This window comes from Pempheris klunzingeri, chromosome 24, assembly GCF_042242105.1.
Source record: "Pempheris klunzingeri isolate RE-2024b chromosome 24, fPemKlu1.hap1, whole genome shotgun sequence".
Lineage (NCBI taxonomy): Eukaryota > Metazoa > Chordata > Actinopteri > Acropomatiformes > Pempheridae > Pempheris > Pempheris klunzingeri.
The window spans coordinates 4,807,912-4,949,581 of record NC_092035.1 but is presented as its reverse complement, the minus strand read 5'-3'; the positions used below and the strand labels follow the sequence as shown (position 1 = coordinate 4,949,581).

Sequence of the window (141,670 nt, the reverse complement as noted above, 5' to 3'; positions counted from 1 at the left end):
TGGGCCCATATGACAGGGCTCTAACTCCTCCATCCCATTCCAGGCAGGCCCTACTGTTAGTCAGCCTAATTGAATCCCAGCACAAAGAGCACAAGGCCCTATACGTTAGAGTTTTGTCAGCAAGACCTGGGATAGAGGCTGAGCCGCTTCGTTGCTTTATAATAGGGCCGTTGCCTATGCCAGCCACATACAGTATGGATGTGTGGGCATGTGTGTGTGGAAGGTGCACACAAGCAAGCGAAAGACTTATGAATGCTCACACGTGGAATGCAGTGAGAAAGATGCTTACTGTACACATGGACACACACACGCGGCTCATTTCCACCTCCTTTTATTTCACCATTCCTTCTTTTCTTTCTCCGCATCCACTCTATTCTGCTCGTCTCTATTTCGTTTCATTGCTCCCTCTCCCTGCACGGATCCCTGCCTGCTGTTCTGTGCTTCACGCATTCACAAAAAACAGACAGGGAGCAGGGCGCCCGTTTTGATTTTGCGGAAAGGGTTACGTCTTATTTTCTTCTCTATCACACGTTCCAAAGGCAGGTCCAATCATTGCTGCTTAGGCGCGGACGCCTGCGGGTGATCTCCCTTCAAAACCTGAAGAAGCGGCATTTTCCAGACTCGCACCGAGGGGTCTGAGGGGTATTTTAGAGTGCAGAGGCATGTATTTAAATTAGACATGGCTTTTAATTATTTTGTCGCAGTGTAATTTCCTAGCTGAGGGCAGTCAATTCCTTGCTGAGGTTGCATTTCCATAATTCCCCGGCATCTCCAAGACGGCACATTCTCAAAGTCTTCCGCATACATTAATTGAAACTGAAATGTCAGCTTTAAAAAAGGTCCCACCTGTGTTCCCTTGTGATATACAACAGTCACATTTTTTCCCATTAGAAAACGCATCACATTTAATTCAAATAATGTTCAAATTGTATAATGAACACCTAATGAATATAAAAGCAGAACGAGCAGGTGATGAAATGTTACTACGATTGGTGAAGCACCAAAATATAAAGCGGTCAGCCAGCGGTTGTATTATGTGCAGCGACTGTACTATTGTGCTCTTTTCAAGGTGGTGTAGCCTAAAGGTATTTCCTCCCTCCTGTCCTCAGGGGGGCTAAAGAGAAGCATGTGTTCGTTATAGGAGTCTAAATAGAGAAGGTGGAAGCCCCAGGGTCCCCCTTAATCCTCCTCCATTGATTTCAGATGCTCCTCTACTCATCTCTTCTCGCCGGTTAAGGAAAATGCATTATTAGTCATGCTTGCAACCAACGAGTCCAAATTAAGGCAGCTTTAAGAAAAAGGAAGCGGGTCAGAATGAGTCGATGGCGCTGGATACCTTTCTCAAGAAAAAGTCGATGGTTTACACAATTTTACAGCAAATTGAATTTTACTTATAAAAACGGCAAAGAAAAAGAAAAACCCTTGACATAAGCGCTACTAAAGGTTTGGAGCATCAACAACTTAAGGCAGTTAACGTTTCTGGCTGGTTAAATCAAGCACCCACTTCAAGTGGGTCAAATATAGGACACCTATTTTCAGAGCCATATATATTTTGGCCAGGTTTAAGCTTTTACCTCATCATTTTCTGTGAATCACAAGCCTGAGCAAGCATGCTGGCAGTAAACTACAGCTTTAAAATGGAGGAGAAAGAGCCTGGCTAATGGGGCATATAAGTAGATGGAAGGTAAAAATGACAAAAGAGAAATACTCTCTTTAAGTTGCAAGACATCTATTGAAAAACAAATGAATGGTATTTTATTTTATCAAGCTGGGAGGCCTATTTTCCTGCTTTTATACAATAATTGTCTGCGAGTTTGCTTAACTAAACCCCTTTTCTGTTTAGAGATGTGGTTTTCTAGTTCCAGCACAGCTTGCTATAAAACATGATGTTTTAGCCTTCTTTAAAAACAGAACCAATGTCAGCTCGTTCCATTAGGCTGCCACTTTGAGCAGCCTTTTATCACCATACATGGAAAAAATTCACTGTTAGACACAAAGATTCTTTTCCTTTTGCTGCCCACAGAAGTCCAGAGGAGGATTTGCAAAGAGATCACCATGTGCATTTTGGGACATGTAGGAAACAAGTATCTTGTTTGTTGCAAAAACCTAAATATCCAAATCATTTGTCACTTTTACCAATCACCCCACCATGTAATGTTAAAGTTCAGTTTAATTTGACCTCTTTGGAGACGGTGGACAGATGAAGCACCAGGTCTGACTGAGCAACGTTGTTTAACATTGTGAATTTTAATTATGACAAAAGATTTCATTTCTATGCGAGTCGTACTTTCTGTTCCCTGATACAGAAAACCAACTGAGTTTTTTTTATGATCTGAGACTAAAGTCAACTAGCAGACTTAAACAGAGTCAGCGTGAACACTCGCTCTCCATTCTGCTGACAAAATGGAATATGTGCTAATGCCTTCTTCCCCCACAGTCCTCTAATCTATTGTAGAATGTAATCTAGGGATGTGTGTAGAAACAGATCAATTTAGCCGAGAGATTTCACCTCCTGATAGGATCCAAGGTGTGGACTTGGCTGCATTTTAATGCGAGTCCTTTTGGACTGCCGTCGCTTGCGCTCCCTGCGGTACCCCGGTTCATGAGCGGAAGGTAATCATCCAAATAATGGATTTCCTAAGGCAAAGAGACACTTCAAGAGATCTGTATGTTTTAAGTCTATCTAGAGTCCACATTTTTTCCACATGATATCCCCTCTGCATTCACTCCCTTATCAGAATCCACCTTTTACAAAGATTTAAACGATGGTAGGGTCTGGAGGTGTGATAAAAAGGTAAAGAGGAGAGAAAATTGTTTGAAATTGTATCAGTGCAGCAGCAACGCTAAAATGATGGGTGAGAAGAACAATAACACGATGAACCTGGTTGTGTGTATATATATACTGCTATGATATCTCGGAAAAACCTCAAGTGAAGTTTAAGAATGATTCCTTTAAATATGGACTGCAGCTGTTTCATGGCTTCTCACTTAAAGGAGCAATCTGCAAAATCCTTACAGAGAAGATGTGGTGCTGTGTGGTCACTGCTTAGCCCGAGTCTTCACACAGGGATTTCAGTCAATACTCTGATATTCCAATAAACTTTACTCCAGTAAATGTCGATATGATGCAGAAGAGCCAGAATGTTTTGCACAGTTGATCCACAAATATCAAAGTTCAAGAGGAGGCAGAGTAAAAGCTCACTTGCATGTATTCAGCCACTCATTGTAAAAGGTAACTGACACACAACTGGCTGGTATCGAAGCCCATTTCCACCAAAAAAGGGGAAAAACTGATGTTGGGAAAGAAATGTTGAGAAATACTGACTAAAGTAATAATATCCACCATGAATTACAATATGATACTAAGTAATAAGACTACAGCCACGAAGCTGTACTTAAATGCTAATGTCTGAATGCCAACACAGTCAGGATGTTATCACGCTGACGTTAGCAGGCCAGCATTTGCTAATGAGCACTAAACATACAGGTGAGACTGTAGGGGATGTCATAAGTTTGGGACAAATGAGAATGTTGACCAGAGGGAGGTTTGCATAATCCCCCTCATCTCAGGGGGGACAAGAACGTCTGTTCCAAATTTTCCACTGAAGATTCAACGGATTCAGAGGAAGTCAGAGGGTCACCGATGTAATTAGGATTCATCTTGTATGCACCATGAATATCAACAAAAGCATTTCATGACAACCCATCTCCTAAATGTTGAAATGCTAGTTTTAGTTTTTCTATTATAATGTGGGGGGGTATTTGTGAGGAGTTCAGAATTGGTATTACAATACAGCACTGTTTCCCAAACCTGGTCCTGGAGCCTCACTGCTCTGCAGGTTTTTAGATGTTTCCCTGCTCCAAAACACCTGATTCAAATGAATGGGAGCATTTACATTTCACTGTTATTTCACACCTAGTTTAACTGTTGTTGGCCAGATTATTATCGTTAACTGAAATGAAACTGTGCAGTAAGCCAAATGAGTCAAATTAGGACATTAAAATCTTTTACTTAATGCCTCATCGTGTGAGTTGCAATGAATATTTTGATCATTTCTAATTGTTCAGATTTTCAGAGCCTTGCAATATGACATAGAACATATGCAGCAGCATGATTATAAGACACCAACCTGCACAGCGACATAAGAGTCAGCAGCTTTCAGATTGTGCCATCATTGAAAAGATTTTGTCTGACATACAAATTCTTTACTGGATTTTCTGCTTTCCACCCTTGTTTCTGTAGCTGCCGAACCACATGGAGACCAGCATCACTCTGATCGCCACAATCAAGCCCACTAATAGAAATGCCAACAACAAACGTAGATCCCGAAAAGCTCTGAAATTAAGCGAAGAGAGAGGAGGATAAAGATTGCGAGAGATTGTCAAGCGTAGAGAGAGGCTTAACTGGCGCTGCGTCTCTGTGGGCTTCCACAGGAGGATATGAAGAAAAGGTGAAGAGCCGCTCTGATCATGTTTAATTCCTGTTTTTATTGGCCCTGCCACTGAAGGAAGCCTTTGTTACACACAGGCTGAGAATCATCACATGGGGAGAGAGGCTGTGCACACAACAGACAGTAAATGAGAAATACAACAAGACAGGCTCAGCTGCAACCACTCGCTCTTCATCTCTACCTCCCTCCGGTCTTCTCTAAGTTTACTGCTTCTTGCAAAGCAATTTGAATAAACTTTATACATTCAAATTGAACTTGGGACCTCACCACATTCAAACTGGAATATATTTTCACATCACGGCAGTGGAAAGCAACTAAACTAAACTAATATTTATTAACAACTAGCCTTAATTAACACAAGACAGCTGCGAGGCTCCTGTGTCGACCTTTTTCAAAGCAGATATTCCGGCTCGTCATAGCGGGAGAAGCAAAGGTGAAACAAACAGAAACATAATTGGTTAACAGCTCAGCGGTCCCAGTAAGCCATCACGGCGAACCAGCACGCTCGCTGGAGAGATGACGGGAAACCGGGCTCTGCTCCAGAAGTGAGGAAACTTCATTCAAAATCCTGACTATGCAAATAATGAAAAGTATAGTGCTTGATAGAGGTGACAAGTCAAGGCTAGCTCACACATTTAGGGCTGAAAGGGCTAAAAAAAAGGGCCGTAGAGGCAAGAATTCGGTCGAGTGTCTTTTTAAATATGTGAATTTCAGCCAAGGTCTCAGCAGTTTCGGGACATTTGCTTCATATCGTTATGAACACCAGGAAAACTACGCATGCAACAAGTGATCCGAGCCTCAGTTTTGTCACATATTGAGTACTGTCCAGTCATTTGGTCAGCAAAGCCACCAGATGAGCTCGCCACTGTTCGATGTGCACAAATGCTGGTCAGATGCAGAGAAATCTCCCACAGCTTCCTGCAGAGAGCAGATCGCAAACCAGTCTTCGGATCGTCTTCAGGAAAGTCTTAAATGACAAGAAACCAAAGTATTTTTTCTGACCAAGTGTTGCCCATCAGAGGAGATCACACCCGTCTGATATATCGCACCGCCTTGACCGAGGCTGGTATCATTTACACCAGATCACTTTATTAAAACAATTAAACAAAATAATTACAAAGTACTTAATTAAGTCAACACTATGAACAGAAACAGATGATTCATCTTGCTCGATGTTTTTCTGTGTAGTGTCTGGTGATTTAATGATGGATGTTTGTAGCCGAAGTAAGTGTTGTCTGAACGAATGTACACAAAGTACATCATTTCTTTTCTTTCTGAGCCAAGAACGAACCTTCTGCTGATGAAGATCATGCGATATGACCAAAAGGCCCAGTTACTACTTCATACTTTGGCTGTGTAAGGTGTTTTGTTATTTTGTCAAGCTGCCTGAACACACACAGTCAACATCACACCTTCCTCTCCTTTCCCCACACACTGTGGTTTATCTCTCCCTCCTCACCAGTCTGGTCACGACTCCCTGCCCTCCCTCTCCCCCCGCCTTGGGCTCACATTGTGTATTCATTACCATTAAAGAGTCCCCGGCTTGTCTCGCCATTAGGCCGCATTACTCCGCTCTGCGCTTTCTGACATTGGTCACGCTCTGATCGGTAATCTGGTCGGCACTGATGTAGGATTTCCTTGCGGGGGCTCTCCTCAAGTTGCCCGAGAGGTAGACAGACACACACTCGCATGAACCACACAAAGACATAGATTACACTCCAGTGGAGATGTGTCCGGAACCAATGATGCTGCTTCTGATGACTTGCCCACCGTGGCTGAGACCAATTGCAGCAGACTCCCAACTCCTAGCTCCTACTTCTTGTGCTCGGGGATTTGGGGAGGGCATGGGGCAACGCAGTGATGATTACAGAATAGCCGTGCTGCTCTGGTGATGAAGAGAGAAGAGTGCAAACAAACAAGTCGAGCAAGTTGTCATCAGCGACTGGGAGCCTCACATTTGCTCAAACGAGGCCCGATGAAATAACCATGTTCTCATCATTTTGGTTGCCAGATTTTCCTTGAAGCACTTTGATGTAGTTTAAATAAAAGACGGAGCTAAATCTGATTTCCTCTGTTGGAACAGAACAAATGTCGTACAGTCAAATCTGCTGTCACACAATACACTGAGTCACTGTAGCGCTTAAAAGATCTTGTAAATAAAGCAACAGCATGGTGACTTTAACAGGATTTATCAATGTTTCAAATCACATGGCGATGAAATTAGCGCTGCAACTAATGGTTCCCTTTATCATTGATTCATCTGCCAAGTGACTTATTTATTAGGCAGCTCATCATTTGGTCTCTAATAGTTAAAATGCCTCACTTTAGCTCACATCTTCAAATGTCTGACCACAAAACGGCAAAATATTCAATTTAGCAGGATGTAAGCAGCGTGTTTTGACATTAAAGCGTGTGGAACCATCACATGTTTGGCATGTTTGCTTGACGATTAATTGCTTATGAAAACAAGACCAATTGTCGCGGCTCTAGATGAAATCAGAAATGTATCTGGCCACAGGCTTCATCGAGTCCCACTCGAGGCGAGGCGAAACATGATATTTGGACACTTGCACGGGTTATTTAATACACATAAAGTGCTTAAGCATGCTGATACGAGCCTCCAGGTGTGAAATTAATTTTTGATTTGTTGTCAGGGGGTTTCCCGGGCACCTGGGAAGTTATTCTTGCGAATCCAGTGCAGGGAGCTCTTTAATTATTCGTTCTTTACGGCCGCTTTAATTATTTGCTAAAGTGATGAGATGTTAAAATAGCAACAGGGAGAAAAACAGGAAGAGCAAACGTAAACTGGACCAGTTGGGCTGCAGGCTAGGCGCTTGAGGCTATAGGCTCAAGTTGCATTGTGGGTAATGTAGGCGCTAGGTTTTGACGAGGAGGAGGGCGACATGTAATAAAAAAAAAAAAAAGTAGATTTTTCTGGTTTTGCTGCACTGGTTTTGAAAATGTCTTTGTTCAATTGTCCATCATGAGTCTGCCAACATTACATGAGTGCAACCACAACTGACTTATAAGACACAGAGTATTCATTGTTGTTAAAGATCAATCCATAGTGTGGAAATGTAGACTGATTACAGAATCTGAGAAGAAACCTTAGTCAGAATAAATAGACTTTCTTACACTATTGCTAATAAATGGGAACATTAAGAGTATTAACTCACTACACACAGTAACATGCCACTGTGACACACACAGAAATTAGACTGAATGATATCCATCCTAAAGAATCTTGGCCCTCTGAACATATTTTCCACTCTAATGCAAAATGCGTTCACCGATCACCTCAAGAAACTTCCCCTGCCAACGAATTCATTGTCCAATAGCTGCATTATCTCCCTCATCATCCTATTACGCAGCATGAGACTAGATGTCGTGCACCGATTCATTATGAGCGCTATGAGCTGACATTTCCCACCCCCCCCAGAATGGATCATTTATTTGGAGCACCTTGATGGCAGCAGCAGCCGATAAAACCGGCGAGCCAATTCTCAGACGGGGAGCAAGTTATTGTGACAGCCAGCCGCCTAATTGTTCATTTGAGGTAATCACCCGACAAGTCAGAGCAATTTTGAGCACAATGCCAGAGACTAATGGAGGCGGACGTGCTTGCTTGATGAGATCAAACTCACAGGGCCGCCTGCCTGCTGAGTGCCAGGGGGCCCAAAGAGGGCATCTGCCTTCATACTCTGGAAACTATCTGCACCTCTGTGGCAGCACTGAGTAGTCACTGGGGGGGTGTTAGCAGGGAAAGTGTAGAATAGTGATAATATTAGTTTCATCTTTTTTTCAAACCAGAAGGGGTAAAAAAAGGAAGGGAAAAGCATTGTTCTTTTATCTCATGGGGAAAATCCACTCCAGAGGAGCAGAATGATGGAGGCGGCCGCCCAATTCAGGCTGAAAATTTATTTTCACACCCCAATCAAGATGCTTTGTGGAGCTGCCAGCATGAGATGCATACCTCCCTCTTAGCATGCAGGAAGACACTTCTGCCATTGCTCTCTCTCTCTCTCTCTCTCTCCCTCTGTGTGTGTGTGTGCTGGTGTGTGTGTGCTTATGGTGCATGTGATGGATGACCGTTCAGTGCTGGGGCGTTCTCGGTTTAATTGTGATGTCAGTACATGTCTGTGGCAACCCCGGCGGTGAGCGGTGATGGACAGGACTGTGCAGATATGTGTGTGTGTGTGTGTGTGTGTGTGTGTGTGGCCTACCTCTTTGTATGTGCTGTATGGGAGAACTCTGACATGATGCTGCTGAGGAGGGGGGGGGTTTCAGCCCATCCCAGGCCTCCAGCGGACTCTCAGGAGACGAGTTTGAGGAGTTTGTCGAAGCTACCGGCTGATCAGGGGAGTAGACGGGTCAGACAAGTGCCAGGCTTCCTCAAGAACTCGGCAGACACGTCAAGACATCTGAGAAACAAACCAGTGAGAGTGCCTCCTCGGTGTGCGCTTTCGTCTCTTGTACTACCTGGAAAAACACGATGATTCACCTAGGTCAATTCAGTTGGCTGTATCATTATCTTGCAGCATGAAAGCTCTGTAGTAAACAGTCAAAAACCACTTCCATCATCCCCAAACATCCTAATACTGTCTGTTCCATTTTCCTTTTTGAGTTGGGATATGAATGATGGACAAGCCAAAGCCTCCATACTTGACACTTTTTATCATTACTGATATTACTGCTGCCAACCCCCCCCCACCCCCAAATAGCCATGATGACTGGCTACATAATTTGGATTATGAGTCATTCATGGAGACTGGCGACCAACCTGCAGTACCTCCGGACGGTCAGAGGGTGGTGCTGTTGGACCTGATCTTCAAAACCGCCCCACGTTCCTCAGACACAAATTGATAATACATATTGCATTAAATTCAGACAGGAAAGACTTAACTGTGAGTCAAACAGAGGCATGTGGTGAAATCATTATTTACTCAGGCTTAATGGGAAGGAAACACTGTATAATTTAAGAAAATATTCTATTTCGGCAGGATTCGGCAGATTTGACTAATTTATAGTGTAGGTGAGGATGTAACTACTTGTTACATTTCATCACTTGTTGTGTTTATGTTGCTTAGGATAGGATTTTAAAATCTTCTAATGGTGTTTTTTTCTCTCAATGTCAGTTATCGGCAGCTATGTTCATTCCAGAAGCGAATCTGTTCAATAAAATGGTAACTATACTACCGTGCCCTATCATGGGTAACTCCTCCCCCTCCTTGCTATTCTGCTCAGGTTTGGAAATCCAGGAGTCATGTTGTTTGTAAGAGGGAGAGAGTCAGTGAGTCTGTCTCAGGAGCCAGAGTTTTCTGTGAACATAGTGTGGAGTTCTTCAGGGGGAATATGTAATAAGGAACATAGCTGCAGCTTCTCTTGCTTTCTGGGGACTAAGTTGTTCTAGACACACTGATAAACAGGCAGACTGGCTGGACGGGACGGAAATAGAACTGACCAACTGTGCTCGCCCTGTGCCAGTTTAAGATGATGAACATGAAAAACAGCAGACGCTACCAGATGTGGAGAGGAGAGATATCTCTGGCTCTTGCCAGGCAGCGAATGGAATCATCACATCTTTCATGCAAAAAAGGGAAGAAACACAACACAAGACAAAACATCGGCGTTGAGTAGCCTTGCAAAGTGGGCAGCGAAATCAAACAAAGCCATCTTATTTCAAATGCAACCACACTGACCCAGAGAAAGCAGAAATCTGTTCAAAGAGCACTTATTACATCTCTGAGCATTAAACACTGACTGAGCTGGAGCTGCTATCATCCACAGCCTCTCAGAGGGCCATCGAAAGGTCGTTTTAAAAACACGAGACCTAGCAATGACCTTACCGCTGATAATGCGGCTGCATCTTAGCAGAAGTGTCTGTTTCTATTTCATGCCAACTCAAAGTCGTCAATTGGAAATTGCTCCAAAAGGGCCAGCGCGCTGTAATGCGATTTGTATAAAAAGACCAAGCATAAGAGGCTGAGGTGCGGCCAGCAACAAGGTTAGAGCGTGCTGGCAAAGGTTATTCCAGTGTGAATTGGTTGCCTCAATCCATTTATTGCCATCACAATCCAGACACTGTGACAGAGTGAGGTGTTTGAAAATCCCTCGTGAAGGACTGTGTCTTCTATATGGATTTGTTTTGGTGTGTGGCTACAAAGTGTGTTTACACACAGTTGGTTTAGCTCAAGGTGGTTTCATTTCCTGAATCAATGACTCGTTTTCGTGGATCTTCACCACAAGGCTAAGTGATAATCGTTCACCGTGGGGGTTTTTGCACTCGCAGCAACAACCCCGGTGACAAACCGAGTGCCTCGAAAAAGGAAGCGACACAGGAAATGTTGGGTCTGAGTCTGACTGGTGAATCCTCATGTTTTAGACCTCCTTATTGCCAGCCTGATCCTGCTAATGAATTCTGCCTCACAGTCTCTGCGCCCAGAGTGGCAGCATGGCACTGGTCACTGAGTGGGCTCAGGGGACAGTGAGGGTGTGAGATGCCATCTGTTGTGCCACTGTGCTCTCCATTTCCCTTTGCTCAAAGTCAACAGGAGAGAAAAGCAACAATGAAAGATCCGGTCAAGGCGCTACAGACGGGAGAGGGGGGGGGATAAGACTTCCTCCTCTTTTCTGGAGTTTCACAAAACTCAGAAAGAAGCTCTTGATAATCTGAAAAGTTTTAGCACAAATTACAGCTGTCACTCCCGCTTTCCTCCCTGTTGCAGAGGATCAATATGAGCTGTGGACATCCAGTGATTTGTAATAATTGCAGAGACTGCCGGCGATTCTGATTTTGCCATGCCTTGTCATGTCTGTCTGTAAAGCCTGCAGCACAAATTACCTGTTTGTTCGTTCTTGTGGAGGCAAAGGGCTCCCTAAAATATTAATCTTGCCCGAATCAAGCTGTATTTTGATTTCAGCAATTCCTTTTTCATCCTCTAAACAATGTTCATCTTCCTCCTGTCATAGCAAATCTAACTCATAGTGACATTTTTAATGTATCGCTGTGAATGTACTTTTAATGAAAACCTCAACTTTTCTTCTCTAAGTCAGAACCAGAGGTAATCTTAGGAATATACAAATATACAAGTACTGGCGATTTTAGTAAACTGTATCAGCTTTTCCTGATGCATTTTACAAAATGAATGGCCCGACTTATTAGTGTAATGACAGCCATCTAGTAGCGGACTAGGGTCACGGGTTAGAGCTCAGTATCTGGCAGGAGTGCTTTCATGTGTCAAGTGATAGATCTTATAGCCAGTAGTTAGAACTAACCCCCCAAAAAATAACCATAATATGCAACATTTCCACATTAAAAAGTGTAAAAATGAAAATATAGTTTTTTATTCAAGGTACTAGGCGGTTTCATTTTGGCTGTCAGTGGCCCCACTAGGTGCTATAACTTCCAGCAAAACACCAATATTACATCAGACTTCTTCCGCTGCATAGCATCATCTTTTTTAATAAATCATCTGACGTCATTTTACAACACAGTAATCCAGTAGAGGCCTCATACCAACCACCAAGCTAATGCATCCGATAATGTTTTAATGTTACAACAATGTTCAACACGCTCACAGATATTCTTAATATGACTGTTCTGACCACTGATAACATGCCCAACAATTGGATTTGCCAACTACAGTGGCTGTGATCAACTCATCTAATGGTAAGTTAGCAAATGAGTGATACTGAACTGCACTCTGTTACCAACGCAGACAGACATGTCAAACTACTCATGACTGAAACCTTGAAGGGGACCTATTCCTCATTTTGCGTCATGGTTTCAAATAATGAGGCAAGACAGGTTCAGACAGGAAGCGACTTAAAGGTGAGTCTCTATTCCTCCCTTTTCCCACCGTTAGTCGCTGCTATGTTTTTCAGGGCACCTCCATGTTTACCAGTGACGGTAGGGATGCTCAGGAGCTCTGAGTGCCATCGTGGAGGAGCTCAACTGGGCCGTCCCTGACAAGGACACCACTGTCCATTGTGATGTGTGCTGTGTTCAGATTCTGACTGGGTGACGTCAGACAGATTTCCTGATATGGTGATCTGCTTCAGGCGCAGAAGTAACATTGCTCTTCGAGTGTTTGAAAGTTGTTGTTTTTTTTCCCCCCACTGCATCTTGCAAAAGGTGCTTTTTCTGGTGTCAGGGAAAAGTACATTTGTTTGCCTTTCTAATAGAAGAAAGCACCAGACAACTTTGGAACTTTGTGTTTCCGGGACGACAAAAACCACACGGCAACGTGATTGTTCGTGGCGCTTCAGACGGCTATTTCCTCAACAGAGCCCAGTGTGTAGAAAATAGCAAATTTAGTCAGGAAGCAACACAGTCATTTCTAAGTTTGTGTGCTGGGCCAGGAATGGTACATTATTGTCAGACAAGTTTTAGGAAAAAGAAAACATTACGTTCTTAGCTTCAATATGTCTGCCATTTGCCATTCGAATAAACGAGGAGATAAGTTACTTAGTATGTTTACAGGCTCACTGTTGTCCGTGTCCAATCACAAGACAGTGGGCTTTAAAGGAGGGTGGGCCTTAGGAAGACCAAAGTCCAATCAAAACAGAGCCAGCACACTTGAAATAAACTATTTCACAGTGTGTTTTTTAATGCATCAAAAGCAAAAAATCCAGAACTTTCATACCTTTTAAAAGCTCCACTTATGTCAGTAAATGGGCTCCACTCAACCTTCCACAGTTAAAACCAAAACTAGGAGTCAATAAGCCACATTAGCGGCTGTGTGAGGCTTAATAAAGAGAAACAAACTGATTCTCTTAAACAGCCTTAAAGTTCGATCTGACGATGGCCAAGGTCACGGTGACCATGCATGTCTGCACCAAATTGCACTGCAATCCATCCAACAGCTGATAAGACGTTTCACTACGTCATTCAGCTTCATCCTCTTGGAACCACGATTGTCTCGACAAAACTTCATGGCAATTCATCCAGTGGTTATTAAGATACTCAAGTCTGAAACCAAATTGTTAACCAACTAACTGTGCTAGACCCCATCTAGTGAAATCTATCTGGATCTAGTGAACGTGTGACATCCTACCGACAGAGCCCATCATTAAAAACTAAAATCACAAGCTCTCTGTGTGGACAGGGTGGCGCCATCATGCTGCCGTCTTTGTAGCCAATGAATCTCGCCAGTTGCTATAAAACTGGAAAACAGAGAGGGGAGCATTTAGTATTCCTCAATAACACTCGCTGAATGCAATGTGCCTGAGGATACGTACAAAAAAAAAAAGCTTATCCCTCATCATGGAGCTCTAATCATACAATTAACTTATCTCCCTGGGTTTGAATTAATGTTTGAGCATTAGGTAGGGGTCCTGATGAACTGAGTAAACTCTCTTTACTGTAATGTCCATAACATCCTGCTACTGTACGTTTGTCATTCACACAGACAACATCATACACAGCTCTCTGTGTGAGATTTAATCTTTGTTACTCAGCTCCCCTCAGCTTTGCAACGCACAAAACAGACAAGACTTTCCGCCTTCCTCCGTCTCTCTCTGGCTTTTGCTGGGGAATTGAAGCTTATTGTGTCCAGTGCAGCAATCCAATTATGAAGCAGGGCTCTGTTACAAGGTTGCCATGACAGAATCAATGAAAACAATATAGGAGAGCCCCATTTTCGACACGTGTTACTGGGGAAGGGCCAAAGACCTCATTTTAAAGCAAAATGTCAGCATTCCAGAGCGAGTCGACAACAATGGTGCGAGTGGGATTCAAAATGAAGCCAGAGCTAACAAGTAACTGATTTGCAGAGTTAAAGAAGACAGATAAGTAAAGCAGTGCAAAGAAAGAGTTAATACTACCAGAAAGTTCTCCAACAACTTTACCTTATAATATATCTTGGCAAAAAAATTATCTAAATTTAGTAAAGTGGCTCCATTATACGAAGAACTGAGCAGTCAAGCATCATTTTTACAGTCATCACCATCATTCATGTCATGAGTAAATGAGATATCTTGCAGAGAATTTGGCAGCACATGCTGCAGCAAATACACACAACCCAGTAAATGGAGGTTAGCATAACAAAGTCAATGAATTCTTCAGTTACATTGCCCACACATTGATCATAATGCAAATGTGCCTCACAATAAATTGCAGAATCAATTCCAGTCATTTAGCCACTTTGTTTTCCTGATAATTACCAGAGAAACCCACATTTATGTTGTGTGTCAAAGAGCAGGAAGAGGCCTTTGAACTACCTGTAAGTGTTGCACGGGGTGGGTCGCGGCAGCCTGGCTGAACTTGGCTGCGTTACAGACTAGTGTGGAGGAGGATGAAGGCTCGCTTCCTTGCCTCTTGCTCAGCGAGAGAGCAAAAGGCCTCAGTCAGCCCACATCTGTAGAGGGAGACGAGGGGAAGAGGGAAGCGAGGCTGAAGCGAGCCGCCCACACGGGCATTGGAGATGGCGGGTGTGTGTGTGTGTGTGTGTGTTTGTGTGAGTGTGTGGGGCACCAGACATGCTACTCCAAAGCGTTTGTGGGAGCGATTTGTTTGTTCACAATCAGATGCTATTTTCAGAGAGATGAAGGGCATTATTTGCAGAATCCACACCTGGTTCTTGTTTCCTTCCACTGAGGATTATATCCAAGTATGACAGTCAACATTATACCTTTTAGTGCATCAAGAGTCCTTCTATTCTTTCAAAGAAGGAAACTAGTCCTGAAAGTCCTGTTTGATCTGTCAGTGCTGCTCAGACACTGTATACCTATTAAACATTTTTCCTTTACAAGTAAAAGAAGTTAAGTGACAAACATACCTCAACATGACTGTACAATCTATTTTACACATCAAAGTCTGGTTACAGGTTTTGGGGAGGACGCTGAAACTTATTTTGGTCTAATATTTTCGCAGTTACAAATGCTCAGCGTGTCCAACTGAGCCCTAAAGGTCAGAGAGGTGGGTCCTGTGGGTCTTACGTGCACCTTCTGGTAAAAAGAGACGACGGAGGCAAAAGGAGGCAGACACAGCAGACTGAGAAGAGAAAACAATAATATTTGCAGCATGTTGCATTGAAGTTCATTATTTCAGGGTTTGTCTGGGGCGAGAAAGAACAGCCAACCTTCTTATTGCTACATGTGGTCTTGCTTCACAGTGTAAATCTGGGTGGGCAACAACTGCTCAGAGCCCAACACATGGCTGTGGCTTTACTGGGCAGCTTCCGAGTTTAACTATGTGGAACTGCAGAGCCCAGAGTTCCTGAAAAAGAGAGCACTACTCTCAGGGAAACTACCCCCAAAGGTTAAACAAGTGGTTCAAGTCTGGACTGTGTTCTTACGGCGGAAAGGAACAACAGTAATTGACTGACTGTTAGTTTGCTTCTACTGCCCCAACCATACCCCTCCTTTCAGCTTCTTATCTCCTAGGAGTGTTTACTGGCAGTAATTAGGCCATTAATCAAGTTAATGGAACATCCCTGAATGGAGTGACTGTACTCTCTCCCTCAGAGCTGTCTCCCTTTGCCCTGGGACTCCCCCCTGAGGGCGAGACTTCCTGGTTCACGTCCGGTTAGAGCTCGGCTGGTCCGCCCATCTGTCAAAGCCACAGCGTCCAACTCTGACATCAACATATGCGCACGCCACGGGAAGGTTAGACGTGTCAGATGTAACCACTGTCAGCATGGTTTGCTGCGCTGCTTTAATCTGCTCAAGTGATGTCAGCTTTGATGGCAAGGTGGCCGCGGGGGTCGAGGCCTCGGTGTAATGCCACACTATACAGCAGACCTCAGGGGGGAAAAAAGGCAGTCAGATATCTAATTTTATGGTTGAGAAAATGGATGGATGGAGGATTTTTTTTCCACTTATTTCATTTAACATCACTGTTGTGTCAAGGCTGTGTTCAGCAGACAAATCAGTTCTACAAAACCTGTGGCGGGATTACCTCCAAAGTCACTGGAAAGACACTAGTGGGTGCGAAATGATGCACATTTCAAAGCAGATGTTTCAATTTGAGTGAATAATTTGCTTTTATCCTTGGCTTTTATGAACCTACTTTAAAAATGTTCAGGAGGCAGGGAGAAAAAGGAAAGACATTAGAGGAAAATAGCAGCATATGTTGGGGAAAAACTTCTTGGATGCCCCTATGGTAGATAAAACAAACTAAAGTGCCCTCCAGGCTGCCTTACATGCTGAAAACATTATGCCATTTAATAATTACACTTTAAATCTAATTCTAAACTCAACCAGCGTTTGGAACCGTTTCACCTTAGATGCATCATGCCGGTGCCCAACCACGTGCAGCTGGTGCCCCTTTTGATTTCTTTTGGCCCGTGGCCCTCAGACAGTCTGAGTGTGCCACTGGCTGTATTACTGAGATCTGAGATACTGGAGTTGGAGAGGCCAATAAGTTTTCAGGCAGTGTGAGGAATACAGAACAAATTGTTCTTGTTAGAGAACAGCAACATTTCTAGAAAAACAAAAACTTATGGCACCAGAAAAAGAAAGTAAAGCTACAATACGTCGTGCCAATTTTAAGCACAGGGCAAAAGGAGGATCTTAAACAAACCATATGTCATGTTGTGAGTTTATTTGCGGCAAATCATTTCACCCTAGACATGCTAAATAACACAGCAAGCATTAGAATAAAATATAACCTTGCATTGCTCCTGTGGTGGTCTCACTGGGGCTCTCCCTGCGGCCATTTTCTTCTCCGTCTCAGGAGCATTCAATCTTCTGCTCCGCCGGCGGACCGGAGCTCATCGCAGCTTGCCTCCCAAACAAGCTGCGGTGTAATTGCTTGTCAGAGCTGTCTGCGTGCCTGTTTTTCCTCTCGCCGCCACGCACCTGACAAGAAACACATATTTACACACAAAAATGAAATTACAGGCAATTTGAGAGCAGGAGCTTTTGGTGGCAACGCCTGCTATCGAGCTGTCCAAGTCGATGAACTCCTCTCACCCCCTGGCTCTATATCAGCTCAAAAACAAAAAAGGTGGAGATGGAGAAGAAAACTGATAGAAGAGAATAAAAAAGAAGAAACCCTCAGGGGATGCAGGCCTGGCCTCTTGACCAGCTTCCACTTATGTTCCACTCTGTATTTCTTCTACTGCTCACATTTCCTTTTCTTTTGACAGTTACGTCATTTTTCCTCCAATCACCTCACATCCTGGAGGTCGAGCTATTCAGGGTGTTCCAATAAGGCAGCAGGGCTGAGCGTCTAAAGCCCCACACGTCTGCCTGTTAACATGCATCACGGCTGCATGATTCACTGTTATAATTGCCTACCTTAGCTAATTACAGCGACTCATTTAGATAAAAGAGCCGCCCCTGGGACCCTTATTGTAAATGCTCATTTAAATTGGCTGAAATCAGCTCTCATAGAGACCCTTTAACTTTTACAGTTGGCTTTTTATTACATTTGCTTAATGGATTCAGGAACAAATTAAACTGATTATACAAGGACTTTGACACCTTTAGTTTTTAAATGAATGTGTTTATTCAGGCAGTGTGTTTAAGTGTTGAAGGCTAATTTTTGGTGCAACCTGAATCTCACTCACAAAAGACCTATTTCAGCTCCAGTCGGATTCACTGACATTATCACGTTAGCAACATTATTAACAACACACGCCGGTGGGAACGCACGCCTCACCTCCTGTCATTTAACCGCAGCGCCTTTGAACTCGAGTCCCTTTGTTCTCCCGTTGAGGAAAACCCAGAGAAAGGGAAGCAGAAGCGTGGCCAAGGTGGAGCAAGGCGCGGCTCAAACCCCACACACACCTGAAAAATACCTGCAAGGCTAACCAAGCCTCACTTTACACTGGGAACTCCCACAGACCATCTGCATAAGTGTTTCCACTTCTGCTGATTAGACCTCTTCTCAGGACTGTTGGACAAACTGTGGGTGATCAACGTCTCTCAGTCTCCTGTGGATCCTGTCGCACCTGTTAGGACCTTATCAACACCTGTGTGGGGGTGAGTGACATAAAATACTGTAATGTACTATTTTTGGTATTAAACATTCAAATGAAAATAAATAAATACAATTTAATACTATTAAACAAATTAAACAATTTGAAATTTATTCAGAGTTGTTAAAGTATTTTCTAAAAATATTTTAAAATTTTAAAATCAAATTAAATCAAAACTCAAACTTATAAACAGGTAGATTTCTATTCATGTATGCTGCATTTAAACTACCATGTAGATATTACGTGACATTAATTAAATGCCGGTCCTGTTATTTTATACTGTACTTTCTAACTGACGTCCCTACTGTTTGCACAGCTCCCTCTTTGCTCTGCTTCTTGTGCCTCTCATTTGTCTTAACTTGTTTTGGCTTAGCTTATCTATTATAACTTCTGCACGATTTGCACACTAAGATTACGTTTCCCACTTATGAATTACAGTACACGTTCATAATTTTCCTTTGTCCACAAAGGCTCATCACCTCGCAGCAGTGAACACACTGCATCTGAATACAACAACTGGAGAACACCTGTAAAACAGCAGCACCAACACCTCACCAATGTACCAAGAAGAATGGCACTCTGTATGTCAGCCATGTTTGTGGGTGTTTACTCCTGAGCCGAATTGTGTTTGACATTTGTTCCAGACAGATCTGTTTGGGCCTGGTGGTATTTCGGGATGAGAAGTCAACAGAGGCAAGATGTGCAGCAAAGATGTGAGAAGGGTCGTGATGGGGAAGCCTATGATTGATATTCCCATTAGCCACCTGACAAGGTGAGGACAAGGCTCTGATAATGAATTGTGACACATTAATGAGCTTGTCTAGCACAGACAATACCTGATCAGCCCTCTTACCATTTAACCTTTGACAACAATGAGGGAAATTGCAGGCAAATAAGGGTTTTGTATCACTTGCAAAGACAGAACATGACTTTAAAAACAATGCACTAGATAGGTGTTTGTAGCTGATACAGCTGGAAGTTCAGGAGGAACTAATTTGATGGCACTTAAACTCCAGGGAGTAGTACGACTCACACTTGAGCACAAAATACTAAACTTTTTTTTTCTGCTTGTGTGTTTTTGACAGAATGAAGACTTTTTGGTTCTAATTAGGCACAAATACAACATCCAAGGCAGATTGATATAGAAATGTAACGCTGACAAACACCTGTTTCAACTCGCTTCATTTGCAGCTATAGGATAGTGTGTGTTTACATGTTGTATGCAACTGCACAGTCGTAAGGTGACTTCATTAATTTATCCTTCAAGAGAAGCTTCACTCATAGTACAGCTGCTCCCTTGAGAGAAAAAGGACAGATTGGTTCATATCGGTAGTTTGTTGTGAGAAAGAAAGTCACAATTAAATGATATTTTCTAAGAATATGGATACCCCATATTGTATAGTACACGGTGCAGATATTTCCACCATTTAGACTTTTCAAATTTCAGCACACAGTGTCCGAAGCATACACAGCACATAAAAAAAAAGTGGAAATGAAAACAGACGTGGCTGGAGAGTGAGTCAGGAATACTGTCTCCTTCCATTTTTCTAACAAGCTTGGAAAAGTGACTATAGTGACTTGTTTCTGGAAAAATGGCCACTATTAAATTCTTACCCCCCCCCCCCCCCCCCCCCCAGAATTCAAACACAAGACAAAATAAAATAAATAATTCAAAATGTCAACTATAGAAAATACTATAAGGTTAAAATGAAACTTTTTAATGAAAAAGCCACAATGTGTTGATGTATTAAATTATTTCAAAGCACAATTGACTGCCAGTGTGAAGGCTGCTGGCTAGTTTCCCAATTAATTCTAAAGCTACAAGAATATAAATTGTAGCATTGATAATGATTGATCATTTTCCAGTGGGTACTTTTACTTTTTATGTTTCGAAAAACTACCCATGTATCTGGATGGATGTGCTTAAAACTGTTTTTTGCTCAAGCTACTTTACAGTAGGTAGTAGCTGCAGTATTTTCCAAACACCTTCCAAACAAGTTTGTGTCTGTGTGCTGACACGAGTGCAATGTTTGTGTGGGAGTATTGATGCCTACCCCCCCCCCTCGCAGCTCCCTGTGCCGAACCCCCCTTTCTCATTGGGACGCTGGTCACCTAAATCTAATCCCAGGGGAGCTCATTAGAATCAGCAGAGAGGAGAGGGCCCCAGACAGGGTCAGGACAAACTGCACTGCTGAGCTGCATAGTGATGCCTTCCGCTCTGTCTTTATGTCGGTTTGGTTTGGCTGCATGTCAGTTGATCTGAACGGATGGCAGATGAGAGATTGGCCTGCTCAAGCACTTGACAACCATGTTGAACGCCCACACACTCGCATGTACACAAATAAACACACATATAGACACATACGGAGTCGTGGACAAACACATCTGCTGACTTTCCAAATACCCCCTCCATCATAGATAGATGCGCATACAGTCAAAGTGTGTTTGTGTACATTTATTGTATTCACATGTCCAAATAGCGATGCGTGATCAGGCACACACACAAACGGAGTTGTCACCTCGCTGTCATGCCACAGTCAGCGGCGTCCTGCGCGGTGTATGACAATCAGACGGGTGTGAGCAAGGTCAGACAAGCTGCCACCCACGAGACACTCATTAAATGCTTATGAATCTCAAGTGGAGTCTCGCAGACTTGACGTGCGTGTGAGGGTGCCTTTTTGATCTATAGATGTGTTTGTGCTACTCCCATGTGCAACAGATGTGTGAATGTATGCACAGCCATAGAAAGAACATTTGAGTCAAGTGATGTTTTGATGTGTAGTTTAAGCAAGCGAAGTTTTGGATTATCTATCGTACTTTTTATAGACAAAATAGTGGCAATGTTAGACCAACATCCCTATTTTTATTAGTATTATTATTGGTATAGTAGTAGTATTTAGTATGGACCCTTACTGTTTGTAAGTTAGTAAGTAAAATAAAGTATTATGAGAGAAATGTTTTTAAAGCATCAATGCAGAAAATATATGAAGACATTTCAGACACCATTTGCCAGATTATAATGATGCAAACTAGAAAAGTGCACTCAGTCATGATGGCAGCTGTTTTGCAGCGCGACGCCGCCTGAACGCTGTGGGCAGAGAGACTCCTCTTTTTCCTCCTCTCAGGTTTTGACATCAGTTCAACAATAGAAAAAACTGCAGAGCAATGCCAAGCGTTTTAAAGAGCCGTCACCCTGATTCACATTTGATCCCTTCACCTGTAGCCTACCTGTTGAAACGTGGCCGACACACAACGGTAGCGTGACACACGGCTAAAAAAAGGAGGGAGAGAGCGCCCTAATGCAGAGGTTACAGTAGAACGCTGATTGGTGATTTGTCTGGCTGTGCAGGGCCAACATGTGGGCTGTCGTCTGAGATCTCAGAATAAAAGCACCACAGAAAATGGTTTATTGATCCTCTAAACACCTACATAATCGCCTGTCCTCCAGTGGTGGGTGGAGTACAAAAAAAACAAAACAAAAACAGTACTAAAAGTATTGTTACTTTATAATTACATGACTCCAGTGGAAGTAAAAGTACTCAAAAAACAGAACTACTTGAGGGGAAACTTCATTAGATGTGCTTTATTACATCAGTGTTGACTTCTTACACGCGCACTAAGTTCATTGTTACTACCCACCGTTGTTGTCTTCGCCTGATGCTCTTCCACTGACTACACAGGCTGTGTGACGGCTTCCATATTACACCATGTATGCAGTGTTTTTATGGCCTTCAAATCTATTTCTATTATTCAGTATATATGGCTGTGAATGCTGTCAGAAAGCCTCTAATTGCGTTGGCAGTTCTGCAGATGAATGTGTAGACACTTATTGACCCACAAGGCTGGAGCCTCCTATAAGAAGCTGGACTTAAGATCTTGGTAATAGGTTTGGCTGGGTTTGATAGGACAAGGGTGTGTTCGCGGCCCACCTGATCCTGTAGCCGGCTATCTTTGTTCATCACCATTCCTGGGGAGTCTTCGACGCCGCTCCGAGCTGCCGCGCCGCTCACGTTCTTGAGTTACACCGAAATGGATGGGCGAAGGGTTTGAAGGCCAGAGTTGCTGTTATTGCTCCACAAAAGCCTGTGGACACATAAAGAGTTTATCATCTGGGTGAGCAGAGAGCAAGGTTGCTAATATCCTGAGGCGATCACAACACTGTCCAATGAAGTCTGATTGACTCCATACATCAAAGGGTGTGTGCACACATCTATATGTCTATATGAGAGAGAGAGAGAGAGAGAGACAGGAAGACGGAGATGGCTTGATGTTTCTCTTTGCTTTCTGGCGACAATGAAATCACACACAGGAGCTTTGGTATAATTGGGAAAGTGCTGTGAAAGATGTTAGGCTTGAGAGAGAGTTGGGGGAGGCAGTGTGGTCACAGGCGCTCAGTCAGAGAGCAGGAAGGCAGTGGGGTGTTTGCTGCTTTCCTACACACCGGGGGGGCCACCTATTATGAATGGACGAAACAGCAGGGACAGCAGGCTTGATTGGAAGCAACCGGAACCTGTTTGTTGTTTAAAAAGCCCCTCTCTCTCTCTCTCTCTCTGTGTTTATGCCTCTCTCCTTCGCTCTTTCCATCTCCATGTAATTAGGGAGCTGGCTGGAAGAATGATCAGCTGTCATCCCCAATGGTGGCCTTCCACTGCCTGAATGTCAACACTGTCTGAGACCTCCTGTCTGAGTGAGCTGCACACTCAATTAGAGACACTCAGTCACTGCAGGAGTCGCTAGGACCAACACGCTGACACATTTACAAAGCCACAAACACATTCACACACAGGCTACATATGGGAGAAAACAGGCCACTATTTATGATCCAAGAGTATATAGGAAACAGGATCAAAAACACACCCAACAGATGCACGTGCTCATCTCGATTCATCAGAGTGGTAGCCCCGCCGTAGCCCTCAGCTGCTCCATTAATTAAAACATAGCTTTTTTCAGGACATAAAAGAACCTATTTCTAACACTCTCACATTTGCAGGAAACCCACCGCGGGCTAACGTCACTCCCGGATCAAAGCGGGTGCAGGCAGGCGACGGGTAGATGGCCTCTTTGCCTCCGTTCGTCCACATCAAAGCGTTCAGAGTGAAAGGGCGAAGCACCCACCAGATGACTTTTTCTTCTGGTTTCTGTGTCAGTAACATCTGAGGAGTGTCTTGTACTTCTTAAAAAACGATTCGCTGCTTGTTTAATGGTGTGAAAAATACACTTGGAGGCCTCATTTAGCCAATTGCAGATCCTTCAGAAAATATGACCTTGATACCAGAGAAATGGGTAAGAGTGGCCTTAACACAGTGTAATATATCTGATGTTCTGATGATGCACTGCTTACTGAGCTCTCTCTAACAGTTCAACAGTTGTCCAAATGTGCTTATTTGCTTTTGCACCGTTTGGTAGCTAAAGAGATCCATACCTCTCCCACATCTGAACACTGGAGAAGGGCTAAATAGCTAAATCCATCCATCTCACCAGTATTCACATTAAATCTTGTTTGGTTACTCTGCACAAAACTTGAAAAATAAAAATAACAAGAAAAAACTTTTTTTTCTTTTTTAGCCTTTTGACAGAGCCGGGCTACTGTTTCCCCCTGCTTCTAGTCTTTATGCTAAGCTAAGCTAATGGCCTAACTTCATATCTAGCAAATAAATGTACGACTGGGATAAATCGTTTCATACAACTCTTGGCAAGAAAGTATATTTCTGAAAAAGTTGAACTATTTCCTTTGAACAAAAGTGCAGTTGTATGGTACTGTCTATATCGGGCTTTTTTTTATATATAATCATTGTCAGCCCCAACGTTTCACTGCAGTTCACATCAAGGAAAGAGAAGAAGCTCTTTCTGTCTGAATTTGCTTAATTTCTCACACTGTTCAGCATTATTCTATTTGACAAATTGTGGAGTTGCTACAGACCATCTGGTCGTCTCCAGGCCTCTTTACATGTTAGGGATTTAGCTGATGCTGTTATCCACAGCGACACATGATGGAGTGAGCAGGTAGGGGTTTGATGCCCGCACTAAAAAAAAAAAAAAAAAACACTGATGGATGTGCATTAGCTGTTGCGTGACTCAAACGGGGACTATTTGTTTGCAGAACAGTTTTATCTGCTCATGAATCTGTGCACTTAAACTAAAACTATAAACTGTCCATTTCTCCGTCTTGCGATTTCAATCCTTCGCCGTTGACACATGCACAATAGATGCACAATGGATGGTGCTTCTTGCAAACGCTCCAGGCCCTTGTTGGAGGCTCAATAAGAGCCCAGTAGAGCATGATAAAGGAGTATTACGTGGTTTACCCAGCATAAATCTCATCTTTGTCCTCCCCCGTGTGGGAGCTTTGAAACACAATTGACTGTGCACATATGACACAGTCAGGAGACGTCCGTGCAATCTGAGGAATTGTGTGAGGTGGAAGGAAGGAGGAAAACCAGAGAGAGGTGGAAAATACTGTTTAGCTAAAAGAAATAAAGTCTCTATGCATGTTTTCATGTGTGAAAAGTGGGTGTGTGTTTGTCTACATGTGCGATAAGTCTGCAAGTATGTGTAGTTTGGTGAGAGAGACAGAGAGGAGATTGAGTTTAGAGGGATGGAGAGACTTTGCGGGCCCCGTGGAAATTAGAGCTCTCCATCTCTGTCCTCAGGCCAGTGTGTGTGTGTGCGAGTGTATATGTATGTGCATGTCGCTGGGGGTCACAGCAGGAATAAAGAGAGAAAAGTCAGATACCGCTACTGAAAATCCTCACTGAGCCATGAAAAAGAACACTTGCAGCTGTATTACTGTGAGGGTGTGTGTTTAGGTTTGTGGAGGGTGTTCTGCAGTATGGAAGTCCAGGGACGCAAATGTTAAAAAGAAATCATTCAATCAAATAGAAATGTGATTTTATTTTTCTGCAAAATCTGTGTGCATGAAGCTTTTTTTTTTTTTTTCAAGCTTCTTTAATTTGTGCAGACCCTCACCATGAACACAGCTTGTGAAATGGTGTTGTCTAATTGGTGCATTTCAACCAATTTGATGTCATATCAGTAGCTTTGATGGTTGACAGTGTTCACAAAATAGGTCTGGGAGCGACCTGTCATCCTGAAAATTAGCTTTGATTAGCGATGAGCAGACAGGACGTCAAATTTAATTCAAAAGTCAAAAGTAAATTTTGCACATTATGCTAATTTTAAGTTCACACTTGTACTTGGAGGTCCTGTTAGAGCAGGTTATATAGTTTAATGTTCAGAAAAACATACCCGACACGGCAGCTGCCACTCTTTCTTCGTGCTCCGTTCCAGAAGAACACGACGACCTGCATGCTTTGCTCTGGAGAAAAAAAGAGAGAGCAGCAGAAAAAGACAGCTGATGGACTTTTCACAGGGTTTGGCTGTCTCTAGGCACATACGATGAACATATTCATTTTGAAAAGTGCATTTTGCATAATGTGAGACCTTTAATTATCTATTTAATTGTCGTCGTGGCAATGCTACGCTTCGTGCATTATGCTGATATTCAAATTCTTATTTTTGCAGTAATTATGCATAACATCAAAATCAGAATGAAAATTGGACTAAATTTTAAGTGAATTACATTATTCCACTGGATTTGGAAAAAGCAAGAAATTAAATCATATAATAATAATAATCTAATCTAATTATGACTGCATGGATCCAATCTTTAAGTGAACCAATGCATCCCATATAACACCCTGCTGTGCTTGCCTCAGCTGCCCAGTGAGGAAACAGATTTGTCCCAAAATATTTTGAGTTTGGAAAATGTACGTGCGATCGTAGCTGTGCAATTGTTTACTGACTGTATTGCAGCCATAAGGCAACACAGTACAACTTTCAGTTCCAAAGACGAGGGTACACATTTGTGCGTACGTGTCATGCTAGCCTCATGGATCTCCTGGATAAACAGCTTGTGGCATGACTCAGCACACGACTGCTGCCAAACATCTGCCTGTATCTTGCACAGAACGAAGCTTAGACACATATTTTGTTTGACAGGTGAGGACAGATTTTTGTGTCGTAAAACCATTATATAAATTGGAGCAAAATAGTTTTGAGTTCTGCCATCGATGGTCTGCCTCAGGCTGTTGTGCTCAACCTTTACCTCCACTGGCCTATTCTGTTCCTCGTTTTCTCTGTCTACTGCCTCCTCAGATGCTTCTCTGCCATGATTACCATGTTGTGTGGAAACGCTGCCTCACGGGAACTTGTCTTCTTACTTTCTTCGTCCTTCCTCCTCTTCTCCATGGTAATCCTGACTACAGACTCTGCAGGCTGGACTGGGTGTCTTCATTGGCTGGCTGCAAACAGGCCTCCTTGGGTCTTTTCCCCAAAACTTTCCTATGAGCCTCAAGCATGGAGATAGTCAAAGTTTTGACTCAAGTCAGTGGAAAAACGTTGATCTGACATCCACAACAGCGTTACAATAAATGGCCATCTTTTATTCACATTTAACAGATTTAGTCAATAATTAGCTTTCGGAAGTTTCACATGATTTAGAGGTTAAAGTGCAGACAAATCCAGAATAAATCAATGGCAAGATGACAAACTGCGTGTTATTAATTTCAGTTATTAGCCAACTCTAACTACAGGATCATGTTCACATTTTTCTTTACCTCACGTCTGATTTGATATAATCATCATGGCTCGTACCAGTCGGCTGTTAAACGGATGAGGAAGAGATTAAAATCCAAAACCACCATCAGCTGTCAATATTTTTCACAGCGCTGTGGAGGCTTTCTGTGATCCTGGAAATTAGTCATCACGGCTCAGCTTCGGCCACGTTTTGCTCCTGATTTTAGATGGGAAATCTGATTCCTGCTTCAGCTATGGATCTTTAAAAAAAAAAGTAGCTCACATCATGGCGTGTTATCGTAATCATGTGCAGTCATGACACAACGGGGGAGGCATACCCTCATGCTGGGCAAAGTGAGATTAATTCTTCATATCTTTAACCACATTATGAAAGCAGCATAATGGACACAAATCGAACTTAACTGCACATTACCAGACACCAGGGGCATTTTCCATCATATCAGAATTTAAATATGGCATCTGAAGTTAAAAATAGTGATAGAATATGTCAGAGGGATGCTGTCAAATTAGCACTGACGTGATAAATATGAGAAAATGAGAATAAAGCAGCCGATTAAAACAGGAACAGATGACCAGATGGTACACCGTCAGCCTCGCTATTACAGCTTGAATCCCACAAAATCCAGATGTTTAGAAAGAGGAATTTCAATTTGTTGGTGATATGATGCTAAAAGAAAATAAACAGATATTGATTTACTAACTAAAAACATGAATACATGAGCAGCTACCTCTGTCTGAAATGAAGGACCCAAACTACAGTACATGTACTGTGCTGGGTTGAGAGGCTTCGCAGGCGTAGCAACAGTAACTAAGGGGGTCTGGGCTTAGCTGGCTTTAGACAACTAAATTAGTCCAGAAACATCACTGAAATGGCAGCAAATAATTGTTAGTAAAAGCTATATCTGCACACTGTGCTTCTTAAGCATTGTACTATGTATTTACTTACTGCAGTCCACAATAGACTCAGGCAGGTATATTAGCTCACTGACATGCTGTACTTATTACATTTTCAATAACAATGTAAGTGTTATTCTTCATTTTAAGTGAAATAACCCATGAAGAATGTCATTATATGTGGAGAATCATAGTTATGTCCCATTCTCTGAATTCTATTAATGGGGCTTTTCAATCCTGAAGAGAAGACTTGTAATGAGAATAAGTGCAGCTGCAGCACAAAACGTTCTGAGAAACAAACCCAAGGCCACGATATAAAAGAATCGTCAAGCTTGCGGAGGCATTTCAAACAGACGCCTTGTTTCTCTTTGGTGCAAGGGTACGTGGGTAAAACACCCCGTCAAGGTGACACGCTGCAATTAAAGTCTGTCAGCGATGAGCTGTCATCGCCGACCTATGTCACAGGTGTACAGGGCAGCTGTAAGTATAATTGCTACAGGCCTCTGGGACGGAGCTGAGGCCCGTCTCCTGGTGGCGATAGCAGGCTTCACTGCAAGATCAGCTATAAAGGAGACTTGTAACACGTTGACGAATGGTTGTTCGGCAGTTGCCAAATTAACAATGACCTCCCCCCTTTGCTGTCTGGTGAGGGTGATAATGTGCAAAGTCCTGTCGGGAAGTGTGCTTAATGTTCAAGATAATCTGTCTATTATGTGAGTTCAACATTAAGAAGAGAGTGAGTGAGTATCAATTAAATTTTCTTTTCCATAGCAAATGGGAAGTGTAATTTTTTTGACAGTGATTCAAGCAGGCAGACCTAATATAGATTTTGAATAAGTAGCTGTATGTGAATATAACTGGAAAGAGTTCAAATACTGTTACTCTGCAGCAGAAGCCAGCACTCTAAATTACTATGGTGGAACTAGACGTGCTTACTAATTGAGTCTCGGTGCTCTGAGGAAGAGGGAAAAAGGAGGAAGAGAAAGGAGGGGGAATTTCTGTTCATAAACAGTGTTTACTTAAAGCACCCCATAGCCTTATTAGTATTAATAGCAGTGACTTCAGAAAGCTCATATTCTGCCATTGGACAGTTTTGTATTATTTATGATTGAAATGAAAGCCTGGGAATGCAGCAGCGATGGAAGAGCGCTGCATAGCAAACGATGTTGCCTATGCCAGTTTACATAACCAGCACTTGGGTAAACAGCAGATTAAGCGCAGCACGGGGCGAGAGAAAAACGAGAGCAAAATGTTATATCCACACATTAGCCTATTTGAGGCGAGCTTTCGGAGGAGAGCTAGGAGAACACCGCAGACCTTTTGATGCAGCTGGTCTTCATCTGCAAGTCCTTTTGAGCATGAAAGTGTGGAGCGGTGCAGAAATCTCGCCTCCAGTGCAACTTCTGTAATGTTGATCTTAAGAAGTCGGGTCAAAAATAAGCGCGCTGCAACTTGACAGCATCCTCGTCTTAATTAAAGACGCCATCTGTTAAGTTTTATTATTAAAGCTGTTAGAGTGAGCATTACGGGGGCTTTCATTTTCTGCTCTATTTACGGGCAGCGGGGTGGCGTGTCTAGCAAGGGTATCTGAGACTGCAGAGCTTCGTCTGCTGAGGTATCTTTGAGCAAGACGCAGTTTTCCCTTCCCATCAGGGCTGCGGCTCTGCAGCAGTCTCTGGTGTTGCTGATTTTGTAGATACGCAACTTAAAAAGGATAACAGGGCAGTTTAAAGACGTATAAACCCTCTTTAAGGAAATCCACAACCGCAGATGTGTTGACATGAACTCCAAACTACAAAACCTAAGCATTAGATGTCATTTGTAACCCTGAGACGGCACAACAGATGCACAAAAATCACCACCGAACCACTGCAACATATACTGAATCGATCTTTATTTATATTAAATTAAAAATATACTTTTGACAGATTCATGTAACAAACATGAGGAACGGTATTTCTATGATATAAAGCTTTGGGTATGGTTTCAAATAACTCGGACACAGGGAGGTATGGAAAGCTAACGGAGGCTAGGAGGAGTTACTGGGAACGCCCTCTCTCTGCTATGTCTCCTCTAAAAGCATGCAAAAGAAATCGGAAAAAGGAACTGAAAACAGGTTGTTAACTGTGAAGGCTGTGCTCTGCCTTACTGGGAAGAAGAGGAGGAGGAGGAGGAGGTTAGACTTGGCTCAGTAATATTTCCAGTAGAAAGTAAGCAGAGAAGGTAACACTGAATCCCAAATGCAGATCATCTGGTTGGGTTGGCAGCACTGGTTTGAAGAATTAAAAAGAGGGAGAGTTAAAGAGGAAAATTAAGTATTGTTCGCTCGTTCTGGGGTGTTCTCATTACTAAGTGATGAATGAAATCTGGTAGGTCTGGGGAAGTGAGACAGACACACCAGTTGGACTGAACAGCCCCCACTCCCACCCCCACCCCCACCCCGAAATCACCACAGTGTTCACCTCAACTGAGACGTTACACGAGGACAGCCACAAAGCTCTGGAAAAGGGCCACTGAACAGTTTCCACATGAAAAAAAAAAAACAAAGGGTCAACAAGCACTTTTAAAATCAAATTCCCATTAGTCAAAAAGTACACTTACATAAAGCAAATATGTACGGCTCTTTTCGCACAAGTTGTTAGAAGCAGGAGAAAATAGCAGTAGGAGAGAAGACCATAGAAATTCAAAGCATTGCCTCCTTATTTACAAATTCACCACGTCGGCTATTTCAGTGCTTTATAAAAATACTATTCACATTTGTTGTTGAAGTGTAAGTTTTGGAGGAAACCCCAAAGATTCTGTACATTTATACTGATCTGATAATTTAAAACACAGAACATGGATGACCTCCACTCATGAGCGATGACTTGTGCAATTAAGATGCGAACAACCAAAAATTGCAGCTAGGGTGACATAATGTGTTAAATAATGTACAGTAACGAACACAATAGTGGAAAAAAAACCCAAAAACCATATAGATTCAAGTCCTTGAAGAAAACATCCTTGATAATATGAAACAAATACAACCAAAACTCATTATTAAACGACTATATAGGGTAGTATACAGGTAAATATCCCATTTCAGAAATAAGGATTCCCAGTTTGTGCTACTGAATTCAGTAAAAAAATTAGTTGTTTCCTCTAACGCTGTCCACTCCCTGGACAGAAATTTGAGTATAATATTGTCATCAATGAGGAGATACAAAGGTGGAGGGCAGTAAAACACTCACTTTGGGTACCATGCAAGGTGATATTGTACTATACATTAGACTCTACCGCAGCCTATACGGTGGGTAACTGCTGAGGATGAAATGATTTGAAAGGTTCACTTCAGCACAACGTGGCTACATGCCTCTGCACCGTGGCTCGGAGGAAACAGGAAGTAATAAAAAAAATGCTAAAAGTGATCAGTCATAAATCATCAGTCCGGTTTGTGTGTCGTTGGACTGCTGTGAGCCACGAGAGTGTTTAGAGCCGAGACAGATAGCAGCAGGTAACACAGACCAATGCCAAGGCAATATATGTTTGAAACAAGAAAAGAGGTACCATTGAGTGAAGAGGGGGGAAAAAACCATTGCTTCCACAGAAACAATTGTAGTTCTTCAAAAAGGTAATCCAAGCCTTTAGTTGACAATGACAACACTCGACAAACTTATCGTATCTGCGGGCAGAGGAATGTTTTTCTTCTTTTTCTGGTCGAGGAACTCTTGAGAGGATTTGATTAAAAGCAGAGGGTTGGTGAAGGACTCTGAAGTGTTCTCGAGAACATGTGAGGCCAGTCGTCTCATCAGTGTTTCAGTCTAATTCTATTCTTGATTCAAAAACATATTTTGCCTGGGTCTGCAGTATAATTTAGGCCAAACAAGAGAGAAACCAAGGCATGTGTTGTTTTTTCCTTTTCACCACTATCCTGCTTTTCTTTTCTTTTTTTCGTCTTCCTTTCTTAAAACCCAGATTTGGCAGACGCTCCCATTGCCCTGTATAAACAAGCTCAAACGCACTATAAATATTTCACATTGATATTAAATGCTGTCTCTATTTCATTGAATTAGAGCTCCGAAAGGAACTACAAAACACGCCTTCATCAAATAATCATGATATCATCAAAGCAGCATTATAAATACTGTTTGAACCAAACAAAACTTGGAAACAAGGACATTCTTGAGGCTGGTCAGTACTACCTAAAACGTGTTTCCGTCATGGACTCCTGGCTGCAGTACCTTCCTGGGACTTATCCTAAAGCGTTTGCTCTCTGAAGTGGTAAACGACCACATAAACAAGTTGAATATTTCAGTAACGAAGGGTGGAAATCCTTTCTTTCTACTCACAAGTTTGATCAAAGTGCTCCATGGGGCAGACAAACACGTACGGCTTTGCATGCGTGCACACTCAGATGAAGACTTTCACACACACATATACACAGACGGACACAAAATAAACGTCCTACATGAGAAAACAGCCGGGACGGGGCTCTGCCACAGCAGAATGATGCCAAGCCGTTAAAAGCAACGCAATAATGTTAATGTTCCACAGATAATGGGTTGCTAAAGGTTGGCTAACTACAAGATTTTGTTCTTATTGATTGAACCTTGATGTGATGCTGGCAAGATATTGCAAGAGAGACTTATGAGACCATCATTACAACATTTTCATCTTGATCCTCAAAATTTTCCCCCGTCCGTGCTCGGTATGGCTTGGCGGAAGAAATAATGGCTGTAACACCAGTGCTTTTAGCGGCAGTGACCGGCAGTTTGCCTGCAGAGGCGTCAGTAGTGAGAGTTAGAACAATTCTCATGAGAGTAAAGGGTCAATCAGTGCTCTATTGTTGATCTCATGAGTAGAACTCAGCTGGGAGTCGAACGGTGGCCACGCTCTAATTGCGCCACTCAAATTTTGCAAAAGTTATTACAGCTGCGCATTAAAAAAATAATAAAAGACAATCACTTTAGTTATAAATGTGGCGTATTTAGCCAACGTTAGCAACAGTAACTTCATGTTGGATGACTAACAAGCAAAATAGAGTGAAAGCAACTGAGAGGATAACATTTTTTCCAGCTACATTGTGATGTGTGTACAAAGCACAGGACTTTGGAGACCAGAGTTTGCGTCCTGAATGCGTTTTAAGCAACAGAAACACTTAAGGTTGGTGAAAGAACTGGTTATGGTTGGATACTAATACAGTAAACATGTCATGTCTCTTGCTTCAAGTCACTGTGGACTTTTTCTGTATTCAACCAAAGCCGTGATCTTTCCCTAACCTTAACCAAGTGCTGCATGTGCCCAAATAAAACCATTAGTTGCCATGAGCTGATATTGGATTGTAACGCTGGAGATGTTGGTGGAGAACAAATGAAATTTTACGTTATGTTCAGTATCAACTCTTTGAGACTTGCTATGTTATGTTAACTAACAACATTTCCTCATTATATTGATAAAAGAAATATAATCCGGGTGTATAAAAAAGTCATTTGTCGAGTTCTAACTTATTGGCATTGAGGTCCTTCAATTGGCAGCACTAAACTAGTGACTTTAAGTTAAAAGTGGTCTCATTAAAAACACAAAGGTGGTCTTTATCATTGTTGCTGATTATTTGTCTATATCAAATAATTTAAAGGTTTAAAATTGTGCAACTCGCTTCGCCGCCTCAGACCAAATGAATCACTCCCACGGGGCGGTCAAGTTGGCAGCGGACTTTTAATTTACAAGGTGCGTCTGGTGAATGACGTCAGAACGGCTGTGAGAACACTAGTGTGGTGGCAAAAAGATAGACTGCACCCATTTTCCCATCTATACCAGCTTTGCCTACTAAAATGGTCACGTGAGACAAACGCTGTTTTTCTAAATGTGTTAATTTTGGCACAGTTAAAAAAAAAAAAGAACACAAATCACTTGCGTGTGTTTCAATAGATGCTGCATAAAGCCTCGAGGTGGAGAACAACAAGACAGCTGAGGATCACCTAAAATTATGAAAATCTCCCAGAGATTTGGTGATTTGTTTGGAGCTGTTGGGCATCTCAATGAGCCTTTGATTCCAGCCGGAGACTTTACAGATGCAGTGTTTTCTACTTGACCGCAGTCACATGGTGGAAGCCTCGTCAGAGGTCGGACCGGTGTTGACCATGGCAACATCGACTTTTACCGCATCTCTTTCCTACCACAGATACCTCCTATGGGGCCAAACTGGCTCACTAATATGTGAACACACACACTCATTCCATTCACACTGACATGAACACACACACACACACACAAAAACTAGTCTGTTTTCACTGTGCTCTGCTGGTGCTGTCTTGTTCATTCCTTGAGGTCTTCATTAGGCAGCTTGTATGAACTTTTTTTTTTTTTCTTTTTCCAGTTTCTCTCTCACTCTGTCTTCATGATCACCATTTTGAATTCAGCTGCCTTACGGATGGTCTTATCACACTATTCAACAGATACAGCAATCTCCCCCAACTACCTTCCCACTCTAAGTTAGCTTCATTGTCTGAATGGGAAAACCAGTGTATAAAAATCCATCTTTTCAGCACTGCAACCAGTGGTTATAAAAATGTTTACAGTGTGTTTTTTTCCCTTTGGCATGGAAAAAGCTGGTTTTTGATCAGCTTTTCCAAGCAGACAGCAGTCAAGCAAAAACAACAAAACAGCAGTTGCCCTGCATATTTTCAGGCAAGTTAAAAAGTCCATGGTTGAACTACAAATGTGAGAGGGGGGCTCACTGTAGTTTTGGCCATCACAGTATCACAGTAACAGTAGAAAGATGAAATGTTTCACATATTTGATGGAAAACATATGGTATAATCCTATAGGTAAAAAGATTGAATATGATTGATCAGCTTTCTGTGCTCCGTCTTTTAGGTTACTGGAAGTCACTCTCCTGACTAAAGCTTTCAGTCTTTTTTCCTTCATATTTTGCCATTTTCGCCTCACTCTGCAAGGTCACTCACAAAACGAGACATCCTGACATCCGACAGACTGCGTTTGCTCCGTCTGTTTGCTTATTTCAAAAGCCTTCAGAAGAGTTTTGTTCATCCTCAGACCTTTATACCAGAAAACAAAAAAATAAAACATCTTGTTCCTCTTATGAATCTGACACGCTAGTGGCTGGCAGTGAGTTCAGGACCCCTCAGTCGAATCCATGTTGTTTGACGCCATAGTGGTCCGTCTCGATGGGAAAACACAAAACGTTCACTGCTGTGTGACAGTCCGCTGTTTATATAACCTTCACATTCTCAGTGGCATGGAGCACAGTCTCTATCTACAGAAACAGAAATGGACTGGGTCGGATATAGTGAAGGTGCGTGAATCTGAGTCGGGTCTGCTTTGCTCGCTTCGGTCCACCTCCTTTCGATGTCGCTACAGTCTACAGCAGATGGCACATTATTTGGAAAGAGTCAGGGGCGGCTCTGGTTGTGGCCGCTCCCCCTCTGCGTGGAACAGTGGAAACCGGAGAGGATGTCAGGGTTGCTGGAGTCAGACTGAGGAACGTTTGTCAAGTGGAGCGATCTAGACCACAGTGTTCCGCTGCCGGTAGGGTGGAGGCGGCAAGACGGTGCCAGATTTCAAGGAAAACTCAGACATGTATTCAGGGTTTTCCGCTACTGCTGGCCGTATGTGTCCGTTCTGCTTATAGAAGAGCTTGGTGTTGGTGGAGCCTCCTTGAGCGCCATCAGGGACTGCCTGGTTAGACGATTTGGGGGGCAAGCTGTGCTGCCAGTATTCTGGATTGTCAAAGGTCACCTTCAGCTTCTTCCCACTGGCTTTACCTGATGTTAGTCCTCCATGCTTCAGCAAGCTGGCTGGGTGCATGGTGGCGAGGCTCTGGTAGGCTGGCAGGCTGCCATGCCCGATGGTGGCCGACAGGGCACCTGACTGGCACACCTGGGCTTGGGTGGTAGTTCCTGTTTGGCTCTGGCTGGTGGATCCGCCACCTGGATTGCCAGGTTGTCCTGCAGGTTTGATGGTGTGGTGGGCGTGGAGGATATGGGTCGGTGGGCCGTGGTGGCAAGGCATACCAGATGGAGAGGGCTGGGCCGTGGGGAGGGGGTAGTGGGGCAGGCTCGTCTGGATGGTAAGTGGGAGGTGAGAGCCTGAAGTTGTGGCTGAGATGGAAGGAGGCTGGGTGGGTAGGGGTAGACCATTTCTCCTCAGAGCCTCCAGGCCGAGCTCAGCCGGGCTGTGGAAGGTGTTGAGGTAGAGGGGCTCGTTGATGTACTCATCCTCTCCTTTGGGCTGGCTGTTGGGTGTGCTGTGGTAGCCTGGGTTATCCAAGGCGTGGATCTCGCCGTTTTTACGCCGGGAGACAAATGGGTTTTCCTCAATGGGATTGAGATATTCTGTTGTACAAATCAGGAAAGGAGTGGAGAAAGAGAAAAGGAGATCACGAGAGAGGAAAAACAAACAAAGGAGTTTGAGAAATCAAGCGAAGAGGAGAGAAATAGAAATTGAAAGAGTAAGAAAAAGAGATCACTGTCTAATGAGGGGAGAAGATGGAGATGGAGACGATAATGGCGATAATGGCAGCCTCTCAGGACCAGACGGGCAACTTGCCAGCAGTTCTTTGGCACTACAAACTCCATCTGCTGGGGGTGAAAATGCCAGCAAATGACCCCTCTTCACTGCTTCCAAGCACTATAATAGTGGGGTGCGAACCCTATTGATTTTGCCCACTCCTCTGCTCCTTGACATTGCATCAGATGCATTTTGCTGCAGGCTTTGTTATATTTTGAGCTGCTCAAAAATCAAAGATGGTAGTGCAAAAGCAGGGCTGATGGACTGAATTACGATCAAAGGCGAAACATGACTCTGTAGTAGCTGACATGCAGCGCTGACGAAAACTCTGAAGGAATTTTAATCAATGGAATGAAATGAGCATGGAAAATGACAGGTGGAATACACTACAAAAGATTGTATTTACTCTGTGAATGAGCAAAAAGATGAGAGAAGAGTGAAAAGGTGCACGAGGCTAGAATTCACAGTACATACAGGATACAGTTGTTTTATGATTGAATCATTTCAAGATTGTGGTTGAAGTTGTATGACTTTTATCTCCATGACACTGTACTACTTTATAGACTGGCAAGAAATGAACATAATGAGGTAAGGTTGTTTAGACTATTTCAGCTCCTAAACTGTAGTTCTGCCTCATCACCACAACATGCCATGCAGGGCTGCAGGATTTCGTCCTGAACTTACATTTAGCTTCTGTAAAACAACACTAATTGCCCCCTGATCCCAGTGGCTACACTCTCAGTACTCTACTGTGTTTTTTGGGTTTCAGTGATAGTACCTGAGGAGCTCTTGTCTTTCATGGGTGTCATGTATCCGTCCTCGTCAGTGTCCCCTCTGGGCACCCTCTCCCCGAGGAAGATGGTGGGGTCCGCGCTGTACCTCTGGCCCCCACTGTCCTCTCCCCCGGTCTGGCTCAGGCCCTTCTTATGGAGGCTCCCGTTACAGCGTTGGTCCTCCAGGGCTGGAACCGGTCCGCCTGTGGCCTCCTGGTTCACACAGGCTTGGGCACCAGCCACAGAGCCCTCTGCAGGGTTTGGACCACCATCTCGATAGCCAAACTGGTTCTGAGGCAAAAGGTGGATTGTTGATAGTGGTGAGAAAAATGCTTTGTTGTTACTGAACAAACTGTAGGTTTGATTTTCTTTGGTCTAAACCATTCAGGAAACTATAATACAAGTTTTAGATTAATCTGTGCAGTTATTCGGTGATAGAAGAGCTGGAACAACGTTGTTTAACAAACTAAAGACGTCTGCGGTTCGACTGAATCACACCAAACGCATGTTGTGTGAAAGCCAAAAATAATAAAGTTTGAATCAGTTCAAGCCAGTTATATGCCACCTACGGCAAAAAAGAAATGAGACTTTAAACTCATGGAGCTGCCTGGTGAAGATAGAGTTCTCCAACAAAGTTCTACTGTAGTCATCAGCCTTAAGGGACTCTGAGGGGCAGCCAGAAAAAGCTCCGACTCAAACACCTGAACCTCAAAAAAGAACAACAAAAACCCCCACAAGAAAATACAAAACATGACATGTGAAGCAAAGGGTGAGCCGCGTAGCTGTGGTGCTACGTTGGGTTGCCGCGGGCTATTTAACCCAGGCCTACTCCTCTGCACTCTTGCCAACTGTTAGCGCTGCAGCAGCAATTACAGGAAGCAGAGCTACAAAACACGACAGAAACAAAAAAAAAAGGGAAACATCCTGGGGTTATATCTGTCCACCTACTCCCACTATCTTCCCTCCACTGCAATCAACTTCGATCTCCTCCAAACTTCTCTGTTCATCCCCTCTTCAAAGCCAGTCATTATCTGCTCCTCTTTTTAAGTATCCTGTGAGAGCAAACCAGCCCGGATTAGATAACCGTCTGTATTGGACTGCGTCTGCGGTGGCGCCACCTGAATAGCTAAGCCAGCTGATGGATTTTAACAATGAATTCCTTTTCCTGTCCGGCATGTAGGAGCATTTGACTGCATAATCAAAAGAGTTTCAATTCATGGTAGGGGTGGTGACCTTGAACACGCAGGCCCCTGGATGGATTACTGTGTGTGTTTTTTGGGGTATGTGTGTGTTCTTCAGGGAACAAAGAGCCGCTGGCAAACGGGTAGGTCACTAGGGTAAAGGTACATAAGATGCATAGCAGTGGAGCAGCGGCACGTGGTGCATGCTGCAAAGCAAACAGCCGAGCCTGCGCTCATTGTCTATTAGTAAACGGCTGCAGCATTTTAAGAGAGCACGCGTTATTTGCTCGTGGAGCTCTGAGTAATGAAACCTGGGGCCTGGGGAGCTAGCGCATAAAGAGCCCAGGTTTAAGCCACACACGCTGGGAAGGAAATGATGGAGGTGAGCCATTAGCAGAGTAAAATCATCAGTGTATTGGAAGTTCTTAACCACCTTGAGCACTTCTAGAGGACAGTGAGTTGGGCCGTTTCTGACCAGAGAGAAGTGAAGATACCAGCTTTTGTGTTTTAAGTCAAATCAGAAGCATGTTTATGCTTATTATAAATAAAAGTGTAACCTTTAACACCTAGAAATATCTTTTTTTTAAAGCACTTTGACATATTTATCATCCTTCTCAAGACTACAGCTCACAAAATGAGTATAAACAACCAGTTTTAATAAGCAGCTTTCTGCATATGTTCCTGTATATCTAATCCGTGTCCTTACTCTGTTGGAGTCAACACGCGGTCTGGTTGTGTATGACGGAGGAGCCATGTTGAAACCTCGAGGCACCAAATACTCCTCAGCGTCCATCAAGTCATCCAGGTCCTCTTCGTCCAGAAGGCTTTGGAAGAACTTGCTGTCATTGGGGCTTGGAAGCTTCATGCGGTCGTCTCCCTAAGCAACACGGAAGTGACACGATCAAAATTAGATTTCAACTAGTTTCATTTAACGGATGCTGTCATCGCTGTAAAAGAGAAGTTACACTCAAAAATAACTACTGAGGCAAACCAGCGAGGCCAACACACACACCTGGATGACCAGGTATCGCTGGGGGTCACGGGCCATCCTGCAGAACTCAGCAGCCAGCTCTTTGAACTTGGGCCTGCTGTCTGCGTCAATCATCCAGCCTGGAGAGGAGAAAGAGGTTGAAGGCATGAATAGATAAATGCAACAAGTTGTGCACATTTTAAGGATTTCTATTGGCATGCGTGTGTGTGTTTCTGCCACTCAAACACATCTCAAGTTCACGTACAAGTAGAACTGCAGTTTTCTCATGCTGATTTTGTAGTTTCTTAACCTTTTGCAAGAATCTTTGCTGGTTTATTGGCAGTTTCTTTGACGGACTACCGCGGACCTGCAGTTATTGTCGTCCCTCTGAGAGCTGTGTGCATCGACACAATAACACCACCAACATATTTCAATTTAATTCCAAACCAAAATAATATGTGATATTATAGTACAGAACTGGTGGCTGTGAGACGGTGAAAACACTTGCAGGTCCCACATTTGTGTTGTTGTTGAAATATTATCCCTATGAGGGTTTTGTAGAAAATGTAGTAAAAGAACATACAGTAAAGAATAAATTGCATCAACTTGAACATTTTTAACTTTAATCTTCATTTATCCAGTGGACACTGACTGAGCAAGCAAGGTCTTCACTTTAATATAGTTCCATACATTCTGAGGGCTAAGTGCCTTGCTCAAGGGCAACTCAGAGGAAGTTATTAAAAAGGTAGAGAAAAGTGTTTTTTCATTTTGATCTCCGGCCTAGATGTCTCCTCCCGAAGCCATGTCTGCAGTAAATACAGCAAACCCCTGCAGGTGAGAGGCCAGGTGGTGTCTCAGCTCAGATTAGACAGTAAGCAAACTGAGTTACTGTTTTCAGTGTGTCTGCATCCCTATTACATATTCAACAGCTGCCGTGGTTCAAGTGGGGTCTGGGTGCCTCTAGCAGCCCTAAGAGGGGTCCATGGATTGCTAAACAAAATATAATTGCAATCACTTTATTTCAAATTTGGCAGTTAACATAGTGACAAAGTTAGTCCTCAGAATGCATGGTGGATGGTCTAATGTCAGTTTCCTCTCTATAAAAACTTTACCGGAAGCATCAAGACCACTCAGTCTACAGTTAGGTCTCCTTACATAAACCCTGACCCACTCTGATGTCATTTCGCCTGCCTCACTTCACTCAAATTCATCTAATTTGCACTTCTAGCGCCCCACGCAGGCACATTACCAAAATGAGGTGCAATTACTCCAGCAATCAAACTCTATTTCATCTTTATTGGGGTGGCGCTGAGGCGGCGAGGCAAGCAGTGTGACGGCACACCAAGTCACAAACAGCGTCTCTCAGTCAACATGTAATTAGAATTAATGCAGCCAATTGCTGAGCTTCCTTCTGGCTTATGATGGGGCAGCATGACCCCCCCCCACCCCCTGCTAGCTTGACCTTCTTTTGGCTATTTCTGATCACTGCAGTAACGCTCACCTGACTTCAATTGATTTTGTGTGTTTGAAGACGTGTGTGTGTTTTTCAGGGCGTTGTTGCGTTGAACTGTAGGTAACACTTGGTAATATTAAGAATAGTTCGACTTAGTGGTGGATAAAACTGACAGCAACATGGAAATGTAACACGACGTACAGATATACATATCAGATATGCGGACTAAAGATCACTGATGAATTATGACTGCGTGCTCCTCCAGGAGGAAAGACAGAAATCAGTAGGCATTGTTATTAAACTAAATGGCTACAAGGCTTTACTGGTTTGCTTCTGTGCTGTCAAGAGCCATTGGCAGTCATTTTTCATTTGGAAAAAAAACAATTAGATATTATGACATTTCTGTTGGAGTAACATTTTTGTCATGGGAATATGTTTTGATATCGCGCTCCAAGCTGAATCACATCGTTCTCTTGGAACACATTTGGCATTTTAAGCACTCAGCTGTGTCCTCATCCAGAGCGAATCAGCAGTGCAACAGCAGAGTGAGTTTAAATTCATAGAGCTACAAGCGAACAATAATGAGAAGCACATTCATGCTGCAGATACAATATTTGTGCAACAAAAAAGATTAGATAATTAAAAAAGACAGAACTAAGAACGGTAATAGTAGGGGGGGGGGGAAGTAAGTGGGGAGAAGTTGATGTGAGGTAATTTCTATGAGATTTTCAGCCACCACCAGAAGACAGGGAGTGACAGAAAAGTCAGTCGACCATAGTCGGGTTCAGGCAGGGTGGAGCGGTGACCAGATTGGTGCGAGGAAAAGGATAGCCAAACAGCCGATAACTGGCAGATTTCATTGCTCAGATTGGCGTGCGTGTCTGGACCGTTTCCTGGAAATATGTGAGGTTGTATCCCTCTGCAGACGTGTACACCAGCACCAGGGTTCTGAATCCAGCCAGGGGAAGGAGTGCAAGATGGGAGAATTTGGTGAGGATGAAGAGAAGGCGGGTTTTTTGGCTGAGCTGGGCCGGAGCGGGAGTTGGGGTAGGTGGGCTGAGAGGGAGGTGTGGCAGTCCAGATGGAAGATGACAAGAACAAGGATGCGGGCAGAGTCCCTCGTGGGGACGAGCTTGCATGTTGCAGACCAGGAACCAGCATCTCATTAGTTTCGTGGCAACATCTCTTTTCCTCTGACTTGTTTTTTCATCTCCCCTCTTTACATATCAACTTCTCTTCCAGCCTTGATTCGAAGCCCCGGAGCTCAAATAACACCTTACCAGATGAATATTAAAAACAGGAATCCTTTTTTATTAAACTGCAACTCATCTGTGACACCTGAAACTGAGTTGCAGCAGTGTATAAACATGATTTAAAAATGAAAATAAGATTATGTGCGCCACAAAACTCACTGTGTTGGGAGTGCTGCAACATTGTCTTTAATGCTGCCACTTGTGGAGGAGACAACGTTATGTTTAGAAACCTGTCACAAGTTTTTTTTTAAATATAAGAATAATTTGGTGGTGCATACTATAGCTGTACAATCTGATTATATAGACCCTGAGAAGATTTAATTGTCAAAGACTTTGCTATTCTGTTTATACTGAGGTAACTATCCCTTTAAGTAGTAGAATATTGCAGGCAGTGTCTTAAATCAATGACTGGAGCTGTTTATATAAATTCTTTTTCAGGTATTTAACTCACTGGATTAATTCACATCTGGTTATTTTATCTGAAATGTGTTTCTCAGTTAAAGCAATAGTTGGCACTAATGCGCTGGGCTATTTATTGGCTGGAAGCAGAAACTTCAAAGATTTAAGGAAGTTCCTTCAAGACTGTAGAAATACACCTGAGTCCCAATTAGGTGCTGCTTACCTCCTATAATCCATATTTTGTATCTACCTGTTTGTTTGGGAGTGTATGTACAGTATGTGGGTTACTGTTTTTGGTTTGAGCATTTGTAACCGTGTCTGTGCGTGCTTCCTTACACTTGACCATGACCATGTAGACATCTATGGTGCAAATGGGCGGCTGAGGCAGACGCTCCCCTTTCTCCAGAATGTCTGGGATTTCCCTCGTGGGGATGCCGTCGTACGGTTTGCCTCCGAATGTCATCAGCTCCCAGATGGTCACTCCTGGACGTTGTGGAGGCAGTAGGGTAGGCAGGCACGGCATGAAGGGAAACAAAAGAAGAAAGAGAGAACAAGACGGGAAGAGATGAGACAGAGAGCCAGAGAACAACAGAGCACAAGATAAGCCGACAGATAAGGGAAGCGGGAAAATGCAAATAGAGGAAACAGGATTTCAGCTCATTGATTTCTCTCCTCCCCCAGGTATGAGCATAAGGTGCAGTGACGTCTGCACTTACAGATGATCAACAACACATTTCACACCCACCATAACTCCAGACGTCACTCTGATGGGTGAACTTCCTGTAGTGGATGCATTCTAGAGCCATCCATTTAATGGGCATCTGAGGAGAGACGGATTTTATGATGAAACAACCAGAAAAAAAAAGACAAAAACACTGAATCATAAACTTCACATCTATTGTATTTATTTTCACATGGATTGACACTTTTTCAATTATGCTATTTTGCTGCTCAATCTTTTAAACCATAGTTTTGTTTTGCTAAGTATTACTCAAGCGCTGTGATTGATTGGCTTCAGCCTAACCCAGGGATCATTGATAGTCAGCATGCCTTTTAAGATACTAAATGAGATTGTATTGGCCATTTGTCTCACATTATCTCTGTATCCTGTGGGCTTAGAGCAGGCAGTGTGTGATATACTAATAACAGGCCCTTTGACATTCATGACAAGGACAACGGCACACATTGCCATATCCTAACTGCCATATGATCTCCATATTGACTGAGGAGGGGGGGGTTTCAGCCTTAGAGCTCACTGAACAAGGCAATTATCTGGCCTTATGCATGTGAACGCACATATGCACAATCGTGTACACGCAGCGGCCATTTAAAACACAGCCCCTCCCTTTGCGTGGGAGCCTGACACACACACACACACACGCTTGGGAAATGAACAGGAAGAGGGGAAATGAAATGCTTCAGGTTGGAAATGCGGTACACCGCCTCCCACTTTCATCCCTGTTGATTTATCTCTCACGGCGCGTCTATTTTTATGGCATACATGTAGATCCGCTGACAATAGCTCTCATTTCTCAAGGCTTCGGTGAAAAGCGACATGGAGGCAGCCACTCGGATGGTTTCATCAAACTCACCTTGTCTGCTTTATGAAAATACAAACTTATAGGGAAAAAAAAAAATCAAAAATAATATTCTTATTTATTTGCCCACAGATAACAGCTCGAAATCCAACTCAAGATGCAGTGGCTACCCTCAGGCCTCCAGCTGAATAGATGCAGCCGTGAACAAGCCAATTTAATAATGGGAGTTGATCAGGACAATTTGCATAGAAGTCTCAAGCGAGGAGAAGAGAAGGGGCTTCTGATTAATGTAGTCTGAGTCCCCGAACAAAACAAACTGATTGGAACTGTGGCTGCATTATTTGTTTGGATGAAGTGCTTCTTAATTGTTTTTTTTTTTACCCAAGTTCACCACACGCCGTCTGACCAAAAGGGTTTCACAGCTCTGAAATTGGATACATTCATGCAGACATTCCTCTCTGTTTTTGTTTGTGATGTGGTTCACCTCAATTATTCACAAAGCAAAAATCCACACGAAGCTGGCGATACTCGAAAATGTTGTTTACACGTGTTCATGCTCAGGAGAAAAAAAGTCTCTGCCTCTCCGTCTGCCCTTGTGGGTCATTTAAGGAGAACATTATGCATCGTGTAAGGAGGAACCAACATAGTCTGGTTATTCTGTCCTCTTAGTCTCCATCTTCACCTCTACTGTGTTCGAGTGCAGACACATTCATGATTTAGCTGTTGTCATTTACATATTTTTCAGTTTCTGCTGCCAGGACACTGAGCAAGCAGAAAATAGCCATTTGATCCAAAGTTATAAATGTGACCAATAAAGGCCAAAAGGAATTCCTGCGCTCCCGCAGTGAGACATCGGTCTCATGATATAAACATAAAACCAGGGAAATGACAACAGCTGTGATGTGTCACTGGCTGTACTGACATTTATATAATATATATATATATTTGATCATAGAGAGATTTAGAGGTGACAGAAAGCTAACTGGAACTTCTCAACTGTTTTATTTAACTAAACTGCCACACAGTGTGTGAACACGCTTAAGGCCGGCATTTTCAGGGTTACCTTCTCCGCTTTTCACTTTGGGGAAAAAAATGCCTGCTGGCTGGCTTAGTGTGGCCATATTCTAAAAAAAGTCAACAAATACTCGTATAAGAAATATAAAGGATACAAAATCAATGCAAAAAGATAATAAGTGGATGAAATGTGAGTCTTAAAATAGGTACTTTGTGATGGAAGCTGTCCTGTGTGTTAAACTGATCTTAGCCAGGTAAGTGTTGAACACACAAAAATATGCTCACGCCTCCACTTACACCAACCTTGCCCCCGTCTGCGTTGTACTCCTTCTCGTCGGCGTCCAGAAGCCGCGCCAGGCCGAAGTCGGTGATCTTGATGTGATTGGGCGACTTCACCAGCACATTCCTGGCTGCCAGGTCCCTGTGGACCAGCCTCCTCTCCTCCAGGTACATCATCCCCTGAGCGAGAGAGAGAAAACAAGGCAAGGGATGATGATGCACCCTCTCATGGAGCCATTTATCATTTTGTATGCCATGATAGGAGCAGTCTGAGATCATCGATGCGGCAAATGTCAGCACTAACATAAAATCATTGTCATAACTGTCATCATCATTAACCGCATGCCCACACAGACATTTGGATTCAGTTTTCATCATTATCATACTTCATGTATAAGAGGCCTCATATATGTATATATATATATATATATATATATATATATATATAAAACTGCCTAGATGTCTTATATTTATATGACATCCAGGCAGTTTTTTTTAGCATTCCAGAGATGTCAGAAAGTCAAAACTTCAGACTTTTGAAAAGGGAAAATACAGCAGAACAGCCTCTTGAATCACAACTCCGAGCACAAAACGTCTCTCAGCTGCAAGGTTTCTGAGAAGCATTTATCTGATATCATCATAATATGCATTCAGAGACTGCGTAGTCAATTCCTTATTAGAAATTCTCAAGATTTCTGCAATGCATGCCCATTCAATATCTCTTCATTCCTGCATGGCAATCGATGAGACATAGATTTGAAATGTAGCAGTGGTGGCCACTAGATATTATTGTAATATTGTGTAAAAGCAGGGGACGGGACGTATTGAAAGAGTGCACAACTGGAAGATAAAACAGGCACTGGCTTGTGTTCGCAGCACAGTTTAAACTTCTTGTAACGTGTCCACCTCAGACGCAAACTTGCTCAGTCATAACTGAGATTACGTCTCTGTCGCGCGGGCTGCCATGTCCTCTGTAATTGAGGCCATTTTAGAGATGGCTAGGCGGGGAGAGCATTGGATGTCCTTCCAATTTGTTAACGTTGATTATGAACACCCAATGAGCAAAGCAAGTGACGGCAAAAACAACAAAGCCTCAGACGGAGAGAAACTTTTCTTTGCAGCCTTAATTTGTCGCTCAATACGCTGGATGGAGCGAGGGCTCTTGACAGTCACACAAAACGTGATTTGCAGCCATGCGAGGGTGGTCAGGCACACACATGCAAAGCATTTCCATCACTTCAGAGAACATTCGTTGGACTTACATTAATATCCCGGACCTTAACCACGACTTACTTAAACCTAACCCTCCCCTTACCCTAACCTTAAGTGATCACCCTAAAATTGAATGATTTACATTATGGGGACTTGCATTTTGTCCCTAAAAGGAGGGCAAGTAAACAGATTCATGTCCCAACAACATGTGTAATACAATGGTACACACACCCACACACACACACGCAGCACATTTTCTTTTTAAGTACGCAGGAGCAGTTTCAGCATGCCTTCCCGAGCACAAACACACTCGCACACACTTACACACTTGCTCTCTCGGTCTCCTGTGCTCATAGCCGAGCAGAACAGCCGGAGGAGCAGGCAGGCTGACAGGCAAGGCTAGGCCAACTGAAGTGCATTAGACTGGATGTTAAACAAGTGGATGCCACTTTGCAGATGGATCAATACAAACACCTTGGTTGGAGGAGGGAGGCAGTCATTGTATTCAGCAGACAATGAACATTTTCAACCAAGGCCCACGCCTGCGCTGATGCGAGAGAATCATTGCCCATTTGAAATCCTTACAGTGGAAATACTGTCTATGAATGTGTATGTGTGTGTGTGTGTGTGTGTGTGTGTGTGTGTGTGTGTGTGTGTGTGTGTGTGTGTGTGTGGGGGGGGGGGGGGGGGGGGGGGGGGGCACATGCCTGGGCACAGTGTGTTGAAAATGCTCGTCGCAGCGAGCCGCCCTGCACCGCCTCCTCCCAGACGAATGTGAGGAAAAATCGATAGTGCCGACGTCGGGCTCGCCACTGGCTGAGCCCTCATCCATCATCCGCTGGCCTCGCGGAGACAGACACGGAGACACACACACACACACACGAAGGCTGACAGAGACCACCCAGAGACCACCTATACACCGAGGCAAGATATATCTCGCCGAGAATTCTTGGAGATTGTGTTTGAATGTCTCTCAGTCTTTTTTATCTACCAGTCTGGGACACTTCCTACTTCCTTATCCTGTGTCCCTCTTTTTCCTAAAGTCACTGGGACAGGGCCCAAAACACCCCCCTTTTTACTGAAAGTGTATTTAAAATAGATTACTTCTGGGGGGGCGATCAATAACAATGCTGATTACAATAAGCCCCAAGACCGCACCACGCAATATTTATCCCCGATGTCGACGTCGGGAGGAATTAGGAATCAATGGTCCACACAGTCCATTAATACACTTCGACTTAAAGTGACAGGGCAATGAGGGGAGGCCATCGCACTGACAGGGGGAATGTACGGCAGCTCAAGGAGCCAATTAATTTTCAGCCACTCCGGGCGGTAAACACCAGCGTCCCAGTGGAGGATGTGGGGGCAGCCTCGGTTTCAGGTCGAGGAGGTCCCGCTGATTGCGCCGCTTTAACACTGCTTAAGCATTACATTCCCCAGAGTCCTGAGGCCCTTAAAAAAAAAAGTGGGAGTGGAATTGGATAATTTGTGATTACCCAACCTGTACACTGTAGATCATAGAAGAACGTACAGAGGAACTAATTAAGCCTGCTATGTTTATTAAACAACATTAGCGCTCTGTTAGAGCCCACTGACAGAGCAAAGTTCAAAACCTCTATCCTTTTATTGCTCTGGAGCCTTCAGCTGTGCAGAGTGCCAAGCAGAGATGGTCTCTGTCACCTCTAGATGAGCTTCTGTGATTAGTTGTAGGGCTCAGTTTATTACTGAAACCAACACATGATGGTCATTTAACATATTATAGATGAAGTAATCTTTGTCTGTGCAAAGTCCAAACTAAATTAAGCTGCTAACTGCAACAACAGCTTAAATGGATGTGTCAGTGTAACTGCCTGCCCCCCCCAAAGGGCAAAATCACTTTGTGCTCTCTCAGCCCTTATTTTGCTGTGGAGAAACCAGAGCTTTCTGTCTGGGAGGAAGAGCTACATTTAAGGTTGTGAACCACCCCATACTTTCCACCTGGCTGCAGCACTCAAAGTTCAAAGTATATATTTATGTCTGACCTTTAAAGGAAAGATGATGTATGTGTTTATGAATAAAAAACAGATGGAAAATATATATTCTTTCTTCTCTGGTCCCTTCAAATTTCCTAACAAGCACAATGAACCTTAACGGCACATTCATGTGAGCAAGTATAACTATATGCACAAGGCTAATATTACAATTAGCATAACCAAAGCTGTGGCTTGCATGCAATTTATTTTAGTAAGTCTGCAGGTTTGCAGACGCCAACAGTCCTCAATTTGCAGCAAGACAGACCTCAGCCCTTGTGGACTGATCAGCGGTGCATCCTCAAATCTGTGACACTCTGAGACCGACCAGTGAAACCGCAACGTGACATACAACTTCATGGAAAGTGACTTGGACAAGAAAAGTTAGGTGGCAGTGAGCATACAAGCTTCTGATTACACTGAAACAGAACTTGTACCTATAAAAGTCACAATTTTTCTTTTTTTTTTGCTTTATTGAAGCCAAACCGTTGTTTTTTTGTATGAAAACTAAATAAAAAATCCTGACAGGTTGCGGGATAGACATTAAGTTTGATAATCCACAAGCTCCAAAATGACACATAACATGTGACTTGGATGCCAAGTTTACTTTCTAATTGTGGAACAAAATTTTAATGTTAACATTGAAACGGGGTCAGAACCAGATGAACGGTCACCGTCAACAACAGCAGCAGCTTTGAATAAATTTGTCCATTTCAGTGAAGGCCACCACTTCCAGAAAACGCGTACTTGAACCCTATATGAAAGGTCCTGTGAAGCATTTATTTAGCCAGCAGCTTTTCCCAGCTCTCGCAGCACATGGAGGAGCTTTGTGAGCCACATGCTACTTTGGAGCATTAAGGTTAAGGACCCACCAGCACTGTTGCGCATCACATATGACATAGGGGCATGTTTTCAGCCCTCGGAGCATGAAGTGCTACTATAGCAGTGTGAAATATTTAAACTTTTTTTTTTTAGCCAAAAGCATTGCACTTTATGGAACTTTTCAATTGCTGTTTAGCTAAGACCTTTGCAGGAGTCAGAGTGTGCTTTAGGACGAGTAGCCACTCACCACTCTCGGTTTGTGAATGAGCTGTAGAGGTTTCCAAGGTTGAAAGTTACTGTAATTACACTACTTTTGGTGCTAACTAGTAATCCAACTAATTACTTTTTCAAATTAAATAACACAAACACAACTACTGACATTAAATGGGCTTGGTACTCATTACGTTCAGGTTAGTGAACGTCACCCGACCTGAGCCTCTACCACGGCCGCCACACTGGGGCGAAGGCTGCCCCTTCCTCGCCGAGTTCACGGCATGTTTTTAAACTTTAAATGCAGCCAAATATTTGAACGCTCGGTTGTGCTGAGGATTAAAGTGAAGCTGTGCCAGCCTGATGCAGCAGTTTGACTGTAAGGTCTAAACTACCTGCTACAGTGTGATTAATTAGCTTCATGTGGAAGCGAAAACCACTAACTAGTGACAGCAGTCAGGAGGCCTACAATAGACTGCTTAATCAGAGAGGTGGTGAATGCTACCACGAGTGATACAATCTGTGTTAGTCTGTTAGCTTGTGAATAATTGATGAAGAAATGCCAATAATATGTAACTAGTGAGTCTCATTATGTAAGTAGTTTGTCCACTAAAGAGCACTGACAGGTTTAATAAACCCTTCATCAAATATACTTGTTAATGTTGTGTGCACATCCACCTCATAGTTCACTTTACTCATTTACACTGTTTACCACCTCCCTGCTCTGTTGCTCTGGGCTACCGAAACAAAAGACTGATTATGATACTGAACTAGGATGAGGTTTGTTGTGAATAGTTACTCTTTATAGTTTATCCTCCCGTGCCCCAGCCCTGGCTCCCAGGCAGGATAAAATCTCATTTTTAAACAACACAGAAGGTCTTTTTCATCTCTGCAGAGTCCTGAGTTGTTTACTGAGGCTAAAAGTTTTTCAAAGCACGCATCAGACCAGGTCATGGCTGGTCTGCGACCCAGTCGTACCTTCTCTCTAGCAGGAAGAAAAGAGGACTAAAGATCTGAGTTTTCAGTAATGGAGGAAAACAAGAGGATGAAACCAGGCATGAAAAAAAAAAACAAAAAAAAGAGTGGAGTAGTGTGGAGCTGCAGGGAGCAGTCCACCTCAGCAGGAGAGAAAGATGCTGTGGAATAAAAGATGCTGGGTATAAAGGAAAGCAGTTGGAGGGTAAGTGGAAGAAGAAGAGGATGGACATGATGGAGTACAGCAGGTAATAAATTCAACACAGGTCTTCAGCAGATCCAGTATTTGTCTGAGATATCACCAACACGAGCTATACACCCGTGTGAAAAAGTAGCAGAATGCATTTAGCGTGACTTTTTCATATGTGCTGCTAGGCAACATGCTTTTTAAAGGAGCAGTGGGAACCATCAGCGCTGTTAAATAGTTCTAATGATACAACTATTGGCTTTTACAGTCTCCATGAGTAACTGTTTATTTGGGACTTAACGTGAAGAAAAGCTGGGGAAAAAAGGCAGGGTGCTCACTTTCTTACAGGAACCAAAAGGGTGAGGCGCCTGCTTCCGGTGGGAGCGATAAGAGCGCAGCATGTGGTGCGCCCCCACCCCCCCCATGTCTCCTGCCGCTGCAAACCCCACCGCCCAACCGAGTGGGTGAAGAGACAGCGACAATGCGAGCAATATGGGACTGTCCACACGCCGAGAACTGGGACCAGTGCGATAAGGAGCGTGCACAATGGGCCCGCTCAGGTGGTGCAGGTGGTCGTCCGTCATGCGCTGTGTGCTGCTCGGGAGATAGAATGGGAGGCATTCCCACAGAGCTGGCAGTCCTCTGTGTGTTTGTCTTGTGTGTGTGTGTGTTTGTGTGCATCAGAAAAAAAACAAAAAAACAGCAGAAATGAGATGCACCCCTCTTTATTCATGTGTATATTCACATGAGCGCGTAACAAATTCAAATGTTATTCTGAAATATTTAGTCAATTCTACATTGATGGAAATGTACATGCGAAAAAAGGAAGCTCAGATAATATGCTTGCACATCTCCACTTAAACCAATAAGCCTCAATCTGCATCGCCGGATGGTTAATGAACGATCCCGGTGAACGTGACATAACGTGACATATATAACGACAGCTCAGCGGTGGTGCAGCAGTCGGAGTGCAGGCCCATTTACTTCGCATTCAGCCGTTCTGGAACCACAGTGCAGGAAAGAAATGCACCTATCTATCAACCTGAGCTGGGTGTGTTTATTGGTGTGTGTGTGTGCATCCCTGTGCACGTGGGGTTGTGCGGTGGAATAAAGCATGTGGGAGCAAGAGAGGGTGAAATTCCCTCAGTGGGAGTGGAGCCTAAGAACAATGTCGGGACTTTTCTGTGCTTGAAGTCTTCCTGCATCCATTCTTAATTACCTCCACCTCAAGAGAGGGAACCAAATGTAAAATAATCTAAGCTCTGTCGCCATGATCTCAACCCCCCTGTGGGACAGAGAGATCCTTCCAAAATGTCACTGTGCAGGCAATAAAAGACCACTGCTGGCAAATTTACATGAGCAAATGTCAATAATTTTTTTGGCTGCTGCAGTGGAATTAAAAAGAGGAAAACGACAACTTTTGATCAGCGAGACAATTTCCCGTCTGGGTAAAGACGGCGATACAAAGTTGCAGATCCCTAAAAGTTATTCTCTCAATACAAAAGAAAATGCTCTTGCCGTCAGGTCAATAATTAACCACAACAAAAGATGACATTTGCAGTGACGCAGCTAAATGTGCCTGCTGAGTGACGACGCAATGCAGGCATCAATTAACGGTGCTCAAGTGAGATCCCGCGATGCTGAAGATGGCCGCCGGGCAGCCATGAGGACAGTAATGACAGGTTTCATCAACAGTTCGACAGGTGAGACTGAACAGGGGGGGAGGAGGAGAAAAATGGAGAGGGAGGAATCTGATCCTTATTTGAATCAACTGAGCATCAGGCAATACACTCATCGCAGCATTCAACCCTCACTGTAATGCCTATAATTTGTCTGCTACTTGCTGTGACACTGAGAAGTTATCATTTTTAATCACAGCGGATAATTATCGCGGTGAGAATCTGTCAGATATCCCTTGATTTGACCTGCCTGCTGGCTTCTTCTGATATGTAGGGGGACAAATTGTTCTTTTGACACAAACACACACACGTGAAAACACATGTATCCGCATGTACATGAGGGACAATAATAAAATCATGCAAGTAACGAAATGCTATTATATCCCTCTTGGTTGTTTGTAAAACAGCTGCCGCTATTGAGAAAATGAAAATCTGATTGCACTAAATTGATTTGGACCAAAACCTGGCGGAATAATTTGTTGTTTTAATAAAAATGACAATGTTGGGATTTGATAATAGAAAGAAAGAAAGTTTATAGTCATGGGGTCACGAGGAGTCGCAGGAAAATCCCTGTGAATTTCCCTCCGCCGCTGCTCATATGCATGCATATGCCTGTGTCTAATGAGCCTCGGCTCCAGGCGTCCTGAGTAATGGGTGTGTGTGGAGAGAGGTGACCGATCCAATCAGGCCTCCCTACCCAGCGGATCTGGCAGTCAAATCCCTCCCCTTATGCATCCTTGAGCACTGCTGATCCTTACAGATAATTAGAAAGACTCGGGGGGCTTATCTCCTCGCCGCCCGCTTTCCTCATCACCTCCTAGTCATCCTCCTGGATCTCCCTCTCCGCCCCCTTTCCTCATTTTGTTGCATCAGCAGGGACGTGTACGTACTCCTGGGGACTGTGTCTGCGTGGAGGAGTCTGCCAATGTTTGCATTGAAGGGGGGGGGGGGTGCTCGGGGTGCACATCAGTTGGTTTTGTTTTGTTTTTCACGATGTAGGACAGTATTATGGGTCGCACTGTTTGGTAATCACAGCGGGACGTGCTTTCCGACTGGCTCTGGGACGCAAAGAATTGTGGGACTACATTATTAATGAAGCCCCTGGGAAATGAAGTGCTGCATATGGCTCACTAGCATATAGTCTTCTGACAGTATTAAACTCACTCTGACTTTAGTAGAGAATGTTGACTGGAAAAAAGAAACTGAATGCATCCAGTGGCAACGAACGCATCAATCATTTTCTATATATCACTGCTGCTTGCCATTGAAAACTCTTTTGAAACTCAAACTTCATCTGCCAAAGAGGGCTGTTAAAAACACTGGACACGGCTCGTAAGAAGACCTCGAGTTGCGATTGTAGATCACACTCAAGTATAGTGGACAAATTAAGATGTGATGAATTAGACTCGAAGCCTGATAAATGTGGGTACCGTCAGCTTGGAACAGGCTACTTTGCTTATTTGACTTTCCACAACAGCGCCATGACACACTTAATCAGCCCATTTCCATCAATCCATACATTGGAACCATGCATCTGACGTTCTCTAACACACGTCACACTTGACATGCGTTTGATTTTCCACACATGCTCGACGTGTCAGTGATGTGTTTCACCTCCGGGCTGCATCACGTTTGCTCATCAGCTGTTAACAGGGATTCAAACAGACGTTTGACAGGGGTCATGTTTCTCCTTAGTTCATGATTATAATTGCCTTTCGGTGCACAGCAGAATGTTGTCATCACTCTACAGTTAATTGCTAACACCTTTTATGTGATGCTAGCTGGCATCTGAGTTGCAGTGTGCCGCCTTAAAAATCACATGAAAATTAAATATGCATTCTTTTTTTAATTCAGAAGGAAAACTCACTCACACCATTCTTCTATGAAATCTTTCATGTGTAAAAATACATATACAGTCATTACTGGTCTTCTCACATGTATATTGCATGTACACATATACGCATCTCTTGGGGCTTTCTGAGTATACCGAAGGTGCTTCTTTAGGAGGCCCTGCCAAGCAGTTGGCTATAGTGTGTTCAACGGGGGGATAAAGAGAGACTTTCAAGATGCATGAGGCCAATCTATACATGGAACAATGTGCTGGAGAAAAAAAATAAGTCCTTTGGGTAAGACAAGGAGCACTGAGAGAGAAACTGAAGTGATGTTCACACAGAAAAGCCCACTGCTCAATTGTGAATTCATTACTGATATCAGCTCTGTTCATATACGGAAATCTGATGCTGTGCTGCAATGACGTGGCCACCATGTGAAATTAAAGATGGCAAAACCAGTGCACGTAGACTTCTTTCGCTTGTAGTAAATATACTTTAGCTATGGTGTGTGAACTGAAATCATAATCATCATCAGCAGCACAGTACTTAGCATGTATTCAGCAGCGATTTTTACTATTTTCCTCTAAGCTAGTATTTGCTTGACATATTCATATACAATAGGTCGATAGGATGGCATGGTGTTTAAACAGTTTCAGGACTGCATGTCCATATGGACGACCTGGTAGACGTTCTAGAAATGAAAAGCTTTCCAGTATTTGGCAGGCAAACATTAGGTCTATGACACAGGAGGGGAAAACCAGAAACTCAGGGCGATTCCAGCAGCAGTGTAAATGTCTAAACACACACATCCAGGCCCGCATGAGCATGTTGCATGCCATTGAGACGTTCCACTTATTGAGATGCGATGACATGATAGAACACAGAACACAGGAGGGGAGGTGATTTGACTCAAAGCAAAGACTGGAATCCATACTCCAGTGAGGGAGGAGGAGATGAGAGATGAAGATATGAGCTGGGGGGGGGGAGGGAGGGATGGAAAGAGATAGAGCAGGAGGAGGAAGCGGTGTTAAGGGGTTGGTTAATGAGCACGGATGAGATGTGTTTGCTCAGCACAGAGCGGCGGTTGCAGGGAAGTGAATGACACAGAGGGCTCCGCACTAAGCTTGACCAGATTGGATCTCCTGCCATCGGGTGGCATCTCCAGGGAGCCACCGCAGGATGCAAATCCAAACACACACACACACACACACACTCTGATGTGGGACCATACACATAAGAACACTAACACACACTGGCACACATGAATGCACACATATGGGGCCAAAGATCAGGAGCCAAATTTAAAAGTCCCCAGATTTTACTTTTCCTTTCCCTGAGTAAGCAGTGGTGGAGAAGTCTGCTGATTTGGCCAGAAAGAAATACCTTGTGTGTGTGTGTGTGTGTGTGTGTGTGTTCATGTGAGTGTGTACAGGCATTGCAGCCTTGCCTCTGTATCTGCTCAGGTTTCCGTACACATGGCTGAAAGTATACTGCTTGTGCACACGTGTTTCCATGCATATTTTACCATCCCGTAGTACAGTACCTAGCTCGCCTTGGAGAAATTATTTAAGGTCATCGTTCAGCGCCATCATTAGCACTGTCAATCTGTAAAACGGCGTCCAGAGCCGCCATGACAGCAGAGCGCTACTCTGACTGGAGGGTTTTCCTTCAGGGCATGTTGTGCTAATGTCACTCTAGGAGTCAGCCGGTGGGTATGTTTATACGAATCCTATCCACTCCCTCGCCGCTCACCAACCGAAGGCCCGAGCGTCCCACAGTCATCCCACCTCCGTCCCCCCAAAAACCAATCAAGACCCTCGTCTAGCCAAGGTTTCAGTGCCAAAACCAATCATTTCAACAGCGGGACAGCGACTTGCTGAATCTATTCTACTTTCATTATACTGAGCCTGAGGAGAGTGACTGTGAAAGGAAGACAGAGAGAGGGAAAGTGTAAGGAGAGGGGAGCCAAATTAAAAGACTCCCGTAGCCCCGCATACACTCAGTTCCGATCCCATATTTAATTCAGTGATTGATTTGTTCATTAAAATACATCCCAAACCTAATTATTCCATTAATAATCCAAAACCTAATGAAAAAATACTCTGTGCATGTGTGAGTGAGGGTGTGAGAGTAGGAGGAGAGAAAGATTCAGTTAGTGAGTGATAAAGAGAAGATGGAGACAAGGAGGAGATGCAGAAAGAGACAGAAAGGCAAGAAAGTTTTTTTTTTGGAGAGATTCCTTGTTTTCTACAATTACGCAGACACTTGCGCACACACGAGCGCACACACACGTGTGTGTAGCTCACAAGGAGATGTAGGGCAAGTTTTTACCTCTGTTAACCCAAACACATGGCCACCATGGAAACAGAGAAATGGGCAGATTTGCCAAAAGACAGAACTGTAGGTGCTGAATGGAAGAAAGGAAAGAAAAGGACAAGGAATGAAGGGAAGACCAGAGAAGAATAGGAAAGGAAGTGACGAGGAAAAAAGAAACAAAACACAATGAAAGTTAAAGAAAGAAGAGGAAATGAAACAAAAGGAGGAAAAGGACATGAAAGATGAGGAAATAAAACGAAACAGGAAAAGGTAGGACAATACGGGAAAGGATGTGAGGAAACAGAAAGGATGGGATACAAAAGGAATGGGGAAAAGGAAAGATAAGAAAAAAGGAAAGTACTGCAAAAGAGGTAATGAAAGAAAAGAAAAGGGCAGGAAACAAGACGAGAGGAAAGGGAGAAAATTGAAAGGGTAAGGACAGACAAATAGGAAGGAGAGAAAAAGAAAAGGAAGGGGGACAAAAAAAGGAAAGAAAAGACCGAGACTAATAAATTAGAGGCCATTCCCACAGATCTATAGAGACCTCTGTGTGTCCTGTATAATGTGTGTAGGTTCATGCGTGTGTCGCTATGTGAGCGTCAGTCACTGTGTGTGTGTGTGTGTGTGTGTGTGGTGTGTGTGTGTGTGTGTGGCGGTGAGAGTGGGGCAGCCCTGAGTGTGGCTGTAGATTAATGGGGGCCATTATCTCAATGCCCAAAACACTCAGTGATGAAGAGTCACTGCCTGGCGACAGGCCTCGGCCAATCAATTTGCGGCGCAGCGGTCACCTGCCCGGGTCAGAGCCCACATACGGCTGGTGTTTGTGCTGTTGTTGTGGCGGTTGGTGGGGGGGCCGGTTGGCACGTTGCCACAACATTGTGGTGAAATACGAAAGCAGAGTTTCTCTTTGCCTGGTGTTCATGGTTTGGCAGCATGGACAGACTTCAGGCATCATTTCTCTGGCTTTGCAATGCATCTACTCTTCAGTTCTGGACATTCACTAGTATTTTATTCAACTTCTGATAAATCCTTAAGCAACTGTGGCGGCATTCTTTTGTTCTCCTTGTGATAAAGAGTAATGCTTTTCCCTTCTCTAGCTATTGAACAGGCTATGGAGCGCAATTATTAACAGCAAACTGATGATGTTTACGTTCTTTGACACGTTGTGAATGATGGAGAGTGATGATCACGGCGAGCAGAGGGATTGTCTGTGTTTGCAGTCTAGCGAAACAGAAAATTAATATGATACGAGAGTCGTATCAATCTTCTCCTCTATCTCTTTGCAACTAGAAGTAAAAACATTCCTTAAAGACCCTTAAAAACGTCATCTACTACTTGGACTCATAATGTATAAGGTGCTTTTGATAAATACATCTGGCTTGTTTAAGGTTGCCAAACAGTACACAGTAAGTCCTTGGACCTATGGCATGGCCTTAAGATGTAAAGATCTTTTCTTTTTACACCCCGTCTCTCTGTACTTTAATACCTTTTCTCCAGCTGCTCTGTCCTCTATCTTAACAACAACCTTTTCAAAGCTAACTGAGAACTGGGGGAAAATTATTCTCCCCTTTGCGGGAAAATTGTGTGTCTTCCGAAGGATGCACTTTCTCCTGGAGGACAGGTTCCCCATCATTACCTTGAGAGTGCAAAGATCACTCGGAGAAGGGGGGGGGGCGTGAGTTATTTATTCAGCTCACACGCCCAAACACACACACACACACACGCTGATCGGACACACTCAGAAAAACAAGAACACACACATAAATGGAAAGACATGATAGTGCTTATGGACACACTGCAGAAGTCTGGCTTTTTTTTGAAAAAAATACCTTGGGGCTATATGATGGAGAGCCTCTGAGGAGGATCCAAGAGGCTAATATAACAGAGAAGAACCATGCTACATGCCTGTAACGGTGTGAGCATTGCAACTACACGAGCTGGGGCTGTGTGGTCTGGAAAACACATACTGTTAAATAGACTCCCTGCTGTAACTGGGAACACTCACCTGCATCTGTAAAGAGTGGAATCCCAGAAACTCAAATTGATTCACGAGGAGTTTTAGTAGAGAGAGACTCTTTAGATCAGTTTAGTTTGCAGCAATCCTAGTGACATAGCTCTTAGCTCTGGAATCACTCCCAACACAACCTTGACTAACCTGTTCTCTGTTTAATGTGTTTTTCTCTGAAAGAGCAAAGAAATAGCAGAGAATGAAATTAATCTAGTATCATAAGGGTCTGTTATATAATCATATATATATATATTTTGCATACATACACATTACTGTGATAGACACTTTATTCTAAAACAAACAGAGCAATTAAAGTGATACTCTAAGATATTGACATTACACATGTAATCTTAAGGTGGTGAGGGTCTAAACATGGCTTCTATTTGTTGGTGGCAGAAATGGCGCCGGTAAAGGAAAGGTCAGGTCATCCAACGGCTAATACACAAGAAACTCTATTGATTCCACTAAATTGATTCCCTAATTCACTCAATAAAAACAAATTATCAGTCTATGATTTCCAATCAATCGGTTAAGCTCCTTCATCTGCATTCGCCATCGAGAAGTCACACAAATGAATTGGCATTCTTGTAATCAATCACAGTCAACATATTTACCGAATTGAATCCCACTGTGCTGTGTCAGTGGAGGACAGATGTGATGTGTCTTGCTCGTCCTCACTTACAGAACCCCCTCACTCCCCCGCCGTCGCCACAGGTGAAATCGAATCCAATTACTGCAATAAGTACCTGCTTAAGTAACCCGTTCCTGTAGCTCTTGGGAATCATCCATCACGGGGTACCAAAGGGGTTAAGACCTCCCACGCCAGCCCAGTCACCCCCCCCCGCCCGCCGCCCCATGAAACCAAAGCTCTCATCACGGACTCAGAAAGATGAAACAAGGTGATATAGCACCTTTAACGATAACCAGGACCAATCGGTTCCAATAAAGGAGTCCTTCAGAAAGAGGGAACGATCTGAATAATGGTCTGTGAAAGAGTTGCCAAGCACCACACTGAAGGTCATTCATGAATATGCCATTTATGGGTTTGCTGTCTTTCCCTGGCAGCATTGCTGGTTTGTAAGCAAACTAATGGCATTGACAACTGGTTATAAACAATTAAAGGAAACCTATTTATCAGGTGGGGAGAAAAGATCCAAATGAAGCCTCCATGACCTCCATGTGAACCAACTATCTTGGTTGTCTAATGCTATTGAGTGGGTATATGTTTTTATTTCCTTTGGCAAAAAGCATCAAGAAATATACCTCAGAAAGCAAATCAATATCAAAACCCTCAACTGAATAAATCAACGGTTCCTTCCAATTAAAAATGTGTCTGTTGTGAGGGAATATAAGCACACTTTGGATTTCCAGTGTCCATATCAGGATATAATAATCCAAACAAATTTACATAACAATAGGCCATTTCCGTTTATCTCCGTTGGCAAAATCACGACTCCCATCTGTCTTGGTTTTCCTGTGCTACATGAAAATCTAGTGGTAAAAATGCCAAAAGGACTCCTCTTACACTTTAGCTGCAACATCAGCAGTTTAGCAAGATTTAGCAAAAAGTATAGCACCATCACTGACTGACTTTCGATAAAGCAGCGCAAATACAACACGTGACTCACGTGCACACCCCTCGCCCAGATCACATCACAGCTGCCTCACACACACACACACACACACACATCATTTAGTGGTTTGTCTGGAATCAGATGGAGCTGCTTTATTTCCGGTCTCTTTATATGTGACAGGGAGAACTATGGCTAATTTCTGTGTAATTTTAGTGTCACTTAGCTGCAATTATCACAGGGTCCAGACACTTGGCTGCTGTTACACTTAGCATCCTGTCATATCCGGTGGCTATTCAATTTGCTCCAGTAGGTATGTAGAATGACATATGGGAAGCAACGTCATCTCTGTATTAACAGCGGCAATGGCCATGACTGGTTAATATGAAACTGTGCCATTGGGAAAAACATGAATGTTTGATTGCTGCCACTTTGATTAATGCTACAATTGCTCAGCTTATCCTGAATTGTGGCCTGCAGAAAAGGGCCACACATCCACACAAGAGTATCTGGCCTGACCAAGTGAAATAACTCACTGCAATCTTAATTATATAACTTCTAGGAGGCATATCAGCACTGGACGCTTAAACCTCAATGAGTGGAACCACACGTCTTTAGAACACGCATTAGCAAACTGCCAAATGTGGATAGCACAAAATCAACTCTTGTAAAAATATTAGCGGTTGTTGTCTTGAGCCAGCAGTAAATCAGCCTTTTGTCAGATCATCTTTTCGCTGCTACTGCCTCCAGAGCTGATGGGGGATGCCTCTGTATCACAGCAGATGTCTGCCTGCACAGCATGTAATAGCAGCCTTGCACCCCACTGCCTTCACAGAGATATAACTCGGAGAAGTTAAATCTTACCCAGCAGTTGCGCCATCAAGCATTCTGACTGCACTGACTTAATTTGCAAACAAAAAAACAAATGTTCTTTGAGTAAGCAAAAGTACACACACACTATTTCAATTCTTGCTGCTGTTTCAATGCAGATTTTGTATAAGTAACAGAGAAGGGGTCTTGAATTTGTTATTTCTCGTGACGTCACTCGTTTCTTGAGGGAGTAACTCCTGTTGATATGCTTCTAAGACAGAGTTCAAGGCAAAATCGGCTTATCTGCTGCTTAACAATGTCAGTGGCTCATCAAGTCATTGTGAAGGGTTGTGGAAACGATCGGTGTCAAGCAGTGAGGGTAATTAGGACCAACAGGGGTGAAACTGGAAGAGATTTATAGTAAAAAGTCGACACCGATGGACCCAAAGGCATGGATTTGCAGTTAAAATGACAAACTGAAAGGTCAGATGGATCAGGGGCATTGTGAAAGCAGTTCAAAACTGTTTTGCAAGCTGTTCAAATAAGCATTTGGAACGTGAAATAAAACCATGTTTTTGCAAAAAAAAAACTGAGCTTGTTTGGGTTGACACTGCACTTGGCAAGCTGCCACATGTCACCTTCCAACATGGACACAAACCCATGAAATCGAACTATGCTCACACCTGCCAACGCTACAGTAACACACTCACAAATGCTGCAGCGTCACCAGATGCCATCCTCTTCTGACCTGGTTGGAGCCACTTACCTTGGCGATTTGGACACACCAGTTGAGCAGCAGCTGCGATCCAATGTTGTCCTTGTGCTCGTGCACGTAGTCGAGGAGGCAGCCGTGGGGCATGAGCTGGGTGACCAGCTGGATGGTGGGGCTCAGGCAGACGCCCAGCAGGCGCACCAGGTGGGGGTGTTCCATGCTGGCCATGATCAGGGCCTCCTGGGTGAGAGGGGGGCAAAGGAAAAAGATGGACTAAGAAGGCTGTTGCATTTCATGGCTGGGAAGTACAGAAATACTCTGATCAAAACAGTTCTGCTGCTTGGGATATTTGCAGCAGAAGTGCAAAACTGATTTGTAGAATATTTTCATTGGATTCCCATTCCATTTGCTTTTAGTGTGGCATATATAGGAGCATCATCTTATGAACATCCGATGGGATTTGACACCATGCAGAATCCATCATGATGAATTCTGATATACTTAAAGATAGAAGGGGATGCTGGTTCTGGGAGTGATCCCCCCCCACCATTCTGTATTCCCATTTCCCATTTTCCTTATCCTCAACGTAACTTAACATAGAAACAAGGGACTCTACTGGATGTTGCTATGGAAAACAAGGCAATCAGTGGCACAGATGAAAATGCTTGAATGTTGTTGTTGAACACCGTAATCTTCTTCTGTCCTTCATCACATCACTGAACCTTCAGCTTCTTTCCAAATGTACCCAGGGAGTGGGAGTTAACTTCTCCTCTATGTTTTCATGTGCACGGGAACAAGAACCAGATATTTTCTTCACGGTTTTTAACCTTTCGTACGGATGATACGAGCTGAAGTTACGGCACCAGTTTGAACACAAGTTTTGAGCACTTCAACAAAAGATTTCCACTCATATATTTGTGTTAATAGAGGCTTAAAGAGGTGAAAGTTTTCAGTATTTTAGAATTAAAAAAAAAATCAGAGAAAATTTAAAAATACATGAAAAAATACATTATTCTCTGTAACTGAAGTATTTGGTGATTTTTTTTTTCTTGTCAAGTCGTGTTTTTCAATGTGTGAATTCGATGTGTCTGTCCATGTATTAATTATCCATGGATAATACTGGACTGTATTCCAAAGACTTCCTACTGAAGGTGGAGTTAGATGCATAAATTAAGACTTGTGGGATGATAACTACATCTGCATGCGCAGCATCTGTCCACAGAGTTTTCTCACTGTGGGAGAAAATCCTGCAGAAACCCTCTTCAAAGCTGCACAAACTCGGCCTTTTTCATCTATATTTTAACATGTATAAAACACAAAGAGGTTCTCACTGTAAATGTTGCACCAAGACAGTTAAAACACTACAATGTGAGCGGTGCATATCTAATTCTGCCTGGCGCTGCCTAATGTGCAGTCACTATGTGTTTGATTTCATGAGCTACTTTTAATTTTTCTCTCCTGTTTGATTTGCCGTGTAAATGAATTTTCTGTCTTCCCTCTCATCTCTTTGCAGCAGATGGACGTAGAGGTTTGAACAGTTGGGACTCGGCGTTGGGTAATTGTTATTGCGGAGCTGCAAGCAGAAGGATGTGTGGTGGTGATGAAGTGTTTGGATGGTGAGGGCTGATACTTGTGGCCTGCGTGTATATGCATTATGCCTGAGCAGTAGCTGCACTCAGAGTCATTGCTTAAAAAACACTCACTCCTTCTCCTCGTCTCCTATTGCACCCTCACGCTCTCTCTCTCTCTCTCTCATTCACACCCTCTCACATGCGGACACACTCACTTGGCAGCTCTCGAAAAACACTCACGCTCACGCACTCAAGGACACACGCACTCACACACACACACACACACACACACACTCTCTCTTGTCGTCTCTGCACACAGCACATGGTCGAGGAGGTGTATATTCAGGCCTGGCCCCGGGGCAGCTGATAGATAGATGAGGTGCCTTTTTAAATTTAGATGCTAAAGAATGAGCTCAGAGGGAGAGTATAGTGGTGTGGGTGTGAGTAGATTAATTCTAAACAGGAGGGGGGGCCATAGGCCATAGAGAGGCTTTTGGCACCATCAGTGCCCTGATTTAAACAGAGCCTCTCGGCCTAAAGTAGTGGCACTACATCTCCACTTCATAAAACCACCTGCGTCCCCCCCCTAACTGCTCAACATTATACAGCTCCAGCCACCTCTGCACCGGGCATACCTCACACCTCGGGATCAGGAGAGGAAGAAAAAGAGAAGGGAGGGGAGGAGGGGGTAAAGCGAAGGAGGCCATTGGTGTGTGTATGTGTGCGGAAAGAGGAGTGCTTTTATTCTCACTCTGTGATCCCAAAAGACCCGGGAGTCGTAAACTATGTCGGGCTAAACTCTTGCTCTTGCTTTCTACTCTCTGTGTGAACATTATGAGAACTTGTGTGTGTGTGTGTGTGTGTGTGTTTTTTGGTTTCTCTCTCATCTCCCTGAGCGCTGACCTCCATTACTGCCAGCTGACCTCCCTTTCCCATCTAGTTCACTTGCTCACTTTCCCTCACACAGACACACACACACACACGACAGACTGGCAGAGCCCTGTGAAACTGGTGTATGTTCCAGCGTGTGTGTGTGTGTCAAAGCGCATGTGTGTATGCGCCAAAAGACTGAATTAGTGCGTTATTAGGCCTTTGCATTTCCATGTCAAATAATCAACTCACTCAAATTCACATATTTGCCAACATAAGCAAATCACCCTGCAGCTCCCACATGTAAGGCCGCCACCTGGGGAGCCATTTGTTGCAAAGTGTGCACTGTCTGGTTATGTGTGTGTGTGTGTGTGTGTGTGTGTGTGTGTGCGCACGCTTATATGTGTGGATTTCGGAGTGTGTTTGGAGCTGGCACTCCAGTGGCTAGTTTCCCAGTGGCGAGGCGTGAGCCTGCCTTTAGATTGCTGTTTAACAAGCCGGCAGACAGAGCATATTGGCTCTGGATGGACAGAGACTCCCGCTGGGAGAAACAGGGAAGGAGGAAGACGGGGAAAGGAGGAGGAGGAGGAGGAGGGAGGGAAGATGCAGGGATAGATGAGGAGAGGAAAAAAAAAATGGGCAGAACGGGAAAGGTCCTGCATGTTTCTCCTCTTATGGGGGAATACAGAAGGAGGAAAATCAGCTCTGTGGTTAACAGCTGACTGGTTGTCACATGACAGCAATTCCCTGCCTATAGTAAGGCCTTTTTGCTCACCTTTTGCAAGTAGTCCCTGACATAGGACAGTCACACTGGTTAGCTAATGCTTATGTAGAAAGATCATAGATGTATCATGAGAACTGACTCATTCTAAATCAAAGTTACTCATCCAGCGTACAAGCCCAAACACTTTTCTCTCTTTTTGGTTTGCTTTGGCCCACTTCTGTGTCGTGCAGCCTTACTGCACATGTGCAGCACTCTCTCTCTTGTGGCCCTGGCCTATAATCTTAACAACAACAATGACGTTTTTACTCAGACAAGAAAACATTGTGCAGGAGCTGTTACACAGTTTGGTTTTGGTTTGTGTAAAAAAAAAAAAAGGGAAAAAGGAAAGACGGAGTCACGCGCAAGTGAGGTGCAAAAGCTAGTGATAAGTAAAAAATTGGCGTCTGAGTGTGTGAAAAGGAAGACAAAGAGGGGAAGGTGACAAAGATAAGGTGGGAAGAATTAGAAACTCCCCAGCTTGCTCCCTTCCTCCTCTTCGTCTCCCCTCCATCACTCCTGGATTCCAATAAAGCCATATCTCATAAACAAGTGCTGTTTTTTAATAGAGTCTCGTTCAATACATGTCTGGCTGTACAGCCTAGTGGAATTCACTTTATTACTGGCTCTGACTGAGATGGTACTCTCATAAGAATTTACCGCCGAATGCACAATTCCACAAAGCGGCAGGCTCGGCCATCTCTCTGACAAGGCTAAGGCTTTACGGCTTAGGCACACAAACATGAATGCACACAGGCGCTAGTAGACACAAATTTGATATAAACACTCACGTCCATGAACTCCACGTTGGCTTTAGGACCGGTGGTCTCGTTGAGGATTTTAATAGCCACAGGGATCTTCACCGTCTCGCCTTCTGGGACCCAGATGCCCTGAAATATACAAGCAATCACCATAAACGCACTGCTCTGTCAATAACAACCACCAGCCGGGGCTCCGATGACTTTGACGGGGGTCTGCCTGGGTCTTCCTCAGCAGGTCTGAGAGCAAATCTCTGCTCTCATGATCTGGTCTTTGTTGTTAAATAAGGCTCCCTGTGCGTAATGCCTGCTATCATGAAGCCTAAAGGCTGGTTATGAGTGAGCTGGATGAACTGTATGGTGCCTAAATGGGACTACCTGCTGCGAGCAAAGAGCTCTGGGTCATAGTGCGGCTATAAATTGATGCAAGACTCTGCATGCAACTGTGCTGATATATAGCCATAAAATGAAATAGGCTCATCAATACTGTAATTGAGAGGAATTCAGGGGCTAGTGAGGGAAAACGCAGTATTTATTCAATGAGTTTGTGGAGTTTTGGGGGTGGCAGGAATAATTTTGGCCAAGGGCAGTGAAGTTGGCAAACACACAGCAGCTTGAGCTCCAGGTCCTTGAGCCGCCCTACGCTCACGTCTGTCAGGAAACCCGGTTACAAAGGGAAATGTTTATGCTTATTGTTTACGCTGACAAGAAGTGAGAGGGCAGTGTCTACTGAGAGACACTTTGTGCTTGAGCGTCTTCTTTGCCATTTAGCTGACTCACTGTTGTTTGATTTATGGCGGGCGGTGACAATGTCCACAAACACGCAGACACTTGCACGTGTATATGCATATGCACACACTGACCTTGTAGACTGTTCCAAAAGCTCCTGAACCTAGGATCTTGACCCTCTTCAGCTCCGTCTCCTTGAGGATCCTCAGCTGGGCCTGGTTAGGGGCCGTTCCACTGGGGGTCAGGGGCTCCACCAGCTGATGAAACACACAAGACAAGTACAGATGCTCGTCATCCTGTTTTGTGCCAAAAACACAAAAGGCATTCCTCTCGGCTGCCGCTTTTGTTGTGAAACTGCCTGACAACCTGAGGTGCGCATTTCATTTGCTTCGAGCCAAAATATCTTTAACCTCTTGCTCTTGGCACTCTGAATGCTTAAAAACACCTCTTAAGAGTGTGCAGCAGCAGGTTGAGACAGTTCTATTAAAATGATAAGTAAAGGGCAAGCCTTGGAAAGAGAAGAGCAAGGTGAACACCGGGGTTTATTTGTAGCACATAAATAAGCAGCCAAAACAGGGACTGTCCTGTCAGTCCTGATAGTCCTGATTTTACAATATACACAAGCACTTATGAAACACAAATAATTCAGGGGTGTGAATGTGAAGTTCTGTCAGAACTGGCAGTTACCAGTGTGGACTGCAGCATGCCCACCGCCAAACAAATCACAGTCTGGTGTCAGCTGCTATCACAGCCGACAAAGAGTAGCAGCTCACCAGCTGTGCACATACAAAACAATTCCAATTCAAGGTTATGACAAGCCTCCTCCGCGCTGCCTGGCTGCCAGTAACAGCTGAAACTGAACAGCATCCCAGCAGCTGGCCGGGCCACCCGCCTCACCACTAGCCGCTTGAAAAAGCTTCGGCTACTAAACATAAAGAGCAGGAGCTGGCACCTGTAACCGAGCTGTGAAAAGATCTAAGCCACACACACACACACACACACACACACAGATACACAGACATTTGCGCAAATTCAACCAGGCAGCATGTAGTGCACACCTCAGGACAGTAACACATGCAGATACATGCATGTGCAGTACACAGATTCACAAATATTGACAACACATGGAAATTCACCCTCATATCAACATCAAACACAAACAGTTAGAAGCACGCACGCACACACACACACACACACACACACACACACACACACACACACACACACACACACACACACACACACACACAGCACAGACTGGACTACAAAACATACATCCACACACACAAGAACTCAATGCCTCTAATCAATACCCGTCTTAATGAGCCCATCAGCCTATCGGGTCCCTCATTCGCTGTGGTTTATCAGCGCGTAATCACCCAGCTCAACCACGGCCATCAAACAATATAATGAGATCATATATCAGCTGGTCAGCCATACAAGCACTTACTTATGTGATATAAAACCATCAGCACAATAGGGCCGGCGATCGCGCCACCACGCTGGTCCACAGAATGGATGACATTGCCCACAGCTTGGCAATGACATGCCGTTTAATGGCTATTGTTATGGCTGGGCCTGAAGGCGCACTGTAAGCCTGCTGAGATGTCACTGTAGGAAGTGAGTTAGCAGACGGAGCGCAGGAAGGGAGGGCGAGGGAGAACTACGGAGGGAATTGAATGAGATGAAAGGCGGCGGTGAGAGGATGGCTGAGTGACTGCATAATGGTGAGGCGCCATTGAAGACCTCCATCTTAACCGATCATTTAGTCCACTGCGTCCTAACATGTCACTGCCCCGAAACATTGGATTGCAAGGCACAAATTCATGAAAATTTGAACACCTGCAACATGATGAAGTCTGTCCCTGACACGTGCTGTGGAAGAAAAGCTCTAGAACAGCAACAGTAAATGGATGAACCTCATCTTAACAAGACATTCATGGCATCAGTTGTTTTGTGTCAATAATTGAGCCACGGATAGTAATGGTTCAGTCCAAGTCCCTGAAGACGTATCTTAGCAGCTTCAGTCACCCATACATGCTGTTATGTAGCATAATAAGAATCTTCTTGTGGACCTGTGAAGCCCTTGAAGAACATCAGCAGAAAGCTAAAGCACTGGCAACATTCAACATAGCCTCTCATCGCCTGCTGATGTCTTAGAAGATGTCTCATAATGATGTCACATCCACGAGACGATCTGACGAATTGTTCCTCTCTTTTAGACTCTCTTTTTGATAAATGTATCTTCCTTTTTCGGGGGGGGTTTCTTTGCAGTTGTTGCCAGTGTTGCCACCATTGAACCAGGCGTTCACTGGATATCTGAAGGAACGGAAGGCTAAAGTCTCCCGTCACGGGCTAGATTATCTGAAACCTGAAAACAAGTCTAGTGTTTTTCTCAGATCGCTTGGATCACAATATGCTGAGGAGTTATTATTTTTGTCCAGTGACACCAAAAGTAAACTGCCTTTAAACCCTCAGATTTAGTGTTGGCTTACATAGAAACACTCCAACGAGAAGGATAAGCCTTTGTCACATCCGTCATATCTGCCTAGTGTTTGGGCAAAGAGCATTGTTTTTACCAGTTTGTCTGTCTGTTCACTGCATAAATACAAAGAAAACAAGCGACACTGTAGGAGAAGGAGAGAGCAGAGACGAGACGGAGGGAGGTAGAGCAGTAGTAAGAGCAGATGGTGACGGGTTGTAGCTGTTATTGTTTCATTAGGACGAGGCTGGACTGGACTGATGAGGCGAGGTGAGGAGGGTAGAGGAGAGGTCTATTAAATAAGACGCACACCCATGGCCTGCAAAACTCTCCTGAGCTCATTCCCACTCACACACACACACACACACACACACACACACACCAAGCCACTTTATTTACTGGCTAATAATGCACCTTGCCTTTGCCAAATGAGCCTCGCTGGTGGCGCGGTGGAGATGATTCGGATGCTTCATTGGACAAATAAGCCGCGTGTTCAAGCCTGGAGCTAGAATACATTCGGAGAATTATTCTGCATTGAATAAGTAAACAACGTCCTCAAACATAAACTTGCACTGCGAACCCTTGGGTGTGCGCTTTAATGTTCACATTACCCATATAAAGCGCTACATTTGTTGTGTAATTAAAATCAGGTGAAGCAATATTGCCAGGCCACAAACTTTTTCCCAAAGCAATCACATCGTGCGGAGACAGGGTTGACGTGTCATTTTTCAATTAAACTTCCTCCTACTCAGTATTCCGACTACCCTTCCTTTTTTTGTGTTCTACGAAACCACGACTTACACAAGCACGAAAAAGGAGCTGCTTAGACAGAAAGTACAGTTTAATGGCTAAATGTGGTTAAACGGGCTCGTCAGATTTGGGTTCACCACAAAAGACACAAAACCTTCAACGCAGGACAGATGCATGAGAGTAAGTTTCAAAAATAATGACCCTCACATCATGATTTTAATAATGCAAGGGTAATTTGAATGTTAGGCTGAGTGAATTACACACATTTTACACACTTATTTTGTTCTTGAATTTGGTGTCTGGTTGGCACAGTAAAATATTCTTGTGCTATACTTAGGAAACCACAATGACACAGAGTCATTGGAAGCACATTAAGACAATTTGTGCATGATAGTGGGGGAGCATTCCTATCAGTATGCAAGGACATTCATTCTTGGTATTAGAGAGCCCATCCCAGCAGCAATGAACTCACTTCTCCTCCACTATCTGCATTTAAAGAGTAATCTTTCACTGTGTGACTCAAGTTACTAAACATGAATTCCAGAGGAAATCTTGCACTTTAAGACCTGGAACATGGAGCCATTTCACTAACTGTTTTACACGTAAGTGGTCGAAATTGGCTGGAACACACTTATCTATTCATTTAGGTACTATTAGAGCTTTAAGTAACTGTCATTTTTGCCACCGTTTAAGACTGAGCAGCCAGAAAAATGTGGACCAAATATGTATCTGCTTTATTTAAGTTATTCGTTTAACACCTCTATGATATTCAATATCATATAAATGTGGGTTGTTTTTTTTTTAATCACTGGGATCTTTACTTAAATTTTACACACGGTTCTGTAGTTTTGAAGAGTCCTTGGCTGCACTACATGCATTTGTAATGACAGGCCATGCCGTGTGTTCAGTCAGCCTGCCCCAGGGGTGAGCAACGGGAGCTGTCCAACTCCCCCGAACGCTGAAATCCTTCTTGTAAGGAGGAGGAGGGCATGTCAGCAGCATGGGAGCTGTCCACAGCCTGTGGTGCTGAAACACTCACATGGCCCTTGTCTGTACCAAAGCAGCTGGAAGAGGACCTTGGGGGGAGGGAGGAGAGGGCGATTCCAAGTGCATTAGTCCTGCTTCATTGGACTGGGGTCAGAGTTCAAAGCCTGGGGCCACGCTGCAACAGTGCGGGGACTCACTGTTTGTGGTGTCTCTCTCTGCGAAAAGCAATTTGTTTTCAGCAGCTTCTACAAAAAGGCACCACTGCGAGCGACTGGTGTTTTTTTTTTATTTTTTTTTTTATTAGTCTCTATGTTTATTTCAAGGTGAGAGAGCGGGAGAGAGGGACAAAACAAGAACAGAAAGACAGAGTTAAAAAGATGGAAGAATAAAGTCTGTTCACGAGGGAGAAAGACAGATAAATAGAGATACAGAGATCAAAATGGAGAGCAAAAAAAAAAAGAAAAAGGTTAAGAAAGGAAAGAGACAGACATGCGAGAAAAGACAGAGACAGAGAATAGTAAAACAAAGAAAACAATAAAGAAGTGTGTTTTGCAAGTCAACACAATGCAACAGCCTTCACACATGTCCTTGATATGCAAATGTTGGCTGAGCGCTCAGATCACGTTTCCGTTGCATTTTGACAGCGCGTACTGGAGGCATCTTTTTCCTGTCTGACACAAGAGGTGAGCTCTCTGTTTAAAAAGCTATTGCAGATAGGGAGAGAGAGGGGGAGTCCCTGAGCCTTCGCTGTCCTCAAATCCCTCATCCTGACAGGCTTGATCTCCATTCACAGACACAGACTTGGCTCCATTATTCATTTGAATAGAGAATCCACATTCGCCGGCCGTCCAAAGCCTATCGTGTGCTTTCATCAGCCAAAAAGAGCCTCTGGAAAGTGTGATACAGACTCCAAGATGCAGGTTTTTTTAGTATGCTGGGTAGGTGAGAGTGGAGAACGGCATTCAAATGGAAAGTGAACAGGGGGAAGAGGAGCATCTGTGTGTGTGTGTGTGTGTGTGTGTGTGTGTACAAAGTAGGCATGCAGTGTGAATACACATATTCATATATTCAAGGGAAGAAGTTAAACTCCAGAGTGATGTGAAGAAACTGATGCTCTATGAAATGAGTGCTGGCAAAATTAAAAACAAAGACAGATTTCTGTATGGTTGGAGTTTCACAGAATGGGCATATATCATAGCATATTTGGACTTATAGCTCCATAGTTTTAGCTCAAATGATAGCTACAAACATCATATTCCCAAATCAGAACTGTCAGCTAATGACATCTTCACCTTTGCCATTCAAATAACGCTCTTACACAGAATGACCTACAAAGACTGAGCAGGTTCAGTGTCACGCTCAGGACACCACGACAAGGCTGCTAATGTTCATCCATATGGGCCGTGATGGGGACTGACCCCGTGACCCGCTCTTAATGAGTTGTCTGTCTAACCTGTAGGCCAAAACTGCAATTTTCTTATGTCTTATTACTTTCACACCCAATTAGGTCCCCTCAGAGGTCGGGGAGCTTGCTATATTTCCTGGTGGAGCACTGAGTCAAGCTTTGCAGGAGCAGAAATCAGTCACAGGACAGCTTTAAAAGGGGAGTCGCGAAAGGGGTCAAGAAGATCCCCCTCAAGCTCGATCGTCCCCAGCCCCTCCTTCTCGGTGACAGTACATTAGTGAATCCGCTCGGACTGAAGACTTCCCTCCCGGTCAAGAGGCTGTCGGAACAGGGCCCGCCTGATTAAGATGGATGTGTGTGGCTGGGATGAGGCAGAAAATGCCCACGGCCGCCCTCCTCCGATTCCCGTCTCTCGCCTGACAGCTGTCTATAACACTGCTGCCTCTACCTGTGAATTATACTAATGCAGGCTGACAAGCAGCCTGCCCCACTCCTATAGGCAAGGCCGCTCGGCAGACCTGCAGTTATGACATAACTGCTGGGCCACACGCAGGAAACACGGGGGAGTTTGTCTTACAGCAGCACAAAGGTGATCAACCAGAGCATGAACACACACATGTGCACATAAACTGTGCACTCACCTGTAACCTCAATCTTTGACCGTCTCCTTTGAATATAAAGTCTGCGCCGCTGTCTAATGCTAAAAATGAACCCTCTTCAAGGCCAGATCGATGGGCGATGGCAGCCATGCATAATTTTAAAACCCTCTGTGCACTGCGTGGTTCGGTTAAGTACCATAGCCAAGGTTTCATGTTTCAAGGATTGCTTATGAGTCTAGTTTGGTTTGCATTCGTTTTGGAAAAGTGCACTGAAACTCTCTCTAACAAACGCAAAGCAAGTGGGAAGCCCAGCACCAAAAACTAAGAAAATAAGATTGAGCAAACGTCCAAATGTCTGGTCGGGCTCGTTTGCTTAATCAAGCAGACTTCCCCAAAACAAAACTTTTCGTCTTTTGCTACATTAACAGTAAAGTAGCCATTTTAGAGGAAGCATTTCCCAATTTCCTCTCCGGGATCAATACAATTAATTATACTGCGATAATTCGGTGATGGTAATGCAAGAAAAAGCGACGACTAATTCATTGTTAATCTGAAAAACAGCAGCAGAAAAACATCATTTCCCGTAGGAAGCCTTTCAAACTTATCATGTTGTCGTTTTGACCTCAGGCGTCTCACCTCTGTCTCCAAGAAGCGCCGCAAGGCCCTCTTCTTTTTGATGCTCTTGCGTCGAACATAAACGGCCACGCTGAGCGCCAGGATGACGATGATAAATAGGCCGCCGATAATGCCAGCTGCTATTAGTGGTGTCCTGTAGAGACGGAGGAAGAGAGGAAACATTACCATTAACACTAAAAGGCACTTTGAAAGAAAGTGCACACCGCAGCCACTGCTGACAAATTCTCCAACCTGCTGTTACACCAAAAAAAAAAGAAATAAATTAATTGTGCTGTACTTTTAGAATCTGGAATCCTCATCTTGATTGGCTGCAGCTTAGAAATGTGATGCTGGAAATCAAAATTATAATCACCACAAAACTCTAAGTGGCCAATTTCTATCAATCCGAGTTGATGCCAATGGAGCCAATGGAAAAAAACAACAACAATGGACTGCAACGAGAATAAGAATGAGACAATGAGAAATACATAGAGGTGAGTGGGAGCCGTTTTCAGAATGCTGTATGTTGCACAATTGAATAGCCAATAATAGCCTTTCTGTTGCATGTTTGATCACCTCCTTGACTGAACTCTTTGCAATCAATAACACCCCGTCATTCACCAACAACCATCCAATAAGCCTTAACACGACTGTTTGGCACAGTTGATACAACTTCCCATGATCCCACTATCCTCCTCCTCAACTCCCCTCTGCTGTTTTCATTTTCACCCCCCCCTCTCATTCTCCTCTCATTTTGTAGCCTCACTTTATGATCAAACAACAAGCTCGGGCACGCGAGAACATTCCCACCGCCGCGTTTCCAAATAGGTCGGCCCTGCGGAGCACACAGCTATTTCAAAGTGAGAGATGCTTCCATTTCCACAGGTCAGAAGAAAATGCCTCAGGGGGTGTGTGGTCCTATTACTTCGGGTTGGTGAGGAAACTACTTCTATTTCAGCCAGTCTTTGCTGACGTGCACGTAGCAGCCAGCTTCGTCTGAGTTTAAAACTTTGAAACTTGATGTTTATTTCCGTTCGCAATCAGCAACAGAGATAATAAGGCCAGAAACTATGAGAAAAGAATGGGAAAAAAAATAAAAAAGGCAACTACACTTCAAAGTTAAAACTTACAGCGTCCTATAGCCGTCATACTAACACTAATGATCATTTAGAACTAAGTGTACTGCATGTTCCAATTCCTCACTACAGCTGCTCCATAAATAAAGTTATACATACTGTGAGGTAACACGTTAAGGCATGTAATGGAGCTTGAATAAGAAAATATTTCCTTTCATTGAATTTATGTGTGGTTTCTATCCTCACTTATTATCTCTTATCACTTCAAATAAATGAGAAATTAAAAGTGCCTATTCTTCACAAATTGCCTCTGAATCTTCTGGGGAATAAGAATCAGCTTAAGGCGAGCCTGAAGGTTAGAAGTGAAAAGCTCTTTTTCATCACTAATGATGGCACTAATGCATTTGCCATTTACGTACCTCTTGCACTGTCTACTGTTATGCCACCACTCAATTCTGTCCGTCCATTACTCTCTTTCTTTATCTTTCCCCTCTTTCCCTGCAATCTTTTTTCACCTCCTCACAACGCCTGAATCTTCTTTGCCCTCTCTTTTTTTCTGGTAAACATAACACATAAGAAACAATACCAATAACACCCGCTTCTACCTTGATGCTTGAAGTTTAAAGCTCTATTAGTTGCAGAGGCCATTAGCAGCTAATGGAAGACTCATGTACCACGGCGGCGTCGTATCGATTGTGACGAACCTAAAGAAGGGGGAGCTTAAAATTTACAGAGAGGCTGAGGGTGCCGGCATAATAAGATATAAAGCCATGTGGTGAATAGTAATGCAGCGGTTTGGAATGATTAGTTCAAGAGGGGGAAGACAGACAAGGAGAAAAAACAACAATGAAAGGAACCATGGAGGGGGCGGGGGGGGGGGGGTTAAAAGACATGGAGGAGAGAGAAACAAAACAAAACATCTAAAAACAAGAACAAAGAAAAGAGATAGGGGAATTTATATATAGCTCAGGAGACGAGAGAGAACGGACAAAAGAGAGAGAGCAGGAAGAAAACAAAAGCGAGAAACCGGTGGCGATAGAAATAGGGGAGGGAGACGGCGCTAGGTGAGAGACGAGGGAAAGGACTTCTCTAATTAGGACAAAACAGTTTACAGCAGAACAAGCGACACGGGGGTTAGCAGATGAGACGGGGGGAATAATGCCATTGTAAGAGCGAAAGAACAACTCCGGGACTATAGAGGCAGCTGAAGACGACCAGGGGGAGCAGAAGGGTCTCATTTCTGCTCCCTCTGTTTAAAAAGGAGCTCAAGACATCCTTTTTTTTTATGGATTTACTGGTGCGTTTAAATCCTAATGAGTTTGTCACTCTTTTGAATGCACTCTAATTTTAAACACCCTTTGTTTTCTGGCTAATGTTCCGTCTTTGGGCTATTTAGTTTGTGTGGCTGTTCAAAAACCCTGATGCAATGTGAGCAATAATCTACAGTTGGGGTAAGAGCTAATATATATTATTAATAATTAGAATATAAAGTATGAAGGCTATCAATTTGAGGTCTGTCTGTCACCTCTTTTTTTTACAATAACCAATGGATAATAATCTGTTTGAGCTCCATCGACACATACTAAACACTAACAGTTGCACAAATTACAGCACGATATTCAGACAAAGGTTCGATCAGAAGAAAAGACTCCTCAGTCACCCCTCAATTAGAAAATACCAAACTCCCTGCACTCTTGTTAATGGGCATCATGAGAAGCTTTAATGAGTAGTGGCAGGATCTGACGGTGGTCTCCCAGTCCCACATTACGAATGTATCCTGAGATCCCTTACCTGTCCATCATCCCGACACAATCTTGGAGCCTTGGCCCGACGCACCTGCAGGGGCAGACCAACCAGAGAGATCATCCATTAAAGCCAGGGACAGGTTATGAGTAAACCTCATGTTGTCTTTCTTCCACGTCAATCAGCTGTCACTGGGCAGGTGCCTGTGGAAAATTGAATCTCGAGCACGGCTGACCACTTGTCAGTATGACAGGGAGGGAGCGTTTGGGTGGGAGAGCATCGGTCCTGCTTGTTTCACGTGATATTTAAATGGAGCGTTGAACAGAGAAAACATTTCTGCTCCATCTAGTTCTTTAGAGCAGTTTCTGAACAATGTAGTGTTAAACCATTGAGGAAACTAATGGGACATGGTCAAATCTAACCTTTTTCCTTTTCTTTTTTTCTTTTCTAACCTTGTAGAAAATTAGTATCCTCTATAGAAGTGGTGAGAATATGTAGAAACAAGGAAAGTGAGACTCTCCGTTGAGTATTTATCCATTAGTACACTTACTACAAAGCTGATTGACAGACATAATGTTGAGAGATATAGTGTTTGATGACCAGGGTCAGGTCAGTATAGGTGGAGATGATTATATCCTGGGATTTACTGTTGAGCCTTCTCCATCCCCACCACAGCTGCTTTTCTCTAAACATCTAAGCCGAGCACATGAACCTTTTTCTCTCCTAATCCTTGGTTATTAAAGCCCTTAAAGATGCGATAAACAGCGTTTTTAATTTTGACAAATGGCATCTATTGGCATCTATTCATCAAGTGGCCAGAAACACAGCTACAAATGAATGTTAGTGTCGCTTCATTTCTGTTGGATGTGGAAATAAGTTTGGCTAATAAGTTTGCTGAATCATCATCATCATCGTGATTTTGATTTGGAAAAAGGAGGAAATCTATTCCAACTTGACGCTGATTCGGGGATTTCTTCCTCTGACTCAGCACCTTTAACGAAATCACATACATCATCTTTCCAAGTACAAAAGATACTTACAACTTCTTTTTTAACTACCTGAACAATCAAAGCCATCGGGAGGCAGTGCTGATAACAGTGAGATAAGGAGTTTTTAGCATTAGGTGAGCACCAAGTGATTAGAGCAGACTCTTAGCTGCTCATTAATTCTCGCTCCTTGAGTGGAGGACTTTGAACAGCAGGATAGACACAGGAGAGCGGTTTTTGAATGCTCAGTGTGTGTGTGTGTGTGTGTGCGCATGTGAGACACAACAAATTACACAGCAAATTAGGAGAGCAGGCTAACTTTGGAATTAAATCCGTGACAACTGTGGCTCCTCCAACGTGGCTTCGTTGTCAATTAAACGGTGCACCAAATAGCTAATTAGTGAGCAATCAGTGTCTGTATCCAATGTTGTGTGTGTGTATGGAGGTGTGTTTGTGTTTTCTGTGCGGAACCACTGGAGAACAAGAGTGGCCTGATAATAAACACCATGATCTAGTTACAGTGCACATCCCTCTTTGCTTTTTGATGATCGCGTTTTTCTATCAGTGTTTGCTTCCTTTTTCCTCGCTGAGGTAAGAGCAGGGCTTTTCCAGAGTCGGACACAGCGGGGACAAAATCAAGACAGCTGCGATCATACTATTTGCAGGATCATGCACTTTTGGAGCAGCAGTTCTCATAACGCTTCAGGCGATGTAAACAGGAAGTATAATGTGCGCTGTGGGCTACTCCTTGGGCACCGTTCGTTTTTGCCCATACTTGTCCGCACATTAGCTATTAGCAGTTCATGTCTGCAGTGCATCCACGGATGTACAAACAACAGTCACTGGATTAATTCAATACGAAAGACAACTTAGAAACATGACCATTCTCAGGCAAGTTCTGGAGTTAGTTCAGCGTTTCCTTTTCCCAAGCAGATTTATGGACATTTGTTGATGATAGACATCAGATAATGACGACATTATGTGTGTCATGTCTGCGTGGAGTGTGACGCAAAATCGTGGCAATTCGGTTAAAGCACCTTGATTGCCTCAGGCCACATCAGCCATACGGGCGCTGTGCTGTTCCCGACACTGACCTTTGACTTCTGTAACGTCTCACAGCCTCGGGTTTCTGCCTTGATGTTAATCCAGAGCACCCTGCGGCTCGAGGGCAGGATAAGATGACAGGGCGTGATGGAGGCGTTGTCATGCCAACGACAGATTAGTGTTCGCAGAGTTTGGAACAGCATGTGTGTATGTGTGAAAGCTGTGATGGGAAACTTCAGTCTATTCTCTCAGTGGCCTCCTACTTTACTCCCTTGACCATGTCTCCTGTTTTTTTTGGGGGGTTTTTTACATCCATTTTATTTCCCTCTTCTTTACCCACCTACTTTTAAAAACATCACTCTGCCTCTTTAAAGCTGTACAGATATTATCAACACTTACAGGGTAGCTGCAGTAAAATAAAATGACCTCCTGCTACGTGAGAGACAGTACATTAAGTTCCATTTCACCTCAGATCAAATCTCCAGCCCTGTTGCTAGGTTTCAGCGCTCTAACTTTGTTTGCCAAGACCGCCGACGAGCTCCACCTCAGCCCCTCACCCACAATCTCTTCTTCTTTACTGACCATCCCCCATTGTTCAGCTGCTTCCTTGGCGGTATGCTCCCAGGTTTGGTGGAAATGTAAAAGGCCATGGCTCAAGTTCAAAGTCACAGGCACACTGACTTCAAAAGACAAGCTTGAGCGGATGAAGACATAAAGCCGGCACATTGGTACATAAAGAAGGCAAATTTGTTTGTATCCACAGCCTCCATGCTTTTGAAGACTCATCCTGCTTTGACCTCCACATTAAAGAGTGTTTGTTTAGGGAAAGACAGGAAAGAAAGCTGGGTAGTGCCTAAGCTGTGGGTTATTTGCAAGTTTGTTTTGCAGCCTGTGCGGCCCTGTACTCTGCACCTTGGCAGGCAGAGAGTAGTGGTCATATCACATCCTTGGAAATCAGTCTGTCATGTACCCTTCAAAGGCCTGCAGGAATAGATCGGCCTTTTGGGAAATACACTTATTTGCTTTCTTGCCATGAAAAAATCAATACCCTTCTCATGTCTGTTAACTATAAAGCTACATCCATGAGCGGGTTAGCTTAGCTTAGCTAAGGAAAAAAAAAAAAAAAACATGTGTATGAGCTTTAGAGGTGCTGGTAGGCAGACTTATTTTGCCTTAGGATATTTTGCCCAGACTAGCTGTTTCCAGGCTTTACTGGCTTCACCTAACACACATTATTTTGATTGGAATGACCGAGAACTCCTAACATTTGGATCTCCAGTGCACAGACAGCATTATGCCGTAGAATTGAGAAATCTTTTAGAAAGAAAAACACCCATTTGAAGCTTTTAAGGTGACCTTTTGCTGCAGTTGATTCCTATTATCGCAGATGATTGGGATTGCTCTGTGTTCAGACAGCACGGCATGCATTTTTCTATAGAACCACGTCTTAATGTAGCTCTCAAGCACCTCCTCTGCCCACTCCTTTCACTTTCAACCTCTTCTCTCTGTCTTCTTTATCTTACATTTTCTCCCCGTGCATCCTCCTTTGCTCCATCTATCCCCTCTAGCCGCTGTGTCTCTGCACCCATCCCTTCACTCATAGTTCATCTGCACTGCACTCCTCATGGCCTTCAGGATCAATGCATTCTGCCCCTGACCGAGGAGACACCAGAGGCCAGCTACAGGTCGGGGAATCTAGCAGCTGCGAGATTAAGTCATCTTCTTTCCCTCTCTGTTTTTCTTTCTTTCTGTCCTTGGGAGGGAGGTGCTGCATGTCCAATACAGCGTATCTTCACCATGCTTTTAACAGCATGAAAGCACCTAAGCCGGAGGACTCAGGGGTGTACAAAGGCGAGCAAACCCTTAAAAGAAATGCATTAATTTTTATACACTGACACACATCTCCATGTGTCATCCTCGTCTTACCCCTGGGTGCAATTGGCATGGCAGGGATGACACTCGTTGTTGGCCTTGGCATACTTGAAGATGAAGCTGTTGGCCCCTTGCAACCCATCGGGGCACTTCTCCACGCAGTTGGGTCCATCTTTGAAGTGGAGGCATTTTACACATTGGTCCGGGCCCTGAGAGGGGAGCAGAACGTGGAGGAGGGAGATGAGAGGATGGCATAGGGAGGAGGTGGACAGGGGATGAATAACAAAAAAAACAGGTAGAAGGTGCAGTAAAGCGATTAGTAAAATGGAGAGGAGGGAATGAAGGTAGAGGAAGAAATGCAGGACGAAATGATGGGCGAAGAGGTGAGGGAAACCAGCAGGAAAAAATGAAGTTAGGGAAAATGGAATGGGATTAAGCAAGAGGAATGAACGGAGACACAGAAAAAATGTATGAGAAAAGAGAATAGAATTGGACCGAATCAAATTCTGACCTGACAAATCATGTCAATTTTCTCACTTCCTACCACGGCTAATGCAGCAGGCAGGACACACATGAATTTCATTCAGTGATTTATAATGTGTTAAGGAAAATTGCCAAGAGTGTATTCTGCTGTACCTCTGTTGGAATAGGCAAAACGCATAAGGAATCGGGTCATGTCAAACTACAGCGCATCGAATGTGATGTAGGAGATGACAAGCGGTAATTGAGCACAAGCTCAGCTGCTGCAGGTTCATGAATAAGTGAAATAGACAGTGGTGTGTGTGTGTGTGTGTGTGTGTGAAAGTAGTAAGTGAAAAAGTGACTGTATTCGTTGTGTGTGTTTATGCTTGTGTCTGAAGGGGTTGATTAAAGTGTGATAGTAATGTGTCAACTTACAATGGTGCAAAGATGGATGCGTGTGTGTGTGTGTGTGTGTGTGTGTGTGTGTCCGTGTGAAGAAGCACTGTTGTATTCTGGGTGCTGGCCCTCTGTTGCTAATGACAACCACAGTGACCTGACGGACAGCTTCTCACAGTTTGACACATTCAGACACGTCATCAATAAACATTATTCATACTTTGCATGTTTGTGGGTATGTATGTATGTGTGTGTGTGTGTGTGTGTGTGTGTGTGCACGAGTGTGGAGGCATACAGATGTATGAATGCATTCAAGTGTGTCTGTGTATGCCGTATGCATGTGTATTTGCGTGTCAGAGCGCCTGTGGATGATTGACTCTGGTGTTATTTACTACTCAACTGTGACCAGCATCTCAAAGTCAGCAGCCTCTGTGCATCCTTGAGGAGTCTCTCTTTCTCTTCATCTCTTACCCCCCCCCCTCTCTTTCTCTGTCTCGAGGGACAGTCATAAAAGGTTACTTACAAAGCTACTAAATTACAAAAAAATAAGTCATGCTGCACATTAGGTACAACTTTCTGTAATGGAACCACTCTAAATGCAGAGTTAGCTTCCATGTACGGTGGTACGGCAGACTTTTCTGACCCCTTTGGCTCACGAACCCTAAAGGGTACATGTGCTGGTCTGCTTCTCAGTGCTCTGACATCCCTTCCCTGACTGAGGCATTCAACCACAAGCCCATTTATGAATACATCAGTCTTCAGTAGTGCTACAGCACCAACATTATCCTAATATAAGAACATGTTGCCCAGTGCAACAATGTTTTTTTTTTTCCCCCATGGTGGTAAAGAAGAACTCGACAAATGAAGAAAACACATGCGAAAAGACAAATGAAAGAAGCACGCGAGGAAGCACACGGAAAATAAATACAATTTGGCCGACACATTTGCCAACTTTACAACACATGCACAAACACTCAAGTATTTCAGTCAAGCAGCAAAAATAAGCTTTGTGTTGCAGAAATATGCACTTTTCAGCCGTTCTGTCCCCCTCAATCATCCGATGACCTCTGAGGTTTTCCTTCCCACCTTTTTCCAAGTGTTTCCCCGGTTTGGAAAGCACTGGTGTTTAGTGTCATACTGCAAATGATGAAACGCTGCTGCTGCCGCCGCCTTAAAAGAACGTCTGCTGTTGGGTGCAGACAGGTGCGACTCTACTGACATTTTAAAGGGAAATTCTAACATTTCGGAGAGTCGCGGTGAGCACATCAGAGACTCTAAAAGTGACTTTAGGGAAGGTCAGAAACTAATCTCATTTTGCTGTTTTGAGTGTGTGTATGTGTGCTTGGCAAAAGCATGCCTCCTAAAGTACCCACAGTAGTTTATCATTCCTCCCATTAACCTACCATTCACCTTTGCAAACACAGCACTTATATCTTCTAAAATCCTGTGCGCAAGACCGATAGACTCCCACAAAATAACTTGGAAATCCACTTTAGCACACTCAAGATACGAGACTATCTTGAACAGAAAAATGAGAGGAGTGGCTTTAATCTAAAAGTGAAAGGTCTGTGTATTGTTAAATGAAAATGAAGCTGACTTTGAGTGTGTTCGGGTGTCTTACCTGGCCAAGACATGTCATGGTGTTCCCATCCATCTGCCCGCACTGGCTATCACACTCCAGGCACACAGATCCATTGGCAAACTCCCGCACTTCCCTGATAGAGATGGAAAAATCAAGACAGAGAAGCATGTATTATAGATTTGAAACGGTGCCCACATTAAAATATTGATCAAGAGCTTGCTGAGGGAAGATTTTGAAGTATGCCGTGTGCATATGAGCACAAGCTGTACATAGGAGCCTCTTGATTTCAAAACATGGGATACAGCATCAAGACAGCAAGGTTAAACATTAATTTACTCATGCCCATCTCTATGATTCATACTTGCACTGACTGCTGGAGTGCCCTCTGATAGAGGGGCACACTGGGCAGCGAGCTGCCTTAGACTATTTGATCAAGTTAAAGGCTTAGTATGGTCAATATGTTAACAGAGAAGGCCCATGAATAATGAACAGCTTTTTAAATCATCGGCAAACACGAGGGCATGCGTGGAGGGAGGAGGAAGTGAGAGGAGGCCTGGTGGGAGGGAATGAGAAAAGCGAAGGATGAGCAGGAGAGGGCAGAGAGAGGGCAGGCGCTGAAGTTTGCTTTGGATATGGCCAAAAAAGGGAGGTACAGAGGGAGTGCACAAAGACAAGAGGAGAAAAGCTTAAGACGGGCAAGCGAGGAGGAACAGAAGAGATCGGTGAGTCGGAGAAATTTGTTTTTAATAAAACGAGTCATTCCAGTTTGGCCAAGTGGTCCAAGCTCTACTGGACCCTTTATTCAGCCAGTTAGAGCAGTGCATGTAGTTCATGATGGGCTTTTTTCCCCATTCACACTTCTGAAGCAATAGAGGTAAACAATAGAGCTCAATATTGGGTTGATACACTGCAATTACACAGGCGCTGCACAGAGCCTTGGGCCATACTGCTGAATCCTTATATGTGTGTGTGTGTTTGTGTGCACGCACCCAATCTATAAATCTCTCCTTTCGTTTGTGTCAGAATCAGTGCATTATCTTTGTTTTTGAAGTGCGGCCTCTCTGGCGAGCCGAGGACGGCTGCTGTCAATAACAACCGCTGCCCGATCAAAAACACTTTTCACATCAGAGGGATCGATCAGCCGATGCGCAGGACAGACGTCCTCAGAGGAGGATTCGCCCAGTTACAAACAAGCCACTTTCTCACAGTGGCAAGATAATGAGAGTGACTCTGTGTGTGTGTGTGTTTTGTTTGTGTTTGCATGCGATGCTACTAGGGTGGAATAAAGATTCAACAGATTCCTCCTTGTGAGCAGTTTTTATGTGATCTTGCGCTGAGAAATTCGGATCTCCTGCGGGTGTGTGTGTTTTATGGATTTTCTTTTGGTGAATATTAGATGAGAATCTTTGAGACTTGGTGGTTCTAAAAGCTACAAAACAGAAAAGAGACATTCTGACACTCCCAAGTTCAACCGTATCACATTAAAGGGCAATACAAGAAGATCAAATCTTAGATATTCCTATTGCAGAGCCTTAATGTCAGGGCTTTTTTTTTAAATAGTCCTAATGGTTCATCATGTTCACAGCAGTTTGTCTCAAGCATAGAAACATACAGTATCACAGAGTGTCCTTTTATTAATAATGTTTTTGGTAGACTCAAAGGAAACTCCCATTACTCTCCTTACATTTCTCCCTCGTCTTTCTTTCCCTTGTTCCAAAATAAATTAGATTTCTCTCCTGGAAGCTCTGTCCAGGGGAATTCTTTAGAAAAGGGCCGAGGCAGATATCTCTTTTGTTGGTTGAGGGGGGAAAAAAATACATGGAAGAGAATGGGCGAGAGACAAAGAGCTCGGCAGCAGTGCTCTCAAGGGTCATTTCCATTCTGTCAAAGCCGTTCCTCCTGATTGGCCCCCTTCACGGCTGGAAGTGTGCGCCTCGGCCCCATCGGGGGATGGCCTGATGGGGGATTAGCCCTGTTTTAGCAGGAATTTAGGCAGGACTGTGGCTACCATTCAGACCTCCAAACCTCCAGCAAACCAGAGCATGGCCAACCCACCAGAGCAACTTTTTTAATTAAACACTTTCAACGCCTCCCTAATCGGCTTCCTCCCTCCTCCCCAAACCCCAGTGGAGACCATCTCAGACATTTTCTTTTCCCCTCTCACACTCCTTTGCTCCTCCTTTGTTTTATTCAACAGACGTACAAACTAAAGGGAATTACTGCCTTTCCTCATTAAGAATGGAGACATATAATGAGGGCAAGCTGAGGAGTCTTAAGCTTTAAAATCACCAACTTGAAAACATATTTAATGAGCTAACCCTAAATTCTGTAAAAATACAGTCAAATAGAGTAGATTCGGAACAAAGCAGATATTAAGTCTATCTATGTTGCATACGAAAGAACCCAAAATAAAATAACTAAACCCTAAAGACTTTGGTCTTTATGTCTGACTGGACTTTTCAGGGTTTGGGCACGACTAAACTAATTTTGTTTTTGTTTGTTTTGTGTGAACTCTCTCTCTCTCTCTTTCTCTCCCTACAGAAAAGTAGGGATAGTATCTATCACTTATATTAAATATTCAGTAACTGTTATATCTACACACCACCACTCCTAAATCCTGAGATAACATTCACCATTTTTTATTGCACAAAACACTGTAAAAGAATTGGCTTGCACTCCCTTACTAATAAATGACTATTCTATATTGTATCAGTAATAGTTTAAAAACACATTAAGCTACTAAATCTACTTAGTTTTGCCTCCTCCACCGTGCTCAAGTATTCAAGCGATCCTTATTTGTATCTTTCAAACAATGACAAAAGAGGACCCCACCTAAAAACAAATACACAAACTGAGAAAGAAATCTTGGATGAGACACAAGGGATGAAGTAGTAGTGACCAGGTAACGTGCTTATGCTATAAATACATGTTTGAAAGGAATGGTGCTCGGAAGGTGGTGCCTTCTTACACCAAGCAAACCATTAGGTCATGGACGTTTTTGATTCCACAGTTCAGGCGTGTGACACGGATCAACACGTGGGCCTGTCGAATGTTATTTACAATGCGTCGCAGTGGCTGACTGTATTTACGGTATCGGAAACAAGTGCGCTTCAGCAGCTCCCCGCCACACGCCTTTTCCTCACCAGTCTCCTTCAAAGCCTTCGCTGTGAGCTGTTTTTCCCGGCAACTTCAAAGCTTCCCTCCCACAAACGGTGCGGGGAAGCGACCAGCAACAAGTCAACATGACCGAGGGTTGCTCGCTCTCATCCACCCTCTCTCGCACACACACGTGCGCTCTCTCTCCTCTTCCCCAGGGGAAAACACAAGCTTGACATCACTGCTTGCAAGAAAAGTCATATTTATCTTGTGGCAGATGCTTGCCAGTACAGTCTTATTTTAGATGGATGCTTTCAAGTGTTGTGATTCACAATATCTGCTTGTTCATTCAAGAGTAGCACAAAAGGCTGGAAAACTACATCTACAAAGAAGTGTTTCTTCCCAGGTGAGTTGGCAGTGATGTTTTTGATGCGCCTCTTGGCGGCATAAAGCAAAGATCTGATCTGAATGCAATTATTCATACTGAAAACAAAATATCAGTGGATTGTGAGGACAGCTTAAAGGCATTTGTTGCAAATGTCAGTCACTGCCGGGCTCAGAGCAGGAAACACTCTTGTCTGTCAGCCCAAATGAGCAACTTGTAATGAAATATAACATTTCAACAATATATATTCAAATTAATTTTGGACAATGGAGGTAACACGCAGCTAAATGTTCCTTTAGCTGTCCACATTAACTGTTCAGTGTGAAATTCCTTATTGGTTCATCTCATTACATTCATGCCAATCAGAAATTACACTCTCCTCCTCCAGAGCCCTTGAGAATGTTTTGACTTCATTATCATGTACCAAAGCTCTTTAAACTGTTTAATCTGCCTGTTATGTATGGCTGCAGTATCCTTAACCCATAATGATCTGACATTCAAGTTTCAGGTTTGCGTCACATCGGCTAGACATACTAAACTTTTGCCCAGATGCATCAAAAGTATGAAAAAGATAAAAAAAAAAAAAAAAAAAAAGACTGTCTGTGAATGGACTGCTCACCCATCAAAGAGGTTGCAGGACTCAACACAGGTGCGGCCCCGTCTGAAATATCGGCAGGAAAGACACTGGTCGGGGCCTGGGCCCCAGCACCCGTCATCTGAACACATCCGATCACACACCATTCGTTGCTGAGCTGTGGAGAGAAAGGAGGTAAAAAAAAAAAATCAATGTAAAAAATAATTGCGTTAATACACTCACACACATACACTGTTGAAGGCACTGACACATGCAGGCAAACATAGACACACACGACTGTAGCCTGCTGATACACGACGCCACACACTCTGCACATAAGTTAGTGTTGGTGTATTCGCCCGTGTGCGTCCTCTCGCCTGCGTGTACACATTTGTGTGTATATGTGTGTGTTGATCTAGCCGAACGCCGCCCAGCTGTGCGAGTAAACATTGGTATGCCTCACATCTCCGCCATTAAAGACCGCCCCTACCATAACCCTCAGCCCTGTTTTCCGGTCGAACCACAACGATCGATGCTGTTCATCGGACTCGGCGTGTCCTCAATCCAGTGAGCGACATCCGCGTCTCCAGGAGTGTCGCCGAGCCCTTTGTCAACAGCCAAACAGTCAATGGTAGAGAGGGGGTTGAGCCTAATGAAGAGGCCTGTGTAAAGCCCCATCAATCGATCTCTGACACCCACACACACACACACACACACACTGCACTCATTAACTGGCTAATGATATCAACCGCAGCCTGGCAGGGCCAAGAAAAACTACGGTGGTCCATGTCTTTGTTTTCTCGTTATCTCTGTCTTTCTGTACATCTGTGCTTTACTGGCAAAGCACAGATGTACACATTACTAAAGTGTAACAATTACAAATAATATCAAAGAAGAAAAAAATGGCTCCTAGAAAATAACACCTACCACCTACCAACATGGTAACATTTTCTTCATAGCATCATACCTTCCCCTCACTGTCAGACTTTCCCATCCTCACTGAACATGATGTAGTCAGTTTCTACTATTTGCAACCATAGCCACATGTGGACTATTCATCTTTCCATCAGGTGGCCACTACCCTATGGCTAGCAGTGAGCTTCATCCACCTCTGTGGGTGACACATTAAGCACTTTCCTCACAGGGAGCCGAATAAGGCCGAGGAGCGAAAGACGCCTGTGACACAGTCGCCTTGGAAACGGGCATGTCAGTGTGTAAGGCAGGGATGGATTTACAGAGATATGAAGGGGGTCTTTTAATTATATCGCTAAAAGGAAAGAAAGTCAGAGTACAGACAAACTTAATAGGTGTTAGGATACTATATATATATATATATATATATGTATATATATATATATATATATATATATATATATATATATATATATATAGAATCAAACTCCACCACCACAACTTACTGCATTCCTTTGGATCTTGGTTGTTACGTATTAGGACTTTCTGGCTTGGGGTCCTGAAAAGTGACGTCCAGTTGACAGTGTTGTAGAAGCAAAGGCGGCTGTTGTTGAAGATGTAGACGTTTCCAGCGCTGATCTCGTCCAGTGATTGGAACTGAAGCGAGGAGATCCAACGCTGCTTCAAGATCAACAGAGAAATACCACTTCCACTGCACGAGGAGAAGGAAGGAAAGAGAGATTATGAGAAAGAGGAAGGAAGCAGAGGTGAAGATAGAGAGGGTGGATGAAACTGTGAATAAGAGCCAGAGGGAGGGAGAAGATGTCAAGAGGATTTGAGAGCAACAATACGAACAACAGAAGAAAAGGAAAGAAAAAATGATAGAGAAAAGGGGAGGAGGTAAAGGGCAAAAAGGTGAAAGATTGTGGGACATAGAAGTCAGGAAGACTGAAAAATAGGAGTTCAAGAGAAAGATGATGGGAGATGAATAAAACAGCATGACGGGAATGACAATGTTAAAAATAGTAAAACAGGGAAAACTGAGGGGAAAGAAAAGAAATACAGCAGAAAGAAAAAGATGTAGAGAAGGGTTGCTCCTTCTCTGAATGAAACATTTGCTGAGCTACAGGTTCATCACTGGCGTTTAGAAAAGGAGGCTGGATCTCCTTTGACTCTGCCAGCACTTTGCCTCGCATCTGCCACTTGTTAGCGAACACAGAACCTTAGAAATGAAAACTGGGCTAATCAAAGAATCGCTTCAAAGAGTCTCTCTGCAAAACAACATGGGCTGGTGGCTCATTAGCTCCACCAGTAGCCTCCAAATACAAGAAAATGGCAAGAAAAAGGCAGAGATGAGGACCCTTCTGAATAAAGTCCTCTTATAATATGAGCATGTCATCTGCATATAAGTCAAATGGAATCGCGTGTAATGTCATTTGAGTTCAAAGATGTCAAACATGATGTGGGATACTCTGAAATGAATGAGTAGTAGGACCAGCTACTATGTGTTACTCAATTTGTCATCGCGGTCCTTACTTATGTATCTACATGTCACCATAGAAGGGTGCCAGTAGGTCAGTCTGCATTTTTTACACTTTCACAACGTTGTTTTCGTCGTAATGTCTCTAAACGCAATGCTGTAACTTGTAACTTAGCTTTGATGAAAGGTACATTTCTGATTTGACCAAGAAAAAGTTAGATGGAAGCCTCGCAAGGTGTCTCATCTGTGTGCAACAAGGTAAGAAGAAGACATACCTGTAAAGAGATCTACCTCCAATAGTTGCCAGGTTGGAAAAAACGCTCAGATCTGTCATGTTCTCGGGCCAGGACTGGATGTTGAGGTAACCTAAAGAGGTATCAGTCAAATAGACAAATAGGACATAGGGTTTTCTCCGAAAAGAATCATGAGCAAGGAAATAAAAAGAATCCTTTTGTTGCATTGATTCTAACTATAAAAAGCACTGCCATTTTTTTTTGTTATAGAGTTGCACCGCCTCTGTGAATTTCAACCAAGAACCCAATTCTTTGTCGGAAATGTGCGTGGAGAAGACAATATGTACTAATTAAAAGAATGGATTTAATATTCTGCACAATCTGTCCGGTTGCACTTGCCTTCAATGACAAATTATATCAAATCGGGATCTGTGGAAATGACATTAACAGGATAGAGCAGGAAAAAGGCTGGGATAGAACGGCCATTGCTCTTCCTTATTGCTCGGGTTTTCATTATGAAAATGCAGTTTCACTCCATTAGCTGTTTGGCTCAACTGCAAGTTGCAATTTAATATGACAAAAGGGTTTGTGTACGAGGTATTGCTCATCCCTTAAGGCCTCTAATAGTTAATGAATAAATAAACTCACAAGCATATGCACACGCACGCACGCACACACACACACACAGCATCGCATACTGTAAGCACTAACAGATACATACACACACACCACCTCATAGGCCACACCATTCATACACATGCATACACACACACACACCACATATTATTATTGTTTTGTGCAGTTATAGTTTTCCACGGTTACTCCAGTGAAGCAAGTCTCACCTGTGATCTCTTTCACAGTGCGGAACGCGTTAAGACGCTCTGGGTCCAGAGGTCCAATACCATGATACATGTCACTGAAAAACACAGACACAGTCATCTTTATCAAAAGTAATATTCCTATATTTGTATATGTACAGTTAAAGGTACACACACTGTGAATGTTAGCCTGAAGGCAACAATGAGTGAGTATTTTTTTCACACCAAAGTCAGAATGCTCCTTTCCTCTAATGTGCTGTGTGACATTCGTACATATCATTCTATCCTCAGAGCTCCAGGGCACTTGACCATTGTGGTTTTTGATTGAATAGAGTACATTGCTCATTGACCTTCCCAAACCAGATTGTATCTGACGCGGTGGCATATGAGTGGAGAACTGTTTGTTCACATACCTACCTCTCTTAGTTCCATGCTGTTGTATTTCACACTGTTCGTATCAACAGGTTTTTCTTAAATGTTGTCCGAGTAATGACATTTCAGTTGGACTACCTACAGTATGTCTCAAGCGTACATGCACGCGTTCAGCTGATGTGGCTTCGTGTGTAGAGTATTCAGACATGACAGTCAATAACTATGTTTCTATGTGCAGCTGAATTGAATATAGTCATTTAGTGCTGCTCTAATTCATATATCTATATAAAAATTGATTAAATGACTATGTATATGTAATGTAAAAGGGGTTATCCCTTGTCATAAACCCACTGATGATTGTCACCCAAGTCAGCAGTTTCTTTCCCCTTAGTTGCGCTCGTACAACTTCGCTGTTTCACCTCTCACCGACCTTGTTTCATGCTGCAGCTATTTTCAGTGGACAAACTCTGATCAAGCTTCTGCACGCTATCTGCCCAGCACCACGGAGCACACGGAGCTAGCAGCAAAGTTAGATGTTAGGCATCCATGAGCTCGTCAGACTTACGGCTACGTACGAGTTGTCACTTACCCTTTAATGCCAGTGATGAGGAAGATGAGGTTGCCGTTGATTTTGGTGCAGTTGACAAATTTATCAATATTGCTGGCATCCACTGTTTGAGCTGTCTGCAGACTGCCCGTCCCTATGCCGTCACACACTGACGAAACAAATGCAAACACACCATTATGTATAATTCAACATGTTTACCTCTGAAGTTGCTTCAGGTATGAACAAATTACCTTCTGTAGCCTGTATCTATAAGCGTCCTTGTACAGCAGGGACTTTGTCTTCAGAAACTACTATTAGTCATTTGTCACTTTAATTCTTTACACTCTTTTATGAAAACACACCCCTGCTTTTGATGCACAGGCAAGGCCGTGGCCCCTCTCCATGCATCGGAATTCTTTTGATGAAAGCATGGGCCAATCCACAGCCAATTCCTCCCTATAATGAATTCATTACATCTGCATTAATTACACTTGCGGTCTAGTGTGAGCCAAGTATTTCTGACAGAGGCGGGGGGCGGGGGGGGGATGATGAATAAGGCTTGCATTAAGTGGTGTAACCAGTTTTTGATAGTGATTTATACCAGCCAATTCCATATCTGAAATGTTAATTTGTTATCATTTCCCACAGTTCCTTGGGCTATCCCTCATTAACCCCTCCCTGCTGCGTGACGATGTAATCAAGAGATTAGCCAATCATCGCCTGCCGCTGCCCATACATGGAGCCTGAAGGAAAACAGTATTGTCTCCCCTCCAAAGAGAAAGGGCAGATCAGTTACCTTTGTGAGAACAACATGATGAAGGGGCTAATCCTCTGTATTGAACTGAAGTAATGCAGTTTAATTTCACATTAAACATTGAAGGCATTTAGCCGACGCCCTCGCACAAAATGAGTTCTAATTATTGAGCAGGTGAGAGCAGTTTTGCGCCGTGGGACCATTAACATGTCGACTGTTGCGGGGGTCAAACATGTGACCTCCGTTTCTGCCACATTTGTCATATTTATCCACCAATATGTAATGAGTTTAGAGTGGGTATTCACAGCAATAATTTGAGAGGAGGGGGGGGCAAAATGAGTAGCATGAGTTCATCTCTTTGAATGTGCATAAATACATACATAGCACGCATTAATAAATTCTGTATTATATAGATGGCAAAACGTTTACTGAGTGGATCTTGCGATGGAAGCTGTAGGCAGAGGAGAAGTGAGAGTTCACTATATAGACTCTTCATGCATAAAGATGTTGGTACAGAAGTGGGTATTGCGTGGCCTTTTTCCTAATATTAAAGAAGCTGATATTTTCAGGGGGTAGATTAGAATAAACAAATCAGCTGTAAGTATATTTCGTATAATATAAAAAGCCGAGCAAGCTCCCGTAAAAATAAATTACATTTCCCATAAAGCTTTTAAAGTAATTTTTGTGGGCAATACTGTTGATCCAGTATCATCGCTGTTAGCATACCGCTATTAGATTAAAATGGTTTAACTGCATAAGCTTTTGTACATACAGTAAATGCAGTGCTGTGGGCCAGGACGTGGGGGAAGCAGGGGTGGAACTATCTATATAAACCCTGATTTTCATCCCATTGAGTACAAATTCCACATTATACACTGGAACATGGGCCATGTTCTGCTGAACTAAGAATGGTTCGCACTTTGCTTTCTCTGTAATGTCCTTCTGACAGTGCACCCCAGTGTGTCAGGTTGTAGAGTAGAAATCTGTCCATGTCAGACAAATTCAACCATCTTACGAGGCAGCAGTCATCAGTTATGAGCGACGTGTCAGTGGGTAATATAATACGCCATCGTTCCTTGTTTCATCAAAATTGGACCAGTGATGGCAGTAAAAATTCACTTAAAGAATCCATTTTTTTTTTTGACACTGACAATTGAAACCATCAGAGCAAACAATATGATACATGAACATCAAAACAGTGACTCTTCACTTCTCCAAAATCACACCAGTAATAATTCATACATGAAATAAGGAATTAAATAAGGATTAGTATCTTTGATAACCTCCCATGGTTTACCTTTTGGACAGATGTCGGTGCAGGGAATGCACATTTTGATGCGGTTCTCCTCCACTTCCATCTTGTTGCTGGGACACGCTCTGACACAGGAGCTGTGGTCCACCACGAAATTGTCTGACAGCGACACAAAAAGAATGTAAGTGTCAGCTGACGTTTGCTTCACTCGTCACATAGCAGGGACGCTGTGATGATAAGACTTTAACTGGGGAAAAAGAAAAGTCAAAATGTAGCATTTACTTGTAGGGCAATTTCCTAGAAGGACCCCTCTAATGGCGAGAAATTGATTGTATTTTAATCACGTTTGTATAATGATCAAAACTAATGGTCTAGGGCTATATTGCTCTGCAAAAGTAATGAATCAAATTAGTACTTGGTTGCGGCAGTGAAAAAGATCGACTGGTGTATGCTCATTTGATGATCAGTGGAACTTGAATATGCAATCTGTTGATGCGGCTTGACTTTTAATGCACGCTCGCTGAAATAACTGCAGCACTCTGACTTCATATCTGTGAACGAGAGAACTAAGATTTGCTTGCTTTTTTAGCTGCCAGAAGCCGAAGCAGATGGTGTAGCCACTAGTTGATTGAGATACAGAATTTATTTATATTTGAGCAATTTATCTTGACTTGAAATAATTGTCTGGAGTCTTATTTCAGGATGGATACATGATTCTTCAATTGACACCAGTTAATAGACTATACAACTTAATTGATTTAATAAGCTGTTAATAAGCTAATAAGCTGTATACTGTTACAGTAACTGTATCTACTTGCAGGTATCTGGATGTGCGTGCAGTAAATCATTCAGTTTAGTATTTACAACTCAAAGCAGGCTTACGTGGGCATTTCTTGACACAGAAGGCTCCATAGGTGTACTTGGCTCTGGGGTTGTGCTCTAACTGAAAAGATACAGGGTTGTACACAAACGGCTGAGGGCACTGGGTCACACATGCTCCGCTGTCGTTGAAATTGGTGCAAGCCTGCGGAGCGGAGAGCACATAACCACAATCAGCTGAAGGCACAGGATACCATCCAGACATCTCTTGGGGGGAGGGGGGGTGCATGGAGCAGAGCATAGAGAGGTAAGGCGAGCTGAGGTCTCACATTGTCACATACATGTCACACGTGTGAAGGAGTATTACAGCAGCATTTCATTTTTACGTGGGATCGCGACACGCGGATCATGCAGCCGTCCTCATCTCTTTGAACACCAAATGGTAGAAAAATTGGAGCCATTGATCCACAGTCATGATGCAAATGGTGAAATGTTTCCCCATAAACCTCTTAAGCGTTTTGTCATCTATGGCCACAATCTGAAACAGCGGTAATTGAATTGGATGAGCCTCTGTGTGAATTACAACTATAATATCATCTCTGACAGTATGCACGTGTGTCATGCATGAGATTGCGAAAGAGGAGGGGCTTGAGGTGATAAAAGGCATGCTAATTGGAACACTGAATCACCAATTTGGTTCTTTGAAGAGCGCCGCTGCATCAGAGTTTTACAGCCCCATAAAATGACAAACAATTTATCAGCCGGTAAACAAAGTGGATCATTTTCGGGCAGGGAAAATGACAAACAGATGCTGCACAAAAGACTCGTGGAATGGAGGAGATGGAGGGGGGGATGAGGGTAGGGATGTGCGACTGCTTTTTTGAGGGGAGAAAAGGAGCAAAAGAGAAAAAGTCAAGCGTAGATTATTAAAGAAAGTTAAGAAAGAGAAGAAGGGAGTGATGGAGAGGGCAACAGTGTGTGTGTGTGTGTGTGTTTGCGTGTCCATCTGACGTACAAAGCAGTCCGTGTCCTTGGGGCCTGAGCAGCCGCCGGCGCACTCGCGATGGCAGCAGTCGCTGACGTAGGGCCCGAAGCATCGACCGTCACACTGCTCTGCACACACCGTCTTTGTCACTGCCCAGGAAGTGGAAAGAGAGAATTTTAAAGGTCTGACACGCGCATTCACACTCATAAAAAGAGACAATACCGCCACCCTCAACCTTCATCTCACATTATAGCTGCACGCAAACACCATCAGATATGGAATTCAGGCAGAAACAAATTAGGGGCTTCAGCAAGTTAAAGGTCAGACAAGTGGGTTCATGAGCACAGGGTCACTTGCTTGAATGCCCTGACGGACTTTAAAAACACGGAGCACCAGCTCCTCTCTTAGCCGCCGCTCTAAAGGTGCTCTTGAATAAGACTCTTCCGCTCCAACGGCTCCAGCCTCAGCTCAGGGACTAGCGGCTGAAAGCGCTTGGCAGCTCCAAGGTAACAATCGGAAGTGGGGCATTGCTGGAGTGAGCTCGGTACATCTTCCCTAAATAAATAAAGTTTGAAAAAAAGCTCCATAGCACTGGACATCACTGATTCATCTTATCTGTGTTTATACAATGGGTGTCTCCTGCCATTTGGACCAATTGGCCGATGACACTTCCAACTGTGCTGATAATTCCCAGAAAGCCTGGCTTTTTTCATTGCTATGCCAAGTCTTGTGCAACCAAGGAAAGACTAGCTCCCTTTTTCTCCCAAAATTATTTAGCAAGACTCCTTTAAAGGAAGCTGTATTCCTCACTATTAGCAGCACAGTGCTAATACTTAGATGTGACTCGTACCTATTCTATCAAAGTTGCTCCAACACTTGTGCTAAACAACAGCCTCCCACACATTATTGGTACTGAGGGATATAAACCAGCCAGCGAGTCAGCAGGAGCTTGAAGCCGAGGTATTAAAAACTGCTGTGCTCACTCCCTGCTGAACATAATGATGCAGTAGTGAAAAATACAACAAGGCCCTGTAGTCTATTAGTCAGTGAAAAACAGGCCAGTCCCTCTCTACATCTTGATGACATGAATAGAACAGTAGAACTGCAATTATACAGGGGACTGATATTTCTCTGGTTACCCACCATCCTCATTTGTCTTTGCATTGTTTCTGGTTTCAGTATGTGTACTAACAATTGTGCTCCTGCTAGCATCAGTACCATTTACTTCCATTCCATCCCGTCTTTTTGATATGTTGTTCATCAACAACTCCTCTCACCACATCTACATAAAAAATGGAACACACTGAATAACTTGACCTTCATTTTGCTCTTTGAGCTCAATAAAATAAGAATATATGTATGTATGTATGTGTGTGTGTGTGTGTGTGTGTGTGTATATATATATATATATATATATATATATATATATAAAATGAAAAAAAAACAGCAGATGTGTAAGTGCTTGCACAGCCAAAAAATATTAAAATCTCTGTCAAAACAGATTATAACAGATTATAGATTATTTTAAAGCAGACTGTACAGCATCCTCAATTTTCTCCGGCCATTCAATAAATACAGTGGGTCACTCCGCCTTAAACTAATAACTGATTTAACAGAATTTCATTAGCCTGGGCTTCAATGTCGAGTTCCAGTGTTTCACTTTAATCCCTTTCACAGGCTGCCCCACTCAATGTCAAGTTATGTTGAGTATTTGGGCGCTTAAGGATGTAGTTCAGCGTTTTGGGATATGCAATTATTCCCTTTATTTCTGAGGGGAGATATTGATGTCAGCCATGTGTTTGTGAATATGGAGCTTGAGTAGGGATGCTGTTAGCCTATCTGTGTGTGTGTGTGTGTGTGTGCAAGTGCATACTCACAGGTCTGACACTGGTCTTCCTGATGGCCCCAGCAGCGTCCGTTACAGGAGCGATGACAGCGCCTGCCTGAAGAACACACACACACACACGCATCAGACAGCTCCTCAGCAAACTTCAGATGTAGTTTGGGCATAAAACACAGCCCCCTCACACACCAAACGCGTAATTGTCCACTCACGCACACCCTTAAAACTTCCCCCGACTAGTGACAGATCTGTCGAATCTCCTCCGCTCATCCGACAATAGACCCAGAGTCACTGTGGTGACTCGTGGCCTGTTTAGAACATAAGCATGAAAGACAGGCTTCTACTCCCTTCCGTCAAAGCTCGCGCAAAGTGGGACCTGACAAAACTCTCCCAGCCTTCATCTGCCAGTGGCCCGTCATCAAGACTTAATTGACTATGGGTTAATTACAGAGTGAGTGGAACAGTGCAGCAGATTGTCACCAGGCCCCTTCAACCACTCCCACTGTGGGGTTGTTAATGCTAAATACTAACTACTGCTTGGCAAAAGGCCCCAATTTGGCAACCTCAACTCCCACATGCTCTCTTGTCATTTTTTTGGCCCACTTCCTCTGTTCTTTGTTGCTTTCATCCTCCTCCTCCTCCTCCTCCTCCATCAGTGACATCTAATCAGCAAAACAGTGATGATTTACACATATTGTACTTAAAAGTGTCTTCTCAAACCTTTACTTTAGAGAGCTCCCCGCTGGTGTTGCAAGGCAACACGATGCAGATTTTGTTCTGCTCAGTCTGGAAGCTAGAAAAGGTCATCATGTCTTTTCATCAAAGAATCTCTCAACATTTCCCCCGTTGTCCATGTCTTTGCCTGCTATTTGGCGCTTCAGCTGTCCCTACTGCTCACCCTGACATGTTTTGATACCGAGGGCCCGAAGAAACTTCTATGTGCTCCCTGTCTCTCCCTTAAAATGAGCAAGAGGCCCATCCATAAATGTGCAGAAAAGTTTGAGAGAGTCTGTCTTTAACAGCCAGTTCTTCTGACACAGAATGTCCGCCGGATAGTGACGCCTGTTATGTCCAAAGCAGAGGGAGTTGAGAGACTGCAGGGACCACGGAGGGGGGTGGAGGCATCAGGGGAAGTGGGCAGTTTCAAACTAGCTGTCAGATTCACTGAGATTTAAAAAGAGCACAGCAGACAGCAGCTCCATGGGCCTCGCTGCGGAGCCGCTACCATACCACTACAATGGAAAGGTTCACACGTTGATCTAACACTATGTGATTTCGCTTCCAAATGACCGCCAGGCAAACAGACTGAATAAAAAGGGATAGGGCATGACTGCTACTGGTGGGGGGAAGAGTGTGTGTGTGTTTCTACAGTATTTTGGCATGTCGTTTGCCTTCACCTTTCACAAAAAATACCTTAAAAAAAAGAAAAGATTTTCATCCAAAGCTAGTAGTGGCTTCCCACCCACGTGCGGTACTCACATCCGAGGTTGCTGTTGTTGGACGGTACCACCAGCAACTCAGCCTGGGGGTTCTTGATAATGTCACGCCAATGGATGGTGTCCGCATGGCACAGGAATTTGTTCTGGTCAACGTAAACACCGCCGTTCAGTATCTCTGCACAGGGAGAAAAAGACGGAGAAAGAGAGAAATGAGCACACAGCCATGGATATATGGTACATGTACATGATGGCAGAAAATCAATATCTCAAGGTTAACTCCAATCCTTTGTCTCAAAGTACCGTGCTGCATAAGGTGTTCCCTGAAGTGCATCTGAGCATGAAGATAAATGCTTTTGACAAATGCACGCAGTAATTCAATGCCAGGTCCAAAGACAATGATGTTTGCTAAATAACTCCTCCAAAAAAATGAGTAAATGGGTTGTGCTATACCAGCTTCGCTTTTGACGAGAACTGTACACAGTGTAATTTCCTAATTATGCGCCGAGTATAAAATAATTTCATTTAGATTGAGAGTTAGACAGAATTAATGAGTTTGAATGTCACTGGAAGACACCAGATATTTGTTGTGTTGATTAAAACTGAAATTGTAGACTGGAGCGGATATGGAGCTTTCCCTCAAATCCTCATTGAAGGATGCTGTTGAAGAATTAAGCGTTTAGTAAATGAAGGCTGGTGAGAGGGCACCACGCTATAGGAAGAGAGCGCAGAGGATTTAGATACATTTGCATCTCCATCTTCCATCATCAAAAAAAAAAAAGCCTTTTGGAACGTGTTCAGTTTTTTTTTATTGTTGCACTATTATCTTCAAGGGTTCTTTCTTGGCTCACAACAGGACCAAATCATGAAACCGACTCAGAGAAAATAAGGGATCACAGCTCTCTTGACCTACTCCGCATCCCTCTATCACAGCGAGAGCCGACGCACCGAAGACAAAGGCGGCCCCCTCATCCAGCATTCGCTTAATAGCTGAAATACGTTTCTTTTCAAGGACCAGTGCCCTTAACAGATGCCTGTGCATGGAGTATGATAATAAATTCTAATCCCTCTCCCTGTTACTAATCCAGGTTTTGGATATGGACACAGAATGAAATGATGCTGCAGTAATCCCCCCCTCCCAAGCCGTGACCCATGGCAGAAGAGAAACAACAGCCCCCATCAGTATCTCTTTCTCTCTGGGACACCAGCTGACTGTATTATTTAACCTAGTTGAGGGATTTAGATACAATCACCTTGCATCCTCTTCTCCTTGAATATGAAGTACCGCCGGATTCCGTGAAAGTACTTGTCATAATAAATGAAAGTTAATATAAAAAAAAAGTAACAATGTGGTTCAGATCAGGGCTGGATTAGCTAGAGGTAAAGAAGAGTATTATCTCCCCAGGCAGATTATTAACAGTGTATGAGTTATGCAGGCGACTCAGCAGCTGAGAAGCACATGCAGGAAGCTAATCATTACCATCCGACACCCTGATTAAGGAAGTGGGCCTTGGTAGAGACGGGGACATTTATTCAAAGCCCTCTTAGAGGTGACATGGCGCTCCGTCTGCCCGCTGAATGGCCTACAGCCGCAGCTTCATGTAATCTTGTTCCTGTCACAATGGACGATTTATCAGGGGGGGGGTTCTATGTTCATGGATGGTGAGTAAGAAAAGGGACAGCCTGTGCTTTATTCAAATAACACATGGACTGCACTGTCAGTGCGCTTTAGATTTCTGACATCACACACAGTAGCATATGGAATAAGCATATAATTATCTACAGGAGATGTCTCAACACGAGCCGTTCCTTTCATCTGCCACCAGATTTTATCTGGTTTCCCTCGAGTCACCTTGACACGATAGAGGGCACCACTATAAAGTGCCACTTCACTTCTCAAAAGATCCTCCAGCAGACACAACTAAAGCCAAGGGGGGGCAAGACTGCAAGGTTTTATGGACCCACAGTCGCACAAAGCCAGGGGTATTCATTTCAATCACTGTAGTCTGGTCAAACCAGGCATTTTTCAACGTGGCTGAACACTTAAGGATGGACAAGAGCTCTCCTTTGCTCACCAATTAACTGTCCCTACAACTGCCTGGAACACATCAGGAGCTGGACAATCATTTGTCTTTGGTTTTAAGTTCATTACGGGAAAACAAGCTAATCTAGACGTTATGTCAAAATACAGACTCAGACTCTGTTGCAGAGAAAGTGAGGATTTACGAGTTTGTATCACCCTGAAACACATTTGAAGAGCTTTGTTCAATATTTGGAAAAAAATAAAATAAAAAAAAATGGGAGAACTGAGGCAGTGTGACAACTGGCTGTTTTAGAGAGACTCAAAATCACCTCACATGCTCACACTGGAACTATTATTTTTCCATCTACTATCTACTATTTCAGTTCCCTGTCTGTATTCCCAGCACATGATTATCATTAAAGTGCAAATATCATATTGCCAATGTCAGAATGAAAATACGATATAACCAGGCACCACATGTACACTCAAATAGAACATTTGTTCATAAAGCTGCATAGGAGGTATGATTTTGGGAAATGATTGCTGACAGGAAGTAATCTTGTGATCTTGATCTCCATGTTATCAAGCTGAAAGAGGTCTGAAGAGGCCGAAGAACAACACGACTACAAGTGCACCTCCATGCTATCGGCACTATGAGGCTGAAGGTGCAGCAGTGATTTGAGTGAAATCGAGCAAAACCAAAAAATGACGACGTCCTTTAGATCGAGAGAAATTTTACTGGATATAAGAAAACTCTGATCTTCCGATGCAAGGGGATCACCGGCGTCGCGAGGATTAGTTCTAAAAGCGCAGCCTTTAAACAAGTAAGACTTAACTAGAGAGAACTCTAAAAGAAATGTCCCATCTTCAAGATGTGTTTTATCTCAAATTTCTGTCTGGCTGTACGACATTAGTGTGTAAGTAGCACCAATGAGGTAAATAGCAATCATAGAACATTTGCCATTTAAAAGTTGAAACTAGAATGACAAAATAAGTAAGCACGCATTTTTCATAACACTTTTAAAGTAATCATTTCCACACTTGAAGCCTTCAAGGCCTGACAGATCTAATCCATTTTGCTATTTTATGGGGAGTAGTCTCTCTGTTCAACCCGCCCCGCACTGTCCCAAATGCTCTTTTAAGTGCCCGTGTCCAGATCCCCCCTGCTCGCCTCAAGACAAATTGCCACCTCTGCTGTCCATCCAGGCAAGGGCGCTAACTCTTCCAGCGGGATGACAAGCCTGTATCGGGTGGTCATTCATTAATGTGCTCCAGTCCTGCGCCACCGCCCACTCCTCCTTTCCCGCTCCTCTCCAGTTCCCCTCCCCGCGCTTCGATCTTTCCATCAGGACGGGGAGATCTACAGCCGACCGTCCGCCACTGCTGCACCCCCACCCTCACCCCTCAACCTCCATGCTCCTGTGAATTACGAGGTAGTCATAAAAGCTATTGTCCTGCATCAGAGAAAAGGCGAGGGGGGCCGGAGAGGACACTAGGAGAGGGAGGGAACAGAGATATGAGAAGAGACCAACATCAGGGAGAGAGGTTATTTCTAAGGCTAGCAAAATTAAGTACGACAATGTATTTAAAGTACTAAGATATATGTAAACCATGTAATGTAATGGGGAGGTAATATGTTAGTGATATCGTCATAAAAGCTTTTTGAGTTGCAGCCCTAAAAACTGGTTGTTATTCAACGGCTGGCTGGAAGTAAAGCCGAGATTTGCTCAACTTGGATCAGTGCAGGCTAGAAAAAAAAGGGTGGACTTGAATTCAATCATAGTTTTTACAGTAAAAAGGAAGGACTGACTAGTTGGTATGAAAAGCAATAGACACGTCAATGACGAGACTTTTTCAACAGAAAATCCAAGGTAGTTCAGTGCTTTAACAAGCGCAGTGCAAAACATTACAGGAAAGACAGGAGAGAGAAACAGATGTGCTGAGCGAAAAATAGGCTTTGATGGACCCTGTAGCCTTTTATATGGATTAATATCACACAAAAGAGTTCTCTCATTCTCCCTTTTCATAGTCTATGTGTTTGACCAAAGCATTCAGTTCCACCGTGTGCTTTGCTGGGCGAGATAGATCCCGACGATGCCATCGTGGCTGCTGAGGGCCGCGCCGCCATATGCTCAGGTCATGTTCAGTTCAAGACCGTCTCTGGTGGAGCATTTTCCTACATCTCTCTTGGCCGTGAAACAAAGTGTCTCACTGTGATGGAGGAAAAATAGCGACGGTTGAAGTGTCACGTAGAATTAGTGAATAGATTTGATGTGGACCCGTGCGGCGGGATGTGAGGCGAGCGCCGGAGGAGAGGATGATTTGCAGAATTTAAAGAAATGGTCAAATAAATGGCATCAATCGTGAAATGTATTTACCGTCTTTCTTCCTCATCATCCAGTCCTATGAATCCCAATGTTAATGCCACTTATAAAGGGGTGGTGCATGCTATTTGGCACGGTGAAAGGGATAGTCTTGCTTCTGCATTCATTTCAATTACTAAAATATCCCCCAACAAGTTGTTAGCAGTAATCATGCAGTATTTTTTTGGAGGCTTATTACATTACACTGTGTCAAATAATGCTGTAGCCTGTGCAATTTATACCATAGGCAGTTTATTGCTTAGCTCAGTGGTTCCCAACATGGGGGTGGGGACATGAGGGGTCATGAGATAATGAACTAAGCTATTGGCTGGTTTAATGATTGCTTTACTATTTCTCATCAAACTAATTAAAAAGCCGCCATTTAATTGAACAGGTCACAATTAACATATGCAACCAACGACCAAAGCCACATGCTTAGCTTACAGCCAGGCTCGCACTGAGTTTGAGGACAGCGTGACAGGCCACAAATAAATATTTGACAGTCATGAAAATAAGCTTTGTGATTTTATCTGCGACTCTACTTGTAATCTGACCTTATTCTAAATTAAATAAATCTATCCCTCGTAATTCTCAGGATTTGCCAATTGTAGCTTTGTAGAAGACAAACAAAACCACGCTGAACACAAGTGGAACAAGCTTGTCTGCTGCCATTATAGTTGATAAATTGACTAATTAAAGGGCAAAAACACTGGTCTGAAATTAATGGCTTAACACTTGAGGAAACCTGATAATATTGGGAAACAGGATAAGGAAGTAACCTTTTCACACCCATTGTATTATATAATATTTCACATTTTGCAATTAGCGGCCACTTTTATCCTTAGAATAAACAGAAGGGCCGACGTAAGCTTTAATTTCTAAATCATTGACATTAGCTGCAGCGAATAGTGGCCTGACAATACTCCAGTGACCCTTCAGGGACTACGGCGAGCTATAAAAAGAACGGATTCTGGCAGGAGTTTTTTTTTTTTTTTTTTTAAAAGCTCAAGGTACGAGCAAAAATGTAAATCTGGAGCGTAGTCTAAGATTCCTTGGGAGTAATTATTTGCATTGTGCATCACACACACTCAAAATAGAGAACAGGCCAATCAGTGCGGATTGTGAAGGAAGTAAAAATGATCCCTGTGCCGAGCTGCCTTTGCAAGCCAATTAAAGTTCATTTTACTGTCGTTCAGCAGAGCGAAGAGCCTCTATTTTGAAGTAGTTTCTAGGCAATGATGGCCCCAGCACCAATCAGTAGCCATAGCTCTATAGGGAGGCTGCTGATGAGCTTTCATCAGTGCTGCTAGCCACTTGTCCCACATCTCTTTCTCTCCCTAATTATGCTGATGAATAAGGCCGTAATAGTGATCCGTCCTCGACTGATGAGTCCATGCGTTTGCCGTTATTGTCTCGTCTCCGGGGCGGATGTGTCACATATCACACAACTCAAGCAGAGTGCATTCGGGCCATCCGCCCTGCTCTTTTTTATTAGGATCATCTCTCCATCCTCGTCGTCCTCCAACCCCCCGTGCAGCCCTCAGACCCACTAACCCCCCTCCCTCCAGCATGAAATGCACTTTCTCACTCCGGTGATGGGCCGACTTGCTGAGCACGGGGAACAGAGAAACAGAGATGATCACTCTTTCTTAACACAGTCGGGTGCCCTCTTTTTCTTGAACCACACCAAAACATGCACGCTTGCAAACACACACACACACACACACACACGAGCACAGGAAAGCCCTTAGACGCCCAAGCAAACATAAAAAAAGACAATAGACAAATTGCACATTTAGTCAAGTACCTCAAAAATTCTCAAGTGAAGATGAGAAGTGCTGCGCAAAGACATATGAAATCCCTTTGATAAACACCTCCTGTCCAGCAACAGAAAGCATCTCGGAGCTCTGTTGCATCAGGTCGACAAAGCCTCACATTTGCAGGCAGAGCTGGAGAGTTAAGCCGAGGCTTTACCTCTTAAATGCCAATTAATCACTCAGAGCTTGAGAGAAGAGATGCAGAGAGCCCCCAAAGGGAAGCGCCTTGTGTTTTACTTCACCGAAATAAAAATTCATTAGAACGCACCTTCTTTATAGAGACACAAGATCCAGTGTGGAGCCGTTAATGACAATTCATTCATGAGTTTGTGCTCTCACATATACACACATACTGTATATGATACCTATTCTCAGTAGTGGCCCTGATTTACTTCAACTACAGATAGATTTATTTGAAACAAGTTGTATTAGAGACCTTTATCTCTGTTCTATAAATACACGTATACTTTAATAAGATGCCTTTTCTTCTTTCTGATCTACTCACATCCACGTGTTCTTCAAAACAGCCGCCCTGTTTCTTTCTGTGTTAAGCTGCTGTCGGCAATCCCATAACTTCCTGCTCGTATATTGGTTTTCAAATTAAAAGCCTGTGGAAATACGTGAAAGATCTTCCACACACAACAATCTCTGCACTCAGCTTAATTATGTAGAAGCTTTCAGCCATGGATGACTTTTCTTGGGCATACAAGTCAAACCCATAATTAAAGAACACTTGTATACAATACATAGACATGAGAGGTTAAGAGGTGGCGCTTTGAGACTTTTAATGTGAAATATCTGCAATAAGCGTCGAGTTTCTCAGTTAGTAGCTTAACACTGGCATAACAGATCAGCTCATTTCAGCCAGATGGAATAAATAAGTGTGTGAGCACTGTGAACAGCATTTTTGTTAAAAAGGGGAAACTGAATGTTGACTGTGGTGCACTGGAGGAATCAACGGTGAAAAATGTAGATTACTGTGACTCGAACATGTCAGCTGATTGATTTCATCCCCCACACATGTTCTCTGTTTATATTAGAGACCCAGCAGGCCAAGGCATTTATTTGGCTTTTGGAGAATTTACAGTATGTGTGTGTGAGCTCTTTGCAGTCATTTACATGCATCGGCTCCTGGTGCTCTGTGTGGCCTGTGACACAGTGCAGACAGCTGGTATGACAGAAGGTGCCGAAGTGGGGAATGAAACAAATTGCCTTCATTTTCTTAGAGTGCAACCTCTTCGGGGAACACCGATGAACATTACACAACCGAAAACCCGACAAATCTGCGACTCTGGAAAATAATGACTCGCATGAGAGGTGAAGTTAGAGAAACAGGGAGGCTGTGTTTGAGTTGTTTTTGCTCTCCTGAGCAACATTTTCAATTTTCCTCAGATATTAATGTGTCTGATGAATAAATAGATGAATAAAATTTTTAAAAAATGGTTGACACAAATGAATAAAATAGCATAATCCTCCAAAAGCAAACTAAAAAACGACAATAACAGTCCATCAGCAGAAGTTGCCGTACTTTAAGCAAACCAGCATCTGCACTGAGGTTTTTCATGAAGCACTTTGAACTTCACACACACATATGAGGCAATAAGAGAGAGCGCTGCGATGGGATCAGTCGAACAGGGGGAACAATAAAGCGTTGAGTTCCCCACACTAGTGTAAAAGTCTCTTTCATCTCATATGGCTGGAATGCCCACAGTACGCTGTCTTGAATGAACTCCACTCCAGCAGGAACAGAACAAAGAGATGTCCTCGGAAAAAAAAAAAAAAAGACACACATACAAGTGTAATTATTGCGACTTCTGAATAAGGAGAGGGAGTTTGTGTGCGCATGAATGGGATGGTCAAATGGTGCCGCGGGTGCGTCAGTGTCCGAGTGTGTGTCGTCTCTGCAGAATCTCACCTGAATCAACTACTTGTGATTAAAAAGGAGGTTGCAGATTTCTCTCCTCAGACACTTTACAACAAGCCCAAGAAGCCTCGCGATATGAGGTAAACACATGATTGGAGTGAAAAAGCAAACAGTCAGTCCCTGAGGAAACCCTCGATGTGTAATTGTGAGGCACTCCAATGTACAGTGCCTCCAAGCATGTTTACTCTAAAGAGGGGAAAAAAAAAAAAAACAGAGGCTGTTGAGAAAGTAGCTGCTTAAGTGAAAACGACTTCTCAAATCCCATGAATAACTGTTAAGTCTCCTCGCTGCAAACAAGCCACTGGTAGACAAATGGCTGCAGATCGCAAAGATAATAGAGACAGAAAATGGCTACTAGTTTGCCTCAAGGCACGGAAAATCAAGGCATCAGCAAAAGGGGTTTGGTGGTACGAGTGGCCAAAATGAAATGAACTTTTCAAAGTGCAAAGTGGGTAAGTGTGGCGTTTCTTTCCAGCAGGGGAAACATTTTGCTCCTGCAGTTGCACATTTTATAAAGAGCTGCATTATTCAAACACCTAAAAAGCTGTCAAAGGGGTGTGCTGTGTTTTATAAATGATACAATCCTTACAAGCAAATCCACAGTGGCTCGGGGGCCTCCGACTTGAGGAGAACTTATCTGATCTTCACGGAAAGGCGGAGGTGGGTCTCCTGAGTCCCGTTTCCCCACTTCTCCATTATTAGCTCTGCCAGCCAAAGAGATATTGTGCTCGGTGACAAATGGGAGAGGAGCGCTAGGGCGCAGACAGTGCGGGGGAGGTCCCCTCCATATCCCCTCCATATCCCCCCCCCCCCTACTTTCCCCCTGATCCTACCTCCCACCCCCTCTCCCACGATCTGGAGCGCTGCTGCCGTATCCTCCCTGATAACCATAATTGTGTTTTAAAGCCCCTGATTAAATTTCGCAGTCTCGAATGATATTGTTTTGCGATGAATCCTTATGAAAAACACTTCACATTAGGAGATTATGGAAGCTGTGTAGGTGCTGGAGGACGCAGCTAAAAAGTGGAGGTGGAGATGACACTATTTTTTTTTTTCCTTCTTCTTCCAAATCTTCAATGGATGCTAAATGAATCCCTGCCATCACTCTTCTTCTCTTCCTCCACCCACTCTTGCTCCACCCGTCTGTCACTCTCAGTCCTATAAACGCACACGGGGGCTGAAACACTCCCTTTCTCATCTGCTAAGGTTCTTACTCTCTCTCTCTCATTCTGTTACCAACATGCAGCCACAGGCATGCAGGGTTACACAGCAATCGCAATTAGGAAAATGTCCATCGACATTCGGCTCGGACCAAATCAAAAAGAAAGCTTCTAAAATTTAAAAAAGGTAGGATAGGATAAAAAATATTCCGGTGTTGAACTTAAAACTTTTGCCTGTCAGATTACTTTACTATCATAATGTAAGTCATCCGAGTGTCACAGAACCTCTAGGGGAGGCCGATCTTTAAAAATTTTTTTTTAGAGGTGACACAAAATGCAATCAGGGCGAATGAGAAGCCAGCAAATTCAATAATGGAGGCAAATGAAAATGGAACTGGAGACTCTGCACTTAAGGCAGGATGGGCTCACAGCCCTAATAAGCCCTCTTCTGTCACCGCTTCCCTGCATCTAAATTAACCAGAGGCCCTCCAATCAGCGCAGGCAAACAAAAGAGCCAGCCAAAGAGATGAGAGCGCTGCTGAATACTAATCAAGGTAACAAACGGCAGTGGTTGTCAATGATCAGCACTGATGTGTGTGTATGTGTGTGCAAAGGGGGTTTAGTGGAGAATCTATCAATGCACAGCCATTATCGGTGTACGGTTTTTTAAAAATATTTTTACAGTGTGTTTAAGTTAGGGAGTTGGGCAGCTTTGACAAACAATTAAAATCAGAAGTTCACAAAAGACACAAATCTGCAAAAAAAAAAAAAAAAAGTACTTTTACCAGTCATGTGTTTCTGAAGTTCTATACTTAGGTTTTAATAGGTCTCAGTGACCCAGACGTCAAGCAACTCACTCATCAAATAAATTGCCAGGTACAGTCTCAAAGTACAAACAACCCCAGAATTGCTGTCCCATGTTGTTTTTCCACCACAGCGGTGATAGGTTGTTTTACAGTGGAGTTACCCAGACAGTCGGTCCACTCTCTGCTCTATTATTGTGCTGGAAATAGTGTTTTGGTACAATTGCCCAAGCTCAGAACATCAAACTAAAATTTAGAGGGCACTATGAATGGACCATAGGGGAGCCATTAAGACGGCAAAACTGCTGAGCAGCTTAGCTCATAACTTGAAATGTGGGCTATTATTAAATGTCCATTCTCGAGTCAGGCAACCCAAGAAAGGTTCCTTTAAAGCCTTTATGTATGTGTGTGTGTGTGTGTTTGAGCACCTGCAGTGCACAGGCGCACACACACACATACACACACACAGAAACACGCTGCTCGTCTGACATGCATTTTGTAATTCAAATTGCGCTCATTACATATTTTCATGGGGCAAAATGCTTAAGCAGTGTCGGAATCAGAGCTAACCCTCTGCATTAAAATTGACACCTACAATGGGCTAAATGGGCAATTTGTCATCTTCTGGTACAGAGCTTCTGCACTCATCCCTCCACTTGGGTAATTTGGACACACCGACACAGAAACACACACACACACACACACCAGCAAATCAACTATGACCAGTAAATTGCCTCCATCTGGTTCTACAGTACATTTAGTGAGAGGTTCTATGAGTCAGTCCGGCACGGCTCCACTCCTCCATTTTTCCCCCCGACTCTACCTTCAGCTTGCGCGACTTCTTCAACAGATACTGCGGACAGACATATTCATCTGCGGTAATGACTGGCTGCGCTCGGCACTCTGTTGGATCTGCGGTGTTGAGTGGAAGTTGCGCAGCAGATCTCAAGAGGGGCTTGGACTGAGGCAGGGTACTTAAAAAAAAAAAAGATACTGGACATAAAAATGTCATTAAAACTTGCCAAAGTCAAGCAGCTTACAGACACTTCAGAGAGAATGCAGACAAAGCAACCACCATTCTTCTTTTTTTTTTTTTTAACCAGACCCTAAAGCATACAAATATGTTGCAATGTCAGGAGGGTAGCCTGTGCCTCTTGGCGAGACAAACAAGCAGGCGCTTTGAATGTAATTACCGTCAAATAAAAACCTCCCATTGCCAGAATGTCACAAACTGTTTTTATAAATTTCAGCTTGATATCTAAGCTTTGTTTTAAAAAGGGTTCCACAACCCCAGCAATCCTTTAATCAACGACACAATATTAACTCTTGACAAAGCGGTGACCTCCTGATCGGTTGGTTGGTTGCTCCACTGTTCTTACAGCATGCATATATCCTTATGATATATTCATCAATATATTCATTCATTTACCAGATATTTGTCCAATATTCAGCCAATATTTCAAAACAGTGCTCAGATGTAGTTTTTTTTGTATCTCAGTTTACTTTTTATTCTGAAATTAGCTTTTCAGACAGAACTCCTCTCACCCACCCTAAACATTGTATTTGGAGCATGCCATGATGAAGTCATGTGTTTTAAGGCCCCCAGATATCCATGTACCCACGGCAAGAGGATGGTGCATTTAAACCGTCGATGCTCTGCTCTCTTTTTGCTCTGGTACGCCGCTGCTTCACTGCTAACCTGTAAATCCTGCTCATGTTCAACAGTTCATGTAGCATTTCACAAGCCCCACCTCCACCAACCACCTACCTGTAGGTTCTGAGTCCGAGTTCCCCTGGGGGGGGGGGATTATCTTTATTATGTTCCCTCCCCAGTCTCTCCTGTGCTGAGCTTGTTGTACGCTTGCCAGGAGTTACAAGAAAACTGTACTTGCTGATTGAACTTATCCTGTATACGTGGAAGTTGTTCACATTGCTCACTCAACTGCTCACATTATTTTTATTTTTTTATTTTATTTTAAGACATTACTGGTAGAATTCCTCGCGATCCCATGCTAACTCTTTAAAGACATGATCGGGCATTAACTGGATTGTGAGGCTGTGCGTAGGGGGAGTTTTTCCACTGTTATGCTATACAGTATTATGGCATGAGGGCCATTACTGCACACTTGGGGTTGTTAGGCGTGCAGGTAGCTCAGTTAGCCAAGGTCAGCTGATACTGACCTGCAGAACAGTGTGTCAGCCCGGGGAAGTGAACCCTAAGATCAAAGAATGGTGTACAGGGCAGCAGACACACTGCCCTGAGGGACTATTACCATTCCATTAGAGATCGCTTTGCCCTCCTTCCAGACGTGCCACAACCACTAATGGAGACAAACCCGAATCCCCGAGGGTCTTCTTGTCAAAGGATTTAAACAAAAAAACACCAACGGCAGCACAGCGTCTGACAGCCCAACACTGATAAAACTGAGCCGGGCATGGCATTACAATGACGTCTGGGTGCAAGAGTGTGAACAAAACTGAGAAATGAGAGATGGAAAAATAAACTCCGTAGTCAGACATGGCATCCCATTGTGCCTCTGCACGTCAATGAACGTCACCTTTCTTAACAAGATGTGCTCTGCTGCGTTATCTCGTCTTGTTCTTCAACGAGAGACGCCGAGCGACAACAGGCAGCCGCTTATTGTGGCTCCTTTGGCGGGGCTGTGTTTTCACCAGGTGACAACACAACTGAGAGGACTCCGGAACAAAAGACGATTTCCAACTGGGCTTGGCGAGAAAGTTCATATCTACGAAATGTCTGAGCAGCTCTGTGGGTTGCATTACATTACATAACAGTGTTGTTAACACTGAGTGTTATTTCGGTTTTCAAAAAGGAATGCTGGTGCTGTGGTGTTTTAGCACTCCAAAAGAAAAAAAAAAAGGGGGTAAAGATGAAAGAAAAAAAAGCAAAACTTTATTTCACAAGCAGAGTGAAGGGCTCTCTCGCTTTGCACATCCATGACTGCAGCATTTTCTGGGGTAGCAAAGCAGTGTTTGAAGCTGGGAGATATGTTTTAATCATTTGGCGCCTTAATGATGACACTGAATTCATTATTAATGGGCCCCATCCCTCTACTCTCCCTCTTCCTCATAACAGTCCAGAGTGAGAGTGGGTATTAGTATTAGCCACTTTTGCTCTATTTGATCTTTCTGTAATTACACCACTTTTTAGAGATCACACCACAAGCTTTATGTTAAATAAAGAGGCCTTGGAAGACATTTTTTTTTTTTTTTGTACAAATTCCAAACACAATTACCATGGTTCCCTTTTCCCTCCATTTCTTTTTTTACTAGGGGGAACCACACATTTTTCTCAAACCTGACGGTGAAATGCACATAAGCATGGCCAGGTCCCTCACTTTGAGTTGAAAGTGAGGTGGGAAAAAAAAAAGCAAGCACAGCTGCATAAAAAGGCACCATCAGTCAGCTGTCTTTATGTGAGCTGTAGGATTCTCCTTTTAGGTGTGTGCCCTTTTTTTTCAAATAAGCAGAGGGTATAATATCTTTGATGTGCTGGGTCTTTATAACTTCCACTGAGGGGATTTACTGTATAGATCAAATTCATCCTTTATGACACTTCTGAAACTAACAGGTAAAAAAAAATAAAGTCTGCTAATTCCCAGTCGCTGAGAAATATCAAACTTGCAAACTTTTTGCTGATTCTTATGAAATGTAATATTTACTTCAGGCAATTGGTGCAGATTAAGTAAACTACATTGTACCTATGTTTGAATGACAATATGCCCCGACACTGCAGATCAGTGTGATCAGGTCACAATTCTTTTGATTCCCTCCAATCATCACTTTGCAAACTTAAAAAAAAACTTAACCATGAAGAATAATCTCCATTTGTTTTGCTGATGTAGCTGAGCAGAGTGACTGTTTGCTTAGAATGCTTGAGAACTGGTAAATCAACAGTCATGCTCTAAAAATGGAGATGCACATGGGGTTAATTATAATGAAGTGTATTAATCAATTAATCTCAGCAGCAACTGCTGTTGCTAATTTTCCCTAAATTCATTCAAAATGCTCACAAAAACGCTGCAATTCGCGAGACAGCAGCGGTAAATTATTAGCCTTAAAGTAGGTGATGTTTGGGTAGTTGCCAGGTTGTGAAACCGTGGCAGTGCCATTACAATCCCACTACAGTCCCAGCGAGCATTAAGGAAAGCAAAACAGGTGAGAAAAGGCAAAGGTGTTATAGAAGAAAGAAAGGAGATGGCACGACTGGCACCTTTGCTTTGGAGGGGCAGATGGGAAGTTGGAGTCAGAGCTCTCTTTGGGGCACGTTGAGCCATTTGGCCCACATCCAAATGGGCAATTTCACAGGGTAGGGAAAAAAAAAAACTCCCCGAAAAAAGGCTCACAAACAAAGCAAAGCTAAGCAAAGAAAGATATCTGTACCTGAAAACCATTTCACAGGGGCCACCTCATCAACTCTGGGAGTCTTACATTGGTTAACCACGACTGTGCAGCATGGGATAATTAGCACTGCAGGGTCTAGCCAGGCGCATTATATGCATGCACACAGTTCGCGTGGCTGTCGGTGCATGCGTTGTGCAAGGGTGTTATGCGTTATTAAGGCTTACAAGGAGCTGCAGGAGCATCATAGGGTGAAGTCGATATCAGAGGAGTTTCAGAATACTATAACCCAGCTACTGTAAAGACCGCACAGCTGTATGCATACTGACTCCACAGCCAAATTGAATTCCACGCTTTCTGTGGACTCCCACTGTGTAGTGAATCCACAGAAGGATAAAGTAGCAGTGAAGCTGTTGTTTAATGTATTGTGTGCAGTGAGAAATGCTGAATATATTCTCACTCGGGCACGTACATCCCCTCTGGATATGGTGGTAGGCTGCAAAATGAATTACAAATAAGTACATTTCAACATACATGAATTTAAGCAAATGTGCATGGTAGCTTCCTTGTCATCATTAGGAAGGAAGAACAATCTGCTGGCCTAATTGTGAGCTTATTTAAAAGGGAAAATTCTCTGTATATTCCTTTTTTTTCCCAGGCAAAGGAGTGGAGGGAATCAAGAGGAACAGCACTGATCCATATGCATGGTTGGATCTGGCTTAATTGCAGCGTCGGGGTGCACCAAGATCAGATGGTATATACGAGGGGATAGCGATGTGAGGCTCCCATACTGAGTATGTGCTAAAACGGGAGATGTGTGGAGTGCCAACCAGACAGGCAGGGGGCCGGGTGGAGAGTCTGAATCACAGCGGTGAACCAGAGGTAAATTCTGCCTCTGAGGATCAACACAGTCTCCAAAAGTTTCAAGAAAATAAGAGAAATCCGAAGATGTAGATTATGCATTGTGGACATAAATAATGCAAGGAAAACCATACTGCACCCAGAAAGGATTTTTTTTTTTTGAAGATACCTCGCTTAGATTTCAACTGCATCTTTCCAGTTGCACAAAGCGAAACATCCTAAACAACTAACAAAATATATCGTATGCTGGCTGGATGACAGCTTTTTTGGTCATTCTATCAGGCGAAAAAACAGCCCAGAAACGAGCCTCATTTGTGGAACTTTTCATGCAACGGTTTCGCCTCGGGGGGGGGGGGAGACGAAACACCTTGGAGTACAGGTGAGAACGCTCAGGCTGTTTCTCATGAAATGAGGAAAGAAGTAAAGCACTATTAGCATACTTTGTTTACGGTCCTTTCAGTCTAAGTTATCTGCGGTCGAGCAACGGCCTAGTTTGCGGGGGGGGAAAAAAAGCATTCATTAGTGCAGTTTGAGGAATGACGGGAACATCCAAGTCATGAGACATCCGAGGTAGACGGAAAAACACAAAGAACAGAAAAGAGCAGCATGAGTTACCCATCATGAGCCGGACAGAGATAAAGGTCCACTGAGGCCTCCCTTTCCTCAGAATGGAAGTGGCCCTGTGCTTTACCAGCTTGGGGTGTCAGCATATCTTTAAAACTCTCTGCAGTCCTTTATCACTGTGTTCAGACTCCATAAAACGCTGCTTATTACACTAAATCTGTCATGTGCTTTATTATGGATCGCAGTTTGATCCCCCACCATCGATCACAAAAACACTACGACAAGTCAACGGCATAAGAGCACAGGATGAATTTTCTGCTGTCCAACTTTCTCAACACTTTCTCATCAATACGTGGTTGTCCAATATTTTATCACGCTTGTTGAACATTCCCTGTATTTGCGCTCCCTCTCCGAAAGTCACAGCGGGCAGTTCAGGACTGCAACATACGTGACTTCTGGTTTACACTAATATTAATTTGGCTCCGCGGTGAAACATTTGACACAGAACTGCCCGCAGTAGGAACACAGGACAGATGTAGGATAAACTGCAACGGCCACAGGAGAGCAGTGTGAAGCGGGCAGATCGATGCCAGAGAAGAAGCCTCGGGCAAAATACAACAAAGGGGGATACAACAGAGGCATCCTGGTGGCTTGGCAGTTTAGGGCACATACCACGTGGTGTGTCCGTGGCGGGACTGGGCCCAGTTTATTCTCTGGCACTCTCTAAAAACTCTCTAAAAAGGTACTAAACATAGCAGTTTCTTTTTTTTTTTTTTTGATTATAGGGCTAAAAAAATGCCGTCTTATATTCCCGTATGAACAAATTGTCAGGAGGACTGGCAGCTTCTCATGAATTTGTCTTTGTTCTTTGGCTGTACTTTGGAGGACATATGTGTTGGACACGATTTTTCCATTGGCTGTTGTGAGATGCTCTAAAAGATTTAGCTCCATTCGTTCTGGAAGAACAGTTTTTCTGCCGTGAAGAAATCCAGCAAATTTCCTCCAAAATCCGACAAGAGGAAAGACAACATGTTTATTATACTGTACGGTAGTACGCTCAATGCTCAGACACTCAGTACATCTCGTAGTGCTGACACTGGCTCACACAGCCTTGGACACCGTCATCTTTTCTTGGAACACAACACAACATTTCATTCCTGACTGTCATTCCATATCACAGCTTCTCTCTGTTTATCATCTTCCCTGTCACTCTAGACAGTACAGCATCAAATAGAGCAAAAAATGCTGCAAACCAAAAAAGAGTGACCCTAAGCTGCACTGCCTCTCCTCAGATTGTATGTGACAGTTGTCCCTCAGCCAGCGCTTCTCCTACGACAGCTTGTGTTTTTGTCCCTGAGCGATGGTAATGCTGCCACCAAGACAGAAGAACAAGGCAACACCTGACTCCTGACATGCTGAGAAAGGGGACTTTTAGCAGGCTGATTGCCATTGTCAGTCCGTGAGAGTTGCGTGTACGATTCAGGACAGCTGAAGAGGAAATTGTCTTTTTGGAGAAAATTTGAAGAAAGCCATGGTTAGGTGATGTGATTGAGCGGGAAGACAGTGAAGCAGGTATTCTGAAAGATGGTTTCACAGCCTGTAACAGAAGATAATGTTTGCTTCTGTTATTCTGACTGGAGTTGGAAGGTCACTCCACCACTGGGTAACGCCAAAATGGCAAAGATTAGCTGATGCCAAGGTCATGACTCAAAGGCCTGATACCAAGATAAAGTTACTGCAGACAAAAGCTACCCTTTACAAATGCAATCCACTTTAGCTTATGCCCTCTCACATGACGAAAAAAAAAGGACAGCTGTTACATAAAACATAGCACAACCACTTCCTTAAACTTCCTCCGTGAAGCAAGCCTTTTCGGAGAATGTAAACAAAAATGTAATTAACGAGAAAATAGGACTTTCCACAGACATTTGATCTATCTATATAGCAAGTCAGAAGATTAATTTGCCAGAGGAGCAGATACGTAGCTTCAAAAGGTGAGTTCCAATTTTGTGACTTAATTAAAAAGGCCCTATTAAAACTGTACATGTGGGTGTACAAACAAGTCAAGCACACGCATTTATAGTGCCAGGAATGGCAATATACTTTGCAGGGTGCTAAAAACTGCATCCTTAATTCACAAAAAGGTACTATGAATTATCTGCTGAGGGAGTCTATATGGCAAAAAGAAGTTATTCGATGATTAATTTTAATTACTAGAAAATATATGCAATTTGGGGACTTTTTAATGCATGAAAAAAGTCTTGCTTACTCAGATTTAGTTGTTAAACCCTTTCATGCATGAATTATTTTTTTTACTAAGTGTTTTTATTCATCTTTAGGCATGAAAAACAAGATTTGAAACCCAAATTTTATAAAGATATAGTTACATGTCCGGTAGTTGAAATATAGCTAATGATGCATGATGTTCGGTGATTCAGTGGACATGTGATTAATCCTAATTTCCTCCCAATATAAAACCAATACTTGGAAGATTTAGCAATTGCATGACTCCTTAGATGTTACTTGATGTCCCCGTATTTTTCTTACCTGCAACGGTCTCTTTTTTGAACAGAAAAAAATGAGCAACTTGGTGTTTCTGGCTGTCTGTCGACCATCTTGGCTTCCCACCGGGCAGCAGTCAGTGGATGAGATGATGCAGTAGCTTCCACTGTAGTGGCTGATGTGCAACTATGCCACCAAAACTCATGCATATACAAGAAAACAGCTTTTGAATAGCTGCACACTGTAGTGACCTCTGTGCATTAAAGGGTTAATTTACCAACTCAGAGTGAAAGAGAGAAAGAAAAGAACGAGAGGCAAAAGTGGAGCAGTTTCACACGGACATGTTGATTATGCAGTGTGTCGTCAAACATGTCAAAACTCATGCATTGATTCTGACCTGTGAGGTTGCGCAGGCCCAGCTGCCTCAGGCCGTAGTACCCGTCCCGCCTGTAATTGAGGAAGATGGCAAGAGAGTAGCGACCCTCATATAGTTTGGTGCCTCTGATGATCCGCAGGTTCTCCAGCGGCAGGTAATCAAACTGGTTGAGAGCCACCAACACGTAGCCGGTCACTTCTCTGATTGACTGCATGCGGGAAAAAAAAAAAAATCACATATTACATGTTGTCGCACAAGGTACATTTTTGCCTGATGTAAAAAAAAAAAAAAAAAAAAAGAAGAAATCAAACAGTGGTGTTCAGGCAAATGAAACAACAACTGGAAAAGCAGCTTAGTATCCCAAGAATTACATCTATATTGGTCGATTCTGCACTTCACAATTCAAACACCAGTGTTCCATGCCAGTGTGAAAATAGCGCACCCTTTATGTAGCAAGGTGGAGAGTATGCAGGAGCCCCAATATAAACCCCAATCTTTTCCTAACCTTAACCAGTTGTTTTAGTTGGGAAAAGGATAGGGTACCTTTATGAACTGAAGCAAAAACCTTAACCTCCCAGTGCTAAATTATTGTGATATGCCTCGAGTCAGTGAGTTGTTGGGGATTTATGTGAGTGCATATTCTATTCACCACCCTGAAATTCACACATTTGCCTCCAACTCTTCATTTTCATGGCCAAATAGCCTTTTTTTTTTTTTTTTTTAGCCGTGTCTGATTCATGGAATACACATAAGGTGTTAATGCATCCCTTCTTATTTTCTGTGCACGGTGTGTTATTTGCATTTTGAAATGTCAAGCTCATGAAAACGTTGGACATGCAGCTCAAAATGATTAAAATGTCAGCTCAATTGCAGACTGATTACACTTCTCCTGTGATTACAGTCTCTCAGCTGTTCTTTGGGGCTTGAGAAGCCACGATACTGGCAAATATGACACAGTGCCAATAAGCAATCACATCTTTAACACCAGTCCTTTCGAAGCCAAATACAATAGATTTGTTGCATTTGATTGATTCGATTTTAAATCCTATATGCTGAAGGCATAATACAGAAACTTTCAGCCAGGTGTGACAGAATCCCTCGCAGACCTAGACAGATCCAGTGAGCCAAGTGCCTCGCTTGAAGAACATGGCAGACCTCAACTTGCCTCATCGTGCATCAATTGACCTTCTCAGAAGTCATTAAAAATCAGGCAGATTACCTCTGTATTATGCACTTGATGAGGCAAAATTAATTCAACTGCAAAGTCAGGCTGAAGGATGGGGCTCTTAGACTTTTAGAATATTTTTATTATAATTCTCTGCAAAAGTGTTTGTCTTCATTCTGCGGTCAAATTAAGAAAAAAATCTAAGGGTTAAAGGTCAGTGATGCCCAGCACTGTCAGTAGATAATAACCCAACAGAAGACAGCTGAGAAAAAAAAAGCCTTCTCTTAGCTGACAGCCCTATCAATTAATTTGGCAGCCGATCACATCTTCACATACAGCATCATTGCCAGATAATACAACTCAGCTCGATGTGTGCATGTGCATGTGCTGCGTTGCGTGCGTCCTCTATAACACAGCTTATTCCCTTCTTGTGACAACTCCCTCTCTGTGGCCATGCAGTATTCATCTGAGTCACTCAAACAGAAGCGGGAGCTTACTTATGCACACACGGAGAAAAACTCACAAACACACATACAACAGCTGTTAAGTGCCACACTAACACATTTCACCGACCACTGACAAGCCTAATTGGAACACTACATTTAAAAGTGGAGGGAAACAAAGGAAACAGATCAGCTTACAAGGTTCAGCACCGACTTGTACAACGGAAGCACCACTTGCAGCAGTTGGCGGGAACGCATTTTTATTAATGTGGCTCTTTTTCTTTGTGAAATGTTGCCTTTTCTTCTTTGTTAGACATTTCTTTCAAAGTGTGGTACACGCAGGGCCACGAAGAGGGTGTAAAACATGCAGAGATGCATATAATCTCAGATATATCTTCCAGCTTCCTCTATCCAAGTGCCAAGAACCAGTAAGAGTCAACAGGCACAACGCAGCTGTATTTATACAGCACATTTCAAACACAAAGGCAATTCAAAGTGCTTTTCGCAGGCAAAGAAACACGTTAGAATGGCATTCAAAGCAATAAACACTAAAAAGCAATAAAACAGAATAAGATCGGGATAGAAACAACTGGAATTTTAAAAAGAAATAGATAAAATAAAAGAAATAAAGTGAAATAAAAAGCGGTTACAGTGCAGTTGCCACAGGCGCTACAGAGGAAATAACAGTGCAGGAGAACAAGCGAGTGTTTGATTTAGATTTCATAATTTCTCGGGTAAGAGATTTCAAGGGCCACATTTTGGGATCAACAGGATGCAGGATGTGTGTGCAGCATAGTAGCTAAAAGATTCTACCAGTTGACGGATTCCTCACAGAGAAACAGTATTTTTGAGTTACAGACTTGCAGCAACACTTTAACACGTGACTACCAGTAACCGGGAGCCAGTGTCTTCTTGGTTATCGTTGGACATCTGGTGGTGTTACAGTAGTCCACCCTGCTTGAAATGAAGGCACAAATAAGCTTCTCTGATTCTAATTCCGGCTATTTGTTTGAGATGATAAACAGCTCTGGCTGTTGCCTTGAAGTTGCTACTGAAGCTCAGATCTGAGTCGATTAAAACACCCAAGATTTCTCACTTCAGTTTCCGTCTGCTTTGGAATCAAATCGAGCAATAACATTCATTTTTTTCCTCCTTGTTGCCAAAAACAATCATTTCTGTCTCATCCAAGGATATGAGGAGCTGGCTTTAACATTTGTGATTTGGTTTATATGTAAATCTTGTATACAGTATGAGCTCAAAGCAGCACCAAGCAACACTGGCATGCCTTCAAACTCTCAATGATCATTAAATAGTAACCTCTCTTTGGAGGGCATTTTAAATATGCTGTAACAGGGCATGAAGGGAAGAGGTTCTGAGGCAATGGGCAACATCAGAGGCATCCTAATGAGCAGAGACAGCCAAGATGATTGGTTAGGAGGGAGGGAGGATATGAGTAATGTGAGGTTTGATTGGCTGCTGACCCCTGCGGGACGTTAGTGGAGACTGACAGTTAGGACACAGCATGCAGAGTACCTGCATTTCAGGATAATACCAGGTAACTGTGATTTGCTTCTATAAGGAGGACGCGGCAAACACACACGCACACCTGCCAAGTTGGCCTATTGTAACACAAACACAATAGGCAGGATACAGACAGTGGAGGTGCTTATTAGCAAGATTACAATGTGTCAATCACCTGAAGAGAGAAAGAACAACATAATAAAAAGAGCAGTAGAATCCGTTTCAGTGGAGGCTTTGATTAGCATACTTATTGTAAAAAGGATTTCTATTGTGAGGTGCTCCCCTGCCTGTCAAAGCCCCCCTGGTGAAATCATTTTCTGTCAAATAGGTTTTGTGATTTTTTTTTCTGTTTGTTAGAGAGTTAGCAAGTTGTGCAACTTATTGCAGCTCTATGCAACTTGTGACTCAGCCTCCACAAACAAAGCACACAAAAAAAGGCTTTCTTCTCCGGGGAGCTCGTTGATCCGGCCCCGTGGTTAGGAGCCGTGCCGTTTCATCACTTTGACCCTACCCCGACCCCGTGTTTGCTGCTGGGGGCCGGAGTGCCTCATGACTTTGCCCTCGTATCATTAACGCCGCCGTAACCCCCAGGTGCCTGCCAGAGGCGCTATGGCTGGGAACGGGGGAGGGCTGCTCCGCAACCCGACCCAGCTGTAGGCATGCACTCCGCTGCTGGCAGACTCCACAGTGCTTCCACTGTGCCCCCTTCTCCCTGCCAGCCTCCGGGACCCGCTAGCAAAACCAAAGAAAAACTGTTTCCCTGTTGCTTAGCAACGGCAGGAAAGCCTTCCAGCGGGAGTGAGGGAGAGCAAAGAGGGAGAGAGCAGGCAGAAGAAAGAAAAAAACAGACTTAGAAGGGATTTTTTGTTGTAATTTACCTAATTAAATTAAAGGATTACTCTGCCCTTTCTCAGTAATTTTCTTTCGCTTTGACACTATTTAATTTCCTTCCGTCGCCATAAATTGTTTTTTCCAGAGAGCTTTCTAGATCAATATTTATCTGCATTCCTCTGCGCTGGAGGAGGGAGGAAGCAGGGAGACAAAAAGGGAGGGAGGTCCGGAGGGAAGTAAATACAAGCACCTGCATTTCCTGTCCTGCCGCATCAACCGCGCTCAGTTTCAGGAACACAAACACAGAAGCTGAAGGATGTTACTCGGAGAAGCTGCCCACTGCTGCCTCATGGGTGATGTGCTCAGATTTAACAAGGTGGACAGTGGGCCGATAAACTGACTTTTTTTTTTTCTCCCTTGTGTTTTTCTCAAAAAAAATACACACTTAACAAGGTGAGTGGGAGGGCTAATTTGTACTAACAAGGTGCATGAACCCTTCATTGCCAACACACATACCTCATTCCCTTCACCCTGCCTTTAAACGGACCTCAGCTTGTGACATTAGAGCTGAGAAGTGATTAAAGTGGCTCAGAAAAGGAAAAAAAAAACACTAAAATCCTTACACAGTCTGGCACAAGTCCAGGTCATTATTTGAGATACCATTTTGACTGAATCTTTTGATTCCAGTTTGACTCTGATGGATCAGAGTGTGTTTCTGTTGTGAGAGCCACAAAGGGTTTGTGAAGAATTTCGCCTTCTTCTCTCTTACTCACTCGCACATTTACACAATCTCAACACACACACACACACGGGCCTCAGATATTCTGATAACCTCCACCTACGCACAGAAAGAAACACTGCCCCGAGGCACAGACAAGACTTAGTCGACACAGGTCAACTACCCATGATGCATTGCAAGTTGAACGTTTCCTCTAGCGCTTTTCTCCATCAATCGCAGGCAATTAGCGGCCTAGTGCGGAGCGCTCCGTCAAACAGAATCCTATGCAGCCCCGACGGGCTTGTTTCCTCTCTTCTTTGGTTTACCTCTGGGCAAATGTGAAATTCACATGTTGGTAAATTGGCCTTTGCATCTCCAGGATACATTGCATTGAGGCCAAGGCAGGCGAGCCCAAAGTGCTTTATTTACTCCTCACAATGTAATCATGATAGGAAGGTGGCCGCGCTGTCTTGGAAACAGAGACTGCTCGATGTGAGGCTGTGAATCGCTTCGCTCAGGCACCAGCAACTCCCTCCAGATAGAGAGAAATGTCTCCCGCGTGTCACAGCATGGAAACACACTCGCATGACACGGCATCATGCAGCAACTCTGATTGTGAAGGACGACTGTTTGTATTCACGTCAGAACGGAAACAAACCAACAATTGTCTTGGAAACTGAGCAGCTTTACCAGTTAATGAATGAACACGTGCTTTGTCGGCATTCACAGTCAACTGTTTCGTGTCATAATCCAGCAGCAGTTTGCTAAGAACAGAGAAAAAGCACAAGAGGTGAACACTAAAGTCAGAATACAGATGAAAGGAAATGACTATTGGCTCAACAGAATTTGGGAAGCTCCAATTTCAACAAAAATATGACTTAACAGACACTTATTTAAGCTAAATTACCAAACTGTGTTGTGTTTTTAGGCCAATAGCCTGTATGTCTACAATATTTTTTTTCATTCAACTTACTTTGCAGATACTCAGGGAAACTTGCAAGCAAAGCCAAAAGATTTGCATAAATATTTCTCCAGTTTCTGTCTTCCCAAGAATCGCCTTTGGGCCTCACCCCAGAATCAGAGAGAAACGCTGCATTAGAGAATTTAAGAGGGAGAATTAAGGAGAGGTTTGAATTAAAAACATCATCACTGTATGCTCTCTATCTGCATGTGTGTGTATACTACATTAAACAGTGAACCGAACCGTTCACCGCCTACATAACTTGAAAAGGATCATTCTTGCCATTATTTTTTCCCCCTTCATGAGTTCCATCACTCGACATCCAAGAGGATCAAGGTCAGGACACTCAAAAGACAATTCACAATGAATGAGGAAGTCAGCAAAAACTGTGATCTTTGAAGCCATGAAATCTGATTTATTGGCTATTACAAGCGTCTAATCTCACCTCAGGTAAAAAAAAAAAAAGAAAAAAGAGTAGAAGCCAGGTGGAGCCATTTTAAGTACTAACACATACAGTGCATGGAAGTCAATTACTAGCAGAAGCTTTTCTCATGTTTTTCTTACACGTTCTGACGGAAAAATTGTGTTTATTTTTTAATATTGGTGGAAGACATGATTATATTACAAGTACTGATGCATCAATGTATAAGCAGCATCTTAGAGTTGGAGCTGGCTGACACACAGCTCATTTTAACTCCATTATTTACCGTGCTGTTGAATAGTTTAATCCGGTGGTTTCCAACTCGCTGTTCGGCCTCCTTTAACTGTAAAGGAAAAACCAAAGTTCTGCTGAACTCTTCTAAACTAATTGCTCTGCTACAAAACCCATTCAAATGTGCTGTTACTTTTCTGGACGTGTGAATCAGCTGGTAGCTTCTTAGGTTTAGGCGACAGGTCTAGTTTTGTAGTGTTATAGGGTCTTTGGCTTGTCTTGTAGGTTGTAAATCTTGCTGTAAAATACATGCAGTTTCCAAAATTTGAATATGTGACAGTAATTAGTAGTTAGTTGGTATCTGCCAAGTGTCTGGGCCCCTATTCTCAACCTCCAGATAGCTTCCATTATGTCACACGTGGTTATACATCAGCGTATATTATAATTGTTTTGTTTTGTGATGGACTGTAACTGAACTGAACTGCTGCACACATTCGCCCTTTGAATTTTGGACTGAATCTTGAAGTTCAGAGGTAAGACCCCGTCAGTGGAACCATGAGACGCAGCTTTTTTTCGCAAGAGATCACAAGCCAGAGAGGCCGGTTTAATCTTTAACGGTACAATGTATTTCATAAACATGTTATATTTTATGTGATCAGAAAAGTCACTACACAGCTGTCACACCGTCACGCAGTGGAATAAAAAGTTCACTATTTCTCTATGAAATAGCGCTCAGAACCTTACATTGATTTGATTTGTCTGCGTCTCACCGTCACGTCCTAAATAAACCATGATGCTGCTGTTTATTTCACCACTTGTAGATGCTACTGAAGCCTATATCCAAGTGGGTTTGTTTCCATCATGGGGTTAATTCTCTCTTATTCATTTCCTCAAATTTAATCTACTCTGGTCTCCTGCTTTGATAGTGTCGCTTTCATCAGGCTAAGCCGATTTGGTTAGACTCTTAAACAACATCAGCGGGGTGAGGCAGCTGGCTCTCCATGAGAAAATAAATAGATAAATAAAAACACAGCTTTGTTATCTCAAAATAATGAGATATTTAAGTTGTACTCATGAGAAAACAAAGCTTGATACCTTGAGATAACGATGTAATGCAATTGTTATCTTGGGATAGCAAACATGAGCACTACAAACTCCTGAGTTCTTGAGATAATGAGATAGTTAGGACATGATCATGTGAAAACAGTTTGATATCTCGAGATAATGACACAATTAAATTGTAATCTCAACAAAACAGGCCTGAAAATAGCAGGAGCTTCTCTCTGCTTTTATAAAAATGCAAATATTTGGCGGCAAAATGGTACCAAGGAGGGAGGAGACAGAAAGTCAAAGTGAAAGAGCAAACAACAATCTAGAGGAAGAGGAGAGAAGTTTAGGGTTAGGAGGTGCAGAGGAGTGAGGCATTTGCAGGAAGTGCACAATGATAAGGGCAAGGGAAGTGGAGCACAGTGGAGATATATTTCAAAGCATAATTAATAGTGCACCTGTTCCTGTCATCTGGATGAGTGAGAGTGTAAGTGAGGTAGATGGCATGAGAAGGAGTGATGGGAGGAGGAAGGATTCGGCAAAGGTGGAAGAAAAGGAGGAGGGGTGAGGGTGGATACGTGGACAGAGGGGAAGGTGAGGCAAAGTGGAAAAGGAGAAGGGGAAGGGGGGAAAAGGCATCACGCAAGGGAAAAAAAAAAAAGTATAATGACACCATTATAAAATACAAGAGATGGGACACATATTATGGTGATTATGGCTCATTTCCATAGATATAGAGCACTCTGCCAGTGAGTCAAGGAGAGTGCAGTGGCGCATGTCAGCGGCAAGACTGCCGACTCTCAACAGTTTGATCTGACTGCAGCGCCGGCGCAATCTGACTCCTCCACACGGCAGCAAAGTCAATGGGCGGGCAGGGACCTGTTTACCAATTCGCTTCAATGAGCTCTGTAAGAGAAGTATGCACTCCTTCACCTCATGCGACTGTTTGGCTGCTAAATATGCTGAGAGCACTCAGGCGTGACATTCAAGATTTTAAGAAATCCTGTTTAAAAAAAATCAAGGCCTTTGAGAGGAGGGCCATTGACTTTGAAATAAATGAAAATCCAGCTGCATGAAATGTCACCATGAAAATGACTGAGTCATTCACTACAGGTATTTGTGCCGGGTTTGGGGAGGGGGGTGGATCTTCTCCTCTAAAGGACTTGTAAGAAACATCTCAAGTTTGCTGATAGTACCCTGAGGTACTCCTCAGATGAATCAACAGGGTGAAAAGTGTGCAGATGGGGGAAGGTGGGGCTTTTGCTCACTTCAAATAGAAATCACATCAAACATAGAGGGGCAACTGTTTTGAACCCACGCACCACTTTTCATGTCGGTGGCGCAGAGCGGCTTGAAATCCGTTTCCCTTTAAGGTATTTTAGCTTCTCCACCAGCACATTAGGGGAAGTCAATTTCTTGCTCAGCTCAATCAAAAGCCTTTAGTTGGATGGGTTTTCAGTGGAATAATATCTACTCTCACAGCCTGTCCTGAATTAAGTTATACCAGAATTGTGATCACATACCAGAAAGCAAGCATCTACTAAGGTAAGACGAGACCCAGAGGAAGTCTAATCAAAATGTGATTTGTATTCTTTTTTAAATAAGCATGGAGCTCACAAATCTTCAAATATTTATATTCTTAATGTGCTTAATTTAGATAGTGGGTAAGTGGAGAGGAGACCGAATTTGATAACTGCAATTTATCAGTCAGAGTGCAATTTCCTTAAGTAATTAAAATTTTAAGCTTAATTTAGGGATTGATTTATAAACGCACTGTTTTCCCTTGTTGGATCACAATTAGTGAAGTTGCCACTGAATGTATTAAAGGGCAAGTTTTCAGAGTCAGATACACACACTGACATGTTTCAGTTTCAACACTGCCAGCTAGTGTTGACAATGACTTTGAGATGACACGGTGTGTGTGTATGTGTGTGTGTGCGCGTGTGTGTTTGTGGATGCGTGCGTCCGTGTGTTGATATCCAGGGGTGTGCCTCCAGCAGCAGCTGTGCTACTGGCTTTCGGCGCTGATATTTATTGTCTCAGACAGCCCGACAATCTCATATAAGCCTGTTTCATGAGCGGCGTCCGTGAGGCGTCTGTGTTGTCAAGACGCATTTACAGTAAAGACCCTGACTCTGAAATTAAAATTACCAAAGGGGAAAGTTTGCAGCGCATTAGCAGGCAAAACTAAAACAGTGACAGTGCAGTACAGTATCTGATCCTTAAGCCGCAGTGAAAACATTAATACATAACTCATGAGGCGAGGCTGTTGTAGCAACCCAGCAACAGTCGCATGGCGTATCGCATTATGCTGTAGCCTTTGGGGACCCTACATAATGCAGTTATGTGACAAAGCTAGTGCACGTCAGCCACAGGCTGGCTTCTGCCTGCCTGACAGTAGCTATGGAGGAAAAAAGTGAGAAACACGTTATATCCTATTGCACCTAGGCTCATGTAGCACATATTTAAGTCCCTCATTATTTATGGTCATCCGAGCTTAGGTTGAGATTTTCAGAGCTGGCAGAGTCCCGAAGGGTAGGGGGCAAATCTGCTCCACAGGGGGGGGCCCCCGATGAGTCCAGGGAGAGGAGAGAGAAGGAGGAGCTGAGTGGCCTGTGAGGCCCAACGTCAGCTCACTCCTCTCGGGAAGAAAAGGTGCTTACCGGCCTTTCCGAGTGATTGATGATTGGGCCCGGTGCAGCAGCGGGACGCAGCCGCAGGTAGACAATGCAAGACTTTGCTTGGATAATCAATTTATGTCAGTGGGGAAGAAGACAACACATATGAATTTCCCGGTGTGGACGGTTGTGAATGCATGGAAACAAAATGGAAGTTACAGGTGATGATTGTGTTTATAAGAGGTCACCGAGGACATAAATCATGCTTGGTCTCTCACGGGGCAACATAATCTCAGGAAACCCTCCTTCATGCACAATCATGCAATGCTTAAATACATTATGTGTCTCTGTTCTCTCCAAAAACTACATTTACACTCTCTCGTTGTACTCAGCCATGATGGTGTATGAGAGAAGATTATGTGAAAAGGATAGCATACATTTTTATAAAAATACAATAGTAGCTTGTTCATTGATTGAAATTTTTTAAAAAATCCAACTGAATTTAATTTTTTTACACATTAAAATAACAAAGGTTTAAAGAAATATTCTAAATTTGCCATTACTCTAATAGAAAAACTGTCAAATTTTGAATTTTCCTCAAACAAAACATGGCTTAATAAGTCAAACTACAGATTTTTACAACTACTACTGTAACATGCAGTGTTAACTACTCGTTTTAAGAGGAACTCAGTAAGAAAACTTTTGCCTCTACAAGATCTTTACCTGCCTTTCTCTTCAGTCAGTCGACCTCTCTCATGAAAAACACTCTCATATGGCGCCGCTGTCCTGCAGACTGAAGCCAAACACTATTTCTCTTCCTTACACCCAACTGTCGAATTTATAAACTACAAAAATATTCAGGCCAGGTAACCAGGCAGCTGTGGGACTGATTAAACCATGTCAGATTTGATCTGTCTTGTCTCTTTATAAAGTGTGTGCGTGTGTGTTGGATAGGGAAGGGGATGTGTCAGCCATCTTGCCTCAGTGGAAAATGACGGCAGTGGCATCATCAGCAGGTTGCGAAGCGCGCCACGTTTCAGCGCTAAACTACTTCATTACTCTGGAATCAAATTGCCCTAATGGGAGATGGATGTCCTGATTTGTGGCAACACAAGGTGTGTGTGTGTGTGTGTGTGTGTGTGTGTGTGTGCCTGCGAGTGCACACCTGTGTGTTTGTTTGTGGACATGTGCATGCTATAAATCAACTTGACTGCGTAATGAAATCTGAGGTAAAGCACACGCGACAAACGCCAGTTACAACACAAGATTTCTCAATTTGATATATAATACACAGCAATGGGGTAAAGCTCATCTCCACTGCAGCCTCTGGCCTTTTGGCTTTTATAGCTGATTTAAACGAACGTAGGTCCAGATCCCCCATGCTGTGATGGATGCTGACATCAGTTGTGTAATTGGACACCTGTCAAGACACGTTCACTTGTACTTTTTCTCAACTGTATCCGGTGTGAGCGCCTTTACATCTTTACATCAACAAAAGGTTTTACATGTGTAAGCGCCTATAGTGACTAATCACAGTGGCTATAGCTTGACTTCACACTGACTACAAGCGAAAACAATGTATTTTTCCTGAAGCAAAGAGTCGTACTTTTCAGCCCAAAGTCAGTTCCAGGCATCAGCAGGCATCCGGCAGCACGGTGGATTACTGAGCAAGATGGAAACGCAGGTTTTCAGCCACTATGGAAATAACTAGAATATGGAAATAATAATAATAGGTTGAGAGGTATGAGAGAGGAGTGTTTGTCTGCCGAAGCATTTCAAGAATATGTACAATACACTAGTTAATAATAAATAGGACAGACTTAACAGTAGCTCTGTTGGAATTACAGTCATTTCAGCACAGTGTAACAGCAGAAAAAAAGAAAAAGTGCTGCGACAAAAGAGAAAGACACATTTGCACTCCAAACAGTGAGGAACTGTGGATGGCAGGGCTGAATTTTTAAACCGAGAAGTCCTACTGTGTGAAAACGGCCTCGGCAGAACCGAAAATAAAGAGCAACAGGTGGCTTTAGTGTTAGGGAACAGTACATTGGTTTTCTGGACATGTTTTGGGTTCAAGACGACGCTCAACAGAGTCGGGTACTGTGCGGAAGCGGCCTTGCTGCCGAGGCCACAACGGAAAGCAACACTTCGTATCTGTTCATTTAAAAAAAAAAGCATCACAGGGCTGTGTAGGGCTAAAACCAGTGTCACTACCAGTGTGTCAAATAGGCCGACTACCGCCCAGCAGGGATCACCGACCGAGAGCAGAACTCTTTGTGATTCAAAAAGGCAACACGGAATTACCTGGCTGAGCCAAACTCTTTGCACTTCAGTCTGTGTGCTTTGTGGCTGTAATTGACTGGAGATCATATGAATTTTAAATATTAATGTTTCAACCAGCCAGCCCTGTTGTTCTGCAGTCTTTTGTGGCCATTTACTCAGATTTTCACAAAAAAAAAAAGTCCAGCCATGATGATTATATCACATATTTGCAAGGCTTGAAGTGATCGATATTCTGCGATTGAAAGTTTTTGCTATTCAGTGGGTAAATAAAGAGATATTACTCATCGATTCATGATCAGTTCATCTCATTTTGATGTCGCACATAGGCCTGGTCGACAGGAAAGAGCAGGTTATTGGACTATGGGATGATTTGTTGCATGTTTAGAGTGAAAAACATAGAAGATATGTTAAAAAAAAAAACATTGTAATTAGTTCATTTCCCCATATCTCTCAGCCCTAGCGGATGGTGTGGATGTTCACCATGTTAGTCTAGCATGCTAACATTTGCTAATTAGACCCTGACGTTTTGATATAAACTCAAACCTCTTGTGTGTCTATACCCAGAATATTCCTCCTTGCTGCAGTTTCCACCAGTGGCCGTTTATAGGAGCTCTCAACATCAGGGCTGGGAGTAAGGGGCGAGGCAGAGGGTCACTCAATCACCCCAAATTAGCACAGACACATACAAACTCAAACAAACAGACACACACACACACACACACTTGCACATGCACAGTGTAAATGTCACTAAGGAATGCAATCTGTTCCTTCCACTCAGCGTAGCAGGAGCAGCTTCAAGTGGCAGATATTAAAAAGGCTTTGGGAGAAAATTTACACACACCCATAAATTAATCCGCCTCTAAGATGCAGGAAAGGGGGCCAGGGGGAAGCCTGGGTGCTCTCAATGTCGGGATCGGGGTACACTCAAAAAGCATCTCTTAAGACTGCACAGGGAGAAATGTTATATCCCAGCAGCGACACAACACTAAGCTGAATAAAAAGGGATAATGGAGCAACAAGGACAACTACAGCAGACTGGTATTAAGGTATAACACCACTGATTGTACACCGAGTCTGTCCTAGTGCACATATTTGGGGGTTTAGCACTTCAATTTGTACCATTTAACAACAGTATTTAGAGATTAAGTGTATCCACAGTTCATCGAAGGCTCTTGCAGTCAGGTCGTTAGTGGTACAACTCTGGTGAGCTGGTTTACGGAAGCATGAGGAAGCTGTAATCATCCCTTTCTGTGACTCATGGATTTGACCAGATGATCTGATGACTATGACTATGACCGACAATAAAAGACCAAAAAGAAAAATATTAATGACAGTTTAAACTTCTTCATTTTAGCAGCTTTCTACGATGAGCATTTTTTTATGTTCTCCATCTTGCAGTGCTTAGATTATTTCACCGTGCTTCCTGTGGACAGCATTAGAGAGGCTGATTTTGTAGAGAAAAGACAAAAAGAGATAATTAAGCCAGTTTATTTTTAGCGAATGCACTTCCACTTGTTTTAATAAAATAAAGACTTGATTAAGACTAGATTTGGAGTGTTGAAACTGTGTGTAATATGTAAAATCCCCATCTTCGAAGTAACTAGTAACTACAGCTGGATGATAAATGGAGTGGGGTAAAAAGTGATGTCAGAATTTAGTACTCAAGTAAAGTGCAAGTTGTTAACTTTTGGCTGGTTAGGTGCACTGTGGTCATCCAAAGAGCCCAATAACAACATTACCACGCTTTTTTTTTTGAATGAACTGTTTGTGAAGCACTAATATTAGAAATTCATGTTATGCTGATGACAGTACAGGTGGGGGTGCTTTGATTAAAATCATCCACAAACTACATAATTATTCCTGTTTGTTTTTCGGCTACGCTCTTTGTGTCTTTCGCTGAAAACATAATTTGCCTCTTTCGGCTGCTTTTATTTGGGCCATCATCATTACACCCCAGGAGTAATGTGTGAGACTATAAAAACATGCAGAATGTTTTTGCATGCACATAATGTCGAACTTGGGAGTTCATATGCAAACACACCGCGCGCGCTTTAATCAACACTGGAGCTCTGCGGAATTGTGAAAATTCAACTTCTGTTGGTACACTGTGGGGAATATGCAATTGCAAAAATCGTAGAAATCATTGCCAGCCACGACATCTTTAGGAAATGTCATAAAAATGCAATATGCATTCATAATATGTCCCGCAGCTATAACGTTCTGCCTTCAAAATGGCATATGATCTCAGAGCACGGTTACACAAGTGCTGCTGAGTTCAGCCCGACACAATATTGTTCAATCGAGTGGACTGGCTCATGGTGTAACTATTCATATGTTAGCAGCAAGGAAAAAAAAAAAAAATCTTTGGATGTTGTAGGAAACAAGACAAGACCGAAACAAGTGAAAGTCCATTATTCAGTTGCGCTTTGCAGTGAGAGGTTATTTCTTGGCTCGGCTTCCCCTCTTCCCCCGCAGAAGTACAAGAGGCCGTTGTTAGTACGCTCAGTGTTTCCCAACTTTCCAGGAAGTGCCAGAGGGAAATAAACAAGGTTGTCTTGAAGCAGAAACATGCAGCCGGACTGATAACTTGATGATAAAGCCTGACACTAAAGACATGCACACACATTTAAAGCCAACATGTAATCCGGATGAAAACAATCTCACTGCAAGGTCCATTAATAAGTATTTATATCATGTTTTTGTGAATTTCAGGTGGGGTGTTTGTCCAGGGGAAAAAAACAGAACGGTGCTGTAGTAGTTTAAATCTCATTCCGGACCCCATCTCTAAGTTTTCTAGTACTAATTAAGATCAGGGGATTTTTTTTTCTTGCTGGGAAGCAACAAGTGCATCCATTTCTCGTGCAAAAATTAGAAAAAAAAAAACAAAAACCTATAGAGATCTGGTGAATGTTGAAAGCTGAACTTCCACAACTCTAGCAGCGCCCGCAGAGGGAAGGCTTCCAGGTGTGTGGGAGTGAATAACCTCTTTAATGTGATAAAGCGCCGTGTTTTGCTGAGAAGTGTATGCCAAGTCTCTCAGTATTTGTCTTCCTCAGATAGAAAAGAAGACAATCAAGCTATTAATATATTCATCTCTTCGGGTTCCCTCTTTTGAAGATGAAGACGCGCGTGTTGTTAAAGCCCCCACGTCTGCGACAGCCGAGGGATCATTTCAGGACGTGAATTTCTTAAAGCAGCACTCGCTAATAAAACTATTTGCACCTGGTAATGTGATAGTAAAGGTGTGAGTGAAGAGAAACGCAACACCGTTTGACATCCGGTGAGTCGAAGAGGGTGGGAAATGAATAGGACTGGTTGTAGAGGAGGGGGAAGACACCACTAGAGCTTTACCCATCCCTCTCGGCCCCATGCATCTGCCACAATAATTTGTGATAATGACGGCATCCCAGCAGGGCCACTCTGCACAGAGTGATTTGGAATTGATTTAGTGCATTAATTACGCCCCTGTTACGCCGGTGTCATGGACAATATTTTACAATTTGATAAGCAAAAGACGCGCCGTGGGATCATTTTGATGAATTGCGAGGGTTCAGTCATGGCGCGCTTTTATGGTCGTACCTTTTAATTTAACGGTAATCACTTTCCCCCTCCGCAACGTGGAGGCAGCAAGACTTTAATTTCACCTCTGAGACCTCTGCTCTGCACCGTGTCTGCTTTGATCAGGCACTCACACACACACACAGACGCAAAAAAAAAAAAGCCGACCACACACACACACCGATACAGAGAGATGAATAAGTGAGCAGGACCAGAACAGGATCCTGAATTTTACATAGAAGGATGTAAGCATACATGTTTAATGCCTGTGTACATGCATATCTTTCCATAATACGTACTGTGTGTGAGAGTGTGCATCTGTTCTGTCACTCTGGCCCCTCTGCACCTCTCTCTGCACCGAAACAACATCTCTCCAGTGCTGCAGGCTATTCAGCCAGGAGCCCAGTAATGAGCAGGAGCAGCGTGTCAGTCGTACCACCTACCAAGCCCCCCTGGGGGGACGGGAGACACCCCGAAAGACACATCCAAACTGTGGGCCTGCAAGCTCCCATAGGAGTCCAACAGTGGCGGCCCCAAACAGGACAGCTTGCTAAAAAAGTTAGCAACTCTCTCAACACTATGCATGCATGGTATGTTTGAATATATGTCCCCATTTTACACTGCTCACAAAAAGTTATTTGGCTTTCAGGTGAAGTTTCAGGATGAACCTAAAATGCATTCTAATCTTTCCAGGTGAACTTAATGTGACCTTCTCTAAACCTTTGAATGCACATGTCCAACTGTTCAGTTGTTGCTGTTCTCTAACAAGGTGATTAACAGCAACATTCACAACAGGTTTGATCCATGAATCCACCAATACATTTCCTGCTTCAGTTAGAATTGGTATTTAAACAGTCCTCCTCATCCTGCTGTTCACATTCTGACATCATGAGACCAAGACGACACCTAACAGTTGATCAGCAGCACCTCAACACTGGAGGCTTCAAACAGGAAGTCCTCAGACGGAGGTGTTCACTGAGCTTAGAGGGTCACAGAGTGTCATCAGGAGGTTGGAACAGTGATACAGAGACTGGAAGAGTCACAGAAAGGAGAGGAGTGGGCGTCCTTTGGCCACATCCCAATTTATTGAGACACTGAACATTTTTTGTTGTGGTATACCTACCACTGTTGTTAGATTTTCTTTCAATAAACTGTTTAAGATGAATAAAATGACCATTGCATGCTTCTACTTAAATGCCCTACTTTCATGATATAATATCACTGTAGCATTCACTTTTTACATTTTCCATAGATTTCACCTGACAGTCGAATATCCCTAACTTTTTGTGAGTAGTGTGTGTAGGATGCATTTCTCTTCTTTATTTTCACTTCTGAGCATAAAGCTGCTAATGTGTAGTGAATGTTTCCCAATGTACAAAATTTGAGAGATTAGCTGTCGCTTGTGGTTTAAGGTGCTGCTTTTAACCTCTTACCAGCCTTGTTTAAGAGAGAGCTCTAACACTGACTTTTCTGTAGAGAGTTTTCAGGATTCAAGCCTCATGTTGAGCACCACTTTCATCCGATGTGTCACTTGACTGAAGATGTTTACTGAAAGGTCTTCTCCGTCAAAAGGTTCCTTGGGGCAAAGACACATTTTTCACTACATTAAATGAAAGGACAGTTTGGTAAGTCAAACCTACTGTTTGAAACCTGAAAAAACATCAGAATGATCATCAAGGCCGTAATGAGATAGAACAGCTGCACCAGCATCGATCGGCAAAGAAGAAGAGTTCGTTCAGTATAAGCAGCACCACAGATGAAAGACGGCCTTCTTGCTGTTGCGGCTTTAATGCCAACGTATTGGCCTGGCCTGATTTGTCCTACTAATGAATAAATATGCTGGATAGCAAAAAAAAAAATTATCCTAAAATGTAATTTTGTCATTTCTAACAGTGTCTAGTAAAACTACTTTTCAAGTTTGAGCTTTCCGACTTCATGTCTGCTTAACAAATGATTCAGCTGCAGAAAAAACAGCCACAGAGAGGCAGAGACAAAATAAAGCATAGTAATATGTGATATTTTCTTCTCTTGGACTTAGACATCTCTATTGCCCCACAATTAACGGGCTGCGAGATCCATCAGGGTTGTGCCGCTGTGATCTGGCAGGGCGCTGGCTGGCGTGAGCAGGGTGCTAATTTTCCCGGCGTTAAGAGCTGTAATTATGCAGAGGCTGCTGGGCGCCCGCGATGTGCTAACGCCCCCCTCCCCCCCCCGTTCCAGGTGACAGTCCCAACCTTTTATAAGCTCCTCAGCTGGTTCAGAGGCTAATGAAACTGTACGATTCGTGGGCCAGCACGCCCCTCTCTAACCGGTGCTCAGGATCATGGTGTCATTATTCGGTGGAGAGGCCCTGTGACAGCCATTGTGAAGCACAATAGTGTGAAACATCTGTAGAGAGCTGGGAGTGAGAGAGACGAGCACTTGACCTCCTCACTGGCCTTGTCCTCTACCTCTCCTCTGTCTCTCCATGTAAATAACATCTCTCAGCGAGGAGGGGGAGCTCTATTCTCACTCTCGTCCAAAATGCCTGCAGCACAGAGTCTGAACCCAACAGTACAAAATGGATTTTAGATCGTCATGGCCAACTAATTGGAGGAAAACTCCACACAAATAAGAATCATATGAAAACAATCTGTCCTGAGACTTATACAGTCAGAGGAGCACCCTCAGTCCAAGGAGAACTTTTTTTTTTTGCTTTTTATGTATTTTTCTTCCCTTTTCTCTGTTTCCAACCAGTTATTTTTTTAAAAAAAAGCATCTTCAATTTGCACATAACAACAGAAATGTGGGGGAAAAAAAACATCAGAAAAAAGTTTTCCCACGTCGACGTGCGATGAAAAAGGAACTGATGAAATAAAATCGTGGCGTAACTGAAGCGTGTGACATAAATATCCACTGATGTTTCACCTCCACTGGAGAGACCAAAAAAAACAGTAGCGGCAAAAAAAGATCACTTCCTCAAATGAATACATGAAACAAAACATAAATGGCATATTTCCATTACTGTCCACATCATTTTTGTTCATTTGAGAATTAGCGCCAGCAAATGATTTTCCAGAAATTCGTTTAGAATTTGTACTTCATCCCCGTCCAGGTGCCGTCGGCTGAGGAGACCTTAATAAGAGACCTGTCTCGTTCTGCTTTTGACCTTGCTCTGGTTATAAGCTGCTGGTGTTGAGCTTTATAGTTCACTTTGATACAGTGCAACTGACTTTTAAGAGCAGACAGAGGTGACTTTTGTTAGAAACATTACATTTATTGGTTGGTGACCCCCAGTGCAATGAATTCTTTGCATGGATATGTTAAGTAGGTCTCTAGCTCCCCTTGTCCACCTCAGGGACATTATACGGACACTGCAACAATATGCGAGTGCAGACATTTCGTTGGAAAACAGTGGGACTAAATCTTCCACTTAACCAGCCTTCACTTTGCTGGGAAGACTTCCCACAAGAATCAGGAACTGGCTGCATGGTTTTTCTCCCATTCAGTGAGGTCCAACACTGATAACGGCTCACAGGGCCTTGCTCAAAATATGGCAGCCCAGACCATCACAAAAGGCCAGTCAAGTTCCTTCACGCCAACCTTGGAAAACCATTTTTTATGCGCCTGGAAATATTAGATTCAGATTGCTGGAGTTAAGGGGACTCATGTCCAAACTCTTGAAAATGAATCAATGCAATATCTCCAAAGCGTCTCCAGACCATACAAAAGCACGTGGTCATGTAGCGTATCACAAGAGCACTGTAGATGGATGGCAAACACCACTGAAGGACAGACACGGTGAAACAAGTGTGATAGAGTGTAAAGTGGAGTCTGAATTACTGCCTCGCAGTAAATTAATAGCACTGAGTCACACTCTAAGACGGGGAGAGAGGAGAGCGATTGGATGAGCGCTGAATAATGACACGCAGAGAAGGAGTAATCTCTGCCTGGCACACTGATCTCAGCAGGTTAGAGCAAGGACGTTAAAGAAAGAAAAAAAAAAGTTGTAGCTGACGAAGTCATGATGCAAATAACCAAGTTTGAATGTGAATCATAATATATGCACTGTTACAATACATAAAAGCATCCTGTAACCTCATTTTGACTCAAGTCCCAACTTTAACATCTCTGCTCATCAAACAGCTACGCAGCCGGCTACAAGTGCAAAGGCACAGAGCACACACACACACACACACACACACTCACACACACTCACGCTGATAGTTTGCTAAGCATATGAGGCAGCAGAGCAGAAAACGTGTGCCTCCACAATAGATTTCTGAGGATGTACGCTTTGAGAATAGCTGAGCTGCAGAATCACTGAGCGCTTTCATTTGCAGCTGAAATACAGCCCAAGGAAAATGGGAAGCCTTTGGTGTGAGGAGTCTCTTTTTCTCTCCTCTCTCTCATCTCTTTTTATTTATTGTCTCCTCTGTTGCCTGGCTGTGCTGAGCTGAACTCACGGAGCAACGTTACACGTCTTTTTTTTTTTTTTTTTCTTTTTCTAAATAGGAGAGTTTGGAAATGAGTGCTTCTTTAAAAAAAAAAAAAAAACGCTGTATCTCTCTTTCCTCTCCGTCTCTCTTGGCTGGTGTTTGCCAAAGATAAGCTCAGTAAAGACCGTCTCTGTCTGGATGTCGACATAGAGCGTACACCTCGCTGACCGTGTCATTCATCTCTCTTTATTGCCAAATCTTGCGCACGTGTGCAAGTATGAGTGTTTGTATCCCTAACTTGTGATAAACTCAGTCCTCCGGGGAGAAGTTTGTGACTTTAAAACACACACCGTGACACACATGACTCACTGTGCGCCTCTTCCTGGCTTTATGGACGGACACCCCCCGTCCCTCCGCACTCAGCTGCAGCTCTGGCATCGCGCCCTGTGTTTTGCAGCGCTAGCCGCCAGATTGATCCGGCTTTAATGAAGAGTCCTTCAGCCTAGGTGACATCATTAGCTGGTTGTGGGCCACTGCGGGCCACTTGGCACGGCTCCCCGCTTCACTTCTGGGAAAATGGGTCATTTTGAGTGACAGACAGACAGTGGCCAGGGGAGCTGGCCAGCAAACTAGACGGAGGGCCTATGCCAGGCGGCGGCACGGCGATGCCTTTCAGACACCTCTGCCTGTACTCAGAAAACATTTTATCTTTCTATCAAAAGTACTTCTGAGGAGTCCTAAACAGTTTTAGTGAGGAGTTTTTACTGCAAACTCAAATCTCAGGCCAAATTTAGCACGCTGGCTTTGCTTGCTAAGATTTTAACTCACAATTAAGTGATGCTGCTGCTGCTTTATGACCAAAATCCACCCGTTTCCTGACACAGACCAACAAAAGGGGCAGACGTGAATTGCTAAAAAATAAGAAAGTCGTGACTATTTCACGAAACTTCTGCGAGACTCAGTTGAATTATGAGAGGTATGGCAGGTTTTCTTAAAGGTGTAAAGAAATACAAACATAGCGCTTTTCAAAAAATAGTCCGAACTGTCGAGACACAGAGAACTTGTATCCGCCGAAAGCCCTCTAAATATAACTCCCCGTCAAAATCTGGATTCTTTCCATTCTCTGGATCAGACAGAGTTTGGCGTGGAGTCCATTGTCCCCTCTGACCCCTGTATCTATGCTAATTCAATATATTTGGCGTTAAACTGAATTAAAGTCATAAAAAAAAAAAAAAGGCTGCTCACTGTGTTGTTTCTGGTGAAATGTGATTTTTAAACGTGGGAAAGGAAAACTGGTGTCAAACAGCATTAAACATGTTTGGCTTGATCAAAGGTCAATTTAGGTCAATCGAGTTCAGACACAACCTTCAATACTACAACCTCCAAAGCTGCATTTTAAAAATGCACAACACAATGTGACATTTCTAAAAACACTGACTACGGCAAAGCCTTCTTTAGTAGAGCTTTAGAATGACCTAATGGAGTAAGCTCCACCGATTCAGGCTTCCAAGCTGAATGAAACAAACACCAAGATTTATTTGGGAATACAAATCGACCTGGACCTGATACAGACTGGGCTATAACACTAACTTGATCAGATTGCCGGCCCTCTTGCACTCGCAGTGAAGGGATGCAGAGAATAAGGGGAAAAATCAGAGAGAGATGTGTTTTGGAGGGAAGCTGGACCCGAGGAGGCTGCGGAGCCATCTCATCCATCTAACTGTCAGCATCTCACCAGGCAAAAATCACCAAGTCCTCCTGTCGCTCCCTGCCCCCCCCCCCCTCTCTCTCCATCTCTGCCCTGCATTGCCCCATCCCTGCTCTTCCCATATACACACAAACATATGCAGACATGAGCAGGAGCACACACCCCTGCGGCACGGTAGCTGAACACTGTGATTTTAAGCGCAGCAGCTGTTTTTTTTTTTTGCGAACCATAAAAGCGACACCCCTCTGGCTCTCCTCTGGCTCCCTCCTCCCTCTTTGCCACCATCCCGACTCCTTCCCTTCATCCACACCCAGCGCATCCATTTGTCCATACTGTATTCACCTCCCATGGTGGTGTTTTGAAAAAGTTCTCCTCGTCATTCCTGGCCTGCCTGTGGCTCAGAGTGTGTGGGTTCATGTGGCGTGTGTGTTGAAATGTGTGTAGATCTCTTTCGTGCATGTTGACACTGAACTTTGCATGAATCACTGTGTGTGTGTGTGTGTGTGTGTGTGTGTGTGTGTGTGTGTGTGCCTGTGTGTGTGTGTGTGTGTGTGTGTTGCTTTAAGCTGCAGACAATACAATAGTCACAACTGGTGAAGAATTAGAAATCAACAAGACAAGGAAATATCAAAAATGTCTCGTGACAGTCGCTGCTGAAAAGTTGTCAGCATGTCTCTAGATTTAATTCCAAGTCTTGCTTTTTGATCATGATAATGACGATCAATGATAATTCTCGCTGGGATTTAAGTTTTCATTATGTCTGATGCAATTCTTCAAAATAGCCAAGAATGATGAAAGGGCTTGTCCACAAAAGTGGAAACATAATACCTTCCAGCTTAGGGAGGGGCCTCTAATTTCTGGTGACCAATAGTGGGATTGCAACATAGTTCCCATGACAACCACATAAACCCTGAATCCTGACCCCCCCCCCCTTGCATCCACTTAACAATCCCCCAGATGCCTAATTGTTTCCCTAATGATGCTGGGCCTGATGGGAATGTTTATGGTGTTCATTTGATAGCGCTGGCCCAGTAATTAGACTACACTTCACTCCATTAAACAGCAGGGGGAGGGAGGAATGGTGCCTGGTGGCATGTACAGTATAAGAACATGCAATAGCACAAGTGGATTTTAAAGCGCGGCCTTGATGACGGACACACACACACACACACACACACACACACACACAGCCACAGACACAAATACAGACAGACAGCAGCCACAGACCCAAGAGGGCGCTGTGTTCTGGCACTTTACATTCACAGTACTGCTCGTTTGCCTGCAGTGAGACATTTCTTCCATAGTAATTCTTACCACTACTGCTTATCATGAGTCCCATTGTACTGTACCGTGTTGTGTTGTGTCCTACAAGTTGTTCTGTTACTTTACCATCCAGACTAGGAGTTGCAACATACATGTTGGCTACCTAAATACAAACAAACAAGTTAATTCAATCCTTGTGCATTCAATCTGTGTGCTTGTTTTTATACTGCTTTTATTATAGCTTTTGCTGTTTTTGTCCCCTAATGCTCTTGTTTATGGTTTATTTATTCTCTTTGGCTTATACCCAGGACCCAAGTACTTAATTTGGTGCCATCTCGTGTGGAACTGTGTGCTGATACGACAATAAAGATCCGCGAATCCTTGAAAGCGGAGATAGCTTTGAAATATGCTTGACCTTGCAAGAAACACTGGAACAATTCAGAGCACTTCCACAACTGTCTAACTTACACTTTGTGTCTTGTAAGCTTGCGAGCTAGTCATATCTAGGAATAAGATAAGCCTTTATTGATCCCTAGAGGAGGAACTGAGAAATCAGCGGGGCATTGTTCAGAGTTTCAAAAATTGTGCAAAGTAAGAAACTTCAGCTGAAGCATTTCCATCCGTCCTCTATCCACATTTTGAAACTTTCTTTCTTTCCAGCTCTTTCTAAGATGCTTTAAAACCCTGTTTCCCCTCATGTCTCTATCCATGGTGCTGAAACCTACCTATCCAGTCACCTTGTGTCTCTGTCCATGGTGCTGACACACTCCAAGTGGGTTTCTTCAGCTGGATTTGAACCCACTCCCTATTTGTTCTACGGTCCACTTTAATCATCTTCTGATATTTTTATCTCCGTGTCTGCACCGTGGGGGTAATTTCCAAATGCACCATGCATAGCACATGGACTATTTTTTTTTGATGTTGTGCTACATCACGTCTCTCAGCTGATTCATTCATTCATTCATTGATCTATACTGCTTATTCTAAAAAGGTCTGCAGGGAAGGGTTCAAACCCTGCACCCTCCCTGCTGAGAGGCGACAGTGCTACCCACCCCACCACTGTGCTGCTCTGCGTCCGTCAGCGATGATGCGAAATGATGATGAGTGTCTGAAATGTCTATTTATGGGTCACTACGGGGTAAATTCCCGTCTGTTACGTGGGCAGCAATGACTGAACGAGCAACAAATTGAATTCGCACACAGCTTCTCTATCCGTGGTGCTGAAATATTTCAATCTTGCTTCTTTGGCCGTGACATACTGACAATTTAGTCATTCACAATTCGCAAAATGGAATGAAAAAAGTGTGTCCATGAGTTGCACAATATACAGCAAACTCTCCTTGCCTTGTGCGCTCTCCATGGTCCTGAAACTCAGCCTTTGTGCTCTCCACAGTGTTGAAATACTCGTTCTCTCTGTTTGCAAATACAGGGCGATTGTTGCGAACAATCTGCTGGACTTTCTATTCCCTTACCTTGAGGAAAGAGAGGTTGCGGTTTCGATCGATGCTGGTAATCTCCAAATTGCCCATGACAACTTCACAGTTCTCGTAGAGCTTCTTCAGGGTGCGGTACTGCTGGTCCAGGTCGGACAGGGTGCTCAGCTTGTTCTCCGTGCCGGGACAAACTGGAGATGGAGATAGAAAAAAATGGTTTCACTTTGGTGGCAATTTGTTGTTTGGGAAAGGTTAGCACGTTAATATGCGAAGGCACGTTCAAAAAGCCAAGTTCAATGTGAATGAAAGGAAGGAAATAATTACAGATTATTGGTTAACCAGGGAGCAGGGAGAGTATTTAACTGTAAAACATGAATATAGATATAATTAAACTTTTTGGGTCATTCATGACCACGACAGTCATTATCTTGAAATGCCATGAGGCAAGCTAACAAGATCACATACAGCAGGCTACCACACTGTAGCTGCTTAATACTTAAAGGTCAGCAAACCAGCTAACTTTGCTT

General features: G+C 43.4%; 1 protein-coding gene across 1 annotated transcript; it reads right to left on the bottom strand.

The window, feature by feature from the left end:
• Nucleotides 1-35,368: 35,368 nt before the first annotated feature.
• On the bottom strand, nucleotides 35,369-116,738 carry LOC139223940 (receptor tyrosine-protein kinase erbB-4-like). The gene is made up of 26 exons (XM_070855944.1): nucleotides 116,546-116,738; nucleotides 97,809-97,947; nucleotides 96,368-96,429; nucleotides 94,521-94,639; nucleotides 93,569-93,710; nucleotides 92,732-92,845; nucleotides 90,723-90,849; nucleotides 89,786-89,859; nucleotides 88,986-89,076; nucleotides 87,737-87,936; nucleotides 86,364-86,496; nucleotides 82,303-82,396; nucleotides 79,878-80,032; nucleotides 75,970-76,014; nucleotides 73,124-73,256; nucleotides 66,399-66,521; nucleotides 65,569-65,667; nucleotides 61,631-61,816; nucleotides 45,258-45,413; nucleotides 43,148-43,223; nucleotides 42,739-42,885; nucleotides 39,340-39,437; nucleotides 39,034-39,204; nucleotides 37,152-37,437; nucleotides 36,001-36,198; nucleotides 35,369-35,628 (listed from the first exon to the last, which is right to left on the bottom strand). Exons 1-26 carry the CDS (start codon nucleotides 116,736-116,738, stop codon nucleotides 35,369-35,371), a joined length of 3,621 nt encoding a protein of 1,206 aa, XP_070712045.1.
• Nucleotides 116,739-141,670: the final 24,932 nt, after the last annotated feature.

Excerpts from the sequence above, each read along its gene's own strand:
- LOC139223940 (XM_070855944.1), bottom strand. The coding sequence starts at position 116,738 with ATGCAGTCAATCAGAGAAGTGACCGGCTACGTGTTGGTGGCTCTCAAC. Across the intron at positions 43,224-45,257 it reads ACAACGCAGACGGGGGCAAG|ATGCCCATTAAATGGATGGC; the intron begins GTTGGTGTAAGT and ends GTCTCTCCTCAG. Across the intron at positions 42,886-43,147 it reads GAGTGACGTCTGGAGTTATG|GAGTGACCATCTGGGAGCTG; the intron begins GTGGGTGTGAAA and ends CACAACGTCCAG.